The sequence below is a fragment of the Peromyscus eremicus genome, chromosome 4 (assembly GCF_949786415.1).
Source record: "Peromyscus eremicus chromosome 4, PerEre_H2_v1, whole genome shotgun sequence".
Taxonomy (NCBI): Eukaryota; Metazoa; Chordata; class Mammalia; order Rodentia; family Cricetidae; genus Peromyscus; species Peromyscus eremicus.
In genome coordinates, this window is record NC_081419.1 from 45,254,310 (window position 1) to 45,398,488 (window position 144,179).

The following is a 144,179-nucleotide window of genomic DNA, read 5'->3' on the forward strand; positions in this document are numbered from 1 at the left end:
AGAATTGGAAGTAGAATGTTTTTCTTCCTCTAGAAATAATTGAGATACAATATTTATTTCAAACAAGTTTAAATTTGGGCATTTCAAGCAAGTTAACAAAATTTTACTCTTTTTATTTTTACATGCTGGCTTTTAGCATTTAATGAATGCAATTATAGTTAATACAGTCTTCTAGTTCTTTGTTTGTTTTTGAGTTTATAATTTAATTAGATTTCTCCCTTCCCTTTCCTCCCTTCAAATCCTCCTATGTACCTTTCCCTGCTCTTTTTCAAGTTCATTGTCTCTTTGTTCATGAATTATTATTGAATGCATAAATATATGTACATATATATATGTATATATATTTCCTAAAAATAACCTTTTGAGTTAATGTAATGTTACTTGCACGTATGTTTTCAGGGTTGACCTTTTGGCACTGGACAACCAGTCAGTGTGCTTTTCCCTGGAGAGGACCATGTCTCCTGATTCCTGCTATACTCAGTGACCCGTGGTTCTTTGTGTAGAGTTGAGGTCTTGTGAACTTTCCCCCTATCCAGTTTAGAGTGATCTTTGCAGTATATCTTGGATTATTGGAAGAAAATCTACAGCCATAATTTATAAGAATTGAGTATTTTATTAACTAAAACAGCTAACATCTCTGTTACTGGTGCAATTTGTGTTCATGCCATGGATGTCACTGTGATGTGAGCTCTTCCTTAGTGAGATTCCCCATGTCACTTGTGACCTGCATTGGTTGGCGGATGTGTCACTGTGATGTGAGTGGAAGATGTAAGAGAAAAATGTGGGTTAAGGGGAGAGAGAAGAGGAAAAGCAGAGTTAGAAATTCTAGCTTCAGTAAGGCGCAGACATCCATCTGTGTATACAGAAACAGCTGTATAAAATGAGACATGAAGAGGAAACTCGAAAACCAACATGTATGGTATGAGTCAACAGTGGTAACAAATACCTGCAAGTTTATATTTTGAGATGCCAAGATCAAGAACAAGTTGTAAAGGTCTATGTGCCTGGCTGCTAATGTGCATGATCCAAGGTGAGTGTGATTTGACGGGTGATTTGAAATGAATAAGAATCTCTTATTTTTCTCCACTTTGAGTTTTTTCAAAGGGCTAAATAATGCATTCCTTTTGTGACTTGAAAAACATCAAATTAAATGTTGAAATATAAATTAGCAGTATTTTTATTTCTTTTTCAATATATGAGAACTTGAAATTGATAAACACTTAGTGTTTCTTCTGTGTATATTGAGTTTAACTTTACAGCTTATAAAATATGTTTTCAGTTCATAAAAATTGAAATATAATTTTCTTAAATATAGAAATATAAATAAAAATATTAATTAAATTTATTGATCTGTAGTAATGAAAATTATTACTTACTTACATTTGATTCCATTGAGTATTTAAAATGGTTTAAACAGTAGGCTAAACAAAGAAACACAATTTAACATCTGAATGCCTTAAACCATTAAACATATTTTGTAATATGCACTTAATATTTACCCCATTACACCTAAATTTAATCATATTTTATCAAGATGATATCCATGTATATTTTCCTTCAAATAATAAGAAATATTTTTGTTTATTTTATAAGTTCCCAGAATCTTTTTATACCAGAAAGAAAAACAAATATTATCATTGATTGTTTGAAGTTAAAGGTGAAATTCCAAACATGGGTTCATGTGTTTGAACACATGCTTCCCAGCTAGTGGCTTTGAGGCAGTTTTGGAACTTTTAGGAGATGGAGCCTAGTAAGTGGGTAACTGTGAGCAAGGCTTGAGACTTTGCAGCCTTGGTCCACTTCCAGTTCACTCTGAGGGCTGATGCATTATGACCAACCAACCAGCTTCCTACAATTGCTGTCAAGCCTTCCCTGACTGCCACCATGTCTCTCCTCTGGAACTGTAAGTTAGAATACACCCTTCCTTCCTTAACTTACTTTGGCCAGGGCATTTTATTACACCAACAGAAAAGCAACTATGACACAAACACATCCAAGTGACAATATCAAGATCATTGATAAATCTTTGGTGACTTCCGAGATGTGGTTGCTTTTCCATGGGTACCTCAGATCTTCAATCCTTTTGGATCTGGTGTTCCAGCATAGAGTTCCTCTGATAAGAGTTTGTTTTTTTTTTACTTTAGAATTCTAATAGATGTTTTTGCAACTTGATTTTTTCTTCTGTGTGCTTTGATTATCTAGCTTTATATGTGCAACCAAATTATTGCCATTAGATTATTTCTTTGCTCTCTTAGCATTATTAAAACATTAGGACTATATTATTGATGTCTGTTTAAAATAGGTGACCACACATCAAATTTTTATCTTATGAGAGAATGATGAGGCCATGACATAGGTCTTTAAAAGACCTGGCTTAATTTATCATTTTATAATAGTGAGTTTTCTCTCTAACCATAATGAGAGAACATTGTGGATCATTAATTCTATTATTTCAATATCACTTGCCTTATACATATTATTGTGTTTATTGCTTTCAGCTTATATATTGGAAAACAATGTATAACCTAAACCTTATAAAAATGATACACACTTAATATACACATAACAGAAAATATGCAAAAACCTACAATAATTCCACTTCTCACTATAAAGGGTGAATAGCATCTTTTCATAATTTAGAAAATGGGATTATATGTCAATAAGCTCACCATAAGTGAAAAATGTCAAAAACCTTAACTACCAAGCATCCTTACTTAGCTCCACAGTTCACTGCACAGTATTGGTTATCTCGTGGCTGGCTGGCTACCCAGACCTTTGTACTGACCTCCTCCAAAAATGATTTTATATTACAAATCACAAGTATAGGAGGTGAAAATTCAAAACTGAAGTATAGCTTCTACATTTCTGCTAAAAATGTATCATGCCTAGACCATCATAAGGTTGAAAATTATTAACTGGGCAATAGTAAGGCAGCAATCTTCTTTATGCATTGGATAATAATGAAGCTCTTCCAAAATAATCCTTTTTTTATTCCTCTGACATATATAACATCAATAACCCACTTTCCCCTCCCTCCCCTCCACCAGGCTCACCCACCCTACCTTTCCTCTCTTCCAGATCCACCACCCCTCAGAAAAGACCAGGCCTCACAGGAATATCCAACAAATACTGCATAACAAGACACAGTAAGATCAGGTACAAACCATCACATCAAGGTTGGAAAAGGTAGCCCATTAAGAAGAGAAGGGTCACACAAGTAGGGAAAAGAGTGAGAAATAGCCCCTTCTCCCACTGTTTGGTATCCCATAAGAACACCTATGGATACCTGATTTTTGATAAAGATGGCAGAAATGTACAGTGGAAAACAGAAAGCATCTTCAAACAAATGGTGCTGATCTAACCAGATATCAGCATATAGAAGAATACAAATAGACCCATATCTATCTCCCTGCACAAAACTCAAGTCCAAGTATATCAAAGACCTCAACATAAAAGTAGATATACTGAATCTGATAGAAGAGAAAGTGGGAAACAGCCTTGAACACATTGACACAGGAGACAACTTCCTGTACAGAGCAACAACAGCACAGGCACTAAGATCAACAATTAACAAATGGTTTCTCATGAAACTGAAAAGCTTCTGTAAGACAAAGGAAACAGTCAACAGGACAAGGCAGCAGCCTACAGAATGGGAAAAGGTCTTCACCAACCTCAAATCTGACAGAGGACTGATCTCTAAAATGTATAAAGAACTAGAATTCAACAAATGAAACAATCCAATTAAAAATGGGGTATAGCTTGAAGTCAGGGATCTTGATGCCTCCAGAGGTTGTGTTATTGTACAGGATTCTTTTGGATATCCTGGGTTTTTTGTTTTCCCATATGAAGTTGAGTATTAGTCTTTCCAGGTCTGTGAAGAATTGTGTTGGTATTTTGATGGGGATTGCACTGAATCTGTAGATTGCTTTTGGTAAGATTGCCATTTTTACTATGTTAGTCCTGCCTATCCATGAGCATGGGAGATCTTTCCTTTTTCTGACATCTTCTTCAATTTCTTTTTTCAGGGACTTAAAGTTCTTGTCATATAGGTCCTTCACTTGCTTGGTTAGTGTTACCTCAAGGTATTTTATGTCATTTGTGGCTATAGCAAAGGGTGATGTATCTCTGATTTCCTTCTCCGCTTCTTTGTCCATTGTATATAGGAGGGCTACTGATTTTTTTTGAGTTGATCTTGTATCCTGCTATGTTGCTGAAGGTGTTTATAAGCTGTATCAGTTCCTTGGTGGAATCTTTAGGGTCGCTCAAGTATACTATCATGTCATCTGCAAATAGGGAAAGCTTGACTTCTTCCTTTCCAATTTGTATCCCCTTAATCTCCTTATGTTGTCTTATTGCTCTGGCTAGAACTTCAAGTACTATATTGAATAAGTATGGGGAGAGTGGACAGCCTTGCCTCGTTCCTGATTTTAGTGGAATTGGCTTGAGTTTCTCTCCATTTAATTTGATGTTGGCTGTTGGTTTGCTGTAAATTACCTTTATTATGTTTAGGTATGTTCCCTGTATTCCTGATCACTCCAAGACCTTTATCATGAAGGGGTGTTGGATTTTGTCAAATGCCTTTCCTGCATCTAGTGAGATGATCATGTGGTTTTTTACCACTCTTGGGCATATACCCAAGGAATGCTCAACCACACCACAAGAGCACTTGTTCAGCTATGTTCATATCAGCATTGTTTGTAATAGCCAGAACATGGAAACAACCTAGATGCCCTTCAACTGAAGAATGGATAAACAAAATGTGGTACATATACACAATGGAATACTACTCAGCAGAGAAAAACAATGACATCATGAGGTTTGCAGACAAATGGATGGATCTAGAAAAAATCATCCTGAGTGAGGTAACCCAGACTCAGAAAGACAAACATGGTATGTACTCACTCATAGGAGGATACTAGATGTGGAACAAGGATGACTGGACTGCTACTCACATCACCAGGGAGGCTACCTGGAAAACAGGACCCCAAGAAAGACACGGGGATCGCCCAATGACAGAGAAATGGAATGAGATCTACATGAACAGCCTGGACATGAGTGGGGGTAGTGAATGGTGAGGGTCAAGGGAAGGAGAGCTTTGGGAAGCAGGAGATCCCAGCTAGATCAACAACAGAGAGGGAGAACAAGGAATAGGAGACCATGGTAAATGAAGACCACATGAGAATAGGAAGAAGCAAAGTGCTAGAGAGGCCCACAGAAATCCACAAAGATACCCCTACAACAGACTGCTGGCAATGGTCAAGAGACAGCCCGAACTGACCTACTCTGGTGATGGGATGGCCAAACACCCTAATTGTCATGCTAGAAACCTCATCCAACTACTGAGGAATATGGATGCAGAGATCCATGGCTAGGCCCCGGGTGGATCTCTGGGAGTCCAATTAGCGAGAAAGAGGAGGGTTTATATGAGTGAGAATTGTTGAGACAAAGGTTGGATAAAGCATAGGGACAAATAGCCAAACGAATGGAAACACATGAAATATGAACCAATGGCTGAGGGGTCCCCAACTGGATCAGGCCCTCTGAATGGGTGAGACAGTTGATTGGCTTGATCTGTTTGGGAGGCATCCAGGCAGTGGGACCAGATCCTGTGCTCATTGCATGAGTCGGCTGTTTGAAACCTGGGGCCTATGCAGGATAGCTTGGCTCGGCCTGGGAGGAGGGGACTGGACCTACCTGGACTGAGTCTACCAGGTTGATCTCAGTCCGCAGGGTAGGCTTTGCCCTGGAGGAGGTGGGAATGGGAGGTGGGCTGGGGGGAAGGTGAGGGGGGGAAGGAGGGGGGAGAACAAGGGAATCCGTGGCTGATGTGTAGAACTGAATTGTATTGCAAAAAAAAATTAAAAAAAAAGACTGTCAAAATAACAATGACAATAATGATAATAATAATACTAATAATAATAAATGGGATATAGATCTAAACAGAGAGATCTCAAATGGCTATGAAACACTTAAAGAAATGCTCGACATCCTTAAACATCAGAGAAATGGAAATCAAAACAACTTTGAGATTCCATGTTACACCTCTCAGAATAGCTAAGATCAATAATACAAGTGACAGCTCATACTCTTTAGGATGTAGAGCAAGGGGAACACTCCTCCACTGCTGATGGGAATGGAAACTGACACAGCCAATTTGGAAATCAAATGGTGGTTCCTCAGAAAATTTGAAATTGATTTACTCAAGACCCAGCTATGCCACTCCTGGGCATATAACTAAAGGACCCTTTATCCTACCACAAGGACACTTGCTCACCTTATATATACTATATATACACTTACATAAAGTATAAACTATTCTTATACTTTAACATGATATTTTTTATTTGTACTGTTTTTTAAATCACATAATATAATATGCCATATCATGGCTAAACATGACACATTTAAACATTTCAAGAATTTACAATTAAATACATAATTTTTTGTATATAATAAGGTACAATATATGCTTGAAAAACATGACAAAATCTTACTAGTATACATAAAAATGAATAGAAAATGATATACTTTATGTAATTATTTATACTAGAAACTATAAACAAATATGTATATTACTAGTAATAGAATGAGAAATGTTTGTATAGTAATGCTATAGACTATTAACTAAATAGCCAAAACTAAGAACTAATTCTACTTGCATTAATATGGTTAAGATTGGAAGTACAATTTTATAAAAATGACTTGTGGAATGAGATATATGTATGTAGTTAAGGTACAAACAGAACACACAACAACTTTAGGATATTTGTATATGGAAAGAGTGTAAGGCAGAAGTTTCTGGGTCTGACCAGCAACTCCCAAATACCTGGCAGCTGCTTCCCAAAGAATTGAGGCTTAATATTACTTATAAATGCTCAGCCAGTAGTTCAGGCTTATTACTATCTAGCTCTTACACTTAAATTAGCCCATAATTCTTATCTATGTTTAGTTACATGGCTTGCTACCTTTTCTTAATATGACATTCGGATCTTGCTTCCTCTATATCTGGCTGGTGACTCCTGCCTTTGCCCTTCTCCTTCCCTGTATTCTCCTAGTCTGGTCACCCCACTTATACTTCCTGCCTGACTATAAGTAAATCAGCATTTTATTAAACCAGTTTTAGTGACAAATCTTTACAGTGTACAAGAGCATTATCTTACAGCATTTCCCCCTTTTTGTCTAATTGAAAAGGAAAGTTTTAACCTTAATATAGTAAAACAAAAACAGTTATTGAATAAGAATTACAGTAACAATATCCAATACATTTGCATTTCATGAAATTAGAGAAAATAGTATTATCTATCTCATCTTGATGAGTCTAAAGTTTTGTATCTAATTTATTTTCTATTATAACTAAGGAAAACTATAATTATAACTATAACTCCATCAAAGGTCTCAAAAGGATGTAATGTTACATAATTACAGGGACATCAGGCTGCCTGGACAGTCACCCAAAGTTCCTCTGCAATGTTGGGGCACCCATATTCAGCCTACAGGTCTAACATATCTGACAGACTTTTCTGTGAAGCAGGAATTTTGAAGGACTGTCCCATCTTGTCTTGGCAAAGTTCTGTGGTCACTTTCTTTTGTGTTCTGCTTGTCCAATTCATACAGCATACTGTCAGCAGTTGAGGTAAGGGCACTTTCTTTGCCCACATGGCTAGCTTTTGCCACAAAGAAAACAAACTCCATATGGAGTTTCTTTGATGCCCATTATCCTCTTTGAAGTAATTGGTGCTGCCAGGAGCAGATGTGTCTCACTATGGAGAAAAATCTAAGTTCTTAAAACATTTTAAATGCCATATAAAGTAGGTCTTTGAAGTGTTTGAAGATTGCCTATCTATCTGAAATATAGAGACATATTTTATCTTTCTAATAGAGATATATGACTTTGAAAACATACCTATTATTTGGGAACAGACAGGCAGGAAAAAACACTTGTGCCTAATGTGATGCCCAAACATTTGGCAAGAATTTCCACATAAAACCTGAGAAAGCATAACAAAGGATTCTAATCACACAAAACTAGAGTCAAACTCAGCTTCTTGGTAACTGCTTTTGCTCAGGTGGGCTCTGTTTTCTGGCAACAAGCAGAGGCATGGCTCCTTAAAGAGACGGCTTCCTGACTCAGCATTAGCAGCAAAAACTTAGAGGCTCCTTTGAGAGGTCCTGCTGCCAAACACTTTTATGGTGTTTATGAGCAGCTTGCAGCATACTACTCAGTGGCAGCATGGACCTAAATCCTCCCCAGAGTTGGGGGTGATACATGCCGCTCCCACCAGTATCTCTGCTATGAAGCTGGACTCTTAGGAAGACAAGGAATGTGGTGGAGCCAGCTGCTTTAATCCTAGACAGGCCTGCTTAGCAGATTAAATGCTCATGTGGTCAGCAAAAGATAGAGATATGCAGAAAGACAGATTCAGACCAAAAAAAAATTTACAGTGTGTTTAAAACTATATGTAGGCTTGGGAGAGTAAAGAGAAGATATAGACAGTCATAAAATAGAAATATGTATTTTTAAAATAATAAAGTCCTTAAAAAGGGAGTAAAGTAAAAAGCCACGTAAAGATGGAAAATACAGAGAGAGTCTGGATAGTATGTTATTGTGTTGTCTTTGAATTATTTGACAGCTGAGGAAGGAGGAACAGCTGCTAAGAGACATTTGATTATAAATGTTGCTAGATTAATCCAACCTATATATTTTGAAAATGCCTTGACTTCAAAATTTAAGTAAAAAGATATGTTACTTTGGAGAAGAGGTTATATTTTTATTTTCACAGGAAATTAGATCATATTTAATCAAGGAAGACCCCTTGAAAAATCTCCAATGAGAACAGATAGCCCAGATGATCTAACATTTGAGAGCACATTTGTTGTAGTTTCCTCTGAGTTCTGCATCCACAAAGGCTTCAAGGCTGCTAGCTGAGATTATCCAGCCTCACAGACTACTTCAGTCAGGATTTGACCATAATCCTAAATTTTTTCAGGGTCCCCATAAGATTAACAGCACTCCCAATCAACAGGAAGTAGCCTAGAAAACTATGCCTATGTTCTCAAAAAATGGATTACAGATGTTTGTCTTTGTTTAGGATGTTTGGTTACAAATTATTATTGGTCATAGTAAATCTCTTTCTAAAAGAAGAAAGGGGGATATGATATAAAAATGATGGAGGAAAAGGGTAGGTTATTAAAGCTACTTTAATCCAAAAAACAACTGTTAATCTTAAATATTTTATGTCAGTGTGGATATTAGTTTATTGATACAAATTTAAAGTTAATTTTGTTATATTGTATGTATATTTCTACTCTTGTTTAGGGTATTATGTTTATGCAGCTCACTTAAAATGTAATATATAATTAAGAAATACAGATTAATACTCATCTATAATAGCAAACCTATAGTCATGTTAGGTATGTCTTCAAGGTCAAACGAAGATATATTTTAGATTGACAGGTTATCTTCAAACACTTCAGAGATCTACAGAATATGGCATTTAAGATGTTTTAATAACATAAGTTCTTTTTGTTATGATAATAAGACATGTCTGCTCCTGGCAGCATCATCTACTTTGGAGAAGATGATGAGCATCGACAAAACTCCACATTGAATTTACTCTCTCTGTATCAAAAGTAAGTCACTTGGCAAGAAAGTGCTCTTGCCTTGACTGCTGACAGTATGCTGTCCAAATTGGACACAAAAGAAAAGATGGCCGAACTTTGTCAATACAAGGTAGGACAGCCTTTAGAATATCCTGTTTCACAGAAGAGTCTGTCAGATATGCTAGGCCTATAGGCCAAAGATGGATGCCCCACAGTTACAGAGGAACCTTAGGTGACTGTCATTTCTCACATTTTTTGGAAGTCACTTGCTTGCACTTCCTGGTTACTCAGTTAATATTATTTCCTTCTCCAGTCTCTGAGGGAGTTAAAGATAGATAGTTATAGTTATAGTTTTCTTTCTTAACAGATTCAGAAAAGAAACTCATTAAGAGGTGTAAAGTGTATATGGTTGAGACATTAAAAGATAGTTTTGGTAATACAAGTTAAAATAGAAAATGAATTAGGTACAACCTTTTGCACTCACCAAGATAGGATAGATATAGAATATTTTCTCTAAATTTGTCAATTGTTAATCGACTAGACATTGTTGATGTAATTATTGCCTGTATGTATTGTATATAGTTATTGTACTTATTGTATATATTTTTCTTATATTAGCTATAAACTTATTTTATTATTTTAGACTAAAACAGGGAAATGTAGTGATATTTTGTTTGTGTTCTAACAAAGTTTGCCTGAAGATCAGAGGATGGAGCTAGACATTAGTTAACCATAGAGAGACAGACAGGAAGTGATATGGCTGGATGGAGAGGAGAGAGGAATATAAGGCAGGAGGAGAGAGGAGCTCAACCTCTTTTTGGCTGATGATTTTTGTAGAGGTAGGAACCAGTGACTGGCTACTTTGCCCCTCTGATCTTTCAGCTTTCACCCCCTAATATCTGACTCCAGGTTTTTATTATTAAGACCAATTAGAGTTCGTGCTACAAAAGAGGAAGTACACCAGTTTCTCAACTGTGTCTATATATGGGAAGGTGAACAATTTAAATGAAAATATCCATATTTAAAAAAAACCCTGATACCATAAATACCGATGTTGCTATATCCCAGTATTGAAGACTTATTCAATAACAAAAGCATAGGTGGTATAAAGTTATTACCTTCAATGTGAACTTCTTGGTGACCTCCATTAAGAAGATAAAATAATTTACTTATTCTGACATACAAAGGAAATCAGATAATGGCAGAGACTTAAATTTTTATAATGTTTGCAATAGTTGACTTGAGCTTGTCAGTATTTTTTTTTTATTCTTGCTAATATAAGCTGCACATTAGAGGTAAGATCCCATTTCTCAGTGGTTGTTCTTAAAGAAAAATCTATTGTGAACCAGTTTAGGGAACACAGTCTAAGGAGGGAGCTTGGTGCTTCTCCTGGCTTAATCTCTGGAAACACTTCTCTAGTTATTATATTATAGAGTCACCATATCTTATTCCTAGGATTAAGAAAAATTTTTTTTCAGTTGTAAGCTGTGGAGCAACTTTTTCTTTCATGAGTGGCTACAAATGGAGCTAGTAGACCCCTTTAAAAACTCAGGGCAGAAGGAAGTTCACATATTACCATTTCCCAATTGGATGCTACTTTTCTGTCCTCAGAAGTATTCTCCCAATGATTGTATTTCTACATGTCAAGACATACAGGTGGATATGGACAGGGTCTAATGTTGCTATGACTACTTTGCACTCTTCTATAAGATGCCACCTTTGAAAACCAATCTGTGCTGAAGACTGTCAGGAGAGGATATACAAGTGGGCTGGGGTAGAACTCCACCCCCAGGCCCAAAACTGTGCAGGTCTCACTGATCTACCTGAGCAGGTGATCTGACTCCCACATGTTAACAGCAGGTTGGCATAAATCAAGGCAGGGCTCCAAGAACTATGCATGTTAGAGTCAGTTTCTATAAAAAGCCTCCCATACAGGAACCTGCACAAGAATTATAGAACACAAATATCTCTGAGGATGACCATTTCACATGCCAGTCCTCTGCTCTCCTGCAAAGACCTCCAGGCCTTAGACAGCCTTTGGTGAGGAAGTGTTATCACATCCCCATATATTCTTTTTCTTCTGGGAAGTTGGTATGGCTGCATATGATCAACTTTTTCTAGGCTCTTTCAAGGAGTCCACATAAATCTTTTTAAGAGTTGTGCTTTAAGGGATTCCAAGGACTTTTGACTGACTTACCACATTACTACAAAAAGGAGTGTGTGTTTGGGGGGTGGGGAGGATTGCATCAGTTTGGTACTGTTTGTGTATGAACACAATTCAGAAGAATGGTAAACCATCCAGTGTAAGAACACCTACTTCACTCTGTACCTCTTCCACCCCTCACCTTCCACCACCAGCTGCCTGGATCTCTGTATTAGCTCCTCACATCCTCTTCATTGCTTAACTGCATTTGCTCCATAGCTTCCCTAAAGCTCCAGGGCACTGCATGCACTTCCAGTGACCTCTCTCCCCCCACTGCTGTCCACTGCTCAGTTTCTACTATTGTTCTGAGTCTTCCCACTGGCAGCAATGCAATAGTGAAGGTGATGAAAAGTCTGTGCAGTGCAGCATTTTATTATGCATATATGAGTGTCTTGATAAAGGAAGGGTTTTTTTAATTGCAAAGGAAATAAAAGAGGTTTGACACACATTTATATATATTTATATATAAAGTGATGTTATACATGTTTATGATTGTACTTGGTGCTAGAATTTAAGTAGTATCACTTTATATTGTACAGTTACTTGGTCTTCCTTCCACAGGCCCCTCTCTTAGAAACACTTATAATCAACTGCCTCTTCACCTTAAAAAATACTGTTTTAGACAGGTTTTTACAAGAGAACAGGTAATTTTCTTTAGCAACATCAAGCTACAAAGGAGTCTATTTCTGTTTGTGACTTCTCTTGAGTTTTCAGATTCCAATAATACAACCCAGCTTTAGGATGCCTTTTTAATTATTTGTTGCCATTGAAATAGTTCTTCAGTTTGAAATGCCATTGTATCTAAACATCAATAAAGCAAGTGCACAGAGAGCTACTGACAGCCTTCCCTGGAAAATAATCACAAACAAACCTAAAGACACAAGATGAAGACTGGAGTTAATGAACACACTCTGACAAAAAAAAAATCTGTTTTATGTTTTTGTCTTCTAAGGTCATAAATGCAGTGGCTAATATGCCAAGTAGGCTGTAATGTTAATAACATTTGCAGGTGCATGAGTTGTAACCAACACATAATTATACTTGACTTCCTTTAAAACTAAGGCTTCTACAGAGGACATTTGATACTTGGTGCTTGCCCATTTGGGATGCATCTCATTTGTCACATCTGATGTCTCAGAAGACCAGCAGAGAGCATTCTAATTAACCTGGTAAGTCACAGTAGCACACAACTCTTTTGTATTTATAGTTTATATTTTTTCTCTTCATTTTAACAACTAACTAAAAGGTATGTAACCTGGGAATTGAAAACAGACAAGGGGCTGACAAGTTTTGCTCAGCTTTAACACGCTATGACCTGACTTAGATCCCTAGTATCCACACAGTAGAAGAAGAAAATCAATTCCCACAGTTTTAAGTCTGTTCTCCACACAGTCACCTTGGCACACATGTGTACAATCATTTGCACATGCACACACACATACACACACACTAAAGAGATGCATGTAATGAAAACACTTTAAAAACAACAAAGGCAAGGTGATCCTTTTAAAAACACTGTCAATAGTGTTAAAAACAAAAACAAACTAACTAACTAACCTATCACTGGGATTAACTTGTTAGCTTCAGACAATTTGTGTCTTTCATACAATTTGTGTCCTTAGTAATTCTTTGAATTACAGTTACCAGAACCAATGTCTGTCACATTTGAGGAACTGTATGCAGTTTCTAATTTTTGTAAAATGATGAGCAAGAAATGGAGAAATGTATACCTGTTTCACTAATTACTGTTGTTAAGGATAATAACCATCTCTGGGAGGAAGGTAGCATGCTTTCTTCCACAAAGGAAAAACAAACATTAAGTTTTTATTGAAGTAATTTAAGGTAGCATGGGTGAACGATCTCCTTACATGAAACTGGCTTAACATTTGGTCCTTCTGTGAAGTAGATAAAAGCGGTCAAGTGAGTGAAAGAAACTTGGGTCTGATGCTGCTCTCTGACTCTTTAGACCACTTGTCTGAAGGCTTTATGTCAATTAACAAATGGGTGTTCTGGACATTTTGACAACATGAAGGGAACAGTCTTTCCACTAGCTTCAATTGGGTATACCAGATTCACTTAGAGAAAAATTTGAAACCAAATCAATCATCCAGTCTGAAGATTCTAATATATCTTCTCCTGAGTGAATACAAAAACACAGACAACCCTGCCCCCCACCCTCCTAAAATTAACCTAGCTGTGCCATTCATGACTTTTCTTCGGGAACCTACATTGGTTTATTTCTTGTTGTAGAATATTATTTTAAGGTGTGTTACTTTTGTTTATGTTGCATTTGTTTAACTCTGTGAAGCTGTGTTACTATGCTTGTCTAGAACACCTGATGGTCTAATAAAGAACTGAATGGCCAATAGCAAGGCAGGAGAAGATAGGTGGGGCTGGCAGGCAAAGAGAATAAATAGCAGGAGAAATCTGGGAGAAGAGAGGAAGGAAGTAGACAGAGAAGGAGGACTGCAGGTGCCAGCCACCCAGCTACACAGCAAGCCATGGAGGAAGCATAAGGTTTACAGAGTAAAAGAATGGGAAAAGCCCAGAGGCAAAAGGTAAATGGAATAATTTAAGAAAAGATGGCAGGAAACAAGCCAAACTAAGACCAGGCATTCATAATTAAGAATAAGCCTCTGTGTGTGATTTATTTGGGGGCTTGGTGTCGGGTCCCCACAAAATCAAAAGAGTAAAAACCAACAACATCTTCTTCTTCTTCTTCTTCTTCTTCTTCTTCTTCTTCTTCTTCTTCTTCTTCTTCTTCTTCTTCTTCTTCTCTTCTTCTTCTTCTCCTTCTCCTTCTCCTCCTCCTTCTTCTCCTTCTCCTTCTCTTCCTCCTTCCTTCTCTTTCTCCTCCTCCTCCTCCTCTTCCCCTCCTCCTTCTTCTTCTCTTTCTGTAATGCTTGTGTTTTAAGTATTCATTACATCTGGCTTACCCACACTTATTTTTAATAGATATTTACAGATTTATTGATTGTATAACTATGTGCCAAGAATGTTACGGCTCCCAAGATGAGGAAGACATGGCTTCTTCCCCCTGAGGATCTAGAAGTTCTGTAACATATACTAATGTGTCACTTCAGGTCCTGTGACTTCAACTGTCTCTTCCCATCTGCCCCTTTCAGATTTATGTAGGCTCCAAATTTCACATAGGGACAATATGTCAGTGCCTTTTCTCTGAACGCACAATTCTTGCCTCTAAGCTCAAGGACTACTTGTTGACAGAGAGGCATGTAATATCTCTGGTCCTTCTTTAGTACCTAGTAGAGACACGCAGATATGATCACTGTTATGGACAGCAAGAGTAGAATTCATGGTGTCTTGCATATGAGGGTACTCTGTAGTAACATGCTGGTAAATGTTTAACAACCATCTTCAAATAAACAGACACTTTTTTTTATAGATATTTGCCAATTTCTACAGTATAAGTACTTCCACTACAACCATTTTCAAGCTACCAATCTGACTCTACTGAATATTGATGTGGGGAGAAATATGCATTACCAGAACGCTGTGCAGTGGCTAACATATTGTGATATCCCTGGAATCATTTGGTGTGTCTCAATTTTATATGCATATACTTATATGCAGATATATACCACATATAGTGTGTGATTCTCAGATTTGTATACATATACATATATAAAATATATGCATATATAAAGTTATTTACCTGAAAAAATGTATATATTCACTTAGCCATCAAAATGAAAAACTATAGTCACTCATTTATTTCATTGATCTGAAGTACCAGATAGCCCTAAAGATCACCAGATCAAGGTCCTGCAATGTCATCATAATCTTAAGTTAGAGAATTACTTTGTTTATGAGTAGAATTCTGACCCTAGTCCATTGAACCTTCAGGCACAATCTATGATTATATCCCTAGTCTCCAAGTGCAGTGGCTAACATGTTGTGATACCCCTGGAATAGTCTGGTATATATTTCAGACAGATGTAGTTAACAGAATGTTCACTTTGGTTCTCTGACCTGTGAAATAAGGGTCACAAAGCTAGTAACAGTCAAGTAGAAGACTCTGAAATTGATCAACTTCCTACTTTTTACACTTAACAAAGTAGCAATCAGAAACACAGTTTAGGGAAAAATCACAGAGGTTAGTGTAGCATGAATCTTAAAAGTTCTTGTTAATAAAATCAAACCTGCAGCTAGGTATTGGGGTGAAGCTGGAAGATCAGAGAGACAGAACGGGCCACAGCTACCTCACCTTGCCAGTTCCTTAGCTGATCCTGTTTCCTCAGACTGGAAGCCTTTGAGTCCTCATCCAGAATGAATCTCAGCTGAACTGTGTTGCTCCAAAGCCTGAAAGCTTAACCAGCCAAATGCTTCTAGTTTCTGGTCCTCACGCCTTATATGTCTTTCTGCTTTCTGCCTCACTCCCTGGGATTAAAGGCTTGCTTTCTGGGATTAAAGGCGTTGTGTCACCATGCCTGGCTGTTTCCAATGTGGCCTTGAACTCACAGAGATCCAGAGGGATTTCTACCTCTGAAATGCTAGGATTAAAGGTGTGAGTGCCACCATTTTCTAGCCTTTGTATCTAGTGGCTGTTCTGTCTCTGACCCCAGATAAGTTTATTAGAGAGCACAATATTTTGGGGAACACAATTCCACCACAGGTTAGTACTACTGTCAAAGGCTTAAACAATGTTTAATGGTCTCCTCTTCATTTCATTTAAATGGAGTAAACAAAAATGCATTAAGGCACTTATGTCCTAGCCTACCATAACTTTAAGGAAGTAGTCCCTAGAATAGTTGTGGTGGATATGATATCTTAATGAAGATATATTAATGACACTTGGAGTATAGCTATTCAGCTTTCAAGGGCATAATTCTCAATCCCCATCAATAAGATCAAATGCAGTTACCTGAATATGGCAGGGACAGAAAACTATGTGCTCATTGTCATTCTCTAGGGATATGCTCACTTTCTTTTTCTCCATCACAATATGAAGATCTTTATCATATTAGATTCCTACAGACTATCATTATTCTGCAGAATAATGAAATCTTAGTGTTCTAACAGTACTTCTAACAGAAGTACCTTTCTGCTGCTGTAATAAAACATAGACCAAAAGCAACATGGCAAAGGAAAGGGTTTATGCTGTATAGATTACAGTCCATCTTGGAGGAAAGTCAAGGCAGGAACTCAGGGTAGAAACCTGGATGCAGGAATAAGTAAAAGCCATGAAATGAAAGCTATGGAGGAATACTGCTTACAAGCTTGTGAGTTTGCTCAGCTTCTTTCTTTCTTTTTTATTCCTCTCTCATGCATTACATCAAGTACGAACTTTACCCTTTCTTCCCCATCCAGATCTCTCCCTTTGCCACTCTCCCCCAGATCCAAGTCCCCTCCTTCTCTCCTCAGAAAAGAACAGGTCTCCCAGGGACATCAACCAAATATGGCATAATATGCTACAATAAGACCCGGCATATACTGTTATATCAAGGCTGGACCAGGCAACCTCATAGGAGGAAAAGGGTCCCATATGTAGGCAAAAGAGTCTGTGATTGCCCCCTCCCACTATTAAGTATTCCCTAAGTACACCAAGTTACTCAGCTATAACATGTGTGTAGACGACCTAGGTCAGACCCTTATAGGATCCCTAATTTCTGAGAGCCCCCATGGGTCCTAGTCAGTTGATTCTGTGGGCCATATTCTCCTTCTCATGGTATCCCTGACTTCTCTGGATCCTCCCATCCTTCCTCTCCCCACTCCTCAGGATTCCTGAGCTCTGCCTAATATTTGCCTGTGGGATTCTGCATCTGCTCCCATCAGTTGTAGTCTCTCTGGTCTGTTTGATGAGGATTCTGCTTGGCTCCAGTCCTAGCACACTCTGCAGGCAGGACAAACTGTAGGTAGAAGTTTTTGTGGCTGAGTTGGTGTACCAATCCCTCCACTTGCCTGCTTATAGTAGATGGACAGTTCAGGCTCTGGGTTTCCATTCCTAGGAGTTTTTACTAGGGTCACTCTCATAGATTCCATGGAGTTTCCTTTGCACTAGATTTCCACTTTGCCACGGAAATGACTGCCAATTACAGTCATTTCTCTCAGTATCTTCTCCCTCCACCTGATCCCTCCTGTTCATGACCTCACCCACCCCTAGTCCATCTGTGAAATCTATTCCATTTCCCCTTCCCAGGGATATCCTTGCATGCCCCTCCTTAACATCTCCTTGTTACTTAGCCCCTCTGGGTCTGTGGACTGTAGCATGATTATATTTTACTTTATACTAATATCCACTTATAAGTGAGTACATACCATGATTGTCTTTCTGGTTCTGCATTATCTTACTCAGGATGATTTTTTTCAAGTTCCATCCATTTGCCTGCAAATTTCATGATGTTATTGTTTTTAACAGCTGAGTAATACTCCATTGTGTAAATGTACCACATTTTCTTTAGCCTTTTTTTTTCAGTTGAGGGGACATCTAGGTTGTTTCCAGTTTCTGACTATTATGAATAAAAATGCTGTGAACATAGTTGTGCAAGTGTCCTTGTGATGGGATGAATCATCCTTTGCATAAATATGCCCAGGAGTAGCATAGCTGGGTCTTGAGGTAGATAGATTCTCAATTTCCTGAGAAACTGCCACATTGGTTTTCAAATGGCTGCACAAGTTTTTATTCCTGCCAGCAGTGGAAGAGTGTTCTCCTCACTCCAAATCCTTGCCAGAATGAGCTGTCACTCGGGCAGCCTACCTGGAGTTCTGACAGCCTATATAGACTCTGGTCCAACAGAGATTCTCCTCTGGAGTTGGAAGCTGTTAAATGGAGATGAGAAGAGTTGAGAGGATTGGGGATAGTGTTGGGAGGCGCACTGAGAGTGGAAGAGGTCTATGGGTGTGCAGCTTACCTGAACTTCTGGTGACCGATGTGGACAAAGGTCAAATAGGGAGTCTGTTCTCTAGTTGGGAAATATCATATGATGACAAGAAGGTATGGGGGATTGAGGATAGTGTCGGTGGGGGGTGGGGGGATGTGTAATAGAGAGTGGAAGAGGTCCACAGGCAGGAGGCCTACCTGGTCTTCTGGTAGGTGTGGCCTGTGGTTGGGTAGGGGGTGTCTGCCTGAGGGAACTGAGAAATGTGGAAGGTCACTGAGTGGGTGGCCTAGCTGGTCTTCTGGCAAGCACTAGTAACTTTCTTATTAAAGGACCTAATGATAAATTCAAGCTCCATTATAAAGTAACATGAGACTAGTAATTGAAAACAGCAGTTTTCTTTGTCTCCTATTAAATTACTTCATGAATGTGAACTGGTCATGTCAACTCTGAGCATGATATCTTCATCTGTAAGTCACACAGTTGTTTTTTCAACTCTAAAAGTCTGGGTTTCAGTATACTTTAACTATTCAGGAGACTAAATAATTGCAATCTGACCTTATGCCTTCCAACTATCCTGCATGTGTATGTCTTCTTTCTCTCATCTACTGCAAAGTGACCCCATGCCTAAGATTTCCCTTAGGATACATAATGTCCCAGTATCTGTTCTTGTGGCTTCCACGCATATTCTGGTAAAGTTTTTTGTTAGCAAAGTGCCTAGAATACAAAGTGATTGAAGGAAATATGTAGGTTTTCTCCTGTCTTAGTGTGGTGGTTTGAATGAAAATGGCCACCATAGACTCAGAGAGAGTGTCATTATTGGAGTAGGTGTGGCCTTGTTGGAGGAAGTGTGCCACTGAGAGTGGGTTCTGAGGTTTCAGAAACTCAAGCCAGGCCCAGAGTCACTCACTCTTCCTGCTGCCTGAGGATCCATATGTAGAACTCTCAGCTCCTCTCCAGCACCATATCTGCCTGCATGCCTCCATGCTTCCTGCCATGATGACAGTGAACTAAAGCTATGAACTGTAGCTAAACCTAATTAAATGCTTTCCTTTATAAGAGTGGGCATAGTCATGGTGTCTCTTCACAGCAATAGAAACCCTAAGACAGATATCCAAGTTATTTGGTTTTTTTCTCAAATATTATATTTGTTTATTGTATTACCTGTTTCACATTACTTTTATGACTTCTTGCTTTAATAAGGAAGAAAGTTAGTTCTCATAAATCTAAAAAAAGTGGACATAAGTTTTAATGTTTTCTTGTTTGTGCAATCTTTAGTATTTCTGAAAGATGTTTAAGAAACTCTGGAAAAGTCAAAGACATTTTCCAGCCTTGTCTGTCTGCCATTATGTACTAGCTTCTTTGGACTAGGTTTGTCAAGTGATGTAAGTATGTCTACTTTCTTTCTATTATCTTTTACGAATACACAGGGAAGAGCTGTCAAAAGTGTATTCATTCCACTACAATGCTAAAGTCACTGATCAACACCAAAGCTTGTTTTCTGTAATACATATGAGATACTCAGTAACTAGAAATGATTTCTTGGGAAATTTAAAAAGTTTTAGCACTTTAAAATACCAAATTATCATTGTATTTTGTGTGCATGAAATGTAGTTTGAAAAAAAATCAACATTAAATAGCTCAGTGGGAGAAAGGTATATTGACATTCTGAAAACGGTCTTGCCTTTGGATAGTGATTTTCTAATTGCTTCTCATTGATTAAGGCATGCCTATCATGGTTGAAATTGTTAGATAAACATCTTGTTTTTTTCAAACTAAGAAATATCTTGGATTTATTTTCTCCCAGAATGGGTCAAAATATGTACTCACTGTCACAAAAAAATAAAAATAAAAAGAGGGTATGTACACATTTGCCATACTGTGAGGATAAGGTAGTCACTGTATATCACTGGATTATGAAGCAGGGGATGAAAGGACAGTAGAGCAATGGACTTGATAAATGTAGCTCAAGATTTTAAGCCCCGATAGGATTCCTCTTACTTATTGCCTATGTTCTCAGAATCAGAGTTCCTGTATTCAAATCTTACATTGGTCAGCTTAGCTAAGTGAAATGAGCCTCAGTTCTATAATCTGCAAAATGGAAATACTAATAACACATAGCACTGCACAGACCCTTGGTATGACAGTTAAATGACCAAGCATAGGCTTAGAACTGTCAAATTCAATAAATATTTATGATTTTATTAACACCTAATATTTATTTACTTCCTTTTTCTCTGTTGTTACTTGCCAGTACGTATAACTAATTCTTATAAAGATTCAATACTAAAATTGAATAACAGCAACAAAACCCCTCAAGTTATCCATCACAGATATTTCCTGTGCAAAAGAAAAGTATGAGCTCTATTGATAATTCAGGGACACGATTCTTTTCTCTTTGCATAAAGGCAGACTTGATTTTGGGTTAGGGAAACAGCACAATGAATAAGTGCTTACTGTGAAAACGTGAGGACTATGTTCACTTCCCTAGCACCCACATAAATGCCAATTGAATATGGTCAGCCACTTACAATCCCTGCACTCTGGAGGCAGAGATACTGATAAGCTATCTGAAGGGACCAGCTGGACTGGTGAGCCTCCAGTGCAGAGAGAAGTCTTCTAACTGCAACATTCTACACATGAACTTCAGGCTTCCACACACATTTGACTGCCGCGTTCATGAACATGCATACAAACACACACATACATACACACAAAAGGTACCGACTGTAATGAGTATAGACAACATATTTGAAATATACATATGTGCCATATTCTGTCACTTTAAATATTAAGTTTATATGTTATTCTTAGTCCACTAGCCCTGAAAACACCCAGAATAAACTTTGGGGTGGTCTAGTGATATATTCCCTGAAGCCAATCTAATTATTAACAGTGATAGTTATCTAAACTATTTACTTCATTTTTTTTTCCTCCAAGGGGTGCTATACTGGATAGAGAATCTAGTGGGCAAGTGCTTAGGCTTCCAGGTGAGAAGAGCAAGTCCAATGCATGCTATCTTTTCCTTGTGGCTCAGCACTACTTAAGCATCAGAGTAGACTCTGTCCTTCAGCCTCTGATCAACATGGACTTTAACATCCAAAACAGAAGTCTTCAAGACTTTAGCTGATCAATGAATGGACCTTAGGAAAACAGTAGTTTCATGACCTGGGAGCTTGGTAGAAGTAAAAACCTTGTCCTTATCTTGACTTATCCAATCAGTTTACATTTCAAAGAGATTAACAGATAAACTCTAGAGACTTTAAATACAGAGAAGCATGTTTTCTGTCTTGTGAATTGAAAGATGTATAATTGGTATTTAATTAGGTTTATGTTGCATTTACTTTTTATAAGAAGATACTTGAACACCAGTGTCAAGATGAAACATGTCCCTTATGAGCTCTATATGCAAGATAATGAAAACAGCCTACCGCGCCACAGCCCTGCCTTGTCTCTAATGCATTAAATTACAATTCTCTTTGGTTATATTATGGTCTTTTATGATACATATTAAGATATACTGCATTTATTTTATAATAGATTTATTTTGTTTTACAACCATTTAAATTACAGGATTTGGATATAGGTCTGTTCAGTACATTCTTTGTTATTTTAGCTTCTTTAACTGGAGTTTCTAAATTATTTTTAAATCTACCCATGTTTTAAATTATCAACTAGATTTACTTACACCTGTAGTTTTATTTTCTTTTGTCATGTAGCAACATAAAGCCAAACTCTAAATTCAATTTGATGTTTCTTACTGTGAAGTTTTTAAGTTAATTATTGGTTTGTAGCCAGTCTCTAAACTTTAAAATATCAGCACTATATGAGTATACCGACATATATATTGGTTTGCGCCATTACTTCTCTGTGGAAAAATTATTGGGATTGTATTGTTTTATTTATAAGAAATCATACTGCCTTGAAAATATGTAAATTTATTTTAAAAATTCCAAGCTACTCAAATGAGATACTAAAATTCTTTAACTATTGTCTCATCGTAAGATAATGACTTTACTTTTATGATTCCTTAAAAAAAATCTTTCTCCTATTCTCTGTGTCTCTATTTCTTGGCTTCTCTGTGTAGAGTATCTGTCTTCTCATTGTATGTCATGGGCATATTTCACATGTGTATTTATCATATAGATGCTCATGTATGTGCATACAGTATACACATCTTATATAAAGCATGAAAAATTATAGGTACTATTCTCTGGTTTTGGTTCTCTTGCACACTTTTTCTTTCCTTTTCATTTAGTGAGACAAACTGGGTAGCCCAGGATAGTCTTAAGGTTATAGACTTCAGTGATTTTCTGATTTAGCCTCTCAAGTAGCTAAAACTACAGACAGATACTATCTAAGCTATATTTGCTTATTTTACAGGTTCTCAACCTGTAGCACAGGTTGGTATTAGAACTATGCAACCCATGCTGACCTTCAGTTTACAATCTTTCTTTCTTTACCTCCTAAGTGACATGATTACATGGACTTTTCACCACAGCCAGTGCACTCAGCTTTGAATCTTTTAAATACTACTACAAGGCATGGAATGATTTCTATGTTGATATAGACTACTAATCTTTCTAACAACCCATCTCATATCTTAGTCCCTAGTCTTTGAAAATGTTTTAATAGTATTTCATTGTATTTGTGTGCCCTTTTACTCCATTTTTGCCTTGTGGTGAATATTCATAATATTGTAATTGTTAGTTTGTTGGACTCTTCTGTCCCAGGCACTGTGGTTACCATGGACATGAAACATTTTAATTAGCTCTCCCAACACTTCATCATCTCTATTTTTCACATGAGAAAACTGACAGATGCAGAGGTCAAAAGACTTGCACATGTTTGATTTGATAAATAGAAGCACTCCTTACATTCAGGGAGGCAATCAAGCCCCAGACCTCATACTTGCAAATAGGAACCAAATTCATTTAGGGATTTGTTTAAGGATAAGTATTTTTACCATATTTGTTAGCTACTATATTTGAAAATAAAATCTGGATAATCTGAATTTATTAATATTCCCTAGGCAATTTGTTTGAATTTTAATTTAGACTGCTCATTATGATTTTAAAAATATTTTGTTTTTCATTTTAACATAATAATAAGCATATTTATTTATAATCTTTTTTTGAATTTATCTTCCAAATTGCTTTATATCAACTTAAGACATTTTTTGACCTAGACATTTACCTCCTTACTTGGTTGTACCTTTCTTTTTCTTTTTCTTTATTTATTTATATTTATTACATTTTTATTTTCAGTGATATGGATCCTCCCAGCAGGTATTCCATGTCCCTTATATCTTAAGTTGCTGTATTGCTTGAAGTAAGTGGCATCAAAAGAAGAATGTTCCAGGAACTAGAACCACTTGTCATCCAAGAAGGCTTTTTTTGCTTTTGTTCCCCCCACCCCACCCCTCTCAATATGATTGATAGACACTGTGTGAAGTTTCAGCTCTCCTATTCTTGACTGATTTATGTACTATTTCTCCATCTATTTCTTTTCAGCTCTCACTCACCACTCTGTCGTCTATTGCCTAATGTTGGATGCTGGGTGGGTAAACTCCATTCTCTATACTCTCTGTCCTCTGGCTTCCGAATGAGCTCAAGAAGATAGAGGGATGGAAGGGATGCTGGAAAGGATAGGGCTTCCTGTTGTGGAACTGTGGTTGATCTACCGTTCAGATTCTTTCTCTCAGGGTCTGTTCAGTGGTGCCAGCACTACCCTTGAGGCTCTTCCTCCCGAAATATCAGATCCTATTGGGGATGCTATTGGTTTGTGGCCCTTCTCTGATGTATAAGGTCTGTAATTTCACCACTTTGTCTTTCGCTCTTCAGGGCATTGGTTGGAGTAGGGAAACTGCCAATATTTTCATCTGCATCGTTTCAGTGTTAATTTCGTGGAGATTGAAGGAATCTCTCTGTCAAGGTACTTTGGCAATGAAAAAGACAGCTATTGAGTAACAAAAAAATGGTGTTTTAAGCTTGGTCTTTGGAATGCCAGTACTTCCACTGGACTCCTTATTCAGCTAATATGAAACATAATTGTGATTAAAAACACTTCAAATATTTCCCTGTCCTCAACAACGAGTGTGTTTATCCATTCATTCTGTAGTACCTATATTTATTTGGTTTCTGTACTAGTCAAGGTTCTCCAGGAAAACAGAAACTATAAAATGTGTTGCTCATTCTGAAACATTCTCATGTGTAGGTGGTGGCTACAAAGATAAGGAGCCACGTAAAGAAACTGAACAAATGAATAGAACTTATGTCATTCATAAAGGGCTGGAGAGAAATTTGCATTTTACAATTGATGTAATGAAAGTCACCAAACATCAATGTAGACCAAACGTCTTCATTTGATTCCCCAGTATTTAAGTGCTACCCTTGACAAAGACCTGTAGCTCTGCCCTTTCTAACTCAGAAACCAAGTTATCCATCAACAGTTCATTGATTAAGTTATACAATGCCTTCCTTTTTAACTTCTTCCAGGAGGGTTTTTGTTTGTTTTGTTTTTAAATAGCATCTTGGAATCTAAACAATTGTGTCTTTATAATGTCAAGAATACTCTGTGCGTTGCTAGGTTTGGGGGATAAGATAAAGTCTTCAAGAGATATATTTTTGTTTTTTTTTCTGTTTGTTTTGAGACAGTATCTCTCCAAATAGCCCTGGCGGGCATGGAAATCACAATGTATGGCAGACTGGCCTCAAACTGACAGAGATCCTCTGCTTCTACCTCCTGAGTGCTGGGACTAAAAGTGTGCACTGCCACATTGAGCCTTAAAAGGTGCCTTAATGTATATTTTTAAGGCACTTGTGGAGTATGAAAAGAGAGTATATGGACATTAATATTGATTGTCAACTTGATTAGATCTGGTACCACATGATAAGAGACAAAGCCTCTGAGTGGGTCTGTGAGGGCATTTCCAGATTGACTGAAGGGATCAGACCTCCCCTCAACTGGACAGTATCTTCCAGTGATGACCCAAATGCTCCATGAGACCCTTGGAAAAAGCAGCACCATTTTCTTGCTGCTTCACTTCTTGTTGGTGAATTCCCCTGTATCTGATGCTTCTACCGTCCTTCATGGCCATCAGAATCCAGCTTCTTCAGCTTCCAATGTATACTAAAGGACAAATCCTCCAGGAGTCATTCAGGCTATTATATTGGGGCTACGGAGAAATCCTGCTTTGAAAATTGAGCAGCTCTGGATTTCTCAGCTGCTTCAACAGACAACAAGCTGTTGTTGAACTACCCAGTTCCCTAGTTAATGGAAGTCATTCTAGTAAATCCTCTTTATAAAATAGATACATTTAGATTCCCCTTGATGTTCTTAGACCATGGTTCTGCTAGTTCATGGTATATTGATTATGCTGCTGTTATGGGAATTTGCTCCATTCAGCCAATGGCTTCGGGCTAATAAGCCCTAGGGCGTGGTCTTGTCTGCGTGGGTGACCACTTAAGAGCTGAGTGAGAGAGGCCTAGAGCTCTCTCTTGAGTGGTTGGAGTGAATCAAGCAGCAGAGAGCATCTTGAGGTTGGTTCCCATGGTCCTTGGGCAGAACGGCAGCTAGATCAGCAGTGGTGTCTACCTTGCTCTGTATTAGTGAGTCTGTATTTCCATTGCACCCCTTAATAAATTATTAAATAGATTTTTATGGATTCACACATAGGATAGGATAATAAGATAGATTTTTGTATCTACTTGTAAACTAAAATAGCAACTATCAATTTTAGATAATTTGTATTAGTGTGGATTCTTGTACATTGATACAAATGTAAAATTATTTTTCTATTCCTGTTTAAGATAATTTGTATATTGATACAAATTCAAAACTGTATTTGTCATACTGTATGTATGTTTCTAATTCTATTTAGGATATTTTTGGTCTTGTCTGTGCCTGAATATATGCTTGAGTAACATGTGTGTGCTTGGTGCCTGGGCAGGGCAGAAAATGCCATCAATTCTCTGGAGCTAGAGTTATATGTAGCAGTGAGCTTCTGGGTTTAGGTACTTCAAATTGAACTCAGGTTTCTCTTCAAGAGTCACAAGCGCTTTTAAATGTTGAATCATTTCTCAAGACCAGTGAATCAGAACAGCTAATACAAAAAGCTGAAAATATATGCAGTAAAAGATGAATACTTACTTTATTATTGCTGGTAAGAGTGTAAACTGGTACAGCCACAAGAGAAATCAGTGTGGAGGTTTCTCAAAATACTAAAAATAGGTCTTCCATATGATCCAGATATACTACTCTTGGGCATATATCCAAAGGACTTTATACCCTACAATTGGCCAAAGTGCAGAGAATAAAGACTGTGGAATGCTCAGCCCTAAATGGAGCACATGTATCACATCTCTCCTCCCAAGACTCAGAGGTCATTGCAGAGGGAGTGGGAGCACTGTTAGGGACAGTGGTGGTGACAAGTACACATAATTAGTGAGAGTGAGTGTCCTCCAGACACAACAGGGTAGCTGTACACAAGAACCCACAGTGAGAGCATGACAACACCCTGTACAAGCTCAAGCCCAGCCAAGTCCTGACATGGAAAGTGAAGGTGGACATAAAATCCTATCCCTTGCTGAGGAGCTATTGGTAATTCATAGGCGCTGTGAGAAGGAGGGTCAGTTTTCTTTAAGTGTTTTGTACCTGGTAAGTTACACTCTTGTGGAAGGCTCTACATCTGAGAATATATGGATGCACAGATTGGACTTAATAGAAAAAAGAAAAGAACACAAAGTTGCATGGGTAATGAAATGGAGGTAGATCTAGGAAGAGTTGTAGGAAAGAACTAATATGATCTAATTACATTGTGTGAAAAATATTCAAAGAACTAATAAACACTAATATATAAATAATCTCTCAAAATCAAAAGATAAAGAATTTATGGGGAAAGATTTAGGTTGTTGGTTCATTAATATGAACTGTAATAATTATTTTCATGACATTCCAGAATTTAGTTATATTTAATATTCACTCTGTAAGGAAAGTTAAGTGAAATGTAGGAAGAAGTAATAGAAGCACAAAGTAAAATATTTAGTGTATGCTCTCCTCTATGCATCTAAAAACATTTTTTTTTTATTTTAGGTCAAAAGAATAATCTGGAACCTAGCCAAATCAATTCCTTTAATGTTTAGATCAATCAATGAAAAATTATTTATACATATTCATATACATCTTCCTGTAAACTCCAAAGTTTGAATGATGATCTTATATTTTATAGATTATTTTATGAGCCGGGCGTTGGTGGCGCACGCCTTTAATCCCAGCACTCGGGAGGCAGAGCCAGGTGGATCTTTGTGAGTTCGAGGCCAGCCTGGGCTACCAAGTAAGTTCCAGGAAAGGCGCAAAGCTACACAGAGAAACCCTGTCTCGAAAAACCAAAAAAAAAAAAAAAAAAAAAAAAAAAAGATTATTTTATGGAATAGTAATCAAATGCTTATGTGTCTGTTCATATTCTAAACACCTCATGTATTATTAATTTAATCAACCTTTAATATAGTTATTTTGTATATTTCCATTTGGCATATGTGACCATCCAGACAAATTGTTTAAATATTTGTCAGTAGTAGACCTGGGATTTAATTCTTGACTTAAGAGGCTATATCAGAGACCCCATTCTATATTGCCATAGTGACAATTCAGTTTTTAAAAATACATAATGAAGGTGACATTTACATAGAATTTATGCATTAATTCATCCAGGAAAGTGTGTATACCACAAATATAAATAACTGTATGGATTTCTGATTCTACCAGTTGGTATTGAAATATAACTGAAATGACATGAAGATCTAATTAGTTTTAATAAAGATTTATTTATCTCTCATCAGCATATTAATATAAAGTTTTATTTAATAATAATAAAGAATCAGCTTTAGTATAAAAAAAGGTGGTGTACAGATACCAAGGACCTAATGAAAACTCTGTAAATTATTGATTATTCTTCAAAGTTGGAAGTTGTTTTAAATTTGATTCAGAATTTATCTTGATTGAATTTGAAAGAGCAGAGAAGGTCAAGATGAAATTAGTCTTGGCCTGGTACCACTTAGTGGAAGGCAGATCAATTTATACTCTCAAAATTCTGTCAGCACCTGGAGAAGACTGGATTCTAAGTGACAGCTTTTGCTAGTCACTAGTCTTTGTGGTTTCCAGAGGCTCTGTATAGGTGCAGAGGACCTTATTCCTAAACCACATACAGACAAACGGTTAACTTATTTTAGTTGTGAAGTGAATTATATTAAAAAAATATGCAGTGGAAACAAGCTTTCTTATACAAGTATTGTTAAGCACATATTTTGATCAATGTATCCAACATACACTATTTATTGGTGCGAATACCTACACAAGTAAAGATACTTGTTTATTTCCTTATTATAGTTAAAACAGCCTTCCTTTTCAATCAGATAATCAAAATATGGCTGATATTTTTATAATACATATAAAATAAGCCTACACAACCATCATAGATCAGGTTTTCTCTGCTTTCTAAACATAAACTAATCCTTTATAATGGAAATCAAGCATCCACACAACACAACTCCTACAACATTTAATTGAAAATAGATTCTTCTCTCATATAGTACATCCCAACCAGTTTCTCTTCCTTCCACTCCTTCCACCCCACTCCCACCTTCCCTCTTCCCCAGATGTATACTTCCTCCATCTTTTTTCCAAAAAGAGCAGGCCTCCACGAGACAACAACCAAACACACAAAATACAGTAAGACAGGGCAAAAGCCCTTACACGGAGGCTGGATAAGGCAACTCAGCAGAAGGAAAAGAGTCCAAGGAGCAAGCAAAAGAGTGAAAAACACACCCGTGCCCACAGTCAGGAGTCCCACAAGAAACACCAAACCAACAGCCACAACATATATGCAGAGGACCTGGTATGGACCCCTGTAGGCCCCGCGCTTGCCTCTTCAGTTCCTGTGTTATCATATTTGTTCTGCTTAGTAAATTTAGTGAGCAATGCTCTCCTGGTGTCTTCCATCTCCTCTGACTCTTGAAATCTTTCTGCTCCCTCTTCTGTGGGGTTCCCTGCTCTCCGAGGGGGGAGACCTGATAGAGACCTTCAACATCTGGCTGTGGATCTCCTCATCTGCTTCCGTCTCCTGCTGCTGGAAGAAACCTCTCTCAGGACGACTGGACAAAGCAATGATGTAAAGGTTATCAGCTATACTTCAGAGGATTTTAAATTTAAGTCATATTGACATAGTTAACCTAACAGTGTCTCTTTGTATCGTTAAAAACAGTCAATTCCAAAACCAACTAGATTTTTGTTCTCCTGCATTAAGAGTTCTAAGACCCGCATTAAGAGCTATTTATCCAGTGGATTTTTGACATGAGTCAATGTTGGAACTCCTAACGGTTTTTGTTTGTTTGTAATGTTTTCTTTTTTCATCCCACAAGAGCTTTTTGAGAGTCAGTATTCTATAGAGTACCATAGGATAATCAAGCTTTTTTAAATAAATTATACCTGTGCTGAAACCAATTTTGCTATATTCTACATATATATTATTGAGGAATGATGAACAGGTCTATGCCTATACTTCTCCATCTATTTATCTTTAAAATAAAGATTAAGAACAACCACCTTATAATATGGGATGCAAACTGTGAAAAAGAACACATGATCTTCAGCTAGCACAAATAATACATAATTGATTCAATAGCTGTGAGGGCTTTGGGCTCTGAAACTGTGTCGTTCCTGCTACTCTGCAACAAGTATGAAATTAATCCACTTATGTCTTATTCTAGAATTTTTATTTGGAGAACTTAATAAACATGCAATTTCAAATACTTTCTAAGAAAAATAGTTGTGCACTTGTACAAAGTGATGTAATTAAGCAACATTATCTGGTTCTACATAAGGATTCATGACAAATTAGGGAGCCTGAAATGAAACTGCCAAGCCCCATCCTTGCCTCTGCCTGATTATACAAATTTCAATCCACTGAGCCTATTTTGTCTTCTCAAGTCTAAGGGATGTATTTCCTGGCACTAAGGACAAAATCAGAGAAGAAATAATTCAGTGTGCCCTAACAGCAGTCAGTTCTCTTGTACCTAATGATGTTGTATTCAAATATGAACGGGCGATTGATTTACCAAATACGTTTTGAGTAAGTTGTGCTATGCAGTGGTCGCTGGAGGTAAAGCCACTGTCAAGATGAATTTCTTAAAGCAAAGAAAATGATAAGATAAACGGAAAACTAAACTGGTCTTCACCATACTTCTAAATGTCCTGACACATTTAAAGTATCAGATAATCCCCAGAATAGAGATGGTAATTCTCTGAGGATGCACTGAGGCTGTCTCTATAGAAATGAGCATATTTCTCCCATGCAAGGTTATTTAGTTTAAATTTGTTGTTATTGTTGCAATATCAAAGACTGAACACTGGACCTTGAGCATCCCAGGGAGGTGTTCTTTTACTGAGCTATATCCCCAGACCAATGTAAGTTGTACCACCTTGCTCCTGTCTATAATTTCAGTGTCACGGATGACACTGAAGGTGAGGGGGCATTTAATATAAATTAAGGTTTCACATCTTCCTACAATGAGGACTGTAAGGACTGAGATTTATGTGAAGCTGTGGCCAATTTTGGAACTCAATACATCTGGCCCACTTGGGTTTCTTGGAAAAATTATAACAGGTTATAATAAGAGAATTCTATGTGATCTCAGATTAAATCAACCTGTATTAGTAAATAAATGCAAAACATTTAGTGCTAGTGACATTTGAATACCACTCATACGGTACTTCTTTGTTCTCTCCATTTAATTTTTCTACTAGTTAGGGTAAAGGTCAGCAGATAAACTTATTTTGCACAAACTTCAGGCATCGTATCATAAATATCATAAATGTTTCCAAGAGCTATTCCAAAATTCCAGCTACCTCTAAATTATTCTGAAAGAGCAATATGAATCTAAATATTTAAAAATAGTTTTCCCCAAAAAACTTAGATAAATAAATGCAAGGAGAAAGGTTACTTTATGCAGTATAATAACCAAGATCCCAAACTGACTCTGCACAAACCCCTTACTTCTATGTCAGATTTCTGGCTTGGCATGATACAGGGCCTAGCGGTTTAGCCACAATTGCACTCATACTGGAGATTCTTCAGTCTAAGCTTCCTGGGTGCTGGCATTATAGGCCTGTGTCACCACACCTCACCAGACTGAAATTTTTATGAGAATTCAAGCAAAACTCATCCAAATCTGAAGCATTTTTTAAGTGAACTGAGTGCTAGACTTCTCAGAATTGTAAATAAATGCCATTGTTTATTCATAAGAAAATTATAAAGAAAATTATTCAAAAAAGAGCAAGTGATAGATGACATAGCTATCCCCAGATCTGAATATTATCACACATAAATCAAGTGTTTTGAAGCACCATAAACTGAGTAGCACAGTGACATTTATGAAAGGAGAGTAATGATGTTAGCTTATTTCTACAAACACTCGTTAAATTTTTACGTGAATGACTTGAGAAACTTAAAGTTTGAAAAGGGTGTGGTCCTAGAAACTTTCCTGCAGAAAGAGTAACATCAAACAAAGGTTAAGAAAAGAGCTTTGGGGACAAAGAGAAACACTGTAGGGACAAATAGAAAAGGATTCAAGTAAGATAAAGCTTAAGGCTTATGAACAAGAAAAAAGGAAGTCTCCATGTATGAGTTGGAGAAGGACTGGGCAAGAATCTGAATAATTGCTAATAATATACCACACTAATAAAAAAAAGTTTAGCATTATCCCTCTACTTACTTTGCATTATTTTATCATCATGGCAACCCTAGGAGGCAGGTGTTAATAGAAGCATAATAATTGCACAGCAAGAATGCAAATACATAATGCCGAGCTGTGGTGGTGCACGCCTCTAATCCCAGCACTTGGGAGGCAGAGGCAGATGGATCTCTGTGAGCTTGAGGCCAGCCTGGGCTACAGAGCGAGTTCCAGGAAAGGCACAAGGCGACACAGAGAAACCCTGTCTCAAAAAAACAACAACAAAAATAAATAAAAGAATGCAGATACACAAAGAAGTCAAGCAATTTGCTGGGGAGGAACAATTTTTAATTTGTAGTATTTGATTTATGGTATTCTGGTTTGATACTTATTTCTTAATTATGCATAATATGAACACTCAAAAAAGTCTAAATAGAAAACAAAGCAATTTGACAACTTTTTCTTGAAATATAATACAAAGGTAACTTTAAAGGAATGTTTACTCTGTGATGAGCACCCACCTAGAAAACTAATGTGTTATCTAATTTAATCATCATAAAAATACACATTGAAGATTTTAGATGCAAATAATAAAATGTACTACAACATAGAAGCAATATTTTGGGGAAATATCTGGCAAGTCATATATTGCAGAGAAGTAAAGAGTTTGAGAGAAAGAAACCACCTATTAAGATGTTTTTTATAAATACAGTCAGGTTTCATGATGATCTAAACCCAAGAAACAGAAAAGTGGGGGAAGGGAAACAACTAGCAAGGGATAATGTAGGGTAGATACTATTTACTAATGAGCCAAGCCACTCTGATGGCTAATGTTGACCACCAGTTTGATGGGCTCTTGCACAATGACAACAAGGCTGAGGCATAGAATCTCGGCTCCCACTGAGCTGCCAAAAAATAAATAAATAAAAAGGTGGATATATAACAGGAGCGCAGCCAGCTAGCCTGACAAAACTGCAGCTTCACTGTTCCAGCTAGTGCATGTAGGCATGCATGCTAGCTATTTCCTGCTGAGCCAACTTGGAGTCTGCCACTGCACCTGGTGATTAGTGACACAAGACTACCAGAATGCTGGGGGCCAATGAGAAAGAGACAACACAGCTAAGAGAGTCTCCAGCTGCCAATGGGAAATCGGAAGGAAATCTGCTACTTGCTTCTCACCTGACTTCCAGTATCTGTGTCGTTGATGCTGCACCTTCTCAACCCCTCTCCCAAGGGGTGTTCAGGCAGTTTGGCCTGTAATAGAAAGAAAACTGAATTCAAACTAAAAAGAAAATTTTGCTTTTCTCTTGTCATTTCGGTTCCTAACTGCAGATGGTTCTAGATATTTGAAGGACATAAACCATTACATCTTTCATCCAATGCTTTTCCTGTTGATCCTTCCCCTTCATCTAGTGTGCTCAATCTCCTTTTGTGTGAGCCTTAGTGCATTTACATTCTTCTTTGCATAGACCAGAAATTTAACAAAGCTGTAGTAATTCTATAAATGTTCACATGTTGCAAATTGGTTCTGCTAATGTTAGTTTATAAATTTATCTTTGATTTCTTTGTGTTCTGTAGAGCTCACTGGTTCTTCTCTGTGCTATGCTGGAGTCTCTACAATTGACTGTACTTATACAAATAGATAAAACATATAGATATAAGGAAAAGCAAGTATAATCTCATTTATGCCCCCCCTCTCTCTCTCTCTATCTTCTTCAGCTTATAAAACTAAGAATTCGAGAAATTAAAATGAACTATCATTTTCAGACAGCTCTGATGAGTTCTTTGCATGGCATTGAAGAAGAAAAGGCTGATAATGGAGGAACCTTGAATCTCAGATGGTAAATGAAGCCTGGGGATCAAGTAATGTAAATTGTGATAGCTGCTACAGTATGCTGGGGAGGCAAAAGACATGCAGAATGAGATGAAGAAGATAAGCTTGTCTATGAAGTTTCTTCACCTGAGACAGAGGAGAATTCTCAAGATGACCATCACAGGAAAGAGAGTGGTGATCTTCTACATGACTTCACAATCTGAATCACAGAACAAAGGGAACACCTCAAGCAGCACTCTCACTCCTTATATGGATGGTACCTGACCTTCATCACTATAGAGTTAGAAGAAGAATGGCAGTTTATTTCAGATAAAGGATTTTTAAGACTTTGGGGTCTAAAATTTTTAATGAACCCCTAGAATGACAGTTGAATATTCCTCTAGAAAGTGTACAGTTCTGGGCATTGCTTGCAAAGGCCTTTGTATGAAGATGGCTTAAGCTTGCTGCTTTTTTCTTTTGTGTGAGAAAACAAAGAGAAAGTTATGTGACTCAAGACAAGAAGATACATGTGAGTGGACAAGTTCAAAGTCTCTTCTGTGAATGATTTTAAGAGGAATACAAAATTGTGAAACAGTACATATATTTTTTAATTTTATTTTTTAATTATGTGTATGTGTGTGTGTGCCTGTGTATGGGTATGTTCATTTCAGTGCACATGCCCACAGAGTCTAGAGGCTGAGATTTCTAGAAGCTAATGCAGCAGCCAACTATTAGTCATTTGATGTGGGTGCTGGGAGGTAAACTTGGTCCTTTGGCAGAGCAGTGCATGCTCTCAACACTGACCAGTCTCTCTAACCTGAGTTAAAGTTAGTGTAGTTTTCCACAAAAATCTTTCTCACATACCAGTTCTGTTTTCTTGAGACTATGTCACTATGCATAGAACAGTTGAACCACTATGAAATCCATCACAGGAAATCCTTCCTCTCCCATATGGCTACTGGCATAGAAACATGTGTCCTTCTTTCAGCCAATCAGATGATTCTATCTCAGACAGATACATTATGAAGCCATGTAGATACAAAAATGGGTTGAAACCAGCTAAATTCAAGTATATTTGATAAAGTGACTGAGATCATAACAAATAATCCAGATACAAATTTTAGTCAAAGATAAATAAGCAGTGATTGCTGTCTACCTAAGTCCATTAAATTGCTAGGAGTCTTATCTAGGGTTTCCCTCATAGATTCCTGGGAGTTTCCATTGCACTAGGTTTCTAGCTCCTCCCAGAGATTCCCCAGATTCCAGTTGTCTCTCCCAGTACTCTCTTGCTCCATCTTTCCCCAACCTGATCCTTCCTGTTCTCATGCCCACCTCCATCCAGACCCACCAATCCACCTGTGATGTATATTTTGTTTCCCCTTCACAGTAATATTCATGTGTCTTCCCTTGACCTGTCCTTGTTATTTAACTTCTTTGGGTCTGTGGACTGTAGCATGGTTATTTTTTACTTTACAACTAATATCCACTTATGAGTGATTACATATCATGTTTGTCTTTCTGGGTCTGAGTTACCTCACTCAGGATGATCTCTTCCACTTCCATCCAATTTCATGATGTCATTGTTTTTAACAGCTGAGTAATACTTCATTGTGTAAATGTACCACTTTCTCTTTATCTATTCTTTGGTTGATGGACATCTAGGTTGTTTGCAGTTTCTGGCTATTGCAAATAAAGCTGCTATGAACATAGTTGAGCAAGTGTCCTTGTGGTATGATTGAGTATCATTTAGGTATATACCCTCTAGGTATATATAGCTGGGTCTAGAGGTAGGTAGATTCCAAATTTTCTAAAAAACTGCCATATTGTTTTCCAAAGTGGTGGTACAAGTTTGTACTCTTACCAGCAATGGAGGAGGGTTCCCCTTCTCCATTTCCTTGATATATGATATCGCCTGTGTTTTTGGTCTTAGCTATTCTGACAGGTGTAAGATGGAACCTCAGAATCATTTTGATTTTCATTTACCTGATGGCTGAGGATGGTGAACATTTCTTTAAGTGTTTCTTGGCCATTTGCAATTCCTCTGTTGAGACTTTCCTGTTTAGATCTGCACCCCATTCTTTAATTGGAATATTTGGTTTGTTGTTGTCTAGTTTCTTGAGTTGTTTGCATATTTTGGAGATCAGCCCTCTGTCAGATGTGGGGTTGGTAAAGGTCTTTTCCCATTCAGTAGGCCACCCCTTTGTCCTATTGATAGCATCCTTTGCCTTACAGAAGCTTTTCAAGTTCATGAGGTCCCATTTATTAATTGTTGATCTGCACAACTGGTGTTCTGTTCAGAAAGTTGTCTCCTGTGCCATTGTGTTCCTAATAGTCTACAGGGTTTTCTACTTTAGTGCTTTGTGGAACACCAGTGTTGAATTGAAGGGCACAGATTCTGTCTTCACTATAGCTCCCAAGAAGCTATTTTTCACCCAGCTATTGCTTTCTCCTTAACAATAATACCATAAGTTAGAAAGGACATATTAAAATTGACTAATAAGTAGAAGATAATATTGACTCACTAAATGTGGTAGAGATGTAGAAAATTTTGCATAAAAATAGGCTTTGGGAAACTGGTTGTAAGTTGCTTAAACACAGAGTAAAGCACAACTTTGGATGACAGTTTCATTTAATCATAGTTGCTTTAAATTAAAAATCAAACAGTGTAATACAGGATCTGATAAATGTTGTTTTTGTGTATATGAGGATGTTAGTAAAAATTAGTGGAATTAAATCTCTTCCTGATTCATTTCCCCACAAGAGTATTGATTATCTTTGAAACCCTTTGTATGATGACAAATGCAAAGTAAGTTAAAACCTCTTAACCAGCAGCTTTCTGCATCATGTCCTCATATTGTACCACATTACCTGTGCTTAGAAGATGTTTTGCAAAGTAAATCCAAGTGTAATGGGCAATTTGCATTTAGTTATATTTTCAGTCTTAAAATACTCTCTGGAGAAGCTCAAGTCTTACCTGTAAACGCTGTACATTGATTTGTTTAATGATATGCTTTAGGAGGAACAATGATATGCCTTCATCAGAGTGTATCAGTGAAGAAAGAATTTTACCAACTTGGGCTTCATTGATGACTCTCATTAGGTCTTATGAACTTGGTTGTTTAGATAAAAATGCAGAAATTGGATTTGAAGGTAGACATCAAGGATCAAAATGACTCAGCTGACTTGTAGGACAACTATATTGTTTTTAGATGGATTTTGTTTTGAAAGAAGCAAAAGCCCTTTCAAATTTATTTTAGCTGCTTGTTGCGAATGATATGGTTTCATAAGAATGATATAGTTTAAACATAATAGCAAAATTTGACCTTGTTTATGTTTAGTCCTTATTACTTAGATATGCACAAACACACACACACACACACACTCACACACACACACACACACACACACACTCACACACACACACACACACACACACACTCACACACACACACACACACATGACAACAGGATAAAGGAGTCATCCTACAGTAGAAGGGTTCGACTTGATTTCAACATTTAATATGCTGCTGAAATGAAATATGTTTATATACGCATAATTGTATATATCATATAAATACATAATAATTTGGAAAAGTGTGAACTTTTAGAAGCAACTTTGGTTTGGAAAACTCAGCTCTCTCTGAATCTTGGGATATCTTATAGGGTAAAGAACCTACATTTCCTGACATTTATATCCTGTTTTATATTTTAGATGCAAGAGTTTGTAATAACCATTTAGTGTTATAGAATCATAAAAGAAGCTAGCTATATGATATAAGATATTTTCTATAATTGCTAGTTGTATCAATGAGAGGATGTTAATAATGGCATTGTCTTCCCTTCTTGCAGAGATAGTGACCTTAAACTCCATTTCTGCTTAGGCTTACTTTTCTTAAATTTGTTTTTAATTGAAATAGAATTCCATCACTTCCCCTTCCATTCCCTCCCTTCAGCTCTTCTCTTTACTCTCACTTGAACCCCCCCATACTTCCTACTCTCAAATTGTCAGCCTGATTTTCTTTTGATCATGATTTTTACATGTATACACACATATACATGTGAATACACACACACACACACACACACACACACACACACACACACACACACACATATATATATATATATATATATATATATATATATATATATATATATATATATATATATATATCTCCTCCTGAGTTTGATTTGGTGGTAGTGTGCATGAGATTATGAGGTTGACCATTCTGCATTGGACAACCAACAAGGGGGCTCGTCCCTGGACAAGGTTAATTCTTGACCCAGTAGTCATTAATTTCCTGTAGTTCTTGTCTAGGGGTGGGAACTCCTGAAAATTTCCCCCTTTTACATTAACATGTCCATTGATATTGCCATTGTTCTGGTATTTTTTGTGCAGTCATTTCTAGGAGAAACTGTTCCATAGCTGAATTCCTATTATTCTTGCTTTTACAATCTTTCTGCTCCCTCATCTGTGATCACAAAACTAAACTGCACATAATATAGAGATCAACAGATTGTGGGGAGTCCAGCCCCAGCTGATATATCTACATCATTGCTCCTGCATTTATGGCTAAGACTCTGGCTTCACAGTGCCACGAGGGAGGGTCTCACAGTGAATATTGGCTGTGGCTTCTGCACACTTACGATCACTACCAATCAGTTGTACTTTTGAAAGGACTTTTTGTAAGCGGCACATACACAAATGCACTTTCTTAGTTTAAACTCAATATGTTAGAAGTCTTATGGGATTCATTTGGTTTTATAACAAAGAATTCATGTATTATAGTGACTAGAATTCCATTTAGAGACTATTATGACTTTGCCATTCAGTTTTGTATTCTTCACTTAATAGTTAACTGAACCAATTCATTCTTTATCTATATTAATTAAGTAACACTGAGTATGGGTAATTCACTTAATATTTTATAGGTTTCATTCTCAAATGTAAGAAGGGATGCTCTGTTCAACAGCAAAATTACAAATGAGTATTTTACCATGTAGATATATGGAGTAGCAAACAAAAAAATTGACATTCTGACTACATTTTATGAGTCTCTAATCAGCAACTTAGTTATAGCAACTTACTGCGAAAATACACTTAAATATCAGTATATTCAGGAAATAATATAAATATTTAATTTTTACTCTGTCTTTTAATATACCATCAAAATAATAATGATGTGAAAGAGCAAACAATTTGATCTATTGTCATAAATGCCCATTGCTACATTAATATTCTCCAATATACAGCTGCATCAGAACCATACTTCATAGTCATAAACTATTACCAACTTCTGCAAAATTACGACAAAATATATAATTTGCATAGAATTCCATTAGTGTCCAATGAATAATAAAATTGCTTTTTTATTTTAAAATGTCACTACTGATATTTATTTTTCATATGAATCTTTGTATAAATTTATTTCTTGTAACTATAATCCAAGATCTTCCTACTGAGTTACACTTTTCCCCCCATTATATGCTGCTTACCACTTAACCAGCAGAGGGCAGCAAAGCATAGACCTTGACACTGTTGAAGACCCAAAGTGGAGAATGACAGGGTTATCTGATCCAGTTTGAGTGGGGTGTATGTGGCAGATGACAGGGTTGTTTTTTTTTTGTTGTTGTTGTTGTTGTTTTTTGAGTTTTTTTTGTACAGGATGCTTAAGATTAAATGGAGAGGGTCTGAGAAGCTCAAGAAACTCTATAGCTCTATCTATTCAACACAGGCTAAGAAGCTACCACAGTTAGATTTTATGTTCATTGCATGTGTCCAGAAAAAGACCACTCAGGCTCCTCTTGCAGTGATAGCCTATTGACTAAGCAGTCTGAAATTTAAATCGAGTTACTAACTTAAAAGTAAGAAAGATGAAGGACGTACGCGTGTGTTTGTTTTATTTCTATTTGGGGACGGTTGCAGGCTATCCCTGTGCTTCCTATACTGCCCTTGAAATCACGGTCCTCCGCCGCTTGTGTGCTGGGATTATAAACAATGGTACTCATACTTAGCAAGCAATGTGACTAGGGCAATCTGGGCCTTGGACTAATCTTCCTTCCTTCCTTCCTTCCTTCCTCCCTCCCTCCTTCCCTCCTTCCCTCCCTCCCTCTCTCCCTCCCTCTCTTCCTCCCTCCCTTCCTTCCTTCTTTCCCATCTCTCTCTTTCTTTCTGTTTTGTAAGACTTCTCTGGTCCTATTCAATATCTTTAGCCTTTATCTTTTGCCATCACAGACACTAACCAATCTAAATCCTGTCATTGTGTCTCTCTATCAAAGTTAAATCGGGCCAATCTCAGAAGACTCTAGTGTTCATCTGGTGAAGGTATGTGAGTTTGCTCCCTGTGAGAAGGAGAATCAATCAATAAAGTACAATCAACAGAGTCAGGAGTATTGTTTTAATGGAGGAGACAGTGTACCACATTGTATGTGCAGCATGCAGTGCTCCGGGGGTTTCTACTCCTGTAACTCAGAAAAGGGTTCATTATCTGAAGTTTATTTAGCAGTTGAAATAGGCTGAAAAAAAAAAAGCAGAAGAAATGAGACATTTTTTCCCCTGTCATTGTATGAGTGGCTTATTTCACCATGTGTCTAGAACAGAGATTTAAGAAAAGGCATCTTTAGGAAGACTCTCTTTTTAGTCTATTCCTCAGACCACAGGGCTAACAAAAAGTCCAGTTCTGAGATAATTGCTTTGCAAATGGAAATCTTCTTTTTAGTCTTCATCTGGTAAGAATTCCTGATGTCTGCTAGGAAATTCAGGAGACAAAAAAACACCATGATGTTTTCTCACCAACAACAGCTTTTATTAACCTCCTGATGTTAGGATCAGAGGGTGGTGATTATGATCCTGCTGACATCAGCCACCCTTCTGAGTAATGTTTAGACTCAAGCCGGGAAAGGCTGCAGGAAGGAAGGGATTGGACTGCTGAAGAAACAGTCTGAGAATTAGCGAGAGGAAGCCTGACGTGTTCTCCTCGGCTGTCTACTGGTGATGTTACCCAACTAAACAAATACCTAGTGACCTTCTGCTGTGGGCTTCATAATGCACTAATTATCTCAGGTACACAGGGACGACTTAGACAAGAAGCCTGCCCTTCAGAAGCCTTCTTGTGGAGAAGCAGCTTACACAAACAGAACACAACACAATTTAAATGCTGAATTGAAGTGACTTCTGTCAGACAGCAAGTGTGGTTTCGAGGGTAAATGATTCTGCTTGATGTCTGTGAGAGAAAAGAAGATTCCTCAGGCATAGACACATACAGGATAAATGTTCTACCTTGCTGCCTGTTACAATTTACATATCCCAAGCTGGCAAAATAAGAATGCTTGTCCCTGGACAGACATTCTTGCATTCTGATGAGTAGGTTTTTCTACTTTGCTCTTTTGAAAATAAGGCAATCAGGTTGTTGGAGGATTAAGTGGTTAGTGTGGGGCCAAACCTGTTAGAAGTTACAGACAGCATTTGAATACACACATTTTTTTTTTCTTTTTGTCCAATAAAGAGTTGTGTGAGTCATTTAGCAAATCTTCAGTGAGGGCTATAGGAATAGTTTTATGAGATATCCACTAAATGTTAGAGAAAATGCCGAGTGTCGAAGGCTGCCTAGGCTCTCATACTGGCCTTTCTGAAGTGATGAGTTGTAGCCACTGTAATTGAGACAATGATAAACAAAGCATCTTTGCAGTGAGAATTCTTTTTCCTGAGGCTAAAACTACACCAATTTTCCCATTTTCCACCCTTGAATTGGTAAGTTCTTCCAAGACCATCAAGTCCTATAAAATTCTTAATGCCCTATGCAATAGTTTTGATTCAGAAGGTATAACTTGTCCAGCACTGATCATCTGTGGAATGGCCTTTCATGAAGAACTTTAATCTCCCTGAAAAGTTTCAGGGTTCTGACTCAGGAACTTAAGGAAATTAGTTTCATTCTAGGACAAGACTGGAGCTTCAGTTTCTAGATGATACCAAAAGGGAGGACTGAACCTCTCTGTGATTGATAATATGGCTATTTTGGCTTCTGTTTTCCAAACTGTAAAACTGCAAGCTCAAAGTTTATACTGTCAGCCCCTGACCACTGCAGAGCTTAGCGGCTAGAGAACTCTGGAATCAATGCTCTGCTTCATCATTGGTATAGCACTGCTAACATTGATGGTAGCATGAGAAGTTGGCCTTGATTTTCTATGCAACTTCAAACCCTGTAGTATAAGAGAATAATAGTCCCAATCCTTAAAACACCAAAGACATAAAAACTGAAAAGTTCCTGTCAGGAGACTGAGAATCTATCCAATAGATCTGTGAAGGTAAAACAATGGAGCCCAAAAAGCTCTCACGGGCCTGAGCATCCAAAACATGGCAGTGACAGGTTTTGCCTTTTACCCTTCTCCTCCTTGCTAAAAACCATTAGATTACATTCTAAAGCCAGCCACCAAGGTCCATTCCCTTATTGGCCACTAACTCATTCCCGAGACAAAGAGCTGAGGTCCAACAATCAGAATTCATTATTTAGTTAACATGTCGAGTCAGGATTTACCAGCAGACCCTATCACAGACTTACCCTTTTTCTCCTTACAAACCCACTCCTGCAAAAGAAATCTGCTTACTGCCTGATTACTGTTTTTTTTTGCAGCCCCCTCCCCACCCCACTCACCTCTACACACATTGCTTTCTCTTCCAGAGAAGTAAATCTGCTTTGTCCCGAGAACTTGGTGCCCTGGTGTCCTGTCCTGACTCTGAGGGAGCAGCCCACCCTTACAGAGACCTCAGAGTGGTGGAGATGCCAGGACTATGAACATACTCCGAATAAAGCTGTAGGCATGCCCAAGAGAGAGATTATGTGTGCCACAGAGCTGGAGAGGTGGGGACTCTTCAAAGACATTGGAACCCAGATGGTTCTATCATTCACTCCAGATGTCTAACAGGGACCTTTCAGTATTTGGTGTTGCTTTGCTGTTTCATTCCTGCTTTTGTCTGACCTTCACTTGCGCTGTCCTTATTCCTCCCCTTTAAAATGGGAATGTTTATTCTTTGCTGTTGTCCATTAAAGTATTTAACTTGTTTTTCTTTTATAAAAGCTCACTGGTAAGATATTACGTTGACTCTCAGAAAAGACATGGACTTTGGAATTTTAAGCAGTGTTGGAAATGTTAAAGAATTTGGGGTCTTCTGAAGTTGGACTAAATATATTTTTGTGTTGCAAGAGGACATGACATTGTGGGGAAAGGTGTGGGAGATTATGGTAAAATACTGGTTTCAGTAGAGTGGACAAGAGGTGAATTTGTGATAGTGTTAACTGATAGCTTGAGAGGATCTGCCATCACCTAGGAAACAAGCCTCTAGGCATTCCTGTGCAGGATAATTTAGATTAAGTTTGCCTCTGGATATGCTTATGGGGGATTACCTTGATTAGGTTAATTGCTGTGGGAAGATTTACCTTATAAATGTGGCACCACTCCCTCGACTTCATAAGAGAGAAAGCCAGCTAGCACGAGCATTCTGTCTTCCTGCTTCCTGACTGTAGATGTATTGCGACCAGCTGTTTCATGTTCCTGCTGCCTTCAGTTCTCTGCCATGGGAGATGACACCTTCAAACAGTGAGCCAAAATCAACTCCATGTTCCTTAAGTTGCTTTGGCTATGTGTTTTGTCACATCAAAAGGAAACAACTAATAAACACATCTTCACTTCTCCTGTTTATTTTGAATTATTTAATGCTAAGGCGTCGTTGTAAATTAGCATTGTTTGATAAGTTCTTTATCCAACAGCTCACTAGTAGTATATTACAATTGATTTTTGTGTGGTAGCAACCAATATCTTTACTGAATTTATTTGCTTTAAAAGATTTTCAGTAGTCTCCACAGGTGTTTTGTTCTGTTTTGTTTTGTTTAAGAAAAGACCTCATTATGCAGCCCTGGCTGGCCTAGACCTCACTATGTACACCAGACTGGCCTTTAAGACCTGACAGGGATCTTCTTGCCTCTGCTCCAAAGTGCTGGGATTAAAGACTTGCAATACTATGCCCACTCTTAAACAAATTCTTTGGGTAGAAGCACAAGTACTATGTTGAGGAGAAATTGTAACAATGGGGTTTTTATTTTGTTCCAGATTTTAGAGACCAGTTTTTAGTTTTTCATAACATGAGTGTGCTGTCAACTGGGATTTTCATATATTATTATGTCGGTGTGCTCACCTTCTGTTTCTAATGTGTTGATGATTTTTATCACAGAGGAAAATGGAATTTTATGGGAAAATGCATTTTTCCTCATACATTGTAAAGTCTGTATTTTTATATATTGAACCACCCATGCAATCTAGAAACACATTCCAATTTAAATCATGGTATATAATCTTTTATTGTGCTATCAGACTTGATTTTCTGATTTTTTTGTTGAGGAATACATTTTTATATAAAATATATATAATATAAATAATATAATATAAAAAATATAATATAAAAATATTTATCTGAGTTTGGGCTGATAACTTAGATGCAATTTGTTGCCTAATATGTGTGTAGTCTATTCTGGAGTAAGTTCTGTGTGTGCTTGAAAGATACAAGCATTATTTTGCTACTAAGTAGAACATTATTCACATGCTTCTTATGTCCATTTAATTCTTAGTGGTATTCAAACGCCATGTTTTCTTGAAAACTTCTATCATGAACTATCCTGTTTGGGGATATTTGATTACACTCTGAACCCAAGATTTCATTATTTACTGAAAAATCCTGTTTCTAGTTGAGGTGTGGCTCAGCCCTTGCACATACCTTTAATCCAAGATCTTTCTGATTATTGTAAACAGGATTAAATAAAGTCAACCATAGGTTAAGAGGTGGATCAAGCAACCAGTTGACAGGAAAGAGCCATAGAGAGTAAGAGGGAGTCAGCAGGACCAATAGAGAGATGTGCAGGAAGTAGAAGGGAGGGATGTTCAGTTTGAGGAGTTCTGTTTGAGACAGTATATGAGACAGCATAGGAGAAAGCAGGTTTTTTTTTTTTTCTTTTTTGGGTGGACAACTATAAGGCAGAAGGTCAGCTGGGGGCTTTCTCTGCCTCTCTGAACTAGCAGGCTTTCACCCCAGCATCTGACCCCTAAGTCTTTACTGGTAAAATTGAATGAAAGAGATTTTGTCAAAAACAACACTACCCAAATATAGAAGGTAGAATGTTGATTTTTTTTAAATTTTTTTTTTTATTTTGCAATACAATTCAGTTCTACATATCAGCCACGGATTCCCTTCTTCTCCCCCCTTCAGCCCCCCTCACCTTCTCCCCAGTCCACCCCCCATTCCCACCTCCTCCATGGCAAAGCCTCTCCCGAGGACTGAGATCAACCTGGTAGACTCAGTCCAGGCAGGTCCAGTCCCCTCCTCCCAGGCCGAGCCAAGTGACCCTGCATATTTATTTTTATTCTATCACTTCCTTTTTACTTTATATTTTATTTATTTCTTTTATGTGTATAAGTATTTTGCTTGCATGTATGTCTATGCATCATGTGAATGCCTGGTGTCTGCAGATGTCAGAAAAGGGTGTGGGACTAGAGTTTCAGGCAACTGAGAGCCACCATGTAGGTTCTGGAAATTGCCATGGATCCTCTGGAAGCACAGCCAGTGCTACTAACCACAGAGCCATCTCCCCAGCCCCATGTCTCTATTATGTTTGTGTGTGCATGTGTGTATAGGTGTGTGTGCACACGTGTATGTATGTGCGCATGCAGATGTCCATGAAGACCCTCTAGAGGTACCTGATCTCCACAGAGCTGGAGTTATATGCAGGCTGTTGTGAGGCACCTGACTTGTTTGCTAGAAACCTAACTCTGTTCTTCTGGCAGAGTAGTACATGCTCTTAACTGCTGCTCCATTTGTCCAGACCCATTTTATATCACTTTCTATTCTCTTAAATTATGACAATATTTTCTCTTTGTGTTAGACAATCTAGTGTTGCATATATGTATGTATGTATATGTATATATATATATATGTGTGTGTGTGTGTATGTATACACACATTTATGTAGGATGTATATATGTTTATAATTGTTACATCACCTTGGTAAATTGATCCTTTCTCATTGCATATGTTCCTGTTTTCCCTCTTGTGATAGCTTTTAGCTTGAAGTCAACTTCATTTGCTTCAACTATGTCCACTCATGCATTCCCTTGGTTACCATATGTGTCTCTTCCATTTCATTGTTCTCAGTCTCTAAGAACACTTAGTATAATGTGAATATACATGTAGTTAGGTTGGTTTGGTTTTATGCATGCTTTTTATTCAGGCACACTTTTTATCTTCATCTGGGAGAATTTAATCCATTTATAATTAGACTAATTACTGATGGGAAGTTCACCATCAGCATTTATTGAATATTTTTCTGTTAATTGGGTCATTCTTTGGCTATGGTTTTCCTCTCAATCTCATTATGCATGTGTCTGTATGTGTACATGCAGTTATGTTTATATATTTTAATTTTTTCTAATTTTCTTTTTAAAAATGCTGTAAGTATGTATGTATCCATGTATAGTTATACAGGATCTTACATAAAAAATATTGTACTTTAAACTGAAAAACCTTAGCAAAAACCACAAACATTTTACACAAGTTCTCCCCAACATACCCATACACACTTCATGAAATTGTTCCCATTATTATCCATTCACATTGTGTACCATTTAATGTCTCATTAGTCACACTTTTAATATCTTAATTTTTGTACTATGATTGAAGATAACTTATGTGCTACCATTACAATTATACAAAATTTTGTATTTATCTATACATTTAACAGTACCCTGTTTGGAAATAAAACTTCAGTTTTTAATTCAAACATGTGTGCTAAACATAGAATTCTGACAATGATCACCTAGAATAGTACTGCAGATCAGTGTATTTTACTCTCATACAAATACATGGTAGTAAGAGGATAGCCTCTAGGCAATTTTATATGCATGCAGGTGGTGTCAGGTGTCTCTAGGACCTCACTGACATGATTAACAAGAAGTGCTCAGTGAGCTTAAGCAAGTTACTGTCCTTACTATTGTGCTTTATTATTAATGCACATATAATGATCAAAATCAGGAAAGGAAGCTCCCAAATGGAATAAATTACAGGAGAAAGTGGGTACAAAATACCAGGATTCTCCTCTTCATGATATCCCCCAAGGACATAATTCTCTCAGCATTGATCTGTAACAACATGTTCAAAGTATTTTCCACCAAAAACATTCATTCAAATCTTGGGATTTAAAGTTTGATGATAGTAAACGTAAACAATGTTGGTGTTCCAGGCAAAGAAGATGGGCTTCAGCCTTTCAGTTTTCAATGTGCAAATGCATACACATGCTCAAGTGTGAGCTGGCATTCACGCACACACATAGGAGCAAATAGTTGTTTTCCATAAAACATCATTCGGCTTTATTTGGTCAAATTATGCAGAGTGTACTCAGGGTCTGGACACACACAACATTTTTACCAAGGAGAATCCTTCAGGGGCTTCTCCCAGAATCTGCTGAAAATCCATCTTAGTTAGGGTTTCTATTACTGTGATGAAACACCATGACAAAAAGCAAGTTAGGGAAGAAAGGGTTTATTATACTTATACATTGTTGTTCATCACCAAAGAAGTCAGGACAGGAAACTGGAGGCAGGATCTGATGCAGAGGCCATGGAGGGGTGCTGCTTATTGACTTGCTTCACATGGCTTGCTCAGCCTGCTTTCTTATAGAACCCAAGACCACTAGCCACAATGACCTGGGCCCTTCCCCATCGATCACTATTTGAGAAAATGACTTACAGATGGATTTCATGGAGGCATTTCCTCAACTGAGGTTCCTTCCTCTCTGGTGCTGCTAGCTTATGCCAAGTTGACATAATCCCATCCGTGTATTTTACAGGATTTGAGCAACTGAGACCTTTTTCTCTGAAGAAAACTTCTCCTGTTGTGAGAAGTGAAAAGAGAATGCATGCTAATTTGTGTCGTATTGTAGACATGCAAGGTACTTGTCAACAGGAATGCATTGAGATCAATGTACAGATCTATGACAAGTGCTGGCCCTTTTAGTTACTGCATCATGATGATAGGATTGCCATCTAGGACTACAGGTATTAACCAGAAATCCAGTACCTAGTCTAGAGTATGCTAGTAACATTATTATGACTTGGGGCCTGTGGTAATTTGAATGTAATTGGCCCCCATAAGCTCATAGAGAGTGTGTAGTTGTATTTGCTCTGCCCATGACCTTGGGCCAAAAGAGGCAGTGCTTCCTGATCTCTTTTAAGGGGTTGGAGAAGGGTCACAAGACCCTTCTCCCTGCTCCTGCCTGCCAGGTGGATTCGCTCCAGATCAGATCAGAGGATGACTTCTGCTGTCTACTCCATTCTGTAATCGTGAGTGTATTTCCTCAATTTATATTTTAATAAATTCTGTTACCCATTTAATAGACTCACATGGATTGATCTAATAAGAGTGACATTATTAGGAGGTGGGGCTTTGTTGTATTTGGTATGGCCTTGTTGGAAGAAGTGTGTCACAGTGTAGGTGGGTTTTGAGTTCTAATATATGCTCAAGCCATGTCCAGTGTCTTAGACAACTTCCTTTTGCCTGCAAGATCAAGACAAAGCTTCTCCATTCTCAGTTCCTTCTCCAGCACCATGTCTGCCTCTGAAACTATAAACCACCCAATTAAATGTTTCCCTTTATAAGAGTTGCCATCGCCATGGTGTCTCTTCACAGCAATAGAAATTCTAAGACAGGATCTCTAATATTTTCAGTAAATGTCATTGAATTTTATCACTCATATCTGCTAAATAGACCAGTAATGACCAGAGCTATGAGTTTTTATTTTTAACTTTTCTACTTTCTAGAAAGTAGAAATTTTTTTTCTTTCAGACTTGCCTGTATATACTTTCCTCCAATGGGTTCTGTTCTAGAGCAACTTAACAGACTTTAGATGCCTGAAGAAAATGAATAAGTGACATCTAATCCTAGGCATTTGTTTTATTTACATCTTAGCTATTTGTGTGACACAATTTTCAGCTAAAACTCTTTATTAACAGAGTAAGCAGATAGCCTTTATTTTCTTCTAAAAATATTTACTTATTTTTATTTTGAGTGTTTGGGCTGCATGTATATATGTATGACACATGCATTCTTGGTGCCTGGGGAGGCCTGAAGAGAGTGTCAGGTCTCCTGGAACTGGAGTTATTGTGATTGTGAGACACTCTTCTTCTACAAGAGCAACAAGTGCTCTTAACTGCTGAGCTGTGAGTCTATGAGGCTAGCCCCAGTGTTTGTTTTGTTTGTCTGTTTTTAAGTATTTATTATTACTATTTAAAAAGTATTCAAGTATGTATTATGTATGTATGGTATGTGTGCATGTGTGTATGTGTATGTGCTTATGGGTAAAGGTTTTATAGAGCCCAGAAGAGAACATTAGATATCATGGAGCTAAAGTTACTAGATGTTGTGAGCTGCCTAAACTCTGGTGCTGGGAGTAGAACTCTGATCCTATACAAGAGCAGTGTACACTCTTCACCACTGAGCCATCTCCTCCACTGTAAACCCTGACTCTTTTAAAGCAGTATTTGTGTTTTGAAAGCATACATTATTTAAATCAGCACTATAGATAGGCCAAAAGTTCATCACATAAACTCCTTGACTTCAAGCAGATCATCTATTGTATGTTGAAAATGTCAGAAGTTTAAAATGCATTTAATAAGCTGACATAATACATGTTACCTGTATGCTGTGGGGCATGAGATACTCATGCTTATAAGTGCAGGGTGAGTAGGAGCTGAGCCTCAGGGTGGTGGTTAGCATCACAAAAGAACATCCTACTCCCTCTCCGTAGCTCAGGGAAAATATAAATTCAAAGTACAGTTTCCACTTAACTTGCATTTCTTTTGCCCCATTGCAAAGTCACAATATTATAGGTTTAACCACTGTAAATTGAGGGGCATATGTATTCCTTTTCTTTGATGAAACAGATCTTATGACTTTTTAGTCACTGAGTATTTGGAAGAGTGGTTGATATTATTTGGTTACTAGACTGTTGAGATTATTAATTTGTCTTCAGATGGCATTAACAAAGCAATTGGAAAGTGAATGGAACACTCAAAGACACTTACTCTACTTCTTAAAAGATAGAATATTAGGTGTCTGTGCTTCTTGCTTTTTCCTTTCAATCGTTTTACATGTGTACACAGCAGGAATCCATTTCCTCTTAAGATGATGTCTTCAAAGCAAATGATTTGAAAACAGAACTTAAATGACAAATTTGGAGATGCTAAGCATTGATGATCAGTTTTTCTACAACAATAAAAAGTCTGGCATTAAATATTAAAAGGACTTACCTAGGATCCACAGGGCTTTGCCGTGTGATTTGGGTGTTGTTTTGCTCTATTATGTATGTGCTTTTGAGAATAGAATATAAAATGTTATAGACTGGCAACCTAGCAATCATTTGCATTTGACAGCCAAATTGTTTGCACACTTATACATGCTCCTTTTTAAGAAGAGCGGGGAAGCAAACCTTAGGACTCACCTTGCAAGAAGGAACAAGGTAGAAATCCTATGGCTTGGGAGATCAACACATAGGCATAGTTTCTATGCAGTGCAAGTTTTAAGTTTTATATCCACTGCAAGAGAATGTACCTTGTAAAATTTCTGTAAGCAATGAGGTGTTTATTCTGAATAAGACTCCAGGGAATAATCTTATAAGAAACACATTCTGCTTCTGTAGAAAACCCAAGGGCATAGTATTCTTAAAGCATCATTCTAGCATGAGAGAAAAATGACAACCAAGACAAATTTCATCAAAGAATTGAAAAGGAAATGCTTCATTACCGAGATTTTACTCCTTCTTTCTCCCAAATGTAAAAATATATCATTTTATGGCATCAAAAAAGATTGATCATCCTTCCTGCTTCACCCATTCTTTCATCCTATACAGCTGTTCTCAAGTGTTTCCACTGTTCCATCCAACTAAGTGAAACTCACTACAGACCTAAAAGCTTTTAAAATTATGTCAGACCTCTTAGGTCATGTAATCACTATCCCATGCTCTGTGGATAGTAATGCTTGTTATAGGTTTAACTGGTGTGCAGAGGGACACGTAAAGATCAGTTGTAAGGTGTTGAGTGAAGCATTTGAATGATTAACTGTCTTGTAAATGACTATGGATTCATGGCCATCCCTGTAAGGAAGTCACGATCACTGAGTGGCATTGGTTTTTCACAGAGAGGGAGCAGCTTGAAATTATAACGAGGTGAGGGCCTTAAGCCTTTTGAAACTTTCCTCAGAGTACCACAAGCAGGACCTTTTCCATTGTGTATTTTAAGCCTCGGCAGCCAATGTCTGGATGTCCTATCTCTTGGTTTGACAACAATACAGATGTTTATTTCTTAAATCAAGTCCTTTAGGTTCCTTCTTTGTCTTCTCATTGTTTCTTCTCTTTGTACTTCAGGACTCCCTAACCACAGACAAAATGGAGGTAACAGGAACAGGGAACAGGTAGGAACTTCTGGTGCATTTTCCTCGCTCCTTGTGGCAGCAGATAAAGCAACTGTGTAACAGCTTTAGAAAGACACAGCAGGGTTAGTGTCTGAAGTAACCAGAGAAGACAGCGATTTCAAAAAACGTAACTTTGGCAAAATTTGAATTATAATGATGCTCCTTTCATTGAATAAAAATAGTAGCTCTGGATAGAAGAATGTGTCTCATTTTACAGAGGAGAGTCAGGCTTTGGCTCATTTCCAGCACTGATGGGAACAGTTGGAAGGAATTAGGCCAGTGAACACTACGCAGGTATTATTGTATTTGTGGCATAGAAAGCTGGTCAGTTAACGAAGTGGTGATACCCTAACTGTATGGCCAAAGCAAGCATTGCATTACATCTGAAAAGTATAGGTTTCGAAGGACTTATTAAATTAACTATTGTTAGGTGAGATAATTTTTCTAAGCAATCTGAAAACCTCTATCTTTTAAGTAAAAACACTGCAGGACTTTGAGATTACTATTTCTCTGGCATCCTGCACATATTGAACCACTGCAGAAGTAGACAGTGGAGATTAAAAAAAAAAGTCATGAACATTATAAATGAGAAGGAAATTCAAGCAAGTCATCAAGATGATTTATTCTATTCAAGAGGCCCTATAGGCAAATCCTTTTATTGAATGCTGTAATCGGGGGATTTCCTGTGGTGTGTGAGGTCTCCTACACATATTCAATTTTTCCATGAAAGAGTCAGGGGAAGGACCATTACTCTGCCTGCTGCTTCTCCAGTTCACTGTATATTGAATTACCATGAGGGATTTAGGTTTATAAGATGGACAATGAATGATGACACATTTGACCGAGGTCAAAATATTTGAATATTTCATGTCCCAGCCTGTGTAACATTAGAACAGAAAGGCTACACTCCAAGTTAATTGGAGACTTGTAGTGTAAGCTGGGATATGTGGTGTCTTTTCTATAATACAGAAAAGTGCATATCCAAACTTAACAGCCTCCATGGACGGAACTTCCCGTGGCTCTCCTTTCTGTTCTCCTGTCTCTCTTTTGTCTTGAGATTTCTATCGACCACTAAGGATACTTTTCTTACACATCAAGTTCATTCATATAATTCTAACTAATAATAAAAAAACCTTCTAGATCTAAAGGTTTTTATTTGTTCATTTGTTTGTTTCGCCAAAATTTAAAGTGAAAAAATGTCAAAAAATAAAAATGTGCCGTAAGTGTTCAGCCTTAATTAAGACTGGCAATAGTGGGCATACCAATGTACATGGGAAAAATTTCATAAGGTTCCAGCACTAGATGAAGTGCTATAGGTAATCAATGGCTGCAAAGAAAGAAACATTCAGTTCTCCTGGGAAGAGTCCCCTGATAGATTATTCAGTTCCAAGTCATTAGCCTTAAACACATGTACATGCAAACAACACTAAATTGACTCAGTAGATTATGGCTGCATGCGATTGTACAATGTATAAGAGTAATAACTATAGAAAAAGAGGTCACGAATTTGAATTGGAGTGGAGGGACATGAATGGAGTTGGAGGGAGAAGAAGGAGGGATGGAAATCAGGTAAACGCAGTACATTTACAAAATTCTCAAAAACATAAAACAAATTAAGTCTTAAAAGTTTTAAGCCTCAAAATCAACATATAAAAGCAGAGCAGTGCTGTTACAGATAACAGGCATTGACCTTTTAAGACTGGTTTGTCTACATGCTGTTAAATGTGATGGTGTAGGTTAGGATGGTTGAAGGGGGGAAAACGGTTCAAATGTATAAGGGCATTAGTATAGCATTAATTTTCACACCCTGGTGTTGTAATTGTTGAACAATCATCCAACAATGAGTTAGTGTTTCCATGAGGAATGCTGACCAAGAGATAACACATTGAGTGCAGAATTTCATCTCTCCAATGCTCTTAGACAGTTATAGACTAAAGCTTCCGTGCTAGATTAAAAATTGATAGCCAGGTTCTGACTGGAATTCTCTTGTGTCACCCTCAGCTGTAGTCAGTACGTATTCACCAGCAGATGCTAGAGCATTTCATCTTGGCAAGGACAGTCTTCCTCCTCTGCAGGCAAATTTGACAGTTGGGTTTTAAACTACAGTCTCTTCAGTTTGGTTCATGTGGGTTTTTGCCTATCAATGTCATGACTGTACAGAACCAGGTTTTTTTTTTTTAGTTTTGAGGACAAAGTTTCCTGATACCAGACTGGTATGTCATAAAGTACTAGCACCCTACTTGTTCATCAGCAAATGACCTGCTCTGCCTATGATTACTCACACTCTTGCTGACATTACTCATAACTACATAGAGTGAACTAGTTTATATCAGTGGTCCAATTTCCTTTATTTCCATTAGAGGTTTGTACTACAAGTTATTCAGGAAGTGATGTAACATTTCATTCCTGTACTTTATTTTCTGTAAAACAGAGATATTTTGAAAGCAACTTAGAAGATTCAAAGCTGAGTCAAGTATGGAAATGAAAATTTTTGTACTAATAAACATATGTTTTAACTAAAGCTGTGAAGCAAACATACAAAGGGACACATAGATTACGTTCCCAGTTAGTGTGAAAAGCCTGTGACATATCCAATGGAGATGACAGACAGATTTTGAAGCTTTTCTTTAGCATTCAAAGTTTCTGCTTATCTCTTTCCCTGTTTTGGTTAGATCTAGACTTAGTTAGAATAAATAAGTGTGTAGGTGTGAAGGTGGTATGGGAAGTTGGTGCCACATGCAACTCAAAGGAAATTAAAGATAAGGGTGGAAACTTAATGACAGAGTAGGAAATATCTGCTTGTATGTCTGCCATATGAATGGAGATATCTACTACATGAATGGAATACATTATGATATTAGTGATGTAACTTCAGGTTTTTTTAAATCACTTTACAGCATTGCTTATCAAGATCTTCCTTTCTTCTTTTCTTCCTGTCATCTTGTAATTGATTTATATGTAAGTTACTAACATGTTAGCACTCAATGAATGTAATGTCCTATCACAACATGATAAATGAATACTTGTAGTGGAGATAATATTTTTAGCAATATACTAGCAGTTTGCACATAGAAACATTATAGAAAGTATTTGTAGTGTCTTATACTTAACACATTAACATTAAGCTATCTTCCCTATTAAAATAATTTGAATTGCAAATCAAATTATCTTGTACAGTTCAGAGAAGTTGTCATTTCTCAATTACTATATTACACAAGACTTAAATGGTAACCTTGGTGGTTGTTTAATAAACAAAAGAGAGAAGAAGAATAGTTTTGACTTCATCTTTGAAAAGGAAAGGAAAGGTAAGATAAGTGCCTTCTAGTGAGACAGGTATCCACTCACATTAAAGGATGGAGCTTTCAACAAATGTAGTCAACATCAGTGAGAAACAGCTCCAAAAAGACAACAAGCCACACAAAGTGCAATCCTGAAATTCTTAAATAAAACAGGCATTCATGAATATTAACCTTGCATTATTAATTTGTTTATTAATACATCTTTCTTTGGGCCCCATATATCAAAAGAGATTTTCTTGACACTTAACAAAATACTGCTATTAATAAACCCTGGGGTACTCTGTCTTTGGATCTTCCTTTCTTCCTTTCTTCCTGTCATCTTGTAATTGATTTATATTTAAGTCATCCTTCATTAAAGATGGGACTTCAGATAGTCTCTAAGTGTCAGTCCAGTATGAGAACCTCACCAGCCCATATGAAATGTACTTGGAGTCTTCATCAAGCTAAATCAAATGTGCTGCCAAAGATATTTTCAACTAAATGTTTGAATCAAAGTACATTTTTCAGAATTGTAAATTTTTACATTGCAATGAAGACTTTGCATTTTAATGCTTTACTTGCAAAACTTAAAAGCCAATCAATATCATGCTGGGCAATGTCATTCTATCATAATTTGAAAAATTATCTAGCATGTTTTTTTGAAACATGGAAGTAAGCAAAATTTACAAAAAAAATATTTAAGTTAAGATGCAGAGCTACAAGGAGTTGAAATGAAAGTTTTCCTACTTACCTATATGCACATCATTTTTGCAGTTTTGTTTGGTGGTGCCCAGGATGAAAATAAGGGAACACCTTAAAGGTGCCATAATTTAATTTCTTCTTTAAATTTTATTTTTTTCTTTAAGTTTAAGAAAAATGAATTTTTCTTCTTCTGTTATACTGTAGCAACCCCCTCTTCACTAGCATTCTGCAGTGACATTGAAACATCAGCAGCCACTGTTCAGTCACTTCTGGATCATCTATACTTTCCAGTCTCCTGTTAATGATTAGAATACACCTAAGATTTTAATTTCCTTAAATAAAGAGAATCATTATTAGAAGAGGATGTGAAGATGGAGAAGATAAATTAGTTTAATATGATGACAATATATTACACTGAAAATGAAAAGCCACACATTTTTATTTTAAAGTAATTTCATGGGAAAACATTGTTTTGCTTATTGCCATTTACAGTCTCTAAGACAAGAACTAAAAAGAAATTTATTCACAATGTTTAGACCCAGGTCGTTTTTAGGGGTTAGAGAGAGTTCTTTAACTACTATTGTTTATTCATGTAGTCATTAAATATCACTTAATAATAATACCACACCAGTCACATTGTAAATAAACACTATGCTACTAACAAAAATACGATTAATCAGAATGTATGTTAAATAAGTATTTTTCATTAAATAACCCTCCGTTTCTCCATTCAGTTACTCATTCACCAGGAATTAATCATGTACATGCTACATGCCGATACATAGAGAAAGCAAAATAAGGAGGCAGACACAGGGGCATCTATTTCCCATGAAATGAGACGTAAGAAGCAGAGGTAGAAGAAACACCATATTGAGGGAAGATACAGAGGTGATTTCCTGGGAAGCTCCTGGAGGAAGAAACATTTGAGTTCAGTATTGAACAAACAAATTTCCTTCATGATTATAGAGATGTGTGAGGGCAGAGTTGCATTTATCAAAGAAATAAGAAATGAGAAAGATCGTTTTAGCAACAGCAAGGTGTAGTGAAAATTAAAACTAAGAAAGAAATATATCCCATGTAGCAAATATCAAGGAGTTTAGTAACCAGCACACGGTTGGAGAACTTTATGCTGAGAAGTATAAAAAAAAAAAAAAAAGAACCTGGGTCCTTATTTTAGTGAATGTATTCTGGTTGTATTCTAGCTGCAATGTAGGAAGCTAGGGAAATTGTAAAGCTATTGAAGAATTCCAAATAAGAAGCAACAGCTGGAGAGATGGCTCAGTAATTAAGAGTACTGGTGACTCCTTTTGTGTGTATGTGTTTTGAGACAGAACTTCTCTGTGTAACTTTGGAGCCTGTGGTGGAACACACTCTATATACCAGGCTGGCCTTGAACTCAGAGCGATCTGCCTGCCTCTGCATCCTGAGTGCTGGGGTTAAAGGCATGAGCCACCACTGCCTGGAAAGCACTGGTTACTCTTACAAAGTACTTGGGTTCAATTTCCGACATCCACATGTGGCTAAGCCCTGTCTGTAGTTCCACTTTCAGGGGACCTGATGCCTTCTTCTAGCCTTCGTGCACCCTCCTCCCCTGCCACATACATGTGGTGCACAAACATTCACAAAGACAAAAGTTACATACACATTAATTAATTAAATATGACATTAAGAGCATAATTTAAGTCAATGGGAGTGGGACTGGAGAAGAAATTGATTGAATAAATTTTGAGAGGATAGGATGTGGTTAATGTGTAATGGCAAAGGATGAAAATGGCAGGGTATAGACATATTCTCAGAATTATCACATGGTTGGCTCAGTAAGAAATTAAATCAATATCTAAAGTTGGAGAAGTTATGAGAAGCCTGGGATAAGTCAGTGAATGGTACTACTGTATATTTTTAAGATTCTTTTGTAAATGGTAAATCACCTTACAGGTAGTATTTTGACTACAGAAGTTATTTATTTACATGAACTGTTTCTATTGTTCATTTTGTGTAACCTCTTGATGGTAAAATCTATCCAAGCAGGTAGCTTTCTTTGTACATTATCCACTCAAGTACAGACAGTTTTGATGATGATAAAGCTATAGCCAGGAAAATTGGATACACCCTTAGAGCATAAAACACCCCCCATTAAGTTTTGAATCTTAAAAAGCTTTCAGTTTCTAAGTATACTCAGTCTTGAAGATGAATGAGTATATTTCAACATTAATCATTTTCAAGCATAGGAGGAAAATAGATTTATGCATTCCTTAGAGATAACTTGGGGAATAGTTTAGCCTAAATAAATTTCATTGAGGATAGCATAGTATGTTTAAAATGCAATCTGACCACTCATTTTATTTTTTATATCAATTTGTTTGACAGTGCGAAGATGAACTCTGAGGAACTGACCCAAAGAAGTTGTGGCCATTGACAAACATACTTTCATTTCTTCCTCCTAAAAATGCAGGGAGCCTTGTAATAGCTTTGTTAAATGAGTAGTTGCCTGTTCAGTACCCATCACTTTTACATCCTTGCTGGACTGGGTTTCTCTCAGACAAAAAATGAGTAAAGTGGTAGTTGCATTATGTAGACCCTTCAGGACTGATGGGCCATGCCCTTGAAGATCATTGGTTGATGACCATCCTTATTAAGTGGAACAAATGTTGCTGTTTTGACTCTTCCATTCAATTTTACTAGATCAACCAAGACAATTGACCATATCTAAGTGTCTCTTTATGAAACTTATTTCCTCAACTACTTACTCCTCAGTCCCTTTTGATTTCTCTAGGTAAACTCCCAGTCAAGGTTAGTGAGGACATGGGCTTGAAGCAAAGCTGACTGTAATCATGGGAATAGGAATTTTGTCATATCTTTCTGCTGTAGTTGGAAGTTTTCCTGTGTCCTGGCCAGCCAGCAGTTGATATAAATCTCTCCCACTCAAGTCCCCCAAGTAAACACACAGAGGCTTATATTAATTAAAACTGCTTGGCCATTAGCTCAGGCTTACGACTGACTAGCTCTTACACTTAAAGTCAGCCCATTTCAGTTATTCTATATGTTGCCACATTTTCCATAGCTTTACCTGTGTGTCATTACATGCTGCTCCCTGGATGGCAGGCTGGCGACTCCTGACTCAGTCCTTCCTATTCCTAGAATTTTCCTCATCTGCTTACCTTGCCTCTACTTTCTGCCTGGCTACTGGGCAATCAGTGTTTTATTTATCAACCAATTAGAGCAACACATATTCACAGAATACAGAATGACATCCCATAGCACTTCCCCTTTTCTGTCTAATCCAAAAGGAAGGTTTTAACTTTAACATAGAAAAATTACATATAACAATACAGTTATCAAGCAAGAATTACAGTTATAATATCTAGTCTATTTGTATTTGGAAAAATTAAAGAAAATATTCTATCTATCCTATATTTGTGAGTCTAAAGTTTCATATATAATTTATCTTTTAACATAACTAAGCAAAATTATAACTATTTAGTCTTCAACTATATCAAAGACCTCAGAAGGATATAAAATTACCTAAATAAACAGGAAATGCATTGTATGCAACTTTTAAAACTCTGGAAATGACAGAGACAACTGCCTGCCTGGACCATCATCATCATCAAAAGTTCCTCTGCAATGTTGGGGCATCCATCTTTAGTCAATAGGCCTAGAGTTTTTTAGTCACTTCTCCCTGTGTCCTGTAGAATATTTGACAGTCTCTTCTGTGAAAAAGGAACTTGATGAACTATCTCATCTTGCAAAGTTCAGTGGTTACCTTCCTATGGTCCTGCATGTCCATTTTATACAACATACTGTTAAGCAGTTGACACAAGGGCACTTTTTTGCCCAATGGTTAATTGAATTTCTTCAATGCCCTTCATTCTCCTTAAAGTAATTGGTGCTGCGAGGAGCAGACATGTCTCATTGTCCAGAAAAGTCTAAGTTTTTAAAACATTATAAACGCCATATTCTGTAGGTCTTTGAAGTGTTTGAAAATGACCTGTCTATCTAAAATATATCTCTGCTTGACCTTGAAATCATACCTAATATGACTGCAAGTTTGATTATCATGGATGACTAATTAGTAATCTGTATTTTTTTGGGGGGGGTCTTTTTCAAGACAGGGTTTCTCTGTGTAGCTTTGCACCTTTCCTGGAACTCGCTTTGGAGACCAGGCTGGCCTCGAACTCACAGAGATCCGCCTGGCTCTGCCTCCCAAGTGCTGGGATTAAAGGCATGCGCCACCACCGCCCAGCTAATCTGTATTTCTTAATTATACATTACAAATTTAAAAGAGCTATACAAACATAATACCTTAAACAACTGTAGAAATATACATACAGTATAGCAAAATTAACTTTAAAATTGTAATAAACTAAAATCTATAACAATTTAAAACATTTTACACAAGTTGTTGCTCTTTAAAAGTAGATTCAATAATCTACCCTTTCATTCTATCATGTCTATATCCTATCCCTCTTTTTTCTTTAGAAAGATATTGCCAATGACCAGTAACAATTTGTAACCAATCTCTAAACAAAGGCAAATATTCATAGTCCAGTTTTTGGGAATGTGAGCATAATGTTCTAGGCTACTTCCTGCTGATAGAGGAAGCTGGTAGTCTTATGGGGATCATGAGAAAATTTGAGCCAGTCCTGGGAAGACCAGCTATAACCTTTGATAACAGGTATCTTCTGTTAAGCTTCAGGAAGTTCGGTTTGATCAAATCTGATCCATCTTAACCTGGAACAAATCTATAGCCTCTTGCTTCCTGTAGAAACAAAAGCAGAGCCTCCTTTCCAAAGCAACATATCCTTAGACATAAATTTTGAAGTCAAGAGACTTTTAAAATATACACATTGGTTTAACTGATTAGCTTTTACAATCAAATGTCTTCCAGCAGATAAAAATCCCAAAGACAATATAATACAGACTCTCTGTATGATTTCCATCTTTACGTGGCTTATTTTTTATATTACATTTACTTTCTCTTTAAAACTTTATTTTTTAAAATTTTCTATTTCTTTATATAACTGTCTATCCTCCTTTTCCTCTCTCTTCCAAGCCTACTGCATTTTTACATACACTGTAAACCATTTAAATTTATTCCATCTAAATCTGCCTTATTGTAAATCTATTGCTTTATACTGCAGTGACTAGTACTGAAGTGGCAGCTTTGGCTGCTGCCTCCGCCCATCTCAGCTATTCAACATGGTGGAAGTATGCCTACCACCAACTCTAGGGAGCAATGTGTCTATGTCTCCAAGAAGCAGCATGTAGCTCAGAAATCTTTTTTTTTTTTTTTTTTTTTTTGTCTGTGCTAGCAAAAGCTAAATCTGCTATGAAGTGCACCGCACAGCTTGGAGAAACCTCTATGTACAGTGGCAGAAATCTGCCATGCTGCACTCAATCTCATACTCCATGAATCCACCTTGTACCTTGTACCTTGGCATCTCTATATCTCGACCCACATTAGACATGAAGTAGAAAGCTGTTTTTGGCTCTGTTATTGTGTGTTTAGAGCCCCTTTTAAACTCTTTTAGGCTTTATGGAAATTTGAGAGCCCCATGTTGGTATGCCAAATGTAGCTGGAAGTTTTCCTGTGTCCGGGCTCACTTGCAGTCAGGATAAATCTCTCCCACTCACGTCCCCTAAGTAAACACACAGAGGCTTATATTAATTATAACTGGTCGGCCATTAGCTCAGGCTTATTACTAACTAGCTCTTACACTTAAATTAACCCATAATTCTTATCTATGTTTAGCCATGTGGCTTGGTATCTTTTCTCAGTTCTGCCTTGTCATCTTGCTTCCTCTGTGTCTAGCTGGTGACTCCTGACTCAGCCCTTCCTATTCCCAGTGTTTTCCTTGTCTGTTTATCCCACCTATACTTCCTGCCTGGCTACTGGCCAATCAGCATTATCAACCCATTAGAGCAACACATATTCACAGCATACAGAATGACATTCCACAGCATTCCATTCTTTTGTATAATGTTTCTCTGTAATAGAAATGTATAGTCCTCTGGCTTTCAACTGTTAAATGATATTGACGTGGCAGGTCCTTTATCTCAATTAGATGCTCTTAATGGGCCCCCCTTTTTTTCTGTACCCATCAAATTCCCAGACATGGAAACCTAAGTAACACATATAAAGGCCTCTGATCCTTCTTAGAGTTGAGTGGTACATACTAAAAGCAACTTAAATCATGACTGGGAAGAAGAAAACAAACAGCTTAAGTGTTAGCCTACATCTGAAGTTTAAATTTCTCATTTGGTTGAGCATTTATTTTGTGAATCTTGTATAAATAGAAATAAAATTTTCATTTTTGTATAATTCTGTTGAAGAATGGACAAGATACAGCATAGGTTGAGAACTTCATTCTTCTGTATCTCTTATCAAGAATAATACATTTCCTGTTTCACCTAGTTAAAATCAAATTTGCTTCTCTTGGAATTAACACATAACTTTTAATTCTTGGTAAAGGTTTTTTAGGTTTAGAAGTTGAGCTTCCATCCAAGTACTAACCAGGCCCGACCCTGCTTAGCTTCCGAGATCAGACGAGATCGGGCGCGTTCAGGGTGGTATGGCCGTGGTGATGGGATGGCCAAACACCCTAATTGTCGTGCTAGAAACCTCATCCAACTACTGAGGGATCTGGATGCAGAGATCCATGACTAGGCCCCGGGTGGATCTCTGGGAGTCCAATTAGCGAGAATGAGGAGGGTTTATATGAGCGAGAATTGTTGAGACCAAGGTTGGATAAAGCACAGAGACAAATAGCCAAACGAACCGAAACACATGAAATATGAACCAATGGCTGAGGGGTCAACAACTGGATCAGGCCCTCTGAGTGGGTGAGACAGTTGATTGGCCTGATCTGTTTGGGAGGCATCCAGGCAGTGGCACCGGGTCCTGTGCTCATTGCATGAGTCGGCTGTTTGAAACCTGGGGCCTATGCAGGGTCCCTTGGCTCGGCCTGGGAGGAGGGGACTGGACCTACCTGGACTGAGTCCACCAGGTTGATCTCAGTCTGTGGGGAAGGCTTTGCCCTGGAGGAGAATGGAATGGGGGGCGGACTGGGGGTAAAGTGAGGGGGGCGGGAGGGGGGAGAACAAGGGAATCTGTGGCTGATATGTGGAACTGAATTGTATTGCAAAATAAAAATTTAAAAAAAAAAAAGAAGTTGAGCTTCCCCCCACCTCTCTCTCTCTCTGTGTGATGTGTACCTGTCTGTGCATATCTATTTGTGTGTGTGTGTGTGTGTGTGTGTGTGTGTGTGTATGTAATGTGCATGTGTCTGTGTGAGAGTGTATGTGTGTGTGATCTGCAACAGTCTCGGTGTGTGTTTGTATGACACAGAGAGAAAGAGAGATGTGGGCTTGTCTGTTTGCTTGTGTTTACATGTTGCATGTATGTCCGTATGTGTGATGTGCACATGTCTGTATGTATGTGATGTGTGTGTATCTTTTCGTATTTATGTGTTTGTGATATGCAAGTGTCTATGTGTGTGGTGTGCAGTTGTCTGTGTGTATGCACATGTTTGTGTCTTTCTGTATGTTGTTCTTATGTCTTTGTGTGTGTCAGTCTATATGTATGTATCTGTGTGTGAGTGATAGGTGCAAGTTTCTGTGTGTGTGGGTGGTGTATTCATCTCTCTCTCTCTCTCTCTCTCTCTCTCTCTCTCTCTCTCTCTCTGTGTGTGTGTGTGTGTGTGTGTGTGTGTATGTTTCTGCTGGGTGAATTTAAGCACTAGAAAATACATAGAGAAAAGAATCTTCAGTGCTATGAGGAGTTTATAAGGAAAGTGTGCATATTTAAATTTATTTTCTTGTTCACTAACATAGTACCAAGGCAAAGGCAGATCAGCTGAACCTGATTAGCCACTCAGGTCTGAGCATTGTCATCATTATCACACTGAATTGACCTTCTCTAGAAACGGACTTAAATCTGTTAGAATCTTTACTTTGTAGAGAATGTATCACCACTCTCCGACTGCTATGCATTTTGCTTAGTCAGTAGTCCTGTTAGAGAAAAAGACAATGAAAAAAATTGTAAACATTTCCCTGGGAAGTTAGGGCCTTTTTCTTCTATGTCTACAAGTTGGACAAATTTTCATTGTATCTCATAAAATATTCCTTTATTATATTTTTTAAAGTTTTTCATATAATAAATCATGTTGTATTTTAAAGTATTTATTTCAGGAATTGAAGGTTGGAAAGTATGGTGGTCTTTTCAATCTCATTTTTCTTGTATCTTAATCTAATCTCTGTGTGAAGCTCAGGTCTTAATGTGTAAAATAAACACTGGTCTCTGTAATTAATACTTTGTTTTCTATCACTAATTATCTCTGACAATATTTCTTTAAAAATCTGTCACGGAAACAAAAATCTTTTTGTCCTATTTGTTCTACAACTGATTTAGGGATATGAAAATACAAACATTGTTCAGGTGGTGGTGGCACAAGCCTTTAATCCCAGCACTTGAGAGGCAGAGCCATGCAGATCTCTATGAGTTCAAGGCCAGCCTGGTCTACACAGAGAGAGAGAGATCCAGGACAGGCACCAAAACTATACAGGAAAACCCTGTCTTGAAGAAAAAAAAATACAAATATTATAAAATCATTACTCTGTCTTGTATGTAGCATTTAATTTTGTGATAATGTCAGGTGAAGTTCTAGAGTTTTGAGGTAGGAATCTGAAGACTTTACAACCATCAATATGTGTGCAGTTCATAACAGATAACACTGATAATTTAAATTGTCTTGGCTAAAGTTCACAGAGGAAAGGTGGAATATTCAATAATATATATTATGATGCATACCAGGTTTGCTGGAAACTGATGAATGAGTGATTGTTGACATTTTCCATAAAGAAACTGACCAGATAATAAAACACTGTCGAAGTGTTTTGACATATGAGTCTTTTTATCCTTCCATAAAAATACATAAAGGCCATCAGTATTATATGTGTGAATATATGAAAACAGTGATGTGATGTTAATGCCTTTCTTCTTTCTCCTCCTTCTCTGATGAGCTATTATACAAATCTTTAAAATCCAATTTTCAAATTCTTATTCAACATGTTAGCGATCTCAAAGTAGAAAAGATGCATGTGTTTAGTCTAAGTGCATGAGACAGAGATGATATATGCTCCTTAAAAAGTATTTCCAAATAATTGCTTTAGATACTGCCTCTTTAGGAGATGCAACCTAAACATGCTCCTGCCTTCTCAAATGGGCTGTTCTTGGCAACTTTCTTTCATATACCGTTGTTGGAAAGGAGGAAAAAACAATTTCTCATTGAACATATGTCAACTAATACCCTGTTAAACAAATGGCCAAATTATGTTGATAGTATGAGCTACTTATAGTGTGTTATAAGAATGCCTTACCTCTGAGGAATTATTTTGAGAAATTTATAACACCAATCATCTACCCATAAGGAAAATATAATATCCCAAATTGAGGGACATTCAGTAAAGTGATTGACTATAACTCCTTAAAACCAGCAATGTCAATTTGCAAAAAGGAGCAAAGATACTGATTTAGATCAGGTGAAGCTAAGGAGACTAGAAGACATAACTGAATGTGTCATTCTCAATAGGACCGCTGCTATCAATGGGATTCTAGAAAAAGGAAGATACTAATAAAAAAACTACTGAGATCTAAATTACGTCTAGAGTTTGGATAATGGCAATGTGTGTTTCCTCTTTGTGATGAATGTACCATGCTACTCTAATATTATTAATATTGAAAAGTGGATGAGAGAGTTAAAAGTATGAGATTGGTACCTGATACCAACTAAGCAACTTTTATATAAAAACGGACAACTCTAAGATTAAATATTTATTTTAGAATGGAATCTTGACCTCTTGGACATTTGATAGATATTTCAACTTCAGTTATACAATTGGACAATAAAATGTTATAAATGTGATGGTTGATCTTGTTTGTCAATGTGATTGAGTTCATCATGTAGATGATTAATGAAGCATATCTCTACGTGTGTCTGAGTGTTACTGTAGATTTTATGATATAAGACTAAACTCTGGCATCCTGAAGAAGCTAGATGTGTCCATCTGTTCTTTTGTTTTGTTCTGTTTTGTTTTTTGAGACAGGGTTTCTCTGTGTAGTTTTGGCACCTTTCCTGGAACTCACTCTGTAGCCCAGGCTGGCCTCGAACTCACAGAAATCCACCTGCCTCTGCCTCCCAAGTGCTGGGATTATAGGCATGTACAACCACCACCTGGCGGCCATCTGTTCTTAATACACCAATTAAATGGATAAGTCACCAGCAGAGAAATGAGGTATATTGGATGTGACCATATTGAAAAGTGGAAGAAATAAAAAGGTTCAGTGACCTCCCTCCCACTCAAGTTCAGCTTTTTTGATACTGACATGAGGTGCAAATTTAAATGAGAGGTGGTGCAGATTGTGTGTGTGTGTGTGTGTGTGTGTGTGTGAGTGTGTGTGTGTGTGTGTGTGTGCATGTGCGCATGTGAATGTTTGTATGTGTGTGAGGGTGTATAGTGAAGGTATGATCCCAGCCATCATCGACTACAACTGTCTGTGCTTTTTCATCCAAGGAAGTCCAGTAAGACATAAAAAAACTTCATGGAACCTCTTTTTAGTTGCAAATTCTTCCTTTGAATGATACCAGGGCTTCTTCCAGCCCTTCCCTTGCCCTAACATGAGATTTCTAGAGAAATATTAACCTTAGGATCCACTGTTATATGTAGTGATAGCAAAGGCAGGGATGCACATTGTCTCTAGATCTACTCCCAGCCATGGCATTTACAAAAGGGCATTTCCAGGGCATTAATTAAGGAGTTGTGACCATCCCTGAATAAGGGTGGCACTACTTCACAGGCTGGTGACATACATGGAATGAAAGGGTTAAAAAGAAAAAAAGTAGAAAGATAAGAGAATGTGGACACTGTCTCTCTGTTGCCTGACTTCTGTGACATGAACTGTTCACCCGAGGCACACCCTCCATGCAATAATGGACCAAACTTCTGAAAAATATCAAAACCATTCTTTCTTTGCAGAGCTTATTTGTTACATATTTTGTCACAGCAGTGAAATGACTAGTACAAACACTTTGAATTTGTTTTGTTTGAGTTAATATTTTAATGCTGTGAAAGTTTAGATGAAAGCTATAAGAAGTTATACTGAAGTGTAAATGATAAATGTTATTTTTGATTCACATTGTGTAGATTGGAATGCAGCCAATAGAGTGAAAATCTTTTAACTTTTATTTTCTAAATATAAACAATTCACAGCAGAGTAAAAGGAGGTTTGAGAAGTAAAGTTTTAAAAGCAAATTGCAAAATCCTACTTGAGTGTCATGAAATAATTTTGGCATGTTTTCCCAAAGCAAGACTTATGAAATTTGAAATGCAGAAAATACTTTGTGGAAATTCATATTTCATGCTTCTGAAATTCTAGCATTGCAATATCAATAGAAGAGACTTAAGAACTGAGCAAGGGGTTATTATTTTTTAAAATATTCGATATATACATCCTTTAATTGTAGTTAGAGGAGTGATTTGTAAGTATTTTTTTTCTAGTTGTGAAGAAATATGTTCAGTTTTTCTTTGTATATGTTACTGTGTTGTTTTATTTAAGATTTATTGTAATAGCCAGGTGAGGTTCATATAATTTCTTTTCTTTCTGTCTCTCTTTTTTTGCTCCTCTTTAAAATGAACTACAGTGAGACTCCTCATCTGCAGCATATTTTACCTTTAACCCATTATCCTAACATTCTCTACTTCTCAACTGAGTTCACCTTGTTACTGTAGTTACTAGAGACATTAGTTACACTGATGTTACCTCAAATCTAGGATTTTCATTCACCCTGTTGAGGTTGTGACATAATGCAACAAAAACCAAATATGTATAGTTTTATCATAGGCAGATCTATTTACTTAACTAAAAAACTCCTGTAAAACAGTGCTACCAAGGATTCAGAGTAAAAATACAAAATAAAAGCAAAATGTACAATAATTACAATTTATAGATAATGAATTCAGTCATTCCCTATCCCAATATGAAGTCTCAGGCTTTAAACAAATTTTTTTTGTGTTGTAATAAATACTAAATGGAGACTTAAACAATGCTTAAAATATCATAAGGAATCTCATAATTATGAAAGCATGTGAAAATAACCTATAGGAAAAGTAGCAAGCTTTGAACTATGAATAAGATGGCAGCTATAATTTATGTACCGATAAAATAGATTAAACCTAATTGGGAGTAATCTGGTAACTTTGGAGACTAGTAAATTAAAATCAAACGTTGTGTAACACAAAATATGTTTACATTTTATTTCTTTGCAATGAGATATTTATGCTTTTCCTAAGTTTTATGTTGAAGAGTTTCAGGAAAGAATAATCCTAAAATAAGAACATAATTATGAAAGTATTTTGTTGCAGTAAAATCTAGTAGATGCTGCACGAAGATGTTATGAGTGATTGCATGTTTTTTTTTTTCATTATTTGAGGATCAAAGATGCTAATCTTTTACTTTGTCTGGCTGTGGCAAAGTTTGAAAATGGATAAGGAGTAAATCATACAATTGAGGTTTTTCTGGGCTTTAAAGACGTCACAATGTTCACCTTGTAAAAATGTTATGTAAGGAAGAGGGGTGAGACAGATGTTTAAAAGGCAATTTTTAAAATGTGCTGAAGATTTATGGAAAGTGAATCAAGGTCATCTTTGTGTCTATGTAAAGGAGAAATTCTCTGCAGAGAAACAAAAAGTGAAAGTTTTAAATTATTCACAAAATTGAACGCATTACAAAGCTTATTTCCAGAGATCAGTGGATGTACATTTATTTTCTAAGTGGAAATTGTTGATCTTGGCTTTCCAGAAAACATTCCAAACCATCTTCTTTAATTTCAAAGAAAGATCAAAGAGAATTGTGTAAAGATCAATGAATAAGAGTAATTATTTAAGAACATGATGGAAATAGATTGGTTTTCAGCCTGTAATCTCGTGCTTCTTCTAGTACATTCTGAAGATAACTTTAGTTTCTTAATGCTCTCAATCACTGTGGAAAAAATAAAGGACATGGTACAAAAACAAACAGAAAATGAATTCTAACTATCTCATTTTAAATATAAACTACAGTTAAATGAAGGAAGGTTTTGGTAAGATACTAGAGGTCCAACTAAATGGGATCATGGTACACAGGCTGTTTATTACCTAATTTTTGTTTTGTTTTGTTTTAGATATAGAATTTTACAAGTTATAACCATAAAAGAGGCAAGCACAATATTAATATCTGTTACTTGAATATTTTGGAGACTTCTCCTTCTTGCAATTGGTTGGCAATCTGCCCTCTGTTCTTTTGGATAAAGAGGAAAAATTAAGAATTTGGGCACATCTATTTCTCTTTCCCAGGGTGATCCATGCATCCCTGTTTGGGTCTTCCTTGTTAGCTGGCTTCTAGAGAGAGGAGGGATTCTATGAGCAAGGGGCATTGGGATCATGATGGGGAGACCTACAGAGACAAAAAAAAAAAAAATACACCAACACCTGTGGAGCCTCCATGGGCCTGGACTGGGCCCTCTGCTTAGGCCAGACAGTTATGTGGTTTGTGGCTTGGGGGTCCCCTGGAAGTAGGATCAGGATCCATCCCTGGTGCATGAGCAGGCGTTTTGGAGCCTACTACCTGTGGTTGGACACCTCTCACAGCTTTAAGGCAGGGGGAGTAGCTTGGACCTGCCTCTTCTGAATGTACCAGGCTCTGCTGACTCCCCATGGGAGGCCTTGCCTTCTTGTAGGAGGGAATGGAGGCTGTGTTGAGGGGGGAAGGCTGGAGGGGTGGGAGGAGGGAAGAGGGAGATCTGTGATTGGTATGTAAAATGAACAAAAAATTTCTTAAGGAAAAAAAAAAGAATTTGGGCACATTTCTTTTTGACCTGCACTGGTTCAAACCAGGCAAAATCACTACAATGAGGAGGGGAAGTAGACAGGAAGTCTCACCCCTAACCAAGGCACTATTTGCAATTGATACCTGTTGAGCAAGTGAAAATCAGTTCTCTCCAATGTAGTGTCACTGGGTGTATCAACTACTCTCCAGAGCAGGCCCTATAAGCAGGAGTAGTTAACCATCACAAAAAGACTTTGTGGGGTGTGTGTGTGTGTGTGTGTGTGTGTGTGTGTGTGCACTTTTTGTTTTGTCTTGGTATTTTTTGTTTGTTGTTTTGTTTTAGTGACTTTCTATTATCTAGTTTGTGCATCTCCTGTGATTTTCATTTTCTGTTTTTTATTGGTTTTGTTTGTTTGTTTGAGGGATGGGGAAGGACATAGCATAGGGTATATAGCAAAGTGGTGGGAGAAGTTGTGGGATGAGAAAATGTGATAAAAATGTATTTTATGAAAAGAAAATTTTTATTAAAGAAAGAATTTGGAGACATTGGCATGGAGTTATCAGGCTTTTGGCTCTTTCCTCAAGTTGATGTTTGTAGTACTTTTACATCTTTTCCAACATTTCGGGTGAAAATAGGATGATCTGTGTATTTAAAAGCAGAATAATTTAATGATGCTGGATGATAAATAGGAAAGGAAATTATATGATCTGTATGATTGTCAAAGGTAGGTATTTGAGGCAGAACTGCAAATCTGTGCCCTCACTTATGAGCTGATAAGCCAGGCTAAGATAATCAACCTCTAAGCATTATATTTCTTTTTTTAAATTAAGAAATACAATAAACATATTGACATGAAAAAGATTGACCATCCTCCAAAGTTAACTCAAGGGAATCATACTTCTGTGAGGATGGTGGACATAAAAGAGAACCAAAAAATAGGATTGTCTATTAGCAACTTAAACTTTGCTAGGAGAAACAGTATCTATACTTAGTATCATATTTTGTCAACAAATTAATTTAAAAAATAAAAGATTTATAAATTATTCTAATAATAATAAATTATGTACCCCTAAACAAAAGTTTTTTTTTTACAAATGATCATTATGTATGCACTACAGCAATGCACACACATAAAAAAGAAGTTCAACTTTCCTAAAATTCCTTCCTTTAATAAGGTATAACTTTTATAATATAAATCCATTAAGAATGAAGAGAATGATAGTCTTGTATACAATGCAATAATATATGTACTATATAATTTAATTTTCCTATATCAATATTTATACCTCTCTACAGTTTTGACATTTCATTAAATTCTTCCAACAATGCAAATTAATGGTTAGCTCCAGCCTCTTTGTTACAAATGTAATAGAGGAAAATAAGATGTAACAGAGCCTAGAATCAAAGCCAAAACCATAAACGAATGAATGGCATAGCAGAGAAGTGAATCAACAATTCTTTCTAAAGGGTCATTGACATGCATCTTTGCATAGTTTTATCGGTTCTATATCTGGAGATCTACAATGGGTCCTTGACCACAGCTGCTTTTGAAAAAATACTTTATAATCATTTAGGTATCCCTAAAAGTCAAGGTGCGAACCCTTTTTTTCTGATACAGTCTGATCTCAGTCTCCTTCATGAGCTCCTCATATTCCTCTACAGCTGAAGAACATCTAGGCAGCTTCTCCTGGATTTTCAATCATGAATCAAGTTCAGTACTGTTTCCTTCCCAAACCACAACCCATAATTTATTCACTGACAATTCCCCTCTTTTCAAGTGTTATTCATTCCTCTGTCCTGGTGTCACTTGGAAATCCACATAGGGATATATCTATGGAGCTGGCCCTTGGGGCATCATCCCAACTCTGGGCCAGTGACAAAGGCTGCAGTTTCACAGTCTTTGTCCTTAAAGAACATTCAGACCCACAGCATTGAAAGTGGGGTGTCTTTGTTTCACTAATCACTCTTCCAAGAGGTGACCATTGGCTTCAGTCCCAAGTTAACATTTGAGAACTATGGTCTTAGAGACCTGAGTCATGGGGGAACATGACCTTTGCTCCCTTTCTTGAGTGTGTCGCTGAGATATTTTTGTACTACTGAAAGCTATCTCCATGAGTTCTTTCTCTCATCTTGAAGATACTACCTAGCTTTGGCTGAGAACCACATACAAACATTGGTGAAGATCCTCTGGCCCTTTCCATTGCCTGGGAAGACTTACAAGACTACACATGCTATTCTTACGTGATTTGCCCTACCTCCCCACCAAGTTTCCTGTTTATTTCATCCATGTTGTGGTTTCAACTGCTGGATATGTTCTAATTCACTTTGGAATGACAATTTTCAGTGGGTGAAATTTGATCAGGTCTTTTATCACAGGATTCTGAATACTAAATACCAATAGTATTACCTATCTACTCCAAACCTTCATTCCACCTAGATATCTAACCCATCTGTTGAGAGTCCCAGGATCCCAACTCTGTGTTGGGATCCTGCATTGAGTGTTACCCATTGTTATCACCTTTGTTCTTAGCTATAGATTTTTTATGTATTAGAAGTAATTTTTCAGAAAGAAAAAAATAAACTCCATCATATTTATAAGTGAATTCTTGACATAAACCACCAATATTTCAAACAAATATGAAGATAAAACTCAAAGATCAAAAAGAAAACAACATGCTAATTCCTGGAAAGCCAACAGAAAATTGAAGAGATTGTTAAAAGTTTCCAAAGCCTTTTTGTAAGGTTAGATTTTTGATGGGGTGAGAAGAAAGGGTAACCTTTTCTGAAAAGGATACTTTTAAACATTTTAAATGTCTCAGAAAGGTCACATAAACCAATTCTAAGAGGGTACCATTCACAAAAAACCACCAAAAGTAGCAGCAGGAAGTTAGTTGGCCAAGATGTCTTAAAAATAGATTTGAAAAACATTAGCTGTAAGATGACTCAGTACTAAGCAATTGTTAAATCTGAAGCCAAAGACTGAATCTTATATCAAAATTTGTAGTTTACAACTTCTACTTATTTTCCACCCCTCTCTAAGCTCTGTATTTTATTTATTTTCTCCAATATTTGTTTTAATTTATAACATCAACAAAATGCTAATATTCCTAGATCCAGAACATTATACATTGTAAAGTAGAGATATTAGCCATGTTCTCTCCCAAGCTAAGTTGGTGAGCTCTGTGGATAGCTCCAGATTTTGGCCTGTTCCTTTTTGCCTATTGGTCAGGTTAAATCAGTGGATGTGTCATCTCACCTCCTTGTCAGTGTAAAGAGAAACAGTGGTAAGAACTAGAGGGAGAAGAAGGGAATGGAGACAGGGAACCAGAAGTGCTTGCTGGGAGTGGTGGTGCTCACCTTTAATCCCAGCACCAGGGAGGCAAAGACAAATGAATCTCTGTGAGTTTGAGGCCAACCTGGTCTACATAGAAAGTTTTAGGCTTACCAGGCCAAGATCCTGCCTTCAGGAGAAAAATAAGAAATAGGTAGTACAAATTCTTTGGGAATTGTGAGGATTAAAAAAACACATTAAAAAGAAAAGAACAAATGAATATCCAAACTAAAATATGAGTCTCCAACTCTCCAGAACATAAAATTATCGATTGACAAAATTACCAATCATAAAGAAATCACAGTGAATTTCGTTGCAGTATGTAATGATAAATTTTATTGAAAGGTTTACAGGATATGACACTGAGGAAAAAAGACAAAATGAAGATGAAGGTATACCAGAAGTCATAATGTAAATGAATGAAAGAGTCTCTTTATTAAAAACAAATATAGATCTGAAATGCTGAAACAACAGATTTAGATAAGTTGCAGGTGAAAGTTCATACTGATTAGTAAACTGATATTATATGCAGATCCACGGTTTTATAGAAGAGTAATTTATTATTTAGAGCACTTGTGTTTTACAGAAAACATATAAGAGCAATTTAAGTACCACTTATTAAAATTTAATATTTCTCATCCCTATAATACGAACTGTGACTGATAAAACCATAGATCGTTCAAGCACTGAAAATAAAAATGAAAAAGATTGAGTCCCTGTCTGTTTTACTATTTACCAATGCCTGAATATACCTCATTACTTTTTATTTGTTTTTATTAGTGATGGTTGTTCACATGATATGCAATAATTCTACCAGTGAGCTATATCCCAAGCCTTCCTTTTACATTTTTATTTTGGGACAAAGAGTCAATCATTAATTTTTCATGCCAGCCTTTAACTAACTTTAAACCAAATTCTCACTAGGTAGCCTAGGCTAAATTCAAGTTCACTCTGTACCCCAGACAACTTTTGTGACCCTTCTGCCTTAGATTTCCAAGTAGCTGGGATTAGTCTTGTACCATAAAGCCAATCCAGCATCAATTTACCCTTTCTACAAACAAGAAGTTAATATATATATCAACATTAAGTGTATAAATGAAAGTATATTTGGTAAGCTGCAATATGAACACACAAAATTACATATATTTCTTAACCTAAATGAATTTTCATATCATGATCATTACTATAGTAAGTCAACACAAGCAAAAAAAAATACATGGACAATAAAAATCAAAGCATAAGTATTTCTCGTGCCAATTAATAAATACGTAGAAATATTTTCTGCTTCCTGATTATCTGTCTCTATTTTCTATAGGAGAACCTGAATTTATTGAGAGAACTTGGCTCTTGCAGATTGGATTCCATACTGATACTATGACTGATGAAGTTCCTCTGGCTCTCATTGGCTACATGTGAGGTCTGTTCTGACTGGACAATATTATATGCTTCTGGGAAACTTTACACTAATTAGAAACTTGATCAAAATACCAAACCATCCAATTAAAAATGGGCTACAGTGCTAAACGGAAAATTCTCAATGGAAGAATCTCAAATGGGCTGAAAGGCATTTAAGGAATTGCTCAATATCCTTAGTAATCATGGAAATACAATCAAAATGATTCCAAAATACCATCTTACACCCGTCAGAATGGCTAAGATCAAAAACACTGATAACAGCTTATATTGGAGAGGATGCGGAGCAAGGGGAACACTCCTCCCCTTTTGGTGGGAAAGCATACTTGTATAGCCACTTTGGAAATCAGTATGGTGGTTTCCCAGAATATTGGGAATCAATCTACCTCAAGACCCAGCTATACTACTTTTGGGCATATACTCAAGGAATGCTCAATCATACCACAAGGACACATGCTCAACTACGTTCACAGAATCATTATCCACAATAGCTAGAACATGGAAAAAACAGAGATGCCTCTCAACTGAAGAATGGATAAAGAAAATGTGGTATGCATACACAATGGAATATTACTCAGCAATAAAAAAAACAATGGCATCATGAAATTTACAGGCAAATGAATGGAACTAGAAAATATCATCCTGAGTGAGGTAACCCAGACTCAGAAGGATAAACATGATATGTACTCACTCATAAATGGATACTAGATGTAATGCAATGGATAACCAGACTATAACCCACAGCTCCAGAGAGGCTAGATAACAAGGAGGATCCTATGAGGGACACATGGATCACCCTGGGAAGGGGAAATGGATGAGATCTCCATGAGTAAACTGGGGATGGTGGGGGGAATAGAGGGTAGGGAATGGGGGATGAGAACATGAGGGAACTGGATGGTCAAGCTGGGGCAGGGACAGAGTAGGAGAGCAATGATACCATGATACCATGATAGAAGGAGACATCATGGGGATAGGGAGAAACTGGGTGCTAGGGAAGTTAAAGAAATCCACAAGGATGACCCCAGGTTAGACTACTAGAAATAGTGGAGAGGTTGCTTGAATACCCTGATTGTCATCATACTCTGACTGTCATCATAGAGCCTTTAACCAGTAACTGACGGAAGCAGATACAGAAATCCACAGCCAAGCACCAGGTCAAGCTCCAGGAGTTCAGTCGAAGAGAGAGAAGTGAGATTCTATGAGCAAGGGGCATCAAGGTCATGATGGGGAAATCTACAGAGACAACTGAACCAAGCTAGTAGGAATTCATGATCTTTAGACTAACAGCTGTGGGGCCTCCACAGGACTGGACTAGTCCTCTGCATAAGTGAGACAGTTATGTAGCTTGATCTACTTAAGGGCCCCCCTGCAGTAGGATCAGGATCTATACATGATGCATGAGCTGGCTTTTTGGAGCCCACTACCTATGGTTGGACACCTTGCACAGCCTTGAGGCAGGGGGAGGGGCTTGGGCCTGCCTCTATTGAATGTACCAGGCTCTGCTGACTCCCCATGGGAGGCCTTGCCTTGTTGGAGGAAGTAATGGGGGGGTGGGTTGGGAGGGGACGGCTGGAGGGGCAGGAGGAGAGAAGAGAGGGAGATCCTAGGTTGGTATGTAAAATTAATAAAAAATTCTTAATAAAAAATCAAAGAAAAGAAAAATAAAGTATTGTGACACTCCAAGAAAAGAAAGAAAAAAGAAATTTGAACCAAAACCTAAAATAATCATGTTTTATGTGTTCTCAAATATTTGCTTTGAGAAAAATCGGTCTTTATTTATATGACTTGAACTCTTTAAATATGGGTAGTTTTTTGTTTGTTTGGTTCCTGTGATTTTTAGGCATTGGTGTCCTTCATCTATGAACTACCTCTCACTCTTCCCATATGTTCTACCTCATACTTTTCCCATACATGATTTTTATTTGGTTCAACCAGTGTTGAATTTGGTTCATTTTTTTTCTTAAGTGAAAATGAATTTTTCTTTAGTATACACACACACACACACAATTCTATTATTTATATTTCTCATGTGTGCATTATCAAATGTTTATCTTCTAGGTTTTAGATGGTTAAATAAACAATGGCTAGGCAGTAATATTTGAGAGATCATAGTGAAAGCCATACACAACACTACATATAGAAATTGATATCTAATTTCTACCTGAGCTTTTGGTAGACTCTTCACTTCCTCCAAGACACATGAGGAGATGCTGTCCTGCTATCACTTGCCAGCTCTACACAGATTGTGGCGGCAGATCCTTGGGCCAGTAGAGTTCATCTCATATAATGCTCGCACACTTTGATGGTGCTGCTATTCTAACTTATGCATACGTCCCCATAGATGCAGTTATTTATCCTCTGTGGAATATCTTCCCGGTGTATTCTGCAAAGAAGAAGATAGCATGGAAACTAATAAGTTGCTTTAAGCTAGCAAGCTGCACACAGCTGGAGAGATCTAAGTCTCCATCTTGTGAAAGCACAAAGAACAGAAGTCATATCCCCGTAAACTTAAATAAGTAGATGTCATTATGTTTAATGATTATTAAGAAAGTCTAGTCTTGCAAAGTATTGCTGAAGAGGTCTATATGAAACTATTTTGATTATATAAAAAATGATTTCTAGGTCCTTTAGGAAAAAATTGTCAGTTGTGAATAGCAGATAGAGATAACAACTTAAAAACGCTGTGCTGGATTTTGACCTATCTTCAATCCTTTCTTGTATTTTTGATTTTTGAAAATGAGAAAGCACTCACCTGGACATACTGAATACATACATATCTTGTTATGGAGCTAAGTATTAATGATAACCTGATATCACACTTTAAAAATAACTTCAATATTTTGTCAGAGAGTTCTTTAACTCAACAGACACATTATCAACAGAGAAAAATGAGAAGAAACCATAAAAAGTGTTTGGTGAAATTCTACTCTCTAGGATAACATATGCATGATTTGAAGATAGGAAGTCACCATATTTAGTGTACTGAGTCTTCTGAATTCAAAGCACTAGGAAAGAAAATGTTATTCCTAATATTTATTTATGTTTCTGTTATTAAAATATGTAACTTTGCTTCTCAGATTTCCTTTTAGCAAATCAAAACAGGGTTACTTGTCAAAGTGCATTATAGATGAGGGTAAAACACATATGGGCAAACAAGTTAGATAAATGGATTAATATGCATAATCACTTAGGCATTCTGTCATTTGTCACAGGAATATAAATTAACATTTTGTACTTGACAAATGTCGAAGTGCATGGGAGTAAAAGCCACTGGTTTCATTTGCACCTCCCTATGGAAGTAATCAAAGACTTAGTTAATATATTCTTCTGATGGCTATTTTAATAGATGTTGATTAATTTCAAGAACAAGTAATTACAGGCAGATATTGAATTGCTAAAATCTACTTTAGAATTCAGCAACATACAGATATTTGGCATAAAGTCCAAGAGATTGTAGCAATAATTTTTAATGTACCAGCTAGCAAGACATTTTTCCTCTCTGGAAGGCCAGTATTGAATTCACCATAATAATAAAACCATAACAGTCTACTTCTGATTGACTATTAAAAAGACTTTATTAAATGTATAGACATATGTTCAACAATTTGTCAATAATTGCACTTATATTCAGACTAAGTACTGATAAAGGATAGTAATAAATGTTGCTGTAAAAGCAAATCTTAGCATTGTGTATTAAACTTTTAAACCTTGTGGCACATCCTGGATGGGATTATGTGAATTGTATACTCATGGATTTAGAAAATGGAAATGATTGGGTTGCATATCTACATTTGAAATATGAATTAAATAATGAGTTGTTATATATCTGCTTACCATATCCCCACTTAACATGAAAAATTAAATATTACCCTACATGGGAAAACCATTTTCTAATTTTAAATTATGTCATCCAAACCAAGGGAAAGCCATGTAAAAAAAGGTCTTATAAACAGGACAGAGCACTCATATTTGTAAAACATTCCAAGGATTGTAGTATGATTTTTCTGTCTTTGAGGTATATTTTGATATATTTTGAAAGCTAAATGATTGCAGAGAAACAAAACTGAGTTTTCACTGTTTATAAACACCATTCCCTGGACTTCAAAGCATGAGATTGACACATTGTAAATGATAATTCTGCTCTTCTCTGCTTCTCATAAATTAGCATGTAAAATGAAACTCTGAAGAATGTAAGTTTAGACTTCACTGAGTTTATAGGGCACCTGATCACAATCTCTAAGATGGAGGTGTTTTATTATGGTAAATAACATGATAGATGATTTATAGATATTGGCTTTCTGCCCTTTTTTGCTTTTAAAATGAATAAAAATGCCTTATTTTCTGAATTTATAAATAGCACTTCTCTATAGATACAAAATTCTGAGTCCTTTGAGCAAAAGCCAAATAAGAGTTGTTATAGGACAAAAATGAATTATTATTCAGAGAAAAATCTAATCTCTTTCACACTGCCATCTTTATCTGTCCATCAACAGGTAAGTAATAGAAAGAAGGGTAAATGCTCTCAGCATACTGTTGACTTTATTCTGTTGGTGATGAGTTGAGTTTCTCATGGCAATGAGCTCTCTCCAATTATTTTCACACCTCTCATCTTTCTCTCAAGAGAAATATAAATATGTCACATCTGTTGGAAACTACAGATATGACACTCATTATTTTCAAATTCTAAGATATGTATTTGGTAAAAATAAATGGGTAGGGGTGTGAATAAAAACTTAAGCTATCCAAAGTTTTCCCAAAACAGTAAACTACCATAACTATCAAGATGTCCCTGCATATAAAAATGGTCTCAACTTCATCTTTTTTAAAAGAATACTAAGAAACATACATGGAAATTGAAAATATGTGAGTACTGGCTTCTATTTCAAACTTTAGAAATTTACCTTAGAAAATGCTCACTTGTATAAGAAATGGATTCAAAGATATTCTTCTTCAGTCAGTGAACAACAATAAACTATTAGAAGTAATCAATAGCTAATACAAAATTCTGATTTTGAGCAGAAGCCAAATATGAGTTGTTATAGGACAAAAATGAATTATTATTCAGAGAAAAATCTAATCTCGTCACATTGCCATTCATCCTTGTCTGTCCATCAATAGTCAGTCCCATTCAGGCTCCCTGATTGTTGTTTCAATCTCTGTGAGCCTCTGTGAGCCCAGGTTAGTTGATTCTGTGAGTTTTCTTGTGATGTCCCTCTGGTTCCTACAATCCTTTCTCTCCCTCTTCTACAGGATTCCCCAGAACTTGGCCTAACTCTTGGCTGTGCTTCTCCATCTGTTTTCATCAGCTGTTAGATGAAGTCTCTCTGATGACAACAGATTGGGTTAGGCACCAATCTGTTCACAGGAGATGGCCAGTTCAGGCTACATATCTGTTATTGGTACGAATCTTAGCTGAGAATGCAAGCTTGTTCAACCACTTTGGAAATCAATATGGCACTTTCTTAGAAAATTGGGAATCAATCTCCCCCAAGATCCAGCTATACCACTCTTGGGCATATAGCCAAGGAATGCTCAATCATACCACAAGGGCACTTGCTCAACTATGTTCATATCAGCATTGTTTGTAATAGCCAGAACCTGGAAACAACCTAGATGCCCTTCAACTGAAGAATGGATAAACAAAATGTGGTACATATACACAATGGAATACTACTCAGCAGAGAAAAACAATGACATCATGAGGTTTGCAGGCAAATGGATGAACCTAGAAAAAATTATCCTGAGTGAGGTAACCCAGACTCAGAAAGACAAACATGGTATGTACTCACTCATAGGAGGATACTAGATGTAAAACAAAGATGACTGGACTGCTATTCACAACTCCAGGGAGGCTACCTAGAAAACAGGACCCCAAGAAAGACACAGGGATCGCCCAATGACAGAGAAATGGATGAGATCTACATGAACAACCTGGACGTGAGTGGGAGTAATGAAGGGCAAGGGTCAAGGGAAAGAGAGCTTAGAGGAACGGGAGATCCCAGCTGGATCAAGAACAAAGAGGGAGAACAGGGAAAGAGAGACTATGATTAAATGAAGACCCCAGGGGAATAGGAAGAGGCAAAGTGCTAGAAAGGTCCCCAGAAATCCACAAAGATACCTTCACAATAGACTGCTGGCAATGGTCTAGAGAAAGCCTGAACTGACCTACTCTGGTGATAGGATGGCCAAACACTCTAATTGTCGTGCTAGAAACCTCATCCAATGACTGAGGGAACTGGATATAGAGATCCACTACCAGGCCCCAGGTGGAGCTCCAGGAGTCCAATTGGTGAGAAAGAGGAGGGTTTGTATGAGCGAGAATTGTTGAGACCAAGGTTGGATAAAGTACAGGGACAAATAGCCAAACGAATGGAAACACATGAATTATGAACCAATGGCTGAGGAGCCCCCAACTGGATCAGGCCCTCTGAGTGGGTGAGACAGTTGATTGGCTTGATCTGTTTGGGAGGCATCCAGGCTGTGGGACCGGGACCTGTCCTCAGTGCATGAGCTGGCTGTTTGGAACCTGGGGCCTATGCAGGGACACTTGTCTCAGCCTGGGAGGAGGGGACTAGACCTGCCTGGACTGAATCTACCAGGTTGAACTCAATCCCCAGGGGAGTCTTTGCCCTGGAAGAAGTGGGATTGGGCGGTGGGCTGGGGGGAAGAGGAGGGGGGCGGGAGTGGGGGAGGACAAGGGAATCTGTAGCTGATATGTAAAATTAAATTATAAAATAATAATAAAAAAAAGAATCTTAGCTGGGGTCTTCCTTGTAGATTCCTGGGAGATTCCCTTGAGCCAGGTTTTAACCTAAGCCTGAAATGCACCCCTTTTCCAGTAGTCTCTTTCAGTATTTTTCTCCTCCACCCCTCACAACCTGATCGCTCAGGTTCCCATTCCTACCTGCACTCACTCCACTGACGAGGTCTCTTTTATTTCCCCTTCCCAGAGTGATCCGATGTCCTCCCACGACCCTCCTTGTTACCTAGTCTCCCTGGGTCTGTGGATTGTAGCATATTTATCCTTTAAAACAAAATATACTTAATATCCACTTATGAGTGAGTACATACCATGTCTTTCTTTCTTGATCTGGCTTACTTTACTCAGGATGATTTTTTCTAGTTCCATGTATTTGCCTTTGAAATTCCTGGTGTCCTTTTTTTTTTAAACAACTGAGTAATGCTCCATTGTGTAAATGTATCACATTTTCTTTATCCATTCCTTGATCGAGGGACAACTAGGTTGTTTCCAGGTTCTAGCTATTACAAACAAAGCTGCTGTGAACATAGTTGAGCAAGTCTATGAAGAAAAAAGTAAAGAAGATATCAGAAAATGGAAAGATCACACATGCTCATGAATCAGTAGGAATAAGATAGTAAAAATGGCATCTTACCAAAGGCGATCTACAGATTCATTGCAATCCCCATTAAAATCCCAACACAATTATTTACAGATCTTGAAAGAATAATACTAAACTTCATATGAAAAAAAAAAGGACAACAAAAACAATCCCGTACAATAAAAGAACCTCCAGAGGTATCACTCTGCCTGATTTCAAGCTGTACTACAGAGCTATAGTAATAATTTTTTGAGAATTTCTTATATAAGTATATTATTTACATAATTTCCTCCCCCTCCTCTTTTTAACTCCTTCCAGTTCCTCTCCCCCTTTTCAATGCTCCTTCTCAAATTCATGGAGTCTTTTATTTAAATACTGTTGCTACACATACACATACACACACACACACACACACACACACACACACAACCTAATGACACCATTTATTGTTGCTCTGGGTGTCAGCTTGATTGGGATTGATGGAAGCAACCAAATAAGTGTTACAACTGTTGACAGTTTCTAGTAAGAATGTATTCATGTATTTATTGTGCACATTTAATAGGTATTATATAGAAATATACTTTGTTCTGCATATGACATAAAGACAGAATTTCTCTGTTTTAAAGGAGGTAAAAGCTAATTTATCTATCACGTGGAAGAGATTGGTTTCCTGGAGAAGTATGTTGCATCATGACGCTTGTAGGCAGCTGGCCATCAAATTTTCTTCTCTTCAACCTTTGAAATCTTACTCAACATGACATGCAAAATAGAGATTGGAATTCTAGCTGCTGTTTATGTACTCTAAGGAAGGTGTCAAGGCAGGATCTGTCAAGACATATTTCCATCTTTTTCTAGTATCCCTAAAAACGTGGTTTTTATTTCATTAGTTGGGATTTCTTTGGCTTAAGCAATGCTAGCACTTGCTGGGTTATGTAGCAGTTTGGCCTGGTCACATAAGACACTGGGGAAAATTGTGGTATACTTACCAAAACATATGCATATGAACATACACATACCTAGACAGAAAGACGTAAAATGAACATTGGCTAATTTGAATGAGAAATAGAAATGGTCATATTACTTTCCTATATTTTTTGTGCATAAAATTCCCCCTTTTCAAAACAAAACTATACAGTTTGTTTGGTGTTTTTAACATGTCTTTCATGGCTCAAGGGGCTGACCTAGTCACAGCAGTGAGGGAATTAAGAAAATACAAACACATGGAGACCAGAAAAACTGGCATCAGCTGGACTAGGTTCTCTGATGGAGGTACTGTAGCATATTGGAAGCTCAGAGTGTTTAATATATACAGTTGAAGAGAGGCGAGGTTATTCCACATGGCTGAACAAGGAGACTTGGTTAAACATACAGATAAACAAGGAGACAGGGGATATGACTTACCGCTGAACAAGAAGGAAGGTTTAGCCAATCTCTGTAGAAACTGTTTCTGTTTCAGTAGGGAAACAGTCTTCAGGTCAGAAATATTCGGGGATAGAAAGCTATGATGGGCATATTCTGCACATACTGTCAACATCCTTACATGGACAAGGAGAAGACTTTGCCACTTCCCTCTGTGCCTAATCACACAGGATGCAGGGAGGGGAGTTTCATCTTTTTCCCAAGAGTCTGAGATTAGGGTCACTGACAAAACTAAACTTATATCAACAGCACACATTTATTCAGGACTTTACATACTCAGGGTTTCCTCTGTTCCCCATAGTGCTTCTTAAACATTATCTGGATAATCTCATCTGCTTTATGCATCTACACAGTATACATAAACAGACTTCCTGCCAGTATTCCCGGGTAAGTTTTCAAAGAGTCACAGGGGCTTGCAATGGGAAGCATCCATATCAGTGTGTGCCATGGAGATGAATGCTTGCCATGATTGTATTGTTTAGATACCTTGAGTTCAGAAAGATGGATGGGTTCAGTCTGTTCCATGGCGGGGGCAGAGGGGTGTTTTATTTATTTTCTTTGACAATGGTAAATAAGCAGAAAGTTATTGTGATTGGAGAATAGACATCATAAATTTAAATTATAGTTAGAATAATTATACTCTTTCTGTTCTGTTAATTCTAACCAGTCCTATAATATGCAAATGGAGTGAACGCCTGAAATTTTCTAAAGTTTCTCTTCAGGCTCCATTCCAGGAGAGCACGGGAACTACTGAGCACATCTAGTGAGTGTTAATTGGATCTGTGGTACTGAGATGCAGGGACAGTAAGTACCTCCAGCAGGAATGTGCTGCCCACTCCTGTTTCCCCAGTATGACATACACAGGGAGGAATGAGTCATACAACACAAATCTCATTGCTTCATTGCCTCATCTTATTACCAAATACTCAAGAGAAAAGGTAAACATATAGTTGTTGTCTCTTGGAGGCCTGCTCTTTTCTGAAGAGAAACAGAGGGGGAGTGGATCTGGGAAGAGTAGAAGTGGAAGGGAGCTGGGAGGAGTGGAGGGAGGGGAAATTGTGGTCGGTATGTATTGTAGGAGAGAAGAATCTATTTTCAATAAAAAGTTACAGGATCAAACAAATTTTAGTTGGCTGGATTTTAAATTTTAGTTGTGTCTCCCTCTCCCCTTCCTCCCCTTTATCTCTTTGAAATAAACCGGTGATTAGTTACAGCTAAACACACCTTTCAACACATTTCTCCTCATGAAGTTCATTGTTGCACGAAAACCTTATTTACATAAAAGTATTTTATGCACATGAAAGTATTTTGACACAAAAGTAAGATAATAAAAATTATGGCTGCATTAATATGATTTGCTCACTCATTACATTTTCAGCATATAATTGTGTTCAAATGGGCAGGTCTGTTGTTTGTTTTAATCACGGCTTTTTTCAAAACATTGTATTCTACTATCCATCTCCATTAAACTTCATAAATGTGAAAGTTAGATCTCTGTTATAAATATTTATGAATTTTGAATCCATTCCAATAGCTTTTAACTAGTATCTTTTTTTAGTTTGAAAATTTCACTTATTTTTGTAAATGTAACAGTTTTGTAAAATTAGAATCTTTACAGATATGAAAGGTGGTTAAAGAACTTCAGCACTGTTATAACATTTCTGACTTTGATCAATGGCACAATCTGCTTGTTGATGTAACTATTTCATCAATTCATGAATGCTTTCCATTATAAAAGTTAAAGCAATTTATTGATCCCATGTAGCATATCCTGTTTTGTTTTCAAGGTCATCTATATTCATATTCAAATGGACTGGAGCTGGCAGTATTGGATAGGCCTTTCTAAAGATGGACTATTGTGCATGTCCTCCTACCTAACAATATAGCCCTATATGATTAGACAGTGGCTCATTAAATATATTTATCTTAGTAAAAATGTGTATTATAGATTCTCATGAACAGTACTATGCTGAAGCTGCTATTGAGCCTAATCAAGTGAATGAATCAGGACAATTGTTAAATAACAATATGATCTCTATTAATATAACCAATTAAGTGGAAATTGTCTCAAAACCAAATGAAATGTAGCCATATATATATATATATATATATATATATATATATATATATATATTAAACCAAAACTTTAAAAAATCAGATTAAGAAATTAGTAGACATAACCTTATTTTAGAAATGAGCAATCCATAGATACTAAATCAAAATAATTTCCATGAAAGATTGATTACATTGTTTCTTTAGCTTCCTGTTGATATATACAAAACCATTAATTACAGTTACTGCAAAATACAAAAGAAATTGAAAATATTCTAGTCCCCCAAATAAATCTATGATTAAATATGAACACACAATGAACACATAAATAGGACATATTAATCAAGTAATCAAGTGTAATGGATGTTATGAAAAGTCAGTAAATTTTTAGTTAGTCATGTTTGTTAGTATAATCTCCCTTACCTAAAATAATTTTAGGTAAATGAAGTATTGAAATGACAATTATATATAAAGTAATCATTTTAATGAAAATCATATATAAAGGAGCTAAGACTTTCTAAACATAATAGATTCTGCAAAAATTTACTATGAGTTTTTATATTTGCTGAAGTGAAATGTATATAATTTTCTTATTGCCTCTGATTTTGGTTCCCAATTGCAAAATATGTTCAAAGTAAACAGTAGAAAATTTTAGAAATAAATTCCCCAATGGTTCAGAAAGTTTGGAAAAATGTAGTTGTTTGGAGGGAGGAAAAGAAAGATAGAAATGTTGTAATTACTATCATAAAAATACATTTGTAAATGTTGAGGAAATAAGGAGAATTAAATAATTGTATTTACTTTAGAATCTCACACCCTCATATATCAAACTTTTAGGTTGAAGATCTTATTTGAAGTAGTTCACCATATTTATTAGTTCACAGAAGTCACGAAAACATCTTAGTGACACTTGTGCTCCCTGGGCATAGTGTTACATGCCCATAATCCCCGTACACAGGTACTGACAGTATTCTGAGAAGAGCTTGTGTTTGTAAGCACTTTTCAGGCCAGCCAGCACTACGTGGTGAAGCCTTGTCTCTAATACAAAATAACAATGTTAATAGAGTACCTTGCCCTTAAAACAGGATTTCTACAAGATCACCTATGACCTCTTGGTCATCTTAGAAAGGAGTATCTATTGGTACAGTCTGTCTTGCCTGGAAAAGAACTCCAGCAAGGGGAGACTGCACCAGAGAAACATACTGTATTACTATCCCATCCTTTTAAAGGGCTGCAGCCATTTTTTTTTTCCTGATGGACTCTTCAATTTCCCACAAAATAGAGGCTGCATCTCAATTTGTGAGCTAACAAACACAATCCTGTCTATTGAAGGTCGGGCTCCTGTCTCTTCTCTGCCTCCTGTTGGTTTAACCTGCCCCAGAAATATAATATTAATAATAATGCTAATAAATACTAATACTAATACTAAATATCTGTTTTCCAGAAAGCATGATTTAGGAAAGCACCCTGTTTATTCTGTACCTATTTGTACGTAACTTATGTCATCAATTGAATCATGTCTGTAGAAACACTTTTAAATAAAAAAAAAAAACAGTGGACTACAAGAGTTACAGGTATTCAGAAGTAGAACCATCTGCTTTGATGTTTTTGTAGCCTTAGCATGTGATAGATAACATATACATAATGTGCAATTTGATGCATACAGAAGCTAAGAGATTTGTGAGTATGAAAACTAATTTAAACTTCAACATTGTATTTTGAGATGGATACAGTAATTATATTTAATTTGAAAATAGGCTAGCTGAGACACAGATATGTTTAATAGCTTGAAATATTTAATAGAGCTGATGGAGCCAGGTTTCCAACTAAGGGGGGGGGGGATCTGTTCCAGGATTTATGTGTTATACCTATACTTACGTGGTATTTCACAACAAAAATGTAATGTTAGTCATAGTGTTCTGGTAGTTTCTCTCCATCAAATTAAGAAGTCTTTGAGTTTTAAAGTATGCTACAGACATTTTTAATCTATAGTGGCATTTCTATTTTTATCATTATCTCTCCATGTTTACCTAACTGATCATAAGTTTTCTCCTCTGTTTCATTAATGTGCTGAATAAAAGAATTGATTTTTCACTAATTAAACAAATTTTCATTCCCAGAGTAATTTCCACTTGATCATAAAATGTTTTTAGTGCCATATAATTTTGCACTTAAAAATATTCTGTTTGGGATTTTGCATCTGTGTGTCAATGGGCACACTTGGTCTGTAGTTTGTAATACCTTCATTAGGTTTGGGTTTGAAGGTTACCTTGGTACTGTACCAGCTTGGAGGCAGCTGTCTGCAATCTAAGGGGTTTCTGTAAGAATGACATCACTTACTCCCTGGATATCTGATTAATGTAATAGCAAAAAAAAAAAAATCAAGAATTTGTTTTCATCTTAAAGTTTTTAGAATATAAGCTATAAATATGGTTTACTTATATATAATTTAATTATATAGAAAGTTTTTTTTAACACATAGGCTCTGTGTATAATTTAATTAAAGAAATGTTATATTCATTGTCTAGTTTGGATCAATTTTGATAAAACAGACAGACACCAAATATATAAAACACACACATATATATGTACATATATATGTATATACATAAATATACACATATATATATGCATATCATGAACCATGCTGGTATTCCATATATATGTGTGTGTGTGTGTGTATATATATGCATATATATGAATGCTTCATGATTCAATTTCCAGGCAAAGATTCCTGAGCCAATCATCATTTGTTGCCGTGGAGAAGAGTATCTTTTGTCCCAGATGTCCATTCCTGTCTTTATCACTGCTTGGCTCATAGTGTCTTCAAAAGTCTGTCATGAAACATCAGGACAGCAGTAGGTGTGGACTGTGCACTGAGGAAAGCAGCTGTCTGCTCTCCACAAAATCCTATTCATTTGTCTATTAGTTTTTTTCCTTTGTGGTGTCTTACAGGATGTCTCTTTTGGACACTGTGACCAAGATCTATATATACTTTTTGTTCACTCTCATTGATGCATTTAACTATCCAATTATCAAACATTTTTTCTTTTATTTTTTTTCCATCCTTTGTCCTCTACATCCCTAATCAATCAGTTAAACTATTCAACACTCAGATTTCATGGCCTCTGTTTTTTTCATACACTTTGCTTTTGGCAAGTCAGCAGTCAAGTGCGTAGCTCATTTTTCTGACTACTGGAAAAGAGATGATGGGCATTAAAGAACCTCTGTATTCAGTTTGCTTTCTTTATGGCAAAAACTAGCCATTTGGGCAAAGAAACTGTCCTTGCCTCAATTGCTGACAGTATATTGTCCAAACTGGACCAGCAGGATATAAAAGAAAGTGAGTGCCAAACTACACCATGACAAGGTAGTACAGTCCTTCAAAATTTCCTACTTCTCAGAAATGTCTGCCAGATATACTAGGCCTATAGTTCAAAGATGGATGCCCATTGTTGCAGAACTTTGGGTGACTGTCCAGTGAGCCAGATGTCCCTCTCATTATGTAACATTACACCATTCTGGGGTCTTTGATGAAGGTGAAGTCTAAATGATTAGACCAAAAGTTTCTTTAGTGATTATAAAAGGTATTATAAAACTTTAGACTCAGAAAGATAAGTAATAGATTATTTTCTCTAAATTTGACAAATACAAATGAACTGTATAGTGTAACTGTAATTCATATGTGATAACTATTTTCTTATATATCATTTTACTATGTTAAAGTTAAAATCTTCCTTTTTAATTAAAACAAAAGGGGGAAGTGCTCTGGAACAATATTTTGTATACTGTGAATATGTATTACTCTCATTGGTTAATAAAGAGCTGACTGGCCAATGACTGGGTAGGAAGATGTTAGGCCAGACATGCAGACAAAAAGAGAGTGCAGGTAAGAAGGAGAGCAGAGATGCCAGGAGACTCACAGAGAGAAGCATGATGAATGTGCCATGCTAAAAAAAGGTACCAACATGTGGTAAGGCATAGAGAAGAAATATGGGTTAATTTAAGTTGTAAGAGCTAGTTAGTAACAAGCCTAAGCTATTGTCTGAGCATTTAGAATTAATATTAAGTCTCCATGTGGTTATCGGGGAGCCAGTGGTCCCAACAAAAAGCTCTGCCTACACTCTAGGGAGGAGGCATGGTTTTCCTTGGGAAGGGAAATAGAATATATTTTGTGGGTGGACTGGGGGACGGTGGGGATAGGAACAGGACAAATCAGGTGGGAATGGAGGGACAGAAGGAAAAAGTATGGGATGAGACAACTAGAATTGGGGAACATACCAGGTGTGATGTGGAAACCTAGTGGTGTGGAAACTTCCTGGAATCTATGAGGGGACCCTAGTGAGGACTTCTAGTAATGGAGGATATATAGGCTGAATCAGCCATCTTCTGTAACCAGGCAAAACTTCCAGTTGTGGAGCTGAGAAACAACTGAGCCACAAAACCTTCAATCTACAATCTTCCTGGCTTCTTATGGGAACAAATGCAAAGATCAAAGATAAACATTAGGTGCAGCTCTGGGAACCCCACAGAAGAGGGGGAGGAAGGATTGTAGGAGCCAGAGGGATCAAGGACACCAAGAGAACAAGGCCCACAGAATCAACTAAGCAGGGCTTATAGAGACCGAAGCAGCAATCACAGAGCCTGCCTGGGTCTGAGCTAGGTCCTCTGTCTATATGTTACATTTGTTTATCTTGGGGTTTTTGTGGGACTCCTTATAGTGGGAGTAGGGGTGTCTCTGACTCTTTTCTCTGCTCTTCGGACTCCTACTGGATTGCCCTATTCAGCCTTGATATGAGAGTTTGTGCCTAGTCTTATTGATGTTATTATGCTATGTTTAGTTGATATCCCTGGGAGGCAATAGTTGATCATACAGAGGACCCAGGTTTGATCCCCTATACTGGTAGACACACAACCAACTGTATTTTGAATCTACAGAACCTACCACCCTTCCTGGCTTCAGGGAGCACTGTATACATGTGGTGCACATACAGGCAAGCACACACACACACACACACACACACACACACACACACACACACTGATAGATACACATAATTCAGTAGATAGGGGGGCTTGCTGCTAAGCATGGAAACCTGAGTTTGGTGACTTGAAACAATATGATAGAAGAAGAGAACCAGTTCCTGTAAATTGTTCTATGCCCTCCACACATGTGCCATGGAAAGGATGTATTGCACATAAATACATAAATGCACATACACAAATAAAATAAATGTAAAGAACTAATGTTTGCTGTAAAGTTTGAATGAGCAGTGGGCCAAATTACAGACTTTATAGAAGCTAGAAATTTCTTCATAAATATTTTTATCATTAATACTGCATATGCAAAACTGTTGTGATTTTTCACATTGCATAATGTATTTTTCTTGTAGCATATTTTCTGCAAATGTGGGACAAGTTAACAACACAAAAAATAAAGCAAATTTATCAAACTAAAGCTCCTGGTTCATATAACTTCATCTGGATTCATATATTCTCTAGCTAATAACTTAATATGATTTTTAAAAAGGAAAGATAAATAAATTAAACTATACTAAGAGTTTCACTTAATTTAAAATTTTCAAAGCAAGAAGATACTTTCTATCATTCTAGGAGTTTGGTTATGAAACTGTCAGACTGTCCATTATAACTCTGAAAAATCTTGAGTTCCTATTTTGTTTTCCAACACCTTTTTTCCACAGATGGATTCCCATTGATCTTGAGAAATGGAATTTTTTCCAGCCACTTAGGCCAAGTCATAATTGTACTATACCTGTCAATTTACACCAGCCTCCTTCTCTAGTGTCTATGATACTAGATTATGATATTGAGAACTTTCCTGCTAAATTGTCTTTTTCAATAAAATATGTTGTGAGGCCTGGAGTCATGGAAACTGGCTTGTCTAGTGAAGGAACAACACAAAATGGCTCATGGGAGAGGCTCAGTCCACCAGCTGATTTCCGTTCAAGAATGAAGATCTGAGTTTGGGCCTCAGCACCTGTGTACAGAGAAGCAAAGGGGACCCCTTGAGCTTTCTGGCCAACTTGTTTAGCCAATTAGAGTGAGTGATCCTCCCTCAAAAACAAAAGATGTAGAGCAAGTACAATAGACCTCTGGCCTCCAATTGTACACAACTATTTCCACATGCATCTTCACACACACACACACACACACACACACACACACACACACACACACTCAACAGGGTCATAAATACTAGTCTACTGAATCAATCAAATCAATTACTTTATGCCATCAACTAAAACTTTGGGAAAAATCACTACAGAGAAGAAAATAACCTAGTTATGCTTTCCCCTAACTTGATATATTATCTTATTTAACCAGTAATATGTCATCCGTTTAAAAATGTATCAAATGGTTTATTCATGGTATTTAAAAATTTGATGCCAGTTCTTTTTATAGATTGTTAAAGCACAAAAGAAGGCACAGACTGTTTGTTCCAATTCTATACTTAGGCTTTGAAGGTTGGTGCCTATAACACCATGCCCAGTGATACTAGATGTCTGGTGTCCACACATTGTGTAATTCACTTCCCTGGAGCATGGGAAGGGCACAGAGGCATCTTCCAGAGACTCTAATTGGTCAGAGGTGATAGACTTTTATCTGTGTTACAAAGTTTCTTCATATCTCTGGCTTCCATTTGGGTCATTTCTCTTGCTCAATTCCTAGGCCTTTTTATGAACTCCATTCAGAGACGCCAACTTAGTCAGGAACTTACGTTTCCAGCCAATCACCAGCAAGTATCTGAGGTCATCCAGTGCTCATATGACAAATCTGAAGGCTGATGTTCTCTCTCCCTATGGAGCATAAAGATTTCTATAGTCCAGCTGACTCTTGGTCACAACCGGAGATTTTCTGCTTCACCTGCAGAAGTAGGGAAATCATGAAAAATGTTTCACGGCTTGCTGCTCATTAGTGTCAATTCTCACCACTTAGTCTTCCTTTATTCTTTCTCATTTGGAATGTGTTAGATATTCATTATCCCCCTCACTGATATCCTTTAGTGTCTAATTTCTTCTCATCTACATTAATTTGTCTGTTAAAATTTTGCTTGCACAAAACACAATTGTAATGAAAGTAAAATATTTTCCTCCTCTTGGTAATGGCCTTTAAATAGTCAGTGATTACCATGGTGTGTTCATTCACCTCTAAAAGAATCTTTTGTACTTTTTCTCCACAGAGATGTGTACATTAGCAATGATGAAGCTAAATGGAGTGTGGTAAAATTATGTGATAATGTCAGAGAAAATGGTAAAATTATCATGAAATGTTTACACTTTATTCAACATCTTAGAGCATACATGTGCATATATATTATTTCTAAACTGTAAATTCAGCCTTCATACTGTCTTAGCAGGAACTCCACTGACCACATTTCCTGCTTTCCAACAGGCTCCTTTCTTGATTCTTTCAAATAAAATGGTAGGTCACAGGAATAAGGCAGGCAGGGGAGAGGGATGATATCTTCCTGTTTGCAGCATTGATTGTGACATGGCTATACCACTGGCCCTAAACCCAACGAAGTTGTAACTGATGCTGGTTCCTAGTTCCTTCACTAGTTTAGCACCAGTGTGATGGCAGCCATGCCAGAGACACCTTGATGATACCAGAACTCAAGGTATGAGGACATTTTTCAGAGATGACAATATTGGTGTTAGTATCTTTTCAGAGTCCATGGTTGTGGGTCTGTGAGTTGTCCCTAGAAAATGATCTCTTCTCTTCCCTTTGGTCTTTGAGGTAGAACAGTGTTAGCTCTTTCTTCTAGTTGTTATTTTTTAGCTCTTAAGAAGACCTAACAAATAAGATTGAGACATTCCCTCATTGGCTTTCGCCTTCCTCAAAAACCTCACCTGTCTTAGTCACTCTTTGCTCTGCCTTTATATTTTGCTTTGACACTGCTCCATGTGTCAAAAGGTCTTACATACCAAATGATTCCCATTATCACAGGTTTTCCTCCCAAATATTAATATTAGCATTTGGTGTATGATAAATTTCATTTCTTCTCTTGTATCTCTTGCATTTTCCCACTCCATCCTTGGTCAATAAATACCTTATTTAATAAATATTTGTTGATAAATAGGTCTACATACACTATGATTGCATTCTTTTTTTTTAATTTTTATTTTGCAATACAATTCAATTCTACATATCAGCCACAGATTCCCTTGTTCTCCCCCCTCCGGCCCTCCTCACCTTCCCCCCAGCCCGCCCCCCATTCCCATCTCCTCCAGGGCAAAGCCTTCCCCGCAGACTGAGATCAACCTGGTGGACTCAGTCCAGGTAGGTCCAGTCCCCTCCTCCCAGGCCGAGCCAAGCGACCCTGCATAGGCCCCAGGTTTCAAACAGCCGACTCATGCAATGAGCACAGGACCCGGTCCCACTGCCTGGATGCCTCCCAAACAGATCAGGCCAATCAACTGTCTCACCCACTCAGAGGGCCTGATCCAGTTGGTGACCCCTCAGCCATTGGTTCATATTTCATATGTTTCCGTTCGTTTGGCTATTTGTCCCTGTGCTTTATCCAACCTTGGTCTCAACAATACTCGCTCATATAAACCCTCCTCATTCTCGCTAGCTAATTTGACTCCCAGAGATCCACCTGGGGCCTAGTCATGGATCTCTGCATCCAGATCCCTCAGTATGATTGCATTCTTAAGCAAAGATTTCTTTCAAACACATGGGTGAAAAGGAAGTGTAGTAGGGAAAGAGGAAAGACTGATAAAAATGTTGTACTTAGTGGTGTTCCATGGAAGTGGTAGGTGGAGGCAGGAGATTCAGGAGTTCAAGGCCATCCTTGGTTACATATAGAGTTCAAGGCCAGATGGGCTTCATAAGACTCTGTGTATGAATCAAATAAGAACTGGAGTTCCAGTTTCAGAAAGAGAGTCCCATTTCAAAAGAACAAGACGGAGATTGGCAGAGGAGGAGCACTGGCACTGTCCTCTGCTGCACACGCAGGCATAAATGCCCTACACACAAAGTAAAAATAAATAAATAGTGATAATGGGAGTTACAACATGTTGACTTAATAACTACTTTGAGTCACTATTAAAAATCCATGGGTGAGGCGGGTGGTGGTGGTGGCGGCGGCGGCGGTGGTGGCGCACGCCTTTAATCCCAGCACTGGGAGGCAGAGCCAGGCAGATTTCTGCGAGTTTGAGGCCAGCCTGGGCTACCAAGTCAGTTCCAGGAAAGGTGCAAAGCTACACAAAGAAACCTTGTCTCGAAAAACTAAAAAAGAAAAGAAAAGAAAAGAAAAGAAGCTTTAAAAAAAATCCATGGCTGAATATTTTAACTATCAATTCCACATTTGTTAAACATATATGTATTTGAATAATAACCGAAGAATATATGGAGTTTAATTTTGTATGTTTATAAGTTATTTTTAGTTCAGGTATATTTGTTGCTGTTTTGTTTTGAGGCTGGATCTCACATTGTAGCTCTAGCTGGCCCAGAACTCACGAAGATTTCAGTGCCCCTGTCTCCCAAGTGCTGGGAGTAAAGATGTGTCACTATACCAGATTGGGTCCCCAAAACTGACAAAAGAGTCAGAAACAGCCCCTGCTCACATGTTAGGAGTCTCACAAGAAGACCAGGCTACACAGCTGCAACATATATGCAGTCAGTCCCATGCCGGCTCCCTGAATTTAATGTTACTATGCTTGTCATTTTCACTATTGTTTTCTGACATGATGAGCTACATTTTTTTGAAATTCTTTGCCTGTACCTTTATCTTGAGGCATTACACCTCTGCTTTTATCTACCAGTTTCAAGGTCCTAGTGCATTTTGAATTGACTTATGTTCATGGCAGGAGATGGGGATCTAGCTTCCTTTTCACACATGCTGATATCTAGTTATTCTATCCTCATTTGTTAGAAGGGCTATCTTTTCCACAAGGTATTGTTTGGGGACTTTGCCTTAACACAAATTGCTGGAGCTCACATGGGTCTATTTTGTGTTTTCTATTAGAACGCCTTGGTCTGCTTGTCTGTTTAAATGCCAGCTGTGGTGTTTCTGTTATTCCTGTAGTATAGTCATTATTCATGAATATGATATTTCAAGCTCTGATCTTAAGTTAGGTTGTTTGGTTTCCTGGTATTAACTTGTTTGGATTCCTTATATATTTTGGATATCAGCAACTTCGAAGTCATATGGCTCACACCGATTTTTTTTCCTACTCTGAAGTTTAAATTTCCTCTCTCTCTTTTCCTCAGCCATGTGGAGGCTTACGCTATTGACGCAATCCCGTTTGTCTGCTTTAACGTTTGTCACTTTTGCTTTTGTTGTCGTTCCCATGGAAACAGTCATGGTGGGTTTCCCGTGTATTCATTCAGAAGGCTTACAGTTTCAGGTTTACCTGTGCATATCCTCATACTTTATTTGTCTTCATGATGTAAGGGGAATTTCTCATGTAACCTATGTGTGCAGATATCTAGTAGGTAGCACCATTTGTTGACAAGTCAGAAGTTTCCCTGCTCTGTGTTGTTGACATCTTATAATTGATTATAAATGTATAAGTTTACTTACAGGCTCTCTGTTCTGACCCAAGCATCTGTTTTTATGCAAGTCCATGCAATGCTGATATGTTTGATAGCTTTGTGGTGATTTTGAAGTCATGTCATATGATTCCTCTGGCTTAATTCTTTTTGTGTAAAGTAGCTTTGACTACTTGACATGTTTGGTTGTTCCATAGGAACTTGGGAATTACTTTTCATGTTAATAATTTTATTGATGTCTTGATAGGGGTTGTAATGAATATTTGTGTAGTTTTTTTTGTGCTAATGCCTTTTAATTTATGTACTTTCCAAAATTTTCTTTGTTTTTTATATTTCAAAGATGTATGCAACTAAACATGATCATATATAATACTCATTTCTTCCCCTCTGACTTCCTTCATGTCTCCTAGTTAGGTCTCCTTCCAACTTCATGTATTTTATTTTATTAATTAATTAATTAATTTATTTATTTATTTTGGCTTCTCAAGACAGGGTTTCTTCATGTAGTTTTGGTGCCTGTCCTGGATCTCGCTCTGTAGACCAGGCTGGCCTCGAACTCACAGAGATCTGCCTAGCTCTACCTCCCAAGTGCTGGGATTAAATGCATGTGCCACCACTGTCCGGCTATGTATTTTATTTTTTGATAACTCACTAAGTCTGGCTACTGCTGCCCCCATGTGCTTGAGTGTGGGGTCATGCACTGGAGCATGAGAAATCCACCTAGGGCTATGTGTTTAAGAAAAAATGAGTCTCCCACCTCCAACAACTATCCACTGCCAATAATCATCAGGAAGGGCTGTGGCCTGCAGGGATTTTACAAGATCAGTATTTGTAACCCATGGATAGAAAACATACTCCTATTATCGATGCTCTCCTCAATTTCCTTCATCAGGATTTTACAGATTTCTGTGAACAGATCTTTTATTCACATGGTTTACATTGTTTCTAAGAATTTAACTTTTTGGTTATTTTAAATGAAAAAATTCTCTTTTTTCCCCCATATAGTTAATTACTGGTATATAAGAAGGTCATCTACATTTTCATACCTTACAGTATGGCTGAATTATTAATTCCAACAGGGTTTGGGAAAACTCCTTTTGAGTTTAATATAAGATCTCATTGACTGAACACATTTATTCATTCTTTTGTCATTTAGATGCTTTTTCATTTCTCTTGTCCAGCCAGGATTTCCAGTAATAAGTTGGAGAGATTCTTCATGATGGTAACAAAACACTCAAGGAAGAACCATTTAACTTCTAGGTGTGGAAATTTCACTCCATGGCCAGATGGTTCTATTGCTTTCAATGTGAAAATCAGAACATCATGGCTTCAGGGGCATATGGCATAGGAAGCTTTCCACTTCACAGTGCCAGCAAGAAAAAGACTGAAAAAAAAAAAAACAGAAAAGACTATGAAGAAGAAATATCTTTCAAAGGCATACTCCAGTGACATAGTTCTTCCAACTGTACCTCAGAAAGGTCCACTGGTCTGTGGACTTATCTCTGAACAGCCCCTCTGATGAGTTCGAAGCTCTAATGTTTCAGCCATCTCTTCAGTAGAACCACGAGTTGGGAACACACAAGCCTTTGGGAACATTTTATATCCAAGTGCCACTATGCTGAATAAAAGTGGCAAAGCTGTGCATTCTTTTCTTATCCCAGATCCAGAGTCTGAATTGCAATGGATATGCCATACGTGACCTTCATAGCTTCTGTTGTTTTACTGTGTGTTTATTTTTATAGCCAAGTTATGATATATTTTTGTGATGAAATAATGTAAAAGTGTGTCAGGTACATTTTCTCTATCTTGTGAGATTATTTGGCTTTTGTCTTTCACACTGTTATGGTTCTCTGTCATATTCAGAGATTTATGCTGTTCAAGCCATCCCACTTGATCATCATCAATAATCCTAATATACTGTTGAATTTGGCTTGCTAGTAGTCTACTAGATGTTTTCATGTGAAACAGCATCTGAAATTTTCTTGCTTTGCCTATTTGCTGTCTTGCTTCAGCGTTAGGATAATGCTATCCTCACAAAATGAGTTTTTATGTTTTTGAAAAATTTTGAGTGACAGGTATTAATACATTTTTATGTTTGATAGAATTCTCAGGTGAGGGCATCTATTCTTGACTTACTATTCTGTGGGAAGTCTTTTTACATAATCATTCTTCTTACTAATTATAGGCTTATACATATCTTTTTTCTGTTTCTTAGTGATCAATCTTTCTTTTTAAGAGATTATTTTTTTATGTGTATGCATATTTTGTTTGCATGCATGTCTGTGCATTGCATTTATGCAGCACCTATGGAGGCCAGAAGAGGGCTTAGGATCCTCTGATACTGGAGTTACATAAGGTTGTTAGCTACCACATGGGTATAGGTCGTTAGCAGCAATGTGAGTACTAAAAACCAAAGCCTGGTTCTGGAAGAGTAGCAAGTGCTCTTCACTGTTGAGCCACCTCTCCAGCTTCAGCGACCAGACTCTCCTCCTCCTCCTCCTCCTCCTCCTCCTCCTCCTCCTCCTCCTCCTCCTCCTCCTCTTCTTCTTCTTCTTCTTCTTCTCTCTCTCTCTCTCTCTCTCTCTCTCTCTCTCTCTCTCTCTCTCTCTCTCTCGGTGTGGTGGTGGTGGTGGTGGTGGTGGTGTGTGTGTGTGTGTGTATGTGTGTGTGTGTGAATTTCACTAACTATTAATATTACATGCAGGAAAGCAATCTTGGAGGAAGTGCCATGCATTTTATAACTAGTCAATAGAAGTGAGAATTAAATCCAAGCTTTGACAAATTTTCTCCTGAACAGGAAATCTAAATCTCAGTATCTTTGAACTTGCTGTCTTTATGCCAAAATTTTAACCCTGGGAAAAGTTCTTGCATTTAAAAATCCCTAAGATAAAAATTATACATTAAGAATTGTTTTTACAAAATTCATATAATTTTTTTCTCTCTGAAGCCACACACTGATTAGAAAGAGCCTTGTTTGCATTCTGAGTACAGAGGCAGCTGCCAGTGATCTACAAACATGTGAATTCCAGCCAGACATTTAACAACTCTTTCAGCATTTCCTCATTTGAAAAGCCAGTGAACAGTATTTTCCTTATTAACATTTCTAGTGGACAAGAAAATAAATAACACAAATTAAATTCAATGAATAGTTCAAAAGTATTTGCTATCTACAGACACATCATGCAAAATGTCCTAGTACACAATGCCAAGTGCACCTAAAAATGGATATATTTCATGGAAATGTGTCTTCAACCCAGCAAATGCTTTATATAAGCCTAAGTTACATTTCACTGTTTTTTTTAAAAGAAATATCTTAATCTTGATCTATTTAAAATGGAAACACATCAAAATGTGTATTAACCTAGAAGCTTTTTAGAATCACAGTTTCATTGTATATATATATATATATATATATATATATATATATATATAAAATTTTCATGATATTCAAAATGTTAGCCTTTGTTTGAGACTGCAGTTTTCTCATTAAACATTTGAAAGAAATCTCCACTTGTGGAAGAGCTGAAAATAGAGAACAATGTAGTATATAAAAAAAGATTTAGATAGTCCTGACATCAGGTTGCTGCAGCACAATTCACATGTTGGTGAGCATAGGATGTTTTATAGTGCCCAAATGACTGAAATCTTACACAGAGCTCTCTGTATTACTATTAAATATCTTTACCTTATAAGGAGATTTTAATCTTTTGACAAATAATTTTAGCATCAATTATTATTTCCTTAAATAAGTGAAGGTGACTTTGATACAATAGAAATGAATTTTTCTCTCCAATAGGCATCTTTCTGTCCTACGCTGGTGGGAACTGCTCTGATCTGTGGTTTGTTTAGGTAACGAGGCTCACACCTCTTAACTGCTCTACACTTTTTGTCTCCTGTCCAAAGCTGGTTGTTCTTTATTTGAAATACAAGTTAAAGAGGAGACTACATGAAGCAAATCTACAGCAAACAAATTGTAATGAGAGATGAAGAAGCTCTATTTACTGTTCCATCTCAGCTCCAATAGTAAGTCACATAAAAACACACAGCTGCAAATTCTGTTGCCATCATGGAATGGGCCCAACTTGAAAAACTTCTTATTTCTTCTAAAGTTCCTTTGCAGCATATGTTCTAAATATGTTCAGACACATGCACTTAAGGTCTGTAAATATAAACACATACTAACTGTCATCTATAATATTTATGTAGTTGACATGTATTTTATATGGTTCTTATAAAAATTCTGGCATATTTATCTTCTATGTACATAGTTTTAGTATTGCCTATTCTGTCAGTATCTAATACTGTCTTTACCTTGAATTTTCTTAGGGTCACCATAAGATTAACAGTGCCCCCAATCAACAGGAAGTAGCCTGGAAAACTACGCCCACATTCCCCCAAAATGGATTATGGATATTTGTCTTTGTTTAGAGGGCTGGTTGCAAATTGTTATTGGTCATAGTCAATCTCTTTCTAAAAGAAGGAAGAGGGATATGATATAGAGGTGATAGGATAAAAGGGTAGATTATTGAATCTACTTTAATCCAAAAAAAACAGTTAATCTCAAAATATTTTATATTGGTATAGATTTCAGTTTATTGATACAAATTTAAAATTAACTTTGTTATACTGTATGTATATTTCTACTCTTGTTTAAGGTATAATGTTTATGCAGCTCATTTAAAAATGTAATGCATAGTTAAAATACAAATGAGTAGTCAAATTTATAGTCATGTTATATTTTTTAGGTATACAAAGATATATTTCAGTTAGGTAGGTAATCTTCAAACACTTCAAAGACCTACAGAATATAGCATTTAAAATATTTTAAGATCTTAGACTTTTCTAGACAATGAGACACATTTGCTCCTAGCAGCACCAATTATTTTAAAGAGGATGATGGGCATCAAAGAAATTCATTATGGAGTCAGCTTTCTTTTTGGCAAAATCTAGCCATTTGGCAAAAAAGTGCCCTTACCTCATCTTCTTGACAATATGTTGTGTAAAATTGACATGCAGGACCCATAGGAAGGTGACCACTGAACCTTGCAAAATGAGATGGTTCTTCAGGCTTCTGTTTCACAGAAGGAACTGCCATACATTCTACAGGACATGGAGAGAAGCAACTGACAAACTTTGCCAGAATGGGTGAAACAGCCTTTAAAATTTCCTGCTTCACTAAAAGCTATGCCAGAGACTCTAGGCCTGTAGGCTGAGACAGATGCCTCAATGTTACAGAGGAACTTTGGATGACTGTCTAGGTAGCCAGATGTCTCTGTCATTTCTAGAATTATGTAAGTTGCTTGCAATACACTTCCTGTATACTTAGGTAATATTGTACCTTTCTGGAGTCTTTGATGTACTTGAAGACTAGTTAGGTATAATTATAATTTTCCATGGTTATAATAAAAGATAAATTATATATGAAACTTTAGACTCACAAATATAGGATAGATGATAGAATATTTTCTTTAAATTTGCCAAATACAAATAGACTAGATATTGTATCTGTAATTCTTGCTTGATAACTGCTCTATGTTAAAGTTAAGACCTTTCTTTCGATTAGACAACAAAGGGGCAGTGCTGTAGGATGTCTTTCTATATGCTGTAAATACACTTTGGTGTGATTGGTTGATAAATAAAGCTGCAGTGGCCTATGGCAGGGCAGGATAAGTTTAGGCAGTATATTTAAAATGAAGAGATGGGAAAAGAAAGGAAAGAGAGAGAGACACTGGCCCACTGCCCAAGGAGCAACAAGATGCCAGTAACACCACAATCGTGTGGCAACATATAGATTAATAGAAATGAGTTAAGTTATAAGAGCTAGCTAGCAGGACTCCTGACCCATAGTCCATATAGTTTGTAAATAATATAAGCCTCTGCGGGATGCAGGTAGGAGAGATTCATCCCAACCACAGGACTTGACTTGGCAGGACTTCTGGCTACATATGTACATAGTTTCAGCATTATCTATTCTGTCAGTATGAAATACTGTCTTTTTTCTAGGAAATATATTAGTAGGCACAATTTATGAATGTTACTTTTTCATAGGTGTGTTTACACTTTAATTTTCAGCCATTGATATTAATATTATCCTCACAAAACTTTTTTCACTTTCTAATTCTTTAAATTATTTATTAGATTATCAATAATAGAAGTATCTTGACTGACAAAATAATCACCCTACCCTTTCCTGTATATCATGATTGAGTCTCTTGTTATGCTTGAAGATTTTTGTTCTTCATTGGCCATTTCAAGCTAAAGTTAAGATACATTGAAAGCAGAAATACTTTCAGAAATGGATTAATTACTATGTAGAAATATTTTAATGAAAGTTTGCCAAAATAAGCAGAACTTCATAAAGATCTAAAGGCAGCAGTGAATGTGTTTGGAATGTCCAGACTACAAAAGAAACATTTATGTGTAATTTTTTTGAGCCTTTCACATTGGTAATATTGAAAATTTGTTAAATATGATGATTGCAGAAATAAGTCACTGTCCTACCACCTGTCCTTTAAATAAGCTAATTTAACAAATATGACTTTTTTCTTTATATTTTTTGAGACAAGGTTTCTAAGTGTAGCCTTGGCTGTCCTTAACTAGCTCTGTAGATCAGGTTGACCTTGAACTCACAAAGTTCCACCTGCCTCTGTCTCCCTAGTGCTGGGATGAAAGGTGTGTGCTACAGACTGGCACCTTTTTTCTATTATTATATTAAAATTGCCTCTGTAGCCCTCATAAATATAAGTACAAACTGACTTAATTTATTTATTATATTTTGAACAGGAACAGGCCTCTGAGAACTTAGGTGACAAGACACACATTCTTTACCCTGTGACTTTTTGTAAGTTTTTTATCTCTTGATGCTTCTTCAGAATCTCATATTCTGGGTCCATTTATGAAAGCTTTGATAAAATCAGAGATTCTAACACTCTATTTCTTAGTTATCTATTAAGCCTCATCGTTCAACTATCATTCTGAGCAAGTATTTCATAAAGATCAATTTTCAGCCATAGCTTTCTCCCTATTTATTCTTAAATGTCAAACTATGGCACAATAATTCCACTGTCACTTGACACGTAATGTGTGCAATCCTTCTGTTTGCTTTCTTCCTGTCATCTTTTTTTCTTGTCAAAGAATAGTAATGCTTCCATATATATTCTATATGCACATAAATAATATGTAATATTTTTGCATATAATGTCTTTGGATGTTTTAAGGATTGCTGAGTGTCCATATAATTTTTATTTTAAAGAAGATAGGGCACCATTTGAATACTAGTTTCTTTAGCACTGTAAATAAATATCATCAATGCTATATCATTTTATGTGAAATAAAAATAAGACAATACCATATATAGTTCTTTTAAAAGGCCAGGCAACCAACAATTTCTCAATTATATGGTTTATGATATGGTTACTGAAAAGAATGTCCTCATAAATACCAAGTATGAGATATTAATAACTGCTCAGTTTGAGGGTCAAAAAGAAAACATTTCCCTTTATCATATTTTTTATGAGTTTTCTCTGTCTGTGCTAGGGGGATTTGGATGCTGATAACATACTTTTTTTTTGGTTTTGAGACAAGGTTTCTCTGTGTAGCTTTGGTGGCTGTCCTGGATCTAGCTCTGTAGACCAGGCTGGCCTTGAACTCACAGAGATCAGCCTGGCTCTGCCTCCTGAGTGCTGGGATTAAAGGTGTGCACCACCACTGCCTGCCAATAACATACATTTTTAAAAGGAAATGTACTAAAAATACAAACTTAAATTATTAGCAATGGCTTAATGGCAAGGGGCTTTAGGAGAAGATACAGGAACTGTATTTCAAAAAATGAAATATTGATTTTGGTTACTGCTTATTAAATATGTATTTTTGGCTTTTAAGACATTGTTGTCTCAGAGAAAGTTCCTGATCTATCCATTTTCCATTCCTGCATCAGTTTTCCTGCATTATTTTGTAACTGCTTTCTCTGTAATGCCTGTTTTCCACGGTACTCACGTGAAGTAAAATTACTAGCAGCACAGAAGGTGACCGTGTCCTTAATGACCGGCTATTAGATGCTTGAGAGCATATTTTTATCTACCATTATAACATCTGGTTACAAATTTAAGTTATTTAGGGCCTGACATTTATGTGTGTTATCTCTCCTGTTTAAAGGTGAGAGCATATGCTTATGAGTTTTATCAATTTGCCAGTGGGATTTAACATGTAGAAGCATTTCACAAGGTTTGAGCAGTATTACCAGAATGTCAAAAGCTTTAAAAGTTGCTTAATATCTTTGGAGTCAGTTAGCCTCACCTATTGCATTTTCCCATACTGCCTATTAAATATTCCAACCATCTGGAACTCTAGTTGCTATTCAAGAATTAATTTTTAACAAAATCCCACAATTTAGTTGGTTAATAATCCTTAAACATTATGTTACTAAAGAAATAATTTAACTGGTTAAAATTTTTTAAGCCATGCCAAAAAATGAAATACTAAAATTTATCTATTGGCCACTTAGGCCTTAGGAAATAATTAAATTTCTGCATCATTGTATGTACCTATATTTCTTTTTTTTTTTAAAGATTTATTTATTTATTATGTATACAGAAGAGGGCGCCAGATCTCATTACAAATGGTTGTGAGCCACCATGTGGTTGCTGGGAATTGAACTCACGACCTCTGGAAGAGCAGTCAGTGCTCTTAACCTCTGAGCCATCTCTCCAGCCCGTACCTATATCTCTTTTTTTTCTTTTTATTTTTTCCTTTTTTTTTTTTTTTTTTTTTTTTTTGGTTTTTCGAGACAGGGTTTCTCTGTGTAGCTTTGCGCCTTTCCTGGAACTCACTTGGTAGTCCAGGCTGGCCTCGAACTCACAGAGATCCGCCTGGCTCTGCCTCCCGAGTGCTGGGATTAAAGGCATGCACCACCACCGCCCGGCCCCGTACCTATATTTCTTATTGAAAAGGATCATATTTACAGATATAAAGTACAACATGTCAATAGCAGCTAAAAATTAAGCACATTACAAACTAGAAATGCAAACAAAGCATTCAAAAAAATTAAGGATGTTAAGCAACAATTCCTCTGCTCACATATCTAAATGAATCAAATTCATAAATTGGATGCCTTGAAAGAAAATATGCAAATTTCTTGTCTTACAAATCTGAGTTTAAGAAATATATAAATGATCTCAAAGCATATTAAAATATAATTAGCTCTATTTGTGATTCAAAATAAAATTTAATGTGAATAGAACAGCATTGAAACATGGATTCTGCACTCAAAGTTGCATGGTTTCTCTGGGTCTCAGGTTTTTTGTCTTCTGGTTTCTAAATGTGCATCTATTCAGAAGACATAAGTTTCTGTTGACTTATTGTGTATTGCTATCCTGAAGACACCTGAGTTTGCCTGCTTTAAGGTTCCCATTTAAGTTAGTGTTTGTGACTTTAGATGCTATGCATCCATCAATGTCATCCAATTAGATGTATCATAATACCAGATGGGAGAAAAAAAGATTTTTGATACTCATACTACACATGTTACTAAGGACATCCGCTGACCACACCCTGAACTGTAGCTATGGGCTTAGCTCTCCCTGTGATCATCTTTAACAAGCTCTATTCAGACACCATACAGGAAAACTACTACCTAATGTAAATGTTTCTTTCTCTTTTTAGTCAAAACAGTCAGTGACCTCTAAAATCAACAGAATATTAAAAGTCAGGTGGAGGATTTTTTGGCAGATAAGTGACTCCCATTAACAGTGTATCCTTGACAACATTCCCAGACACAAGCTCTCTTAAATTTCACAACTTTGCAGATGGTTCCAGGGAAAGTGTCAGCAGAATTTTCTTTTTGATATACTCTACTTCCAGGTGGTCCTGAATGTCTTATCGTAGGACTTCATCAGAGTCTTTAAATTTCAGTAGGTGCATAGTATATCTGTATGCTGTGTCTTTGTCATCACTTTGATAAATATTACTAGCTCAGAAAATTATTCTATTCTTTAGAGACTAAAAGCAGGTGCTGTGATTTGGGAGTATAATTAATATCCTTATTATCAATCATTTCATGCCACCCATAATTTATTCTGACCCACTGAATTAATGTAAGGTGCTCATCAGAATAGAACTTTGGAACATATTTTCAGCAAATTTTTAGCTTCTGTATTACCTCATGACATAAACTGTACCCGGGCTTTCTCAGGCCCAGTTTACTCCATTCTGTAATTACAATATTCTAGACATTCAAACGTTTTTATATACTAGTTAAGTTGTAGAATACAACTAAGTGTTTTTTAGGATCCAGGAAAACTAACATTTGATATTTTTGTCTATGTTTCTGAAAGACATTCCACTTTTCAGAGCTGTTCCATCCCGTTGAATACATCAGCCCACACAGGCGTAGGGGATACCTTCCCATTTTATAAACAGACATGCCAATATTGAGAATGAACAAGTGACTCGACTATGGCCAGCTTCCAAGTGTAAAGCAGCCCTTCCTGATTCTCACACCAGCATCTTCCCTGCCACCCAGCATTGTCTTCACGAGCCAAGAGCCAAGTAAAACAATGAACCCCCTTCCCCCTACACACACACAGAACACCAAGAGCAAGAAAGTAGCTCTCAAAATTTGTGTGCTCAGAGGGATTATTAAACATGCACTACCATGCTTCCAGTTCCTAACAATAATGAGTTACATGGTAATGGCTAGGTAGTCCAATTGGCATTTAAAATAAATACTACTGGATATACTATGGCAAGTGTACAGAAACTTACACTATATAAAAATCCTAATTTAGAAAAGCAAACTACAAATCTTCAGTAATAGTCAGACCAAAATCTATATATTTGAGCAGAAAAAAGAACATAAAAAGGGAACAAAAAGTTGTTAAGTTTCATGCTTATCTGTTTAGTCTGAAGTTTCCTATGCAAACACAAACTAGCTTGATAATGAAGACTTCCTGCTCTCTCTGTCTCTCTGTCTCTCTTTGTCTCTCTGTCTCTCTTTCTGTCTATCTGTCTGTCTCTCTCTCTCTCTGTCTCTCTCACACACACACAAACACACACACACACACACACACACACACACACACACACGTGCCTGTTCTATTTCTGTTCTGTTCAGGAAATTGTCTCCTGTGCCAATGCATTCAAGGCTATTCTCTACTTTGTCTTCTATCAAGTTCAGTGTATCTGGTTTTATGCTGAGGTCTTCAAACCATTTGAACTTGATATTGTGCATGATTATAGATATGGATCTGTTTTCGTTCTTCTACATCAGACATTCAGTTATGCCAGCACCATTTCTTGAAGATGATTTCTTTTCTCCATAGTATAGTTTTGACTTCATTGTCTAAAGTTAAGAGTCCATTGTATGGATTTATGTCTGGGTCTTCAATTTTATTTCATTGATCAACCTGTCTGTTTTTATGCCAATGCCATGATGTTTTTATTATTACATGTCTCTAGTACATCTTGAAATTGGAGATGGTGCCAGGTGCTGGTGGTGCATGCCTTTAATCCCAGCGCTCAAGAGGCAAAGCCAGGTGGATCACTGCGAGTTCAAGGCCAGCCTGGTCTACAGAGTGATTTCCAAAACAGGCTCCAAAGCTACAGAGAAACTCTCTCTCAAAAAAAAAAAAAAGAAAGAAAAAAGAAAGAAAGAAAACAAAAGAAATTGGAGATGGTGGTTCTCTGGAAGTTCCTTTGTTGTACAGGATTGTTTTAGCTATCCTGGGGGTTGTTTTCTATATGAATGTGAGTATTGCTCATTCAAGGTCTGTAAAGAATTGGGTTGGAATTTTGATGGGAATTTCATTGAATCTATACATTGCTTTTAGTAAGATGGCCATTTTTACTATGTTAATCCTGCCGATCCATGAGATGGGACGGACATCACTCCATCTTCAGTTTCTTTCTTCAAAGGCTTGAAGTTACTGTCATTCAGGTCTGTCACTTGCTTGGTTAGAGTTAAACCAATATATTTTATATTATTTGTGGTGATTGTGAAGGGTGTTGTTTCCTTGGTTTCTTTCTCAGCCTGTCTGTCATTTGTATATAGAAGGGCCACTGATTTTTTTTTTTTTTTTTTTAGTTAATCTTGTATCCAGCCACTTCACTGAAGGTGTTTATCAATTGTAGGAGTTCTCTAGTACAATTTTTGAGGTCAGTTATTTATACTATTATATTATCTGCAATTAATGATACTTTGACTTCTTCCTCTCTGATTTGTATCCCCTTGATCTCTTCTAGTTGGCTTATTGCTCTAGCTAGAAGTTCAAGTACTGTTTTGAATAAATATGGAGAGAGAGAGAGAGGACAGCCTTGTCTTCTTCCTGATTTTAGTGGAAATTTTTCTCCATTTAATTTGATGTTGGCAATCAGCTTGCTATATATTGCTTTTATTATGTTTAGGTATGTCCCTTGTATTCCTGATCTCTCCCAGACATTTATCATGAAAGAGTATTAATTTTTGAAAGGCTTTTCAACATCTAATGAGATAATCATGTGGTTAGTTGTTTTTTTTTTTCAATTTTTTTTTTTTTGGTTTTTCAAGACAAGGTTTCTTTGTGTAGCTTTGTGCCTTTCCTGGAACTCGCTTTGGAGACCAGGCTGGCCTTGAACTCACAGAGATCCGCCTGCCTCTGCCTCCCAAGTGCTGGGATTAAAGGCGTGCGCCACCACCGCCCGGCATATGGTGGTTTTTATTGGCAGTTTTTCATATGTTGAACCATCACTGCACCTCTGGGATTAAGGCTACTTGATCATGGTAGATTTTTTTATGTGTTCTTGGATTTGGTTTGTGAGTATTTTATTGAGAGAGTTTGCATCAATGTTCAGGTGGGAAATTGGTCTGCTGTTCTCTTTCTTTGTTGAGTCTTTGTGTGGTTTGCATATCAGGGTGAATATGGCCTCATAAAATGAATCTGTCCATGTTTCTTCAGTTTGTATTTTATGGAATAATTTGAGAAGTATTGTTACATTGTTACTAGCTCTTCTTTGAAGGTCTGGTAGAATTCTGAATTAAAACCATCTGGCCCTGGGCTTTTTTTTTTTTTTTTTAAATTAGGAGACATTTAATGACTACTACCATTTTCTTAGGGGTTATGGTTCTATTTAAATTGTTTGTATGTCTTGATCTAATTTTGTTAAATATCTGATGGGAAATTTGTCCATTTCTTTTAGGTTTTCCAATTTTGTCTAGTACAGGTTTTCAAAGTATGACTTTGAATTTCCCTGATGTTTGTGGTCATGTCCCCATTTTGTTTTTGATTTTATTACTTTGTTACTCTCTCTCTGCCTTTTGGTTAGTTTGGATAAAAGTTTGTCTATCTTGTTGATTTTCTCAAATAACCAACTTTTTGGTTTTTTTGTTTGTATTATTCTGTTTGTTTCTATTATATTGATTTCGGCCCTCAGTTTGATTGTTTCCTAGCATCTCCTCCTTTTAGGTGTGTTTGCTTCTTTTTTTCTAGAGCTTTCAAGTATGTTGTTAAGTTGCTAGTTTGAGGTATCTACAATTTCTTTATGAAGGCACTTAGTGCTATGAACTTTGCTCTTAGCAACACTTTCACTCTATCCCGTAAGTTTGGATATGTTCTGCATTTTTATAATTATAAAAGAAGTCCTTAAATTCTTTATTTCTTCCTTGATACAATAGACATTCAGTAGAGAGTTGTCCTGTTTCTGTGAGTTTGTATGGGTTCTGTTGTATCTGCTGTTTTTGAAATCCAGCTTTAATATATTGTAGTCTGATAGGATACAGGGAGTTATCTAAATTTCATTATGTCTGTTGAGACTTGATTTTTTGACTGAGTATGTTGTCAGTTTTGGCAAATGTTTTGTGAGGTGTTGAGAAGAAAGCATATTCTATAGTGCTTGGTTGAAATGTTTTGTAGACAACTGTTAGGTCCATTTCATTCATAATGTCTGTTAGATTCAGAATATCTGTTAGTATCAGTACATCTGTGTTTTTTTTCTTTTTCTTGATGACCTGTCCATTTTTGAGAGTAGGGTATTTGTAGTGGGTAGCTGTTCCAGCCTTGACCTTGAAACACTGCCCCTGCCTGTAACTGCCACACCTGCCTGTGATCCGCCCCTGGGGTGTGGCCAAGAGGAGGCCCCTTAGGAGAAACCCCTTGATGAAGAGAAGTAAAATCTCATCCACAGATGTGAAATCTCTACAAGTTGTAAGAAAAATTTAACAAACAATGGTTAGGACAGGGTTCTGTTTTTTTGTCTTTAGAGGATAATAGAAATACTCATCTTCCAGAAATCATAAGGCCTTAGATATCCAGACAGCTACAGCAGAAGAAAAGAATCTATTGGTATCAATATACACAGGGTAAAATCTTACTGCCTAACATCTATATCTTTTTAAATCTACAAAAGTTATGGTTCATATTCAATTATATATCAAACTGGCTTTGGAGTTGGAATTTGGCTCCCTCATTCTCTAAACCCAAGCATATTGAAAAAAGAAAAAAAAATTTAAGAGATTCTGTCTCATATCAAAAGAATTGTGTGATGTGGACAGAAAAAGACCAATAAAAAGGAACCATTGTCACCAAGATTCCATTTCTCTCCATGTTTATTCTTAATTTCTCGGAATTCTTTCTTACATGTCATGTCATCTTTAAATTTAAACTTTCCATTTTGATATTAATAATGTTCAAGTTTTCCACAGTAAAAAAATAAGTCTTCACTGATAGCAATTTCTAATGTCTCCAGAGGAAGATGGGGTCCCACAACAACAACATTACCCAGTCCATAATGATGCCATGGTACCTAAAAACATCAATCAATAAGCGTCTTTGAACTGATAACTCTTCAGGGAAGTCCTAAGATGAGATGGCCCATCATACTACACTTCAAGCCATAATCTCAGACAATCTTGTCCATTTCTGATACTAGCTGCAGACTTTATGGCTAGCCTTATTGAGACCTAACAATCTAAGTTTTCTTACAGGAACCCACAGAGATACCATCACCCCCTAAACAGCAGGAAGTAATTATAAGAAAATGATGCCCCTCTCCCAAATGTTTCATTTTTTTCAGGGTTATCAATGGATGGTTGTAGGGTGAGGGCATAACAATTTGGACTCAGTTTTCTTTTTTAGAAAAGTAAAAGGGGAATGGATAGGTATAGGATATTAAGGTAGATTATTGTATTTACTTGTAAACTAATTCAGTAAAATATCAGCCTTAGATAATTTGTACTGATATGAATTCTTGTATACTTATACAAATGTAAACTATCCTTTTATTCCTATTTAAGATAAATTGTATATTGATACATATATAAAACTATATTTGTTATGTTGTATACATATTCCTACTCCTGTTTGAAATATTTTGTATATTGATACAAATGTAAAATTTGTATTTGTCATACTGTACGTATGTTCTACCTCTGTCTAGGATATTTTATATATTGATATATATTTAGGATTATTGGCATATTGCATATTGCACTATATATACATTCCTACCTCTGTTTAAACTATTTTGTGTGTTGTCACAATCTTGAGGTCATTGTCCTTATGCAGTACATCTGTTTACAGACTATTTATCTTGTTAATGTGAAGCCTTAGTCCTTAAGTTATTTTATTAGAGAAGACTTACTGAGCTATAGTTACTCATGCTTCTCATTTCTATAGTTATGTTAGTTATGTTCTTCAGACTTACAGAAAAGTATGTCAGATGAATAGGCAATCTTAAAACACTTCATAGACCTAGAGAATATGGCATTTAAATGTTTTGATAACTTAGATTTCCATTGACGTGAGACACAATTGCTCCTGGCAGCATCAATATCATCCTGAGAGAATGTTGGGCTTCTAGGATATTTTTGTTTGGAAGTTTGTCTTCCTCTTGGCACAAAATGGTCTACTGGGCTAAGAAATGTCCTTGCCTCGACTGCTGACAGTGCGAATACTGTCCCTTCTGAATGAGTGGGACACAAGGAAAAGCGGCTATTAAACTCTGTCAAGACAGGGTAAGATAGTCTTCAAAAAAAACCTGCGCTGGGTGGTGGTGGCACATGCCTTTAATCCTAGCACTTGGGAGGCAGAGCCAGGCGAATCTCTATGAGTTCAAGGCCAGCCTGGACTACCAAGTGAGTTCCAGGAAAGGTGCAAAGCTACATAGAGAAACTCTGTCTCCAAAAACAAACAAACAAAAAAAACCTGCTTCTGAAAATGGTCTGACAGTTACTCTAGGCCTATAGCCAATTTGAATGCACCAACGATATTGAGAAACTCTAGGTGACTGTCCAGGGTGCCAGCTGTCTCTGTCTACTCTCACAAGACGCCCAAAAGTTGCTTGCATCCTTCTCTCATTTCTCAGGTGTTATTATATTCCTTCTCAGGTCTTTGATGGGATTGAAGACTAACAGTTATAGTTACAACCTTCTTGTATCTTAGCTAAAACATATTAAGTATTAGATTCAGGTGCTTCAGGGTAGGACATCTTTTGGAATGATCTCTGTAATGTGCCATTTACCTATGTTCCAGACTTCTCTGGATTTTAGTGTATGTCTCTTGTTTGGCGTTGTTCTTATTGGTTATAGTTTCATCTTGTCTAGGTCATTATCCCTTATTCCGACTGGACAATATTTGGTAATCATTCCTATTGTATAGTTTTGTATTAGGTCAGAACTTCCTTATTTAGACAAAATGGGGGAGATGTAGTGGGTAGCTGCTCCAGCCTTGACCTTGAAATACTGCTCCTAGTGTGACAGCAAGTAACTGCCACACCTGCCTATGACCTGTCCCTGGGGCATGGCCAAGAGGAGAACCCTTAAGATATGAGGTGCACAAGTGCTTGGCTCTCTCTTCTTGATCCCTTGTGGTCCTGGAGGCTGGATTGTAGATAAAGATAAAGCCAGATTTCTCCACTGGATTGCACCTCATCTCTCCTGGATCCTGTAACCAACACCTTACCCAAGTTACCCAAGAAATAAACTTCTTTTCATTAATAGATAAATTACGTGGAATTGCCTCATTAATTATAGTGACAGGTATTGAAGCTTCCCACCGTCTATGTGTGAGAGTGAATGTGTGATTTAAGTTTTAGTACGGTTCCCTTTGTAAATACGGGTGACCTTGTGTTTGGGGCATGGATGTTAGGAATTAAAAAAAAATCACTTGTTTTTTTCTTTTGATGAATCTTAAGTGTCTTTCTCTGTCTTTCTTGATCAACTATGGTTTGAAGTCTATTTTGTTAGATATTAGAATGGCTACACCAGCTTGTTTCTTAGGTTCATTTGCTTGGAAAATCTTTTTCCAACCCTTTTCTTTGAGGTAGTGTCTTTATTTGATGTTGAGGTATGTTTCTTGTTTGCTGCAGAAGGATGGATTCTGTTTTCACATCCATTCTGTTATTCTGTGTCTTTTATTGGGTAATTGAGTCCATATGTATTGAGAGATATCAATGACCAATAATTGTTATTTCCTCTTATATTGTTGTAGTTGGTAATGAGAGAGAGAGAGAGAGAGAGAGAGAGAGAGAGAGAGAGAGAGAGAATGTGTGTGTGTGTGTGTGTGTGTGTGTGTGTGTGTGTGTGTGTGTGTTTCCCTTCTTTGGGTTTTGCTTGTGTGAGAATATCTATTGCCTTGTTGGGTTGGAGATTTCCTTCTAGTATCTTCTGTAGAGCTGTATTTCTGGATAGATATTATTTAAAATTGAGTTTACATGAAATATTTTGTTTTCTACATCTACTGTGATTGAAGGTTTTGATGGGTATAGTGGTCTGATCTGGCATCTATGTTTTCTTAGAGTCTGTAGGACATGTCTAGTCTTTCTGGCATTTAAAAGTTCCATTAAACTTCAGATGTGTTTCTAACAGATCTGCATTTATATGTGACTTTGCATTTTTCCTTTGTAGCTTTTATATTCTTTCTTTGTTTTGTGAGTTTGGTGTTTTGATTATTATATGATTTTGGGACTTTCTTTTCTGGTCCAATTTATTTGGTGTTCTGTATGCTTCTTGTAACTTTATAGGCATGTCCTTCTTTAGGTTAGAAAATTTTTCTTGTGTAATTTTGTTAAACATTTTCTGGGCCTTTGACCTGGGAATCTTCTCCTTCTTATTCCTACTATTCTTAGATTTGGTCTTTTCATAGTGTGCCAGATTTCCTGGATGTTTTGTGTCAAAGATTTTTTAGATTTTACATTTTCTTTGACTGATGTATCTATTTCTTCTATTGTGTCATCAACACCTGAGATTCTTTGTTCCATATTTTGTATTCTGTTGGTGATACTCGTGTCTATAGTTCCTGTTGGTTAACCTAGAGTCTCTATTTCTATAATTCCCTCTGTTTATGTTTTATATATTGCTTCTATTTCAATTTTCAGGTCTTGAACAGTTTTATTCATTTCTTCCAACTTTGTGTATTTTCCCGGATTTCTTTATAGGATTTCTTTATTTCCTCTTTTAGGGCCTGTATCATCTTTACAAAGTTAGTTTTAAGGTCATTTTCTTCTGCTTCAGCTGTTTAAGGTCATTTTCTTCTGCTTCAGCTGTTGGAATATTCAGGGCCTGCTGTAGTGGGATGGCTGAACTCTGGTGATGACATATTGCTGTGACTGTTGTTGACTGTGTCATACTGGCATCTTGGTTTGAGGTAATTATAGTTCTACGTGTGGATATCTGAGTTTATCTTTGTTGGGTGGGTATTTTGTTCCTCAGTTTCGGTTTCCTCTCTGATCTTCTTGATGGAGTGGCCTATGGTTGAGTAGAAGGTCTCTGCCTGAGTTGGGGACTGGAGATTTGGCAGCTGGAGTGGCCTCTGGTCTAGTCTGGAGGTCCCCTGGGCTCCTGGGTATTGACATGGCCTCTGGAAGCAGGGGAATTCCACCAGATGTGAGCTGGACAGGTTGAAAAGGAGAGGAGAGGATGTTGGGGTCATGCTGGGTGGGTCTGGGGGAGTGTTGGTGGTCTGAAGTGGATGGAGCACTTGCCTGGGGATCTGAAAGAGGGGGCTTCCACAGGAATTGTGGGCTTGAAATCTGGGTGCTGGTATGGCCTCTGGTGAAGCAGAAGACCTCCACTGGAGGTGTGAGCTGGGGATCTAGGAGCTGGAGTAGCCTCTGGTGGAGCAGGTGACTTCCACCAGAGGTCTAATAGAACACTTTTTAAAGGTAGCTAACAACATGATAACCCTGGAGAGTAAAATAGAAAATATTCCAAGGTAATTTTCATTTGGTGCTTTAAAAATTACAAAATAAGGGAACTTAGGCATTCGTTCACACTAATGCCCTCAGCACCACTGTGGCTTATTGTGTTGTGTAAAAGGTAAGTCAAGAATGGAAATGAAAGTGTGTGCATGTGTGCATGTGTGTGCAAGTGTGTATTTGTGTGTGTATGTTTGTGGTGTGTGTGTGTGTGTGTGTGTGTGTGTGTTGAAAGAGGGAGGAAGGATAACTGCTGTTGTCAGTGGAAATGTCATCATCCTCTTTCCCAATTACCACACTGTAACTTCATAATCCACATTTGTCCAGATTCCACTTGTGAAAGAGTGTATATGATACCTATTTTTCTGACTGTGGATTATTTCACCTACCTAGACATCTCCAATTCCATTTCCTTCCCTGCAGGTGATGAATGATGGTTAATATTGATTTTTAATTATAATTACCATGGAGACAAAACCCTCTGGGTATTTCTATTAGGAAATTTCTAGATTGGGTTAATTGGAGTGGAAAGAACCACCTTACATGTAGGTGATAGTTTGAGTCCTGGCCGTGGATTGAATAGAAAGAAGAAAGCAGACTGTGCTCTGCATTTGGTGATATCTACTTCCTAACCAGCAGATGCACTGTGACCAGCTTCTTCACACTCTAACCTCTGTGCCTTTACCATCCATGGTTGACCTCACTCTTGAACTGTGAGCTAAAATAATCCATCCTTCCCTCCCTTCTTAAATTCTTAAGTCAGGCATTTTTATTGCAGCAATTAAGAAAGTAACAAAGTTGCAAGGTGATTTCATTATTTATACCTAATATTATTGTACTGTGTGTGTGTGTGTGTGTGTGTGTGTGTGTGTGTGTGAGAGAGAGAGAGAGAGAGAGAGAGAGAGAGAGGGAGAAGAGACATAGAGAGAGAGAGGGGGGGAGAGAGAGAGAGAGAGGGAGAGAGAGAGAGAGGGAGAGAGAGAGAGAGGGAGAGAGAGACATAGAGAGAGGGGGGAGAGAGAGAGAGAGAGAGGGGAGAGAGAGAGAGAGAAAGAGAGAGACTTGTTGCCATTATCTATGGACATATATCTAGGTTGACTTTATAAACTGTCTAGTGTGCAATAAACATGAATAAGCAGCTATCTTTAATGTAAGCTGAATTTTATTCCTTTGGGTACATACAAATAAGTGGTAAAAACTAAATCATATAGTGGTTTTAATTTTTTGTGAATTCTTTTCTGATTTCCATAATATCTACATTAGTTTATATTCTCATGAGCCTTTATATACTTGTAAAGACCCATTGCCCCAAAACACATACCTTGGCCAACATTTTTTTTCATTGTGATAATCTTTCTGACTGGAATAAGATAGAAATCTCAATGTAGGAAATTTCCCTGAGATTCTCTGGTGGCTAAAGATGTTTAATATTATTTTTGTTTATTAACCGGCTACTTGTACTTCCTTTGTGAGCTGTCTGTTTTCTTTGGCCATTTATTGATTAGATTATGTGTGGCTATGATGTACAATTTTTTAATTCTTTATATATATGAAAATAAATCTTTGGGTGGTTGGAAGTTGGCCAAGGTTTCTCCCATTGTGCATGCTGTTGCTTCATTCTGCTAACTGGTTCTTTTGCTGTGCAGAAGGGTTGCAATTTGATGTAATCTCATTTGTCATTTGGGGGATTACTGCCAGAGCTGCTGGAGTCCTCTTCTGAAGCCCATTGCTCATGTTTAAATTTTCAGCATATCCACTGTGTTTTCCTCTATTTCAAGAGTTAAGGATTCTGCTTAATCTTTGACCCATTTTGACTGATTTCTTTCTCTCCTCTTTCTCTCCTCTCTCTCTCTCTCTCTCTCTCTCTCTCTCTCTCTCTCTCTCTCTCTCTCTCTCTCTCTCTCTGTGTGTGTGTGTGTGTGTGTGTGTGTAGAGAGAGGGGGGAGATAGAGAGAGATCTAGTTTCAGTCTTTTATGTATTCAATTTTGCAGTGCCAATTATTAATAGGCACTTCTAACTTTTGTAACCTCTTTGTCAAATGTCAGATGGCTGTATCTGTGTAGGATTATTTCTAGACTCTCTGTAATATCTTTTGAATATAGGGCCTCATAATGTAGACCAGTCTGTCTGCAAGCCCACAGAACTTGGTCTGCCTTCACCTCTTAGCTCTGGAATTAGAGATGTGAGCCACTATGCACAGCTGTCACCACCCTGCAGGAAGTTCTTCCCAGATAAAACTTTCAATCTTGGAGGCAAGCTTGTTAAAACACAGGAATTTCTAAAGGGGAATGACATGGCATACCGCAGAGAAGCTCTTTAGGACACAGGAGTTCTAGGTCAGGCAAAGCTATACAGTGAACCCCTTTCCAAAAAAAAAATAAAAAAATAAAAATAAAAATAAAGTTAACATTTTGAGCACACAGTCAAGCTGCAGTTATGAATTTGATGCAATTCAAATGCTGACAACAGTTTTACTAATGCCTTAATTAGTGTTACTATCACTGCAATAAAACACCATTACCAAAAGCCAGTTACGGAGGAAAGGGTTTACTTGGTTTGCACTTCTACATTGTTGTTCATCAAGCGAAGTCAGGACAGAAACTCAAACAGGGCAGGAACCTGGAGGCGGGAGCTCATTCAGAAGCCATGGAAGGGGGCTGCTTACTGGCTTACTCCTTGTGGCTTGTTGAGCCTGCTTTCTTATAGAACCACAGGACCACCAACCAGACCAGGGGTAGCACTAACCACAATGGGCTTGCCCTTCTCCATCAACCACCAATTAAGAAAGTGCCCTACCAGCTTGCCTATAGCCTGGTCTTACAGAGACAGTTTCTCACTTGAGGTTCCCTCCTCTCACATGACTTTATTTTTTTTTCTCAAATTGACATAAAATTATCCAGCATACCAATGTATGTAACATTTCCTATTAATAAGTAAAACGCAGCTTTTAAAAAAAAACTAGGCTAAAGATGATCAGGGATTTCTTAAATCAAAACAGCCATTAGCCATTTGAAAGTGTCCAACAGCATTATTCATCAGTGAAATGCAAATTAAAATGCCAATGAGATTCAACTACTCAAATAGAATGTGCAAAATGAAAAACACAGACAGTGGGAAGTGTTATCAAGGGTCATAAAGCAAGGGAGAAGTTGATTACATTGCTGGTGATCCAAAGACTTAAAAGCATTTGGAAAACTGATTGGTAGAATTAAGTATGAAAGCACATATACTCTATGACCAAGAAATTTTCCTCCTGTGTACACTTTACTTGAGAAAAATGAGTGCTTTTGTCCAAAAGCAGACATCTGCAATAATGTTAGTGAGGAGCTTCATACATAATAGTCCCAAAGTGAAAACAACTCCTGTCATTACCAATAGGGACATATAAAATAGATGGCAGTGTGGTTGTACAATATACAGTAATCAGGAGGAACTTTTCAGAAGAGTGAGCAGCATTTTATAGCCTTAACTAACTGCTACATACTACCACAAATTATTTTCTCAGATACAACATTTTGAGGAAAAGAAACCAGATACTTCTGTCACATGTATTAACTGATTCTATGTTATGCAATGTTCCTAAATCCACTCGTATATCTATGGTAATTGGAGCAAGAATGTGCTTACCTTTAAGGGAGGATGCAGAGCACCTACTTGGAGTAAGCCTGAGAGTAAACAGTGTGATGCTCGAATAGTTGCGTACTAGGATCTGAATGGTGAGTCCACAGGAGTACACCTATATCACTGTCTCATGTTGCCTCTGAGGGGATTACTCACCGAAGAACTGTCAAACTCAGAGGATGCCAAAGCCTCTTATATACAATGACACAGTGCTTTTTACTGCTGAGTAGTACTCCGGTGTGTATATGTACCACATTATCTTTATCCATTCTTCGGTTGAGGGGCATCTAGGCTGTTTCCAGGTTCTGGCTATTATGAATAATGCTGCTATGAACATAGTTGAGCATGTAGAAGATTGCAAATAGATCCATATCTATCTCCATGCACAAAATTCAAGTCCAAATGGAACAAAGACTTCAACAATAATCCAGTTACATTGAACCTGATAGAAGAGAAAGTAGGAGTAGTCTTGAACGCATTGGCACAGGAACACCCACTTCTTGTATATAACACCAGTAACACAGACATTGAGAGCAACAGTTGATAAATGGGACCTCCCGAAACTGAGAAGCTTTTAAGGCAAAGGACATGGTCAATAAGACAAAATGACAGCCTACAGAATGGGAAAAGATCTTCACCAGCCCCACATCTGACAAAGGACTAATCTCCAAAATATACAAAGAAACTAGACATCAAAATACCAAACAATCCAATTATAAAATGGGCTACAGAGCTAAAGAAAGGATTCTCAACAAAAGAATCTCAAATGGCCAGAAAACATTTAAGGATTTGCTCAACATCCTTAGTCATCAGGGAAATGCAAATCAAAATGACACTGAGATACCATCTTACACCTGTCAGAATGGCTTAGATCAAAAAAACTGCAGACAGCTTATGCTGGAGAAGATGTGGAGCAAGGGGAACACTCCTCTACTATTGGTGGGAGTGCATACTTGTACAGCCACTTTGGAAATCAGTGTGGTAGTTTGTCAGAAAATTGGGAATCAATCTACCTCAAGACCCAGCAATACCACTCTTGGGCATACACTCAAGGAATGCTCCATCATTCCTTCTATTTTCTATAGGGTTACATTTGAATCTTTCCTCTCCGGAGGTGTAGAAGACTCTGGGAAGCCACTCTATTCATAAAAGGAACTTGTCATCTTCTGTCACTTACATCTCACTATCATGCCTGACTCAAAGTGGCAGGTGGGCACTCATCTCCTTCCTTAGGGCCTCCTTAATGATTCCCCACATGTGCTGCAGCTTCTCTTCCATACTGCTCTCATATTTTCATACAATGATTCAGTTTGTACCCTTCAAGTGTCAATTCCATTTTCTCCTATATATCCTTCCAAAATTTAATTATGTGTTTTGGGCGATGTTTTTTTTTTTTTTTTTTTTTAAGTTCCAGGTTTTAAAAACCCAAAAAGCCTATTTTCTTGATCTTCTACACTTACAATATTACAATAAACAGCAGCAACAGGTCATACTTCTGAATAAGGTAACAGCATGTGAGTATGCACAATTAAAGTGTTGATTATAGTAATTATGAAAGAATATATTTGCTTTATTTATATAAATTTATGATCATTAAATAATTAATTTCACAGGGAAGTTTTATCTTTAATCTACAAGCCATATGTTTCTTTGATCTGAGGTCAAACTTTTCCCTAAAGTACATGTTCTCACTTGTAACATGTACACACTGGATATTTATATCTACATCTATATCCACCTACCTATATCTTTGTAGAGTGTAGAAAGTTATACAAGTAGATATATGATAGAGGGATGGATAAGATTATAAATACATAGAAAGATAGATAGATAGATACATGTTTCACACATATACACATACATAATTGGACCTACTGTGAATAAAAAGTAAGGTTAATTTTAAGGTGACCATGTGACCTTGTGTCCTTTAGTATCTCTAAGTTTCTATGTCAGTAGAGATGCACACAGAGGTCAGATTAGAGCTGGAGAGGGATGTCCCATGTGAGACTGTTATAGAAGAGAAGCCACTCCACAAGATCTTCAGTGCTCTAAATTTTGAGGGCATGGAAACTGTAATACTACACAAAATGTTTTTCACTTGTAGATTTATGGGCTGGGATACAGAATTCTCTTCCTGGGATTATCTTTCAGTAGGGTCATGTGTAATAAAGTAGTACTGTGGTCCAGCTTCCCAATATTAATATGATCTTATTAACCATGTTCCTTTGACTTACAGAATTCAGAGCAGTGATGGATAAAGGATATCTTTTACTGTGCTCAGTCATGCAGAAAAGTGCCATGCTCTAACTAGCCATAAAAATTTATTTATTTTTCCTGCCTAAATAGTCAGAAGACATTTCAGGAACTCAGTTATGAAGAGACTATTCAATGGAGTGTTATCAGAGTTTTAATTGTCATTTCATAGCATGGCTCCCCAAAACTTCCCCCATATATTCTCTTCTATGAACCTTCTTCTAGCCACTCAGGAGCAGCTGACCCCATTGGAAACACTGAAGACCTATATAGCAGAATCAGAGAGCAGCAGAAGCCTCGGCACCAGAATGGTTCGCACCTCCACAATTTATTGTTGTTGTCATGCTCTGTTTACAACAATTGACATATCACTGTCTCAGGGTTCCTTTTGCTGTGATAAGAAACCACAACCAAAAACAAATTGGGGAGGAAAGGGTTTACTTCAGCTTACAGTTTCGCATCATACTCCATCACTGGAGGAAGTCAGGAACTTAGAGAGAGGGCTGTGGGGTGCCATTTGTAGCTGTAAGTTTTCTCTGGTCCCGAGTTCCTCCACTCCTGCCCAGCCCCGCTGTCCCGACAAATCTCTCTAACCAGCAGTCCCACAGCCGCTTATGAAATAATCATAACTTAGGTAATATTATATATTTCTGGGGTCTTTGGTGGAGTTGAAGAGTAGATAGTTATAATTATAGTTTTACTTGGTTACAATGAAAGGTAAATTAGATATGAAACCTTAGACTCACAAATAAAGGATAGATGATAGCATGTTTTTGTTAATTTTGCGAAATACAAATAGACTAGATATTGTAACTATAATTCTTGCTTGATAACTGTTCTATTAATATGTAATTTTACTGTGTTAAAGTTAAAACCTTCCTTTTTTGATTAGACAGAAAAGGGGAAATGCTGTGGGATAATGCTCTTGTACATTGGTTTAATAAAATGCTGATTGGCCAGTAGCCAGGCAGGAAGTATCAGCGATATAAGCAGACAAGGAGAATTCTGGGAAGAGGAAAACAGAGTGAGGAGTCACCAACCAGACAGAGAGGAAGCAAGATGACAAGGCAGAACTGAGAAAAGGTACCAAGCCTTGTGGCTGAACATAGATAAGAAATATGGGTCAATTTAAGTGTAAGAGCTAGTCAGTAATAAGCCTGAGCTATTGGCCAAGCAGTTTTAATTAATATAAGCTTCTGAATGATTATTTTATAAGTGGCTGTGGGAACATGGATGAGAGAGATTTGTTGGGACTGTGGGTCAGGGCGGGACTGGAGGAACTTGGGACCAGAGAAAACTTATGACTACAAAAGGTGCCCCACACAGAGCCTGATGCAAAAGCCATGGGGGAATGCTGATTACTGATTTCTTCATTAATGGCTTGCTTAGCCTGCTTTTTAAAAGCATCCAGAACCACTAGCACAGGGGTGGCACTGCTTATAGTGAACAAGGCCTTTGCACATCAATCATCAATCAAGGAAATGCACCACATGTTTGCTTAAAGATGTGTCTAGTGAGAGCATTTTGTTAAATGAGGTTTCCTTTTCCCAAATGATTCTAGCCTGTATCAAGTTGACATGAAACTAGCCAGCACAATTGATGTCAGACAAAATCTTTGTTTGCCTGCTCTTTGTGAAAAGGACATTAAAAAAATTCGTGTGTGTGTGTGTGTGTGTGTGTGTGTGTGTGTGTGTGTGTTCATGTGTGTGTGTACATATCTGCAGGACTATGAAAATTAGTTCTCTCCTCCCACCATATGGACTCTAGGGATTGAACACAGGTTGCTATGTTTGAATGTGCTTTTATCCATTGACCCCTTTGACCAGCCTAGGACAATTTTTTTTTAAGTTTGTTTGGAAAGTATTTAACCACATTTAAATTATGTGAGGATCCCCTCATAAATTTTATCTCTATGGAAAAGAATACAAAGAGTTTTTGCAAAGCTTCTTTGGATACAAACACACACACACACACATACACACACACACACACATTCATATATGCACAGAACATGTGCACACACACAGACACACACATTCATATGTGTACAGAACATGTGCATGCACACACAAACACACATAGTGTGGGGGAGAATATGATATAATATCATTTATGTGAAATGTATGTTTTCCAAGGATATCACAATTAGCCAATGGATGCAAATGGGCATGTACGTCTGTTCCACTTTTAGCCTCACCCTGCCTAATTCTCTGGAAAGAATTTCAAGATTATCAATATCTTATTTGGCTATATGAACTTGACAGGTTAGGTACTACTTTCCACTGTGCTTGACAGCTCTATATACTGTCTTCCACTGGACTTGAGATTGTCAAATAATGTCTAATCTTAAGTACTCAGCATTATTTTAGATATAATAAATAACTCTTAAATGTTTTATTGTGCTGTTAAAAGAAACACTTAACATGAGAAAAGACCACTGTCTCATACGGGTTTTATAAGTTTTGATACATCCTCGATAAGAATAAAAAGCCCATGTTACCAATACTGGAAGAACTGATGGCTGCTATTCGGCCCACACACAGTTGACTGCTCAATGACATGGTGTTATTGGTAAGGGGACTGTTCTGTCTACATTTCCCTGTTCTTCCCTTTTTCAGAATTACATTTTTCTCTTCAAGTGTAGCTCTGGACAACTAAAGACAGTTGCTCACTTTTATTTACAAGTTATTCCGTCTTCTGGCAAGTAGAAAGGTTTTAGTTCTCTTCCCTGATCTTGCAGCTCACAAACACAGAGGTGATCAAATCCTGAACTGGAAAGCAGAATGGCAGCAAGTATGTGTCATGGAATGTGTTACACTGCATATGGAAGTAATTACTATGACCGGTAAGAAGTGCAGAAGGAAACATTTCTTAACATTTGCTCAGATCATCTGGTCCTGGGCTTTTTTTGCTTGGGAGACTTTTAATGCATATGATGTGTTTTTAGCTCCAGTGTCTTTTAATCAAGGAGAGATAGGTAAGTGTCTACAGATATTTAAGGGGCTCTGCATTGTGAGGAAAATTAGTCATTTTCCCATCCTCTTACTATAAAAAGTAATTTGCTTTATTCAATTCAAAATGCAAAATTTTACTTGTTACACCCTCTTTATTTACATATATATATGCATATGTGTAGTTCAATGTGTGTAGTATGTATATGCATATAGTATGTATGTATTTCAGGGCTATCAACACTGCTGCGAATTTATCACTGGCTCTGTCTGCAAAGAAAACACTCAGTACTCAGCTCGGTGCTATTGCAGAGGTGGAAAAAGAAAAGAATATTTGAAAGCACAGTAATATTTATAAAGGGAAAATTTATTCAAATACCTTTGCACATTGAGTTTCTGTGGATGATACATGTGAACAGAATAGCCAGGGAGTTAATATTTTCTGTAGAACAGAATAGAAGAAATCAATGAACAATTTCTTTAATTCCCTGGGCTGGTGGGGAGCCCCATCTAACTGCCAGATCTATTGTCACTGTATGGAAGGGTAACAACAAGTCGAAGTATCGTGGGGTTTCCCTCTACTTGTAGGTTATTAGCAAGCTGCTTAGGAGAAATATTTACTGGATTCCTTTTCAAAGATGACAGCTTAATACTAGTCATTCCTGTCAAACGGAGTATTTCTCCCTCATTCTGCATTTTGTAGTTTTTGCATGAACTCGCATGAAAATGCAAATGGAAATGAATTCTCCCTTTGAAGCCTAGACGAACGTCATCATCTGTCACAGCCATGTGGGAATGTTCCCAGAAAGAAATTGAAACTTGATTTGAAGACACATAACTCTGGGACTCTGACCATGGGATCATTTTTAAGTTGCTCAGTAAATTAACTTAAAATGATTTTAATTGTCACTAATAAGACGTGTCTGGGTTTTGTAATTTACATATTTTTATGTTCCTATTCTCTCAATATTAATATATAACAATACACTGTTTTTAATTAAAAGCTCTTTTTATGACTATGACAACAAAATCATATAAAGCAGAAAAATAAGAAATAAAAAATTTATTTTTCTGTTGATATGCCACTTTCTCTTCCCCCAAATAATGGCTACAATCAGGCTTATTATGGCTCAGTTTTGCACCTTTGTATGACATACAATATGTAATTATTAATAAAGACTAATGTAAACAATTTTATGTTAGTACAACCATTTTATATGTATTCATATATTTCCTGATTTATATGGTCATTTTCCAAAATGTCTGTTACATTAGATGATTCTTTCTGTATATAGTGGCTATTAAATATTCATATTTATTATTTTAAATTATATGTAAATGTGTGTCTGTGTGAATATGTGCACATGAATTCAGGTGCATACAGAATTCAGAAGAGCACACCAAATTCCCTGGAGCTGGAATTATAGGCAGATGTGATCCATTTGTTGTGGGCACTGGGACCTGAACTCAGATCTTCTGAAAGAGGAGTATATGCTCTTAACTGCTGAGCCATCCCTCCAGCCTCTAAATACATATGTTTACATTATAAATGATGAGTTTTAAAAAGTTCAAAATATCTCAGATGTATATCATGACATATCCTGACTGTAGTCAATTCAGTTTATCACATTTTTCAAGTACAATGTTACAAATCGCCAATTTGTAGAGTAAGGGCTAGTTCATAGAATTTAGAATACAGTAATAGGCTTAGATTTTGGTTTTGGCATCTTCTTTTTTTAATGAGAGAATAAATCATCTCATTTTTTAAAATATTCTCACATCTTTTTCCTTTATTCTTATTCAATAATACCATGTCTCTAAGGAGTAACTCAAATGCACACTACTCAGTGAACCCTAGCTGGTTCATTCTTATTTCTTTTTCTTTCTTTCTTTCTTTCTTTCCTTCTTTCCTTCTTTCCTTTTTTCCTTCCTTCCTTCCTTCCTTCCTTCCTTCCTTTCTTTCTTTCTTTTTTTCTTTCTTTCTTTCTTCCTCCCTTTCTTTCTTTCTTCTATTCCTTCTCTTTTAATTTTTCTCCTTTTCGTGTGTGTGTGTGTGTGTGTGTGTGTGTGTGTGTGTGTGTGTGTGTGTGTAGACTAGAGGTTGACCAGGTGTCTTCCTCAACAATTTTTCACCATATTTTACTTTATTTTTAAATCACAGAAGGGGTTATGTTAGAGCATAGCAGGGTTACATTACAGTTCATCACCGTTATGAACAGTGCCATGTGAGGAATGTGGCTGACTTACACAATCAAGTCATTCACCTAGTATTAGGAAACAAAATTCCTGGAGCTCACCAATTCAGCTAGACTGCCAAGTCAGCAAGCTGACACAATCTACCTCCTCAGCACTCTGTAACACCTGGCTTTTTATGTGCGTATTGGGCATGTGCACTCAGTTCTCATTCTTATACTGTGGTAATCCCTCTTACCTGTCTGCAGTCCTCTCCTGTTTTACAAACATACTTAAGAATTTCAACTATGACAATGAACAAAGTTGCTAAGATCTTTTTTCTTGGCTTTTATATTTATCAGAGATTAATAAACACCAACCAACTGAATGATGAAGAAAGCAAATTTTAATTAACTCCATGGATCCACTCAGTCTCTGAAGCCTTTGTTGACACACCCAACAATATAGCCCAAAACATCCATTGGTGAAGATGGCTTTCAGCCTGGAAACCCCACTGTCCCTTATTACATTGCTATTGCATGTTAATAATGATGATGAAGATGTCAGGCACATCATCTGCAGGAATTACAGGAACAATATGATTCTTACTCATTGCCTTAGGGCAGTTGTTCTCAGTCTTGCTAATGCTTGGACCCTTTATTTAATACAGTTCCTCGTGCTATGTTGACTTCCAACTGTGAAATTATTTTCATTGCTACTTCTTAACTGTATCTTTGCTATTGTTATAAATTGTAATGTAAATATATTTGGAGATAGAGGGTCGCCAAAGGGGTTGTGACCCACAGATTGAGAACTGCTGCCTTAATATCATATTTCTGTGTTAGAGTTTGTAGCATGGAAACAACCTCCATAGCTTTCCAGCCAGTGGGGCATGGTTTGTTTCACTCTTAAACCTGAAATTTCTTTATAACAGTGGCAGAAGCGTGTTAGAATACCTTCTTCTTCAGGTGGCAATAGAATGCACAAGGAACAAAACACCATTACCATCCTCATAATATCAGCACTGGAGCCTGGTTCTATAAACATTTTTACACCTATGTTCCTGAATTTAAAAAAAAAAAAAATGAACTGGGTCAAGTAAATTGAAAAGAATGCTCTATCTTGCCCACTTTTGATCACTGCACAACGAAACTCTACACATCTCTCTGAGCCCTGAAATTGAGTTCTTAGGGTTGGATTTATAGGTAGTTAGCTACAGAAGAGCAGAAAGAGACCAGACACAGAAAAATAAAGACATAAAGAAGGAGGTCAAAAAAAGGTCATTCTTTCTGTGCTACACATACATAAATAATCTCTCTGCAGCTTATTCAACCTTGATCTATATTTAGAATGAGCAAACCTCCTCTGTCAGTAATTCCCTTGAAATGACTCTTTAGTCTGGAAGCATAAGTGGATTTTTTTTCCCTTTAGCTAAATTCAGAAATACAAAGATAAAACAACCGTTTGGTAAATATTTTAAAATACACCTAAATGTTCTATTAAAATGATCACCACATGCAGGTCAATGATGTTTTGCCTTGAAAAGCCTTTTGCTGTACAGGAAGGGATTAAATGCAATGTTTTAAAAGCCATTAGCCAAAAGGACACCCGACACTATAAACAAAGCTCTAGATCCCATTTTCTCTCAAGCTCCCCCATCTATGACAATTCTAGCTTGAATACCAAATGGTTTAATTATCTAAGTATTGACGTTTTTATGTAGTTCTTGATAGCTGTACTGTATGTTTTCAATATCCTGTAGTTACTGTGGATGCTTAGTTTGGATGCAGGGGTAATCAGAGTTCAAAGCAGAAGACACTAAACTCCTTGATCCCTAATTACACTTTTTTTTTGTTTTCAGAAAGCACATAAATGTGGAAACTCAGAGAAGTTCTGTGTGTGTCGCAGTCAGTGGCTGCTAATCAAGTTGGAGCAACAGAGAAATTGTCTCATTCATCTCATGTTCGAGGGCGGTATCCCAGCAGTTCCAGTGTTCACAAGGCCTAAACACAATTGCACCATACACACCAGGATCATTCTTAGCTGGGTTTTCATATACCTTGTGCACATAGCAGCATTTCCTTTGGAGTAACACTCTGTGACCGACATCTGACTAAAATTCAGCAGGAGTGGACTTTGAAAACAGCCTTTTTTCGGGTAACGTTTAATTCAGAAACATCGTGGGGGGAGAGTTCTGAAAGTCAGTGATATCTATGAAGTTATGTAACATTTAAAAAGTGTCTGAAAGAACATAAGCTGAATGGAACAGGGGCATTGACTGATGGATGCCCTTTCTTGATAAAGATTGAGGTCAAATGCGCTAGCAAAGGTTTGGATGTGAAACAGGGAAACGTCAATTAAGCTGAACCTTATTTAAATCTACAGGAAGAGGAAGTTTATCAACCACATTGTGAGGCACAGGCAAAACCATTACCCATCAAGGAACAGTTACTATTTTTGGTGAGGTAACATGCAAAAATCAAGAGAAAACTTCTATATGAATTTTTATAGTATTTTGAAATTCCACATATTTAAGCTTGTGATCAGTGCAGCTGTGCCATCAAGTAAAAATCATATATTTCCTGTGTCTTTCAATACTTGAGGTACAAGCTATGAATACTCCTTTTGTGAGGTAAAACCATGTATTTGTTCATGATAGAATGACAGGTTTGGAATAAAGGAAAGAAGGAAACACACTCACAGGTACACACAGGTACACACACACACACACACACACACACACACACATACACACACACTTTCTCACTAGGACAGGTTTGGAAGCTCTTATCAGAGGCCCCAGGAATGTTGGTAGCTGAATCACTTCTACTACAAGTACAAAATGTCTCCATTGTGTGTTTTCTTGTCCTGTTGTTATCTTAGGGCACTTCTCTCCCTCCCTCCCTTCCTCCTTCCCTCCCTCCCTCTCTTTCTTTCTTTCTTTGTGTGTGCATTATAAGTGGGTTTGTATTTTAAGGACTTACCTTAAAGTAGAAAGCAAGAACAAACTTAATATAACACAACAGTGCAAGAAAGCACATAATGTAACATAGTAACTTGCACTGGCTAATGAGGCCAGGGACCCTAGAGGAGAACCTACCTGGCACTTTCCTAAGAAAGTATAATTCCTAACTGCATTCTAAACATTTGTCATTATTCCCACAGGAATTTTCACCTCTTGTCAAATAAGCTTCTTTTGGCATCAGAGACCATAACAAAAATCCAAATCTGGTCAAAATGCAGACAACTGAATGTGGGCACTCAACCCCAGTTAATACATATGCCATACAATCCCTACACCTAAGGTCAAGGAACAGCATGGAAGAGGGGACAAAATGATTGTAAGAGCCAGAGGACAAGGACTTCTGCAGCAAGATAGTGAGTTCTATATATGACAGGAAAACTACACCAGTGAAACTCAAAAACAGTGCTGCCTAAACAAGACCTATACATTGACAATACAAACTGACGTGCAGTCATGAATGGAAGAAATCTCACAAGGTCCATTAGCACGTCAACTGGTATTGCCATTGTGTGAGTCCTATTTAGGCAGCCATGTTTTGACTTCTATTTTAATGGCTACTGATAGAGGAAGAAGCAGTCCTTTCCATAGATGAGACCTCTGAAAGATTATTCAGTCCAAAGTGTTCAGTCCTAAATACATGTGAATACAAGCAACACTAAACGGAATGTGTTTGAGCATGTGTGTGTATGTGTAAGTGCTTGTGTGTGTGTGTGTGTGTGTGTGTGTGTGTGTGTGTGTGTGAGAGAGAGAGAGAGAGAGAGAGAGAGAGAGAGAGAGAGAGAGAGAGAGGAGAGAGAGAGAGAGAGAGAGAGAGAGAGAGAGAGAGAGAGAGAGAGAGAGAGTATGTGTGTGTGTACACACATGCATGTGCTGTATGTGAATAATTAAAGAAAACAATTTCCTGGGTCATGAATTTGAGAGGATATGGGGACACATAGGAGGACTTAGAGGAGGGCAGAGGGAAGTATAGTACCCTTGCTCTGATTTTTCCCTCCCCTACTGGCAGCAAAATCAGTCCCCATGTTTTCTCTTGACTGAAAGAGTTACCTCACTTAACAATCCAGGTCTTATCTTAGATGGAGCTATAACTATCAGATCAAAGATCTGTATGTTACTAGCTGAGGGCTGTGACCACATCAAAATATAAACTCTGCTTTGTGCAGTTCTCAAATTTCCACAGTGGTTTATCTCGACAGCATTCCCTAATAAACTTCCTGCATGCAAATTTCCACCCGGAATCTACTAATTAGGAAACTAAAGGATGGACAGACATGTAACATCATTTATTTTTGAAATACAGTTTTCTTCTTTAACCCAGGTAGGACTAAAACTCATGTTTTTTTTTGCCTCAGCCTAAGAAGTGCTGGAGTTACAGTAACATTCTACCATGCCTGGTTGTCATAACGATATCTTGATAGATATTCATCAGCATAGTTTTAATAAAACTGTGAAATATTGAGAAATGGATTCTGGGGAAAAAACTGATATTAGGATTGTGGAAATGCCCAATAGCTGTTGAGGGGCTAATATCAGGTCACTTGAGGCAGTTTTGGAGATGGGGGAGGAAGCAAAAGTTTACATACAGTGTCTTGGTCTCGATAAGACCAGATAAGATAAAGATTCAACTTTTGTCAGTAATCACTTTCTTTTCCTATATTAAAAATTTAGAACATTCCTCAATTACCACCATGAAGTGCTGTCTGAGAATGCTTTACTGGTAGAGGTCTAGAACTATCCTTTCATATTTGGTACCCACAAACCCACAAATTGTAGTATTGGGATAATATCATTATTGAAATTATTCTCTTAGAACATGTCTTTGCTTCAGAAACACTCAAAATCCTCTCTACTACCTGATTTGGAATAGTCATTTTATTTTTGTCCACCATCCTAACCTACAGTGCCATAGAACACTAATGATGATGTCTCTTGTCACCGCACTCCATCCTCCCGTAACCCTCTCCTTTATTCTTCCAAGGCTTTGATAACCATCATTCCCCTCCCTACTTCTTACTTTTTTAGTTTCCCCATTTAAGTGAGAAAATATAGCATTTACCTTCCTGTGCCTGATTTATTTAATACAATGCCCCCAATTCATTTTAAAGTCTAGTATGTCATCTAAAAAGTTGAAATTTAGTTTACTAAATCTATTTTCATTCCGAAAAGTTAAAAACCATCCCTTCACATATAACAAAATCTCTAACCTACCTGAATCTGATTTTGTTGCTTTGGCCACACCTGACCACCCTAGCTTCTCTACTACAGAGCCATCCATTAACCAGTTCCAGGAGTTGCTGCCTATAGCCTTGTTGGCCCCTTCAATATCCCGAGAGCAATCTATGGAACTGCAGCATCAGCATTGTGTGAGAGCTTGTTAGAAATTCAGAATCTCTGGCCTTTTCCAGACTTCTCTGTATTCTGAGAAAATGTCCAGGTCATCACTATGCATAATAATGTCTGAGATGCACAGCTCTGTGCATGAAATCCACTGGAGTTGTGACAGCCTGTTGTGTGGCTATACACAGCTGCTGCAATGTGAGAGGCAAGTTTCTTTCCAGACACCATGAGTGCCTTCACTTGCTTATAAATAGCCTCTCAAAAGACTCAGAGATTTTTCTGAGCAGTTAGTTCCCTCAATTCTGTTTCATTGTTGTTAGGCATTTACAAGTGAACTGTACATCTTCGTAACTCCAACTGTCTCCACAGACATGGCTCCCTATTCTACAAGAAAGTCTCTTTGGCTAGCAAACAAGTAACACATGCATTTCTCCGAAGTAAATCTTCAAACATTTTTCATTATTAATCTTAGTTAATGATCAATTTGTTTGCTTTACTGAAAATTTAAAGCTGGTTGGCAGCACCGGAAAATTTTAATACCTTTTCTCATCTCAGAAGTTTTAGTTTTGTTCTAGTTCCTATTGCTTCTAAACAGTTGGTAATAAGTGGAAAAGAAGTGTGGCAGATTTGTTCATGTTCCCCACCTGTTGGACAATTTAACACCTTCTATGTTCATAGAAAAAAGTATATGCCCACTATAAAACCTTCTCTCATTATAGAGCCCCTTTCAAAACTTAGCATTATACTTATTGGTTTCTTTAGCAGACTGAACAGTTGTATATTAGCAACTTTTCCCTTTTTATGTAAAAATCCTTGGGGGAAAACAAGTAAAGGAAAAAGAGTTTATTTTGGCTTTTGGTTTAGGGGGATTAAATTCTGTTATGTTTTAGAAGTCGTGGTGGCAGGATCACGAAGCAGCTGTTTCTGTTTCCATCTGCAGCCAAAAATGAGAGAGAGAGAGAAAGAGAGGAATGCCAATTATCAGAATGTTCCAGAGACCCAGACCATGGGATGATGCAATGTACATCTATTAACATAATATACAAAATCCCTCACAGACATCCCAAGTGGCTTGTCTCCTTGATTCCTGACCCTGTGAAGTTGGCAATCAAGATGGAACAACACAACTATGATAAAGAAAGATGAAATGAATAATTACTTTTGATTAGTACAGATTACAACAAATTTTATTTCACTATTTTGTGTTATGTAAATGTTGATTCAGCCTAATAAATTATTCCAAGGAGCTTACCTTTTTTATACCTTGATGTGTGTGTGTGTGTGTGTGTGTGTGTGTGTGTGTGTGTGTGTGTGTGTGTGTATGCTCTCTATTGATTACCTCTGATGTAGTTTTACACTAGTTCTCAATGGCTGAAGAGGATTTGAAGTTTGGGTGGTCAAAGGATCTCCATGAGGGTAACTGCATGACTTTTTTTTTTTAAAGTCACTATCAATCTAACCCAGTTTTTTTTAATCATCTATGCATAAACTATAATTTTGTCTGGACTGCACAGAGTTCTAGAAATTTCTGTATTTTTAACTCTTGGTCTCAATACTGTTCAATCATGTAGTAATGATATTCATGGAAGATATTGCTTGAATCCTGTGGGTAATTTAATCTTTTATTAAAAACCACTGAAATGCTCACATCTCTCAAAATTTACCTTTCATCAGCACTGTATCTATGGACACAGGTGCAAGTAGACATCTACTCTACGTTCATTTTTACAGACATCTCACAGGCAATGCAAAATCAACACATAAAAATTTCTGGAACTCATTATTTTTCATGAAATCTATTCTTTTTTTTTATACAGAGTAATTTATTGTACCAACGCTTATACAGAAAACTAAGAAACAAATCTTGGAGACAACTTTTACTCAATCCTCTTTCACACAGGCACTATACCCAATCTTTTACTCGGATTTTCAAAAATTTCCTTTATTATTTCCACAGTACATCCTATTCTATTGATCTTAGTGCTATGGCCCAATTTTGAGCTTGGCTGGCCATCATTTGTCTGGATAATGGCAGATATTTTGAGCTGATCTCGATTAAATATTGCTATCTTGATATTCACTCTTTCAGTAATCACAGGTAAGTCAAACATCCCTGCCTCAAGGGACACACCACTTAATCCCAAATCTTCTTAAAAAAAAACTTCTAATAGATCCACTTTACCTAACACATATAAAGTATAACTCGATGGTGTGTGATACACAATATATCCTTACATAACTACTTTTCTGTGCTTATTTACCTCCTACTAGCTCTGTGACTTAGTATTGTTTATGCTGTTGCCATTAGCATTGTGAAGAATGCGTTTGAGAGCTGAAGAGGCCATGTACATATGTGTGCATATATTAGAAATGTAAGACTTGTGCATAATATACATGTGGAAACTAGACAGCAATACATATTTTAGAAAACAGTTCTTTCTACTGTTATCAAACAGGATAGTGGAATGCAGAAAAGAAAGCCAGATCTACTTGTATATTCCTTCCTCTTAGAAAGGGTCAACAAAATACAATGGTTCTGCATGACCTCAGTCAAATTTTAGATAAGTTCAAAAATAACCCATAAATAAATAATAAAGTCACCAGTGTAATTTACATTTATCTTCCTGGAAATTTTGTCTACATAATACAACTTCTTGTTCCCATCTGAAAATTATCAGGCTTGCCATCCTAGATGATGGGTTACCATCTGCAAGTATGGATGAAAAATCTTCATATTAGTGGCAGTTATTTGAGTCACTCAAGCTTTATTGTTGTAAGCTCACACTGATTTCTCCTCAAATTCTCTTAAGTATCAGTGAATTAATTAATAATTTCTGATAGAATAGAGACCTTATAATCAGTAAATTTATTGTGTTGTTCAGCATTTTTAACTTCTCCCTCACTTCCTACAGTCCATTCCCTTTGGCCAATATCAACTCTAACCACTGGTATTTTCTCTTATTGCCACATTATTACTGTTAACTCTAAAGCTTGATTTTATAATGTAGATATTCTTTAGATGCCAAGAACATAGTAGAATCCAAAAATAGTATTTACCTATATAAATATTAAAGTTCTAAGTAAAACGTATCTAAGATTTCCATGGAAAACACATTGGCAACCAGAAAGAGAAAGGTAAATATATATAGTGACAAAACACACACACACACACACACACACACACACACACACACCTGATATACCCTAGGGAAATTTGGGATTTGAGATATTCATGGGTGTGGTGGTCTGAATGAAAATAATCCCCATAGACCCATAGGGAATGATGTTATATAAGGTATGGCCTTTTGGGGGTAACTATGTCTCTGGGGTGTGGACTTTGAGTTTTAGAAGCTCAAGCCAGACTTAGTATCTTACTGTCTCTTCCTCCTGCCTGCCATCTAGATGTAGAACTCTCAGCTACCTCTTCAGCACCATGTCTGCCTGCATGCTACCATGCTTCCCACCATGATGACAATGGATTAAACCTCTTAAACTGTAAGCCAGCCCCAATTAAATGGTTTTCTTTATAAGAGTTATTTTGGTCAGGTCATGGTGTCTCCTCACAGCAATAGAAACCCTAACTAAGACTGAGGGAATGCACTTTGGGAATTGAAAATTGATAAGAGAAATGATGGTACCCATAGAAATGGCAAAATGCACTGGAAAGTAGGGAAGACATCACCACCTATTTGTTCATGATAAAATCAGGAGAGTTTGTCAAAGCTGTGAAAAGAACCACAGGTTTTCTCTAAATAATTAAAATGCTTAAATTGCACCAAATATAAATCTAGGGTGATATTAACTGTTATAGACACCCTAAACTTGAAGAGATAATGTTAAAATTCCTAAGTGAGTAGTAGTAGCAACATAAAACACCCTCTCTCACACAACTGCAGACACAATCTCTGAATATGACAGTATATAAAAAGTATTACTGGCCACATAAGGAGTAGGAATTTCATTTGAGTCAATAAAAAATACAAATCTATGGCATTACAATGAGAAGTAGTATAAAATTATATTTAACAACAAATTATATTTAAACATTAAATAAAAAGATGAGAGGGAAAATACAACAATCATAATATGTGGGCAGGAAAGATTTTGAAAAAAAAAGTTGTCTTTAAATGAAAAGCATATTTGTTGAAATGCAGATCAACAGTTTGGATGACAGGTAAAGGATTCATGGAAAGATATATGAAGACAAAGCAATTAAAGACAAAGAAAAGGGATAAGGATTGTGAAGTAAAGCAGAAAACAGTCATTTTCACAAAGATAACCCAGAATATATGAATGGAGAAATGATAGTATGTTGTAGAATATTTGTTTACACTGTGAAGATGTGTCTTTATCAAGGCACCTTCAGATTCGTTTAATAAAGAGCTGATTGTCCAATAGCTGGGAAGGAAAATGTTGGGTGGGACTTCTGAGGACATAATGACAGAGACATTAGGAGATGCAGAAGAAGCAGGGTGCCCAAGAGAAGACGTGACAGGCACAAGCCATGGGGCAAGTTGTAGATTAATATAAATGTGTTAATTTAAGTTATAAGAGCTAGTTAGAAACAAGCCTAAGCTATAGGCTGAGCTTTCATAATTAATAAGTCTCTGATTTTGGGAGCTGGTGAGTCAGAGAAAAACTCATTACATTTAGCACTCCAACATGTGGCACAGCCACAGGGGCTGAGAAGTCATACAAGCTGGGGCTGCCTAGTCCCCATGTGGGCCTCTCCATGAATGCTCACAAAAGTGGGCTGCTGCTTATGGGGACTCAGAAAAGTGAGATCAACAATTTCCCAGAGCTGGAGTGTCAAATGAGGCTCCTGCCAGTGTCCACTAGCATGAGTCTAGGCTCTCAGGGAAGGAACTGAGAGGGCACAGCCAACTGTCATAACTGAGCAGTGGAGGGCCTAGCCATCACCTAGTAGCTTACTTAAACTTTGGCTCATGTGGTCACAGAACACTGTGGGCACTTAGTAAAGCCAGGTCCAGGTCAAAAAACCCTCTAAATAGGTACAGAATGCTTAAAATGTGCTTATATCCCAGTGAAAATGGTTATAGACAGTAATAGAAGAAATAAGCAGTTTAGAAATAATAAAGTGAAGTCTTTAAAAAAAGAGTAAAGTAAAAAAAATGTAAGGATGAGTAAGCATAGGGTGTCTAGATTCTGTATGGTGTTTTGTTGACTTTGAAGTTTTTGAATGCTAATGAGCAAACAACAGCTGCTGAGGGCAACACTGGGTTATGGAAGGGACTGCTGAATTAAAGCAGTCTTGGCTTCAGAATGGAAGTTGAGAAATATGTTGCATTGGGGGAGAGGTTATGTCTTTGCTTCCATGGGCAACAAAAAGCTATGGATTCCTTCAAAGTTAATAGATATCAGATTTGACCAGGAGAGACTTCCTGAGAATCTTGGGTTAGTTTAAGTTATAAGAGCTAGTTAGAAGCAAGCCTAAGCTAATAAGGAGTCTCTGTGTCATTATTTTGGGAGCTGGCATGACAGAGAAAGACATAACAAGGTAGTAATTGAAAGCATTAATATCAACAATGCAATAAATGAAAGGAAACGTCCAACTACATCCATTGTGAGAAAACTATCAATCATCAAAGAAAAAAGATAGTGTAAAGTAGCATGTCAATTAAAGACAAATGTGCTTTATGAAGTAATTATAATTGGCCTTGCCTCAGACATTTCCAGAACAATAATGAAGGCTGGAAGGCCAAACAATAAATCATTACATCACCAAGGTGGCACAATTCTTAATTTTGGTCTTTGGAGCAAGTTGATTATAAATCAAAAGTAGAATTAAATAAGGAGAAAGCATGGCCACTATAATGAATTCAACATAATAGTTTGTATTAGGAAACATTATCCAATCTCCTGTCTTAAAAGAACAGCAATTTGTCTTATTCTGCTTTCTATTGTCATGATAAAATGCTAAGGCCAAAAGAAACTTGGAGAGTGTTTGTCTGATGAGTTACAGTCCATTACCATGGGAAGCCAATATAGGATCTTAAGCATAGTGGGAAGCTGGAAGCAGGAGCTGAAACAAAGACCATGGAGGAGCCCTGATTGCTGGCTTGCTCTTCATGCCTTATAAAGCTACCTTTCTTACATGACTCAGTAATACATGCCCAGAAGAAGCACCATTCTCAGTGGGATGAACCCTTCTACATCATCATCAGTCAATAAAATGTCCCAGATTCTTGTCTACAAGACAATCTGATGGAGTTATTTTCTCAAAATTGAGGTTCCCTTTTCCCAGATGACTTTAGCATATCTGAAGCTGGAAAAAAGTAGCCAGCATAATAAACACTAGAAGTTTAGAATATATAATCCAGCCAGAAAATATGAATACAGGAAGATACAGAAAAGTATAAAGAGCAATAGTGAATAGATGAATTATTGAAGTTGGGAAAACCCATGTATGATTATACTATTAAAACACTAACAACAATCATAACTTTGGATTATTTATGAAATAAGTAAAGTTTAAGTATAACAATATTATATAGAAAGTTGGGATATAATTACATAAATTAAATAGGTTAGTGACCTTTTTGTAAGAAGAGGTGAGAGTGATTAGTTTTAGTTTAACCTCAGACAAGTGTGACTACTGAAAACTTGAACATAACCATCAAGAAATTCAAATATTATATCTTAGAGACTATAGGAAGATGGGGGAAAGGAACAAAGGAAACTTTTTATATTCAATAGAAGTTAAGTATAAAATATTGAACCAAAATGTAAATTAAAAATCATAGAAGAAAAGCTAATAATTAATGAATCATAATCAATTATTTTTCACTAAAATGCAATAGGCTTTTTACAATTAGATAAAAATACATACATACCTCTTATTTTAGTAAGATTCACATTCAACCTAATGATTCAGAAAAAGCCAAACAAAAATAGAAAGTTAAGGAGATGTCAATAAAATCCTATATAGTGTATAAAAATGAAGTAAAAGGAAAAATAAAGAAAAGAGGGAAGAAAATGAAATTGGGAAGAGATGGAGAAAGAGGAGGAAAGAGAGAGACATTACTAAGATGAACACTGCTATTTGACATGTAGTAGTATTTGAAGGATCCTAGGCCAAAAATTAATTTTAGGTCTGAGAAAACACATTTAGAAATCTTGGAGCATTTTTATAGAATCAGTGATAATAAATGCTGAAAAAACAAAGAAATGAAACAAAACCTCACAACATAACTAAATAAAGCAACACTGGATAATCACTAAAATTATGAAGTGAACACCCAAGAGCTCATACTGAGTAAATAAACAGGTAGAAGAAACAAACCATGCAGGATTCCAAATAATTTATTATTGTGTTTAGCTCTCAAATAATTCCCTGACTTTTAAATATGTGCACTGAATGGCTGGCTTCCTTCTGAAGAATGCCATGGGACTGAAAAGTTGGTAATTTTGTTGTAGAGAACTGTGACAAGAATATGCTTCGCCAAGGGATCAAAATCAATACTGGCAATCACAAATTTTGATGATTATGTGCATGCTTCAGGTGATGTCATTAAAACTGCAGTATACTTTTGTGGTTTCACTCCTTAAAATCCATAGCTTCCAGTCTTACTTGTTAAAAACATCAAATTCAATTAAGGAGACATCCAGCTATATGCCAGAACAGAATTTTGTAAAACTGTCAAGGTCATCAAAATTAAGGAAAAAATAATAGACACTGTCACAGAAATCCAAAGGAGCCTCAGGGGACACAAGAACTAGAGAAAAAATGTGATGTCCTAGATACGATCCTTGAAGAGAAAGCACACAGGATGAACAACCACAATCTTAGGCTGTTGATTTGACTTAATAATTTATTGTTATTGATTTATTAATTATAGCCAGTGTACACATGTTCATAACAGGGGAAATGACTTGGGTAGGCATGAGGACTCTAATTTATTCAATTTTCCTGTAAATCTAAAACCATTGTGTCTGTCAGCTTTCTCCTACTATAACAAAATTTCCCAAATAGTCATCTTACAAGGAGGAAGGCTTATTCTTGTTATGGTGTCAGAAATCATAGTTCATAGTTACTTGCCTGTGAAATGAAAGAAGCAGAAAGGAAGGGGCTTGAGATACAAAATCCCCTTGGAGGTATGCCATAGGGACTTGGCTGCCTCTCACAGACATTCCTCCCTAAGTTTCCATAACCTGCCAACAGAACCCAATCTGGTGACTGAACATTTTACATGTGGTCATTTGGAAGACACTTATTCCAACCATGGGAACTTTTAAAAACCTAGTAGAAATAATTCTAGCCAAAACATGGCAAAAATGCTTACTTTTGTTGTATTTTTACACTTGATGATATGGCTATATATACTATATATATGCTATGCTTTGGTATTTGAGGAGAAATATTTTATAAACAACCACTTATAACTAGAAATTTTTATTAATCCAGCTTCTGACTTCCGCAGCATTGGCGGTAATGCAGTCATTGTATGATCCACATGCCAGCAGGCTCCAGGGTACTGTGGTTCATGTCCTGAACAGTATTCAAAAACTCTGACTGATTATAAAATTTAATGTCAAAGTCATTCGCTGCTTCTGCATTTTTCACATTAAAAGTATCCATAGAATTTATTACAATGAACATAAATATTTATATCCATTTAGTAGAAATATCAATAATTCAATTAATTTAAAAGTCAACATAACTAATAAAATACAGAGCTATTAATTTTAATGTATATTTTGAAAAATTTAAAGCATTGGATAATACAAGAGAAATGGAATGCAATAAAAACATTTTGTAAAAGCCATTATATTTCAAAAAGTCATTCACACTTTTTACTTTTTTAACATGTACATAAAGTTATGTTATATAACCATATATTTTGCCAATTGTACTCCATTAAAAAATAAGTTAAATCTTATATTTTTGGTTGTGAGCCTAGCCTTTACTCAGAAAGACAAACATGGTATGTACTCACTCATAACAGGATACTAGATGTGGAACAAGGATGACTGGACTGCTACTCACAACATCAGGCAGGCTACCTGGAAAACAGGACCCCAAGAAAGACACAGGGATCGCCCAATGACAGAGAAATGGAATGAGATCTACATGAACAGCCTGGACATGAGTGGGGGTAGTGAAGGGCGAGGGTCGAGGGAAAGAGAGCTTGGGTAAGTGGGAGATCCCAGCTGGATCAACAACAGAGAGGGAAAACAAGGAATAGGAGACCATGGTAAATGAAGACCACATGAGAATAGGAAGAAACAAAGTGCTAGAGAGGCCCACAGAAATCCACAAAGATACCCCCACAACAGACTGCTGGCAATGGTCGAGAGACAGTCCGAACTGACCTACTCTGGTGATGAGATGGCCAAACACCCTAATTGTCGTGCTAGAAACCTCATCCAACTACTGAGGGATCTGGATGCAGAGATCCATGACTAGGCCCCAGGTGGATCTCTGGGAGTCCAATTAGCGAGAATGAGGAGGGTTTATATGAAAGAGAATTGTTGAGACCAAGGTCGGATAAAGCACAGAGACAAATAGCCAAACAAACGGAAACACATGAAATATGAACCAATGGCTGAGGGTTCACCAACTGGATCAGGCCCTCTGAGTGGGTGAGACAGTTGATTGGCCTGATCTGTTTGGGAGGCATCCAGGCAGTGGCACCGGGTCCTGTGCTCATTGCATGAGTGGGCTGTTTGAAACCTGGGGCCTATGCAGGGTCCCTTGGCTCGGCCTGGGAGGAGGGGACTGGACCTACCTGGACTGAGTCCACCAGGTTGATCTCAGTCTGTGGGGAAGGCTTTGCCCTGGAGGAGATTGGAATGGGGGGCGGGCTGGGGGGAAGGTGAGGGGGGCGGGAGGGGGGAGAACAAGGGAATCTGTGGCTGATATGTAGAACTTAACTGTATTGCAAAATAAAAATTAAAAAAAAATTAAAAAAAAAATAAGTTAAATAGGCAGGTAGGTCAGAAGGTAGATAAAGAGATAATTGATAGATAATAAACTGATAGGTGATAAAGCTAGCTAGATAGATGATAGATAGATAGATAGATAGATAGATAGATAGATAGATAGATAGATAGATAGGTGATAGAGAAATACAGATGATAAAATGATAGATAGATAGATAGATAGATAGATAGATAGATAGATAGATAGATAGATAGATAGATAGATAATAAAGTATAAATAACTGGTTCATGCAATTATATAGACTGACAATCCTAATATCTGAGTCAGTGGAGTGAGAAACTTGGGGACACAGGAGAAGAGACAGTTCAGTTTAGTGATCATCAGAAGAGATAAGGTCAAGGAGAGTTGGGGGTTATGAGGCAAGCTGGCCAGACATACTGAAACAGGACACAAATTTCATAGAACAGGAGCCTGATAAAACCACAGAAGTGTATTACAATAAGTCATGTGACTCCATGAACAGTGGAGATATAAAACTATCAACAATCCAAAACCAGCTGAGACCAAGATTCCTGATCCTGACAATTGACTGTTAAGCATTCTTTCCTTCATTAAAATGTCATTTTATATTTTCCATGTACTTGAAATCATGACACAATTTGAAAATCATATATGAGGAGAGAAGTTAGGAGTAAAATCTATCAAGGGAAATCCCAACCATTTCTGAACTACTCCACCTTCTCCTTATCATAAGTTATAATCTCCCTTTCATTAATGTTTGCTCATAAATGCCCAGTGATGCGCCTTTTGGAGGGTCCACACTTCCACCTGCGTGTATGCTTTCAAGATACTTCCCAGTTCCTAACTTTGTCTCATCTCTGAATATGCTCTTTGGTGGTGACAAGATCCTGGAAACTGAGTTCTCATTCTTCATCCTACAGCAGGCAGTTCCATGTACCCTTCCTCCCTCCTGCCTCTGCCTCGGTTCTTAGTCACCTGTCACTGGGTGCATCTCCTCTCTGTTCTTCATCCCCCATCTTGTCTCAGTTGATTCTGATTTATCATTGTGTAATAGAAATATAGTGATGAGAGTAATAAAGAAATTAGCTATATAAAGGAAAGTTAATAGGCTAGAGGAAACTAGATTATAAAATAGAACTAGATACAATTACATAAAATCTGTTATTTCATGTCATTTAAAATTATGTTTTTCTTCATTTTTTAAATTTTTCTCCAATAAAACAAAGATTAGTTTTAAAACAGATGAATCATTTTTTGCTAACAGTATGAGCTTGTTTTAAACATTAGACTTCATTTTTCTGGCAATGTCTTATGAAGGTTACATTGTGGTCAACTTCAGATTAACAGAAATCCACGAACAATCAGATCTATTGTTTGGTATCATAGCAGCATCATTCTAGAAACACAAGTGAAGATTCAGGAATGCTCGTGTTGAATTTCACAGAGTTGAAATTTTTACCAACTGCTGGCAAGGTGAAGAGGATTAAATTCATATATCTGCCAGTTCTCAGCAACCTGTATACAGTTTCAGATCAAAAGAGCCAACTATTCTATGTTGTCAAGGCGTTATCTACTCTGTCCCATAGGCTGTTGGAGCCATTTTGTTAAACACATTCTAGAACAATAGCTCTCTGCCATGTTGCCTGGTATTCTGGAAGCTCACAGGTACCAAATTGTTGACTCAATAAGTAAAATAGGACTCTTAGCATCCACTGGTAGAAGCTATATCTTTACATATGTGACCTTGAATTCTGACTTTTTCCTGAAAGGAAGCCTATACATGTCTTTTACTACAGAACATACCTGACAGCATGTTAATAGGTAATATGCTCCCTCTCTGTTTCCTGGCCCACAGCTCTCAAACTTTTAGAAACTTCATCAATAATAAAAAGTAGCATGTTAATGAGATGACTAGTGGCTAAATGTCCTTTGTAGACTAGTGCTAGAGGGTTAGAGATTTTTGACTCTACACTTGAACTCTGGGAAGGGTAGCTGTGGATCCTTGTGTTTTTCTTTTTCACTAAAATATAGTGAGGGTATTCCTTATACTTCATAACCAATGAATAATCCCAGTGACCATTAACAATTTTTTAGAATATCAAGGTTGAAAAGTTTTATTTTAGTTTCCCTACTCTGCTTGCCAAGGTTACTCTAGCTAAGATATCAAAGAGGATTAATAATGGTGTATCTAGAAAAGATGGGCATTCACCAATCATGGTTGAAGAACAAGGCTCCTATCATTGGCTCTGGAAATCCTAGAACAGTTCAAGGAAAAATTTTAGAGAATCTGTTCTTTTAGCTGAAGGAGTAAACTACTGTGGGTGGTAAGATATTCTTCCAAGTTTGAGGGTTCATGTATGTCCTGTAAGGCAACTCACAGGAAATGCTTGATCACACTGCATGTCAGGTAAACTCCTCTGGAAACTCCTTCACAGACATGCCCAGATGGTTGTCTTCTAGCTGACTCAAAATACTTTCAAAATGAAATTAAGATTACAATTAATTGAGTATAATTGTTTATTGAGTTTCTTCACATTTCATATGAGTGCTAATGGCATTTTCCTGTTTTACAAAAACCTCAGTTCCTCCCATTTGCTGCAGAAGACTGAGTTCCAAACTCAAAAGTCGCTCAAATCCTGCCAAGAAAAATATACCTGAAAGAATGCTAAAATATCAATTATTGGGCTACAAAGCACAGCCCATGAGAGTAGAAGTGTAAGAAGCCAGTCTGTCCCTACAGAGCAAAGCTGGCAAAATCTCCATAGAGATTTTGCAGGAACAAACACAAAGAAGAACAGTTGAAAATTGCACAGCTTGTCACAGAAGTGTTCAAATCACTAATAGCACAGAGGAAAAGTAAATTTTCCCTACACACGTAGGAACAGACAAATTATTTATCATATTCTTCACTCCTTATCCCATCAGGAGTTTGGATGAATGTACCATGTTATATTCATTATTTAATATTTATTATGTCTCTCGATACAGAGAGAGCATATAGCATAATGGAGCTGTTGTGACCTTACACTTGATCAGTATTTAGGTGTGCCTCCTGAAAATGATCGTCAAGTAAAGAAAGAGTAAGCATTAAAGCTTAGAAGTGACCTTGGATATCACCTAAGCCTACCATTTCAGG